This window comes from Apodemus sylvaticus, chromosome 21, assembly GCF_947179515.1.
Source record: "Apodemus sylvaticus chromosome 21, mApoSyl1.1, whole genome shotgun sequence".
Taxonomy (NCBI): domain Eukaryota; kingdom Metazoa; phylum Chordata; class Mammalia; order Rodentia; family Muridae; genus Apodemus; species Apodemus sylvaticus.
In genome coordinates this window covers 4,361,819-4,465,877 of record NC_067492.1, presented here as the reverse complement: position 1 = coordinate 4,465,877, position 104,059 = coordinate 4,361,819, and the positions used below count along the sequence as shown (strand labels likewise).

Here is a 104,059-nt window from a genome sequence, read left to right as displayed (position 1 = left end):
CTTTAAATCTCACACACTTCCATCATAACTATTTTGGATAAGGAACTCAACCTATATCTTTTTACTTTAATTACATTGCCTCAAACAAGTGCAAATTTGACAGAAGTGTGTAATAAATTATCTAGTTTACTTTGAACTTTATACCCAATGGTCTTATTAACAAATTGAACTAAACAGAGTGTGTGCAACAAAGAGATGCCCGCGTGATGTGCCATGAGTGTACCTGGAGGGAAGGGGAGTTACTGAGTGACCTGTGTCATAGGGTGGGGCTGGGTGATAGAGGAAGGGACTGTGGAAGTATCGAGAGACTTGTTTCAGATAGGTTCTTGGGATCACCAGAAAAAAAAGCCATAAATGCGTGGCCTCAACATAGCCTTTTATTTCTTGTGCTGTGAAAGCTGAAGTCCAGAATGAAGGCGCATTCACAGAAGGTTCAAACGATCACTGATCTCATTCTGAGGAGCTCCCCCTCATCAGTAAATGAATCTAGGGTGCAGTTCAGTCGTCAGGGACAGGCATTTGAGTCTAAGAACCAAGCAAAGTCACTGAAACACCCTCTGTGGTTGTCTCCAAATTCCCCAGGTCATGCATTCATCTATTCCCAGGGCCTAGGACAGCCACTGCACTAGGCCACAAATGACAGGTCCTCTGACATCTGCTGCTTTGGGAAGCTAGAGGAGGTTCCTGCATGTTGAAATAAGCAGTACCATTTAACACTGATCCTGGCTGTGTTCTGTGGTGGGCAGCTCACAGCTCTACCAGCTGCAGTCACCTACCATGTTAGCACGCCCATGCGGCCAACCTGAGCCAAGAGCTGTAACCAGTCAGGTGTTGGCCCTGAACTCACCAAGGAACTGAGAATGAATGAGCCTCGGATCCTCCTGCCTCTGCCTCAGTGCTGAGATGACAGACATGTACTATCATGCAGTGTTCATAGTGCTGATCAGGGCTTTGTGCATGCTAGGCAAGCACTGTACTAAGCTTCATCCCCCAGTCAAAAAAAAGTAATATTAAAAATGTATATAAATCTGGAGCTGGGAGCCGGGCAGTGGTGGCGCACGCCTGTAATCCCAGCACTCTGGGAGGCAGAGGCAGGCGGATTTCTGAGTTCAAGGCCAGCCTGGTCTACAGAGTGAGTTCCAGGACAGCCAGGGCTACACAGAGAAACCCTGTCTCGAAACAAAACAAAACAAAACAAAAATCCACCAAGGCGGCCTCTGGGGAAACTGCAGGAAAATGGTGAGTAAAGTTGAAGCCAGCCAGCACACCACATTCACTGCTCCTGTGGCCAGGCTGAGTAGGAGCCGACCATGGACATCTGACTCATGGTTCCTGCATCAGCACAGTGACTGCAGGGACCTGGATCCACCAGGCCATTTCTTCTGCCACAGTCAAGTATGCAGCTAGAGGACTGAAGGAGGAACTAAAAGGCCAGGAGAAGCGCTACCATTGGAGACATCTGCAGCTCACAGTAGGTGGGTTAACGTAAGTAACAGAAGTGGGACCATTGGACACAGCTCCACATACACATGAATTTATACATGTATTGCCATACGCAAGATAAACAAGGAAAGGTTTATATAACAAAAAAATCTATCCACGTGTACAACTTTTTCTCGAAATTTTCAAAAAAAATGTGTGTGTGTGTAATACCCAAGGCCAGAAGGTGGGGTCATTTGCTGAAGTTGGACTAATGATTTTAGGCACTGGGATCTGAATCCATCCTCAAGAGCAACAAGTGTTCTTTATCACCCAGCTACCTGTCCCTGGTATCCTTATCTTCCTCCTTTGTTCTGTTTTTGTTTTTGGTGACATCCTCTATGTAGTCCTAACTGTCCAGGAATTCATTATATAGACAAGGCTGGCCTCAAACTCACATCTGCCTGCCTCTTGCCTCCCAAGTGCTGGGGACTAAAGGGTGTACCAAGAGGCCTGGTTTTTTTTTTTTTTTTTTTTTTTTCAGACAGGGTCTCACTGGGTAACCAACCCTGGCTACCCAGAGATCCCCTTGCTTCTGCATCAATTCTGGAATTAGAAATGTGTGTCATCAGGCTGGAGAGATGGCTCAGCAGTTAAGAGCACTGACTGCTTTTCCAGAGGTCCTGAGTTCAAATCCCAGCAACCACATGGCTCACAATCATCTGTAATGAGATCGGTTGCCCTCTTCTGGTGTGTCTGAAGACAGCTACAGTGTAATTACATATAAATAAATCTTTAAAAAAAATGTGTCATCAGACCCAGCTGGAAATACTTTTTTAATATTAATATGATTATAAATATATAAAAAGCTCACATGGTTACCAGAAAATGAAAGTTATGGTTTATTAACTATGAAGTCTACCTCATCTAAGGAAAACCTCAGGAAAGTACAACTACAGAAAAGATGTTTTGAAATACTTGACTGACTGAATGAAGCAAGAAAGGAACTGTATGAATTCTGGGGGAGGGTGCACAGACAGCTTGCCAGGGTTGCCTGGCAGAGATTGCTGCTGCTTTCGCTTATACGCCTTTCCGAGCTCTGCAGTCCCTTCACAAAGGTCTCTTCCAGACAGTCTCCTCACATCTGCCCACAGAGCATGCCTCCCTTTCTTTTCATGCCCACATCTGCCAGCAGTTCTGTGAGAAATTGCCACACTTGAAAGTACACCGTGTGGGTGTTTCTGCCGTTCACAGCTGTTTTTGTTAACTTTGTCCTACTTTTAAACATCCAAAGACGGGCACCATGAAGCTCGGCACTGGTCCTTTAACTGCGCAGTGCCTTCCTTATCCACCCCCCACCCCCACCCCGCGTGAAGCTTGTCTCAGTGATCTGTAGGTAGCATAAAACTTGGCTTTTAAGATTTTCACTGTATATATCCGAAGTTTCCCACTCAAGGATCTCCTAAAAATCTTGCGTTTTTTCCTGTGGCCTAGATTGTTGCTCCAAGTACTTGCAAGGCCCTAGGTTTTATCCCCAGCACATTCAAAACTTCATTTCTTCATAATTCTGACACTATGCAAAATACTTAAAATCATCTTTTAGGTCTCAGTCTTCTCCACATAAATAAAAGAGAAGAGGAACATAAGAATAGTAAATAGAGGGCTGGAGAGATGGCTCAGCGATTGAGAGCACTGACTGCTCTTCCAGAGGTCTTGAGTTCAAACCCCAGCAACCACATGATGGCTCACAAACATATGTAATGAGATCTGATGCCCTCTTCTGGTGTACCTGAAGACAGCTATAGTGTACTTGAAAGAAAGAAAGAAAGAAAGAGAGAAAGAGAGAAAGAAAGAAAGAAAGAAAGAAAGAAAGAAAGAAAGAAAGAAAGGTAAATAGAGATAACTAGAGAAGCCACATGGTGAAACCAGGTGGTAGAGGCACCTGCTCTATAATCCCAGTGTTCAGGAGGCAGAGACAGCTGGATCTCTGAGTTTGAGGTCAGCCTGGTCTACAGAGCAAGTTCCAGGATAGTCAAGGCTACATAGAGGAGCCCTGTCTTGGGGAAAAAAAAAAAAAGCTAAAAGAGCAGAGTATGAGCCTTTAATTGGAGGCAGGTAGATCTTCAAGTTCAATGCGGCCCTGGTTTACATAGAGAATTCTAAGCCAGGATCACTAGAGTGAGACACACTCTCTTTGGTTTTTGTTTTTGCTTTTTTTGAGACAGGGTTTCTCTCTGTAGCCCTGGCTGTCCTGGAACTCACTCTAAACCAGACTGGTCTCGAACTCAGAAATCCATCGGCCTCTGCCTTCCAATTGCTGGGATTAAAGGCGTGCACCAGGCCTGGTGAGACCCTGCCTCAAAATAAATGATAAACATAAAATGTTATAACAGCAAAGTGCTATAAGGCTTTATCAGTTTAAAGGTTGTCTCTCACAGTACATCAGAGTGCAGCATACAGCAGTGCTCCCATCGTCTGCAGCAAGCCCCAGCTTCTGAGCCCTAGCTGTGATACCACGTGCAAGATCAACGTGCTGGGCATCTCGGTCATATCTTGAACAGCAACGACTTTGAGCCCTTAAGTAACAGGAGGCTCTCATCAGAGGCTGAATTCTATAACCGAAATTAACCCAATCTGTGATTCCTGGTCTGTGCAGTTTTAAAGCAAACAAAAGGTGATGTTGTCACAGCATGGCAGCATGCATGGAACGATCACTGCTGGGCAGTCCTTCAAGCTTTGGACTTTGGTTAGAGTCTGATGAAACATGGGAGTCAGAGGAGCTCTGACTGGATTTTAGGAGGACAAGTATCTGGCACCCAAGGGGGATCCAGTCAACTTCCTGCACAGATTTCCCAAACTGCATTCCCTCAGCTACACAGAGGAACACAGTAGCCCATTCTTAGCAGAATAAAGTTCTCTACTTCCATTTCCATAAAGATACAGCCGTTTATTATATGGAGAAACACATTAGCATTCTTACACTTCTATGCCATAAGAGTTTTCCACATAGCACGTTTCATATATTAAACTCCAAGTGGCAACAGATAATCATCACAACCACACAATTCTATGAAATTCAAGTTTCCAGTGATCTTAAGAGAAATTAGTTATCAGTTTGGCTGGGAAATCCAGTTATGGTCATATAGAAAATTGTAACTTAGCAAGGCATAGAGTGAGTGGAGCACAACTTTAATCCAGCACTCAGGTGGCAGAAGCAGAAGGTTCTCTGTGAGTTCAAGGCCAGCTTGGTCTTCATAGTGAGACCCTTTCATGTAAAACAACAAATTCTAACATGGAAAAAGTGAAAGTCTGTAATGGTGATCTCAGCGATCTTTCTACAAATGGAAAGCTGAAAAAGAAGACAGAGAAAAAACTGCTGGCCTGAATTGAGTTAATGAAGCTGAGGAGTCTGAACAACCCTGAATCACTGCAGAGGCCATTTAGGGTTTTACATCATTTTGTGGCTTACTACTACCTCTATTATTCAGACAAGAACCTTTAGAACCAGTGGACATAAAAACATGGCATCATGGACAAAACCCACAGCTACAAGCTAGTGAGGAAATGGGTCTCAGCAAACACATTCTAACAGAACATTCAGCAGAGCTCAGTTTAGAAATCATAGGGGCTCCCACCTACCCACCTTTCCCTTTACTGAACAACCTGAAATAAGTATTTCAATCTGGAATTCTCTTAAAAGATGTTTTTAAGGCAGGGTTTCTCTACAGAACCCTGGTTGTCCTGTGCTCTGATTAAAAGTGTGCACCAGCATGCCAGGCTCTTGTTTTTCCCTGTGCTAGAGGTGTATCCATCTCCACTCAGTTACTGAGTTACAAAAACCTATCGGCAGCAGGTGTAGCCCTGATACAAGTGGGTATGAGCAAAGTCAGGGGGATTTTTTCTCCAATGCAGCATAAATTGCATTGTGACACATACCTGTAATCCCAGCCCTTGGGAAGTGGAGTCAGGAGGATTAGAAATTCAAGGTCATCCTTGGCTACAAAGCCAGCTCAAAACCAGCCTGGGCTGAAACCTATGAAGAAAACAACCAAAAACAAATCTCTGGCTTTAAGGAGTGACATTGCATTTGTTAACTCCTAACCTACAGACACCATGAACTCTTAATTACTCAAATAGGGAGTTCTGCATTTGCCAGAAATCTTAGTGGCTCCAAACCTAGGCTGGTGAAGTGTCTGCAGGGACTGGAGTCACTCACCTGCCTACTGCTAGGATCCTTGGTGTGGTTTTTTCAGCAAGACCCACTTCCTGAATATGGCAAAACCGTTGCAGCAGCAAATCCATTCAGTTCTGCAATATGTTAAAAATTCAATGTAGTCCTTGTGATTCCCCAAAAAAGATGCATCTAATTAGCCATGGAACATGCTACCTTTCAGTGACTTTTGGGTGCCTGCAAAATTTTATGAAGGCTTCCACAGGCTACAAACACTGAAGGACCTGGGGCCCACTTATTCAAGTTTATCCCAAACCAATTTTCCCAACTCATTTCTTTTCAAGTTGATTTGTTTCAGGAGTACATGACATAGGTGCGTTACACAGCACTGAGCATTAGGAAGCCATTTTGCTGACTTGGAATGCTTCACAACATACTTAAACCCTGTGGACTTATACATTTTTCTAGGCAGAATAGAAGTGCAATGTGGATGTGCGACTGTGAGAAATGTTTCAAGTTAAAGAATAACCTGAAATGCTCTGGTGTAGCCATACACTCTAAAGAGTTAAAAAAAAGCATGGTATGTGCTCTAACAATCCAAGTATTGGGGGATGGGGGGTTGTGTTTCACGTTTAACACACGATTTTTCTTCTTTAGACTGTATTTTTAAGAGGGCCCTTTTATATGCTGTTTGTGTCTCTGAGGAATGTGCTGACATTGTGTAATGCAAGTACAAATAATGCATCTGTAGTACACGTACATGTACACACTGACAGACAGACACACACCCCCGAGCCTCAGACCACAGATGTGGTACTCTCGGGATTCACCCGCACAAGTCTAGACGCACTCCGAAGGTCCTGCAGTTGCTTGGCAGGCTTCCCCACACCTTCCTCAAACCTCCTCTCCACCACCGGGAGGACAGTTTCATAGAGAAAGGATGCGTTCTGCCTGATGAAAGCCTTCTTCTCTGGGTCCTGCTCGCACCGCAAGCTGTAGTCCACATGCTGCACAGCAACCAGTATGACTTCTACCAGGCTCTCCAGGAGCACCATGTGTAGCTCTGGGAAGTACAGTTTCAGTGCCTCCTCCAGGAAGCCCATGGTCTGCTTGGTGAAGGCTACCACTGTGTAGCTCAAGTTCACCCAGCAGTCATCTCCCGTGTACTGCTCAAAGTTACTGACCCCGCAACTTCTCATCTCCTCCTTGAGCTTGCCCAGGGCCTCAGGAGTCATCAGATTCATCCGACGCCACATCTCTTCCGAGTTTCGGTGCTTGGTGGCTTCAATGATGATCTCCTTGTAACTGTGCAAGGCCCCCTGGATGTCCTTCACCAGCAGGGCGTGGATGATGAAGGTGAGGTCCAGCCCGATCTCTCCCAGCTGCTGGCAGTGCTCCTTGGCTACCTTCACACACTCCGCGGCAGTGGACAGGCTCTCCTTGCTGTCAAAAACCTGCTTGCTGAAAGCATCCACGAACATGCCCATCGCCGACCTTGCCCAGACCACAAAGGCAGAGTAGCAGCCACTGTCCGTGCCTGCGAAGTCTGTCTCAAACTCCCTTGCAGTCTCTAGGAGGCTGGTAAAGAAGACGTGGCACAGTTTGTGAATGTAGAGCAGTGTGGCGCCCTCGATTCGGAGCTGGCGGATGGCAGTATGCACGGCTGCCGCCCTGTTCCTCAGAAACAGCTCGCAAGCCTTTGTGCACTGGCCCAGCCGGATCAGCTGAGACACGGCCCTTCGAGTAGCCTTCGGGCCACCTCTCAGAGAGCGATCAGGAGAGAGCTCAAACATAAGCACCTCGGTGAGCTGCCGCACTCGTTCATCCACTTTGGCCCTCAGCTCTTTCACAGGAGGTGGGCTGGGCTTATCTTCCAGGTAGTGATTTAATTTGTCCAGCAAGTCCACGGCGCCCTCAAAGTCCCTCTGTGCAATGCAAACATCCAGGTCTTCGGGCAACTCCTGGATCCACTCCATGGAAAGGTCCACCTTTTCCTCCTCTGCCTCGGGGGTAGCCAGTTCTTCCTCATCCTCATCCTCAAACGGGTTGCCGCCCTTGGAAGTGACCGGTGGAGGCGCGCGCGGGGCTGCCGCCTCCTCCTGCTCCCGCCTCCTCTTGTCACTCAGCGCCCTTTTGGTTTCCTCCAGTACTTCCAGCCACTCGCGTTTGATCTTGGCGTTTTCCGCCTGGAAGATTCGGCTCTCGGGGAACATGAGCAGCTTGAACATGTCTTTCATGGGTGGGTTGTCCTTGACGTTGACCACCGCCAGGCGGTCCAGCGGGTAGAGCGCGTTGTAGCGGTACATGCCTCGCCGCTGTGGCAGCCAAGTGGCCACCAGCAGACAGTCGTTCATGAGGAAGCCGTGCACGCGCTGCAGCTGGGCCATGTGGTCCGCGTCGTATTCCACCAGGTCCCCGTTGTACACCAGGTACTGACCTGGCGTCTCCAACAGGTCCCTGCAGCCCTCGACCTTTTCCAGAAGCGTGGTGAGCGTTCGCTGCTTGCCCTCCTCGCCCATCCCGGGACCCTCGCGAGGGCCGCCCGCCGGCCCGGGCAGGAAGCCCGCCTGGGCCGCCCCGCGCTCCCGCGGCCCCGCGCCCGTCGCGTCCTCACCGGCGGAGGCGCCCGCGGCGGCGGCCGGCAGCAGCGCCAGCGGGATGCTCTCCAGACTGCTCTTCTGCTCCGTCAGCAGGTGGCTCAGCTGGTACATTTCGCTCTCCAGATACGAGATCTCACGCGCCGTCTCGATGAACTGCCGGTAGTTCTGGTAGACGTTGCGCTTCAGGTTCTGCGCCGTCTCCTCCGCCAGCGCCTGCACCCGCTGCCGGTGCTCCTGCAGGTCGCGGTCGCCGTCCGACTGCTGCGACAGTTGCTTCACGTACAGCCGCGCCTCGAAGCCCCCCGATTCCAGCTGCCTCCGCAGGCGGCTCGCCCCGCTGTCCGACATGGCTGACACTCGCCCTGCTCCTGCGGCCCGCGGTGGCTGTCACTCGCCTTCTCCGGGGCCCCACCCGAGCCGGGTGGAGAAGGCGGCCGAGGAAGCGGGGCGGGAGCAACACCCAAACGCCTGCGCCGGGGTCGAGCGCTGCATTGCGCCTGTGCCAGAGTCGAGACGCTCACACTGCGCCTGCGCCCGGGGTGGAGCGCTGACGATGCGCCTGCGCGGAAACGGCAGCGTCTCAAGGCGCGTGCGCGGACGAGCCAGTACGGAAGTCAGAGGAGGGTCGGGCACGGACCAGACTTGACGTGAGGCGCTGGACCTCAGCGGCGATCAGGAGACACCAGCCTCCTAAAGCCGTCCCTAGCCCGAGCCCAGCGTTCCTAAGCCTGTGCCCGCGGGACAGCGCCGAGCCACCTACGGTTAGGCGTTCGAGGCGAGCCCGCGCGCCCTGACAGCGGGGCCGGGAGGTCTCGCGAGATCCGTGCACCGCACGAGCCGGACCGGCGTCTTGGGAGCGGCTGAGGTGGGAGTAGCGGGATGGACGAAGATCTGGTGGTCGCGCTGCGGCTGCAGGAGGAGTGGGACGTGCAGGTGGCGCGGCGCGCGGCGGCGCGGGAGCCCGTGTCGTTGGTGGACGCGTCCTGGGAGCTGGTGGACCCCACCCCGGACCTGCAGGCGCTCTTCCTACAGTTTAACGATCGCTTCTTCTGGGGTCAGCTGGAGGCGGTGGAGGTGAAGTGGAGTGTGCGCATGACACTGTGAGTGCGCCCACGAACGGCTCGGAACGTAGGGAAGGGCGAGGCCGCTGAGTTGTCGTTGGTGTCCCCGCCTCGCGGTGCAGGGAGAGGTCGCCGGGAGGGACACGTACCCCCACCTCCCAGTCCCCGGCCCAACGGCCCTCAGTGATGTACCTGCCGGATCCCGTTTCCTCCCACTGAGGTTGAGAAATCCTCTTGGAGATAGTAATCTGCCCTGCACATACACGGCCTCATAGCAGCCCGAGCGTACTTCTAACCTCACACCAGCTCTATGGCCCTTCTGGGAGAAGTGCCTGTGTGTGCCGGTGCGGAGGAGAGAGACTGGGTGAGGGTGAGCGAGTGTGAACTCTATGAAGCTGTCCTGGAGCTCAGAGATCCTCCTGCATCTGCCTCCCACGCGCTGGGGTTAAAGGCCGGTGCCACCATGCTGGGCTAGGATTTGTTTTTTGGTTGTGTCTCCTCCGTGTGTTTGGTGAACCTAATCCACTGTTGTGACTGTTTTCCAGGTGTGCTGGGATCTGCACCTATGAAGGGAGAGGGGGCATGTGCTCCATCCGGCTCAGCGAGCCCCTCTTAAAACTGAGACCGCGAAAGGACCTTGTAGAGGTATTCTTTGCTAAGCCTGGTTCTCAGCTCATTGATTTGCAGGATTTATTTTTTAGAGATGGGTTCTCGATAGTAGACCATACTGGTTTCAACCACAAGATCCTCTTGCCTCTGCCCGAGGGTTTACAGCTGTGCGCCGCCATTCCTGGCCAGGATATTTTGTTGATTTTTAAGAGACAGAGTCTCTGCCTGGCGGTGGGGCGGTGGTGGCGCACACCTTTAATCCCAGCACTCTGGGAGGCAGAGGCAGGCGGATTTCTGAGTTCAAGGCCAGCCTTGTCTACAGAGTGAGTTCCAGGACAGCCAGGGCTACACAGAGAAATCCTCTCTTGAAAAGCCAAGAGAGAAAGAGAGAGAGAGAGAGAGAGAGAGAGAGCGAGCCTGTCCCTTAGGTCAGCCTGGTTGCTATGCTGCTCTTGCTTCAGCTTCCCGGTGAGCTGGCATGTGTGTAAGCAGCTGTTTAGGGGGTGATGGTGAGAGGGAGGCAGAGCCCAATGTAGCCACGCTGATCTCAACCACCTGAGCCTCTGCCTCCACCTTGAGATCTGGAGTCACAGCCCAGTGGCCATTCGAACCCAGGCTGTCTGTCCTTTCCGTGTTGACATTTCCATGTTGGCATCTGGAGTCTGTGATGTAGAGTTTTGACTATCAGGATTTTAAAGTTTTTGGATTCGCCAACCTTTTGGGTTTGGGTTGGTAGTTAAGTTAAATTGGCCTTCTTGAGCAATGTTAATTAGGGGAGGAGGGTTGTTTACTGGGCTCAGCAGAATTTGGAAAATTATATGTGAAGGTTTGTACGTGGTTCTCAGAAGACTAAGACTGCAGGTTAAGAAAAAGAATTCATTTTATCTTCAGACATGCCCTAGAAAATTAATACACTGGTTTTCTGTTTCAGACTCTTTTGCATGAAATGATACACGCCTACTTATTTGTCACTAATAATGATAAAGACCGGGAAGGACACGGCCCAGAGTTCTGTAAACACATGCATCGAATCAACCAACTGACAGGAGCCAACATAACGGTACACTGGGCCACACAGGTTTGGGGAGCAGGCAAGATCAGGGTCTTGCTGTGTAAACCAATTTGGCCTCAAACTCACAATGTAACTCAGCATAAGTGGTGGGATTATGGGTATGTGCCTCCAAACCCAGTAGCCATTCATTCAGTAAAAGTGAACTAGGTAGGAACAGATTTTCAGCCTTGAACAAGAGCCCTCCCATCCAGGCTGTAGGGGTGGGGTGGGTAAGGAGCCAGCAGGCCTGTTGAGGCTTCCAGCAACTGCAGCTCAGCAGTTCGGGCATGTACTATACTTCTCTGGGCCTTCAGGAGTAGCTCTAACTTATCCTAAATTCTTCCACATCTGTGACAGTCCCTCATTGTCCAGATAGGGACAGTGTTGGAGGAGCTATCACAGGTAGGGCTGAGGTGTGCTGTTCCTACCCACACTAGGGGTCATGCGTGTATCTGAAACTGTCTGTTGCTATGCAGTGATGTAACAGCAGTGCCTGCTTTTTGAGATCTTGACTTGGAAGGATGCTCAATGTATTAGCACCCTGAGCACTAAATGTTGTTAGTTATGGGCATTTGCGAGCTTCCTTAGGAAGGATCTGGCTGTTGGTTCAGCCCTTTAGCAGTTTTTATCATTTCTAGGAACTTAAGGAAAGAAATATGTGTGCTTTCTAACATTTCCCTTTGTATTTTTATTTTCTGTGTGCATTGATGCTTTGCTTGCTGTGTGTCTGTGGGAGTTACAGACAGTCGTGAGCTGTATTGTGGGTGCTGGCAATTGAACCCAGGGGCCTCTGGAAGAGTAGCCAGAGCTCTTAACCGCTGAGCCGTCTCTCGAGCCCCGTGATCTCAGCTCCTTCCCCCTGCTGGCAGCCTAAGGTGCTGTGGGAACCAACCCTCTTCAAGTCTAGCTTCTACTGATGTCGTCATTCACTGTCTGCAACACTTACCTTCTTGGAGCTGTTTTCTGGCTGTGGATTTTTCCCCACCAAAATCTTTTGTTTTAGATGTTTCTATCTTTACACAGTAGGAAGTTTTAAATGATCTGATGGTTCCCATTATAGTGAACTTCTGAAAAGAAACTAAATATAGTAGCTATCACCAAATGGAACTTTTTAGAAATGTCTGAGAAATGGAATATCTCAAAATAAAAAGACTCCTTGGGTAAAATGTCTCGTTAGATTGTCTACCTTGTCTTGACTGCTGGCCACGCCCTCTGCCCAGGTCTACCACACTTTCCATGATGAGGTGGATGAGTACCGCCGTCACTGGTGGCGCTGCAATGGACCCTGCCAGCACAAACAGCCCTACTACGGCTATGTGAAGCGCGCCACCAACAGGGCCCCCTCTGCTCATGACTACTGGTGGGCCGATCACCAGAAAACGTGTGGAGGCACTTACATAAAAATCAAGGAGCCAGAGAACTATGCAAAGAAAGGCAGAGGAAAGACAAAAGCGGGCAAGCAGCCAGCCTCGGGAGCGGAGAATAAAGGTACCTTTCCATCACACCCAGGGGTGTGAGCATGGCCAGTGTGTTGACCATGTGGGAAGGTTAGTACAGGGGCCACTCCATGCAGGCCTTCTCAAGTGTAAGGAGCACATCATCCACAAAGTGATGCTGCCACGTGTGGTGTGCTCTGTGTGGACGGATGGACAGATGGACGGATGGACGGACGGGAAGGTGAAGATGTCTCTACTGGCAGTGTCTCAGGGAGTGTTGAAGGCAAATGGGTGTCCAGGAGATAACGGCACCAGGCAGGGAGTCCTCAGCACCCCAGGCCGCTAGGCAGGCCAGCAGGTGACCGCTGCTGAGATGGCTTGGGAGGATGGGGAAAGGAGAACGACCTTCATTTGTCCCGAGTCATCCTTAGGATCTGTTCCTTTTCCTCAGAAGCTCCCGTGGAGGCCCAGTTACTTAAGTTGATGCTTTCACTTACAAGGTTGTCAGTTTGGTAGGGCTGGCCTGGGGAGCCAAACCTTAGTTCCTAATGTGAAATGCAGAGAAGGCAGAGGGCTGGAGAACTGCTTGGTCTAGAAGGACTGAATCTGTAGGAAGCCGGGGGGACGAGGCAGAGGAGAGGAAGCAGTACCTTTCTGGGAACATTCCTTGCTTAGTTGGATTCTGTTATCTATGATTTCTTCCGTCCTTCCTGTTCTCTCAGTACAGGGCTTTGACTATTGAAGGTTGCCTTCTCTTGTCAATAGGTGACTACTGCACAGATCTCAGAACAGTCCTTCATTTTTGATAACCACCATTTTCTCAATGTTTGGGTGGCAATGTTGAGGAAATCTTGTCTGTCTCCTTTGCAGACAAGCTGTGCGGAGGGGAGGCCCAGCCGCTCATCCCATTCAGTGGAAAAGGGTATGTTCTCGGAGACACAAGCACTTGCCCTTCCGCTGGGAAGCTGAACACCTCACACGTGATTAATGAAGCCAAAGGTCTCTCAAGTCAAGACCATTCAGCGAGTGGCCTGAGGCTCAATTCCAACATTGAGGTGAAATCTGAACAGAATGATCTCCCAAAGAAACCTCATCTTGTCACCCCTCTTCCCACTGCTAGTCACCAAAGTGTCCTGAGCAGCTACTTTCCCAGAGTCTCTGTTGCCAACCAAAAGGCTTTCCGAAATGTAAATGGATCCCCGGTAAAGAGCGGGACCACTGGGGATGGCACCAAGCATTCTGCCTCAGCAGGCTCTCAGAGAAAGGTTCCACCTTCCAGGGCATCCCTGAGAAATGCCTCCAAAGTCACGGCACCAGCATCAGCAACCGTGACATCTGCAGCTGGAACATCTGCCACCATATCCCCAGAGGAGAATGGGTCTGAAGACCAATTCCTGAACAAGCGACCCAGGTTAGAGGACAGGACTGCTTCAGATAATATCAAGGAACACACACAGAGCAGTGGTGACCTTCAAAATCAAAATAGCTCACGGCCCACAGCCGCCAGCACTCCTCGGAGCACAGGCAGCTCGTGCCATCAGCGACGGCTGGTGAACTGTCCAGTGTGTCAGGGTGTGGTTTTGGAGTCGCAGATTAATGAGCACTTGGACCGCTGCCTGGAAGGCAACAAAACCAACCTGCGGCCTCGAAGAGTGTGAGATGGAGTGGGTCCCACACCACCTGTTTGGCTCGAGGTGGTGTCACCTGTCAGGTGAAGGACCTGTAGGTTACAGTCTGACTTACTGCACCAGCACGGTGTTGTATTATATACACTCAGTGAGCAACTGTAGTTTAAGTCTGTGTCTCTATCCAGGGGTATGCCTGTAATACCAGATGCTCAAGAAGATGAGTCTGGAGCATCACTCCAGCCTGTGACCCTGGGTAAGGTAGGGAGCCTCTGTCTCAGGAGCTTATCGTGTCAGTGTGCTGGGTTTACCCATTCCTTACCAGGACACGGGTTCCGTATGTTCTGTGTTCGTGTGTGGCTTTCTGTACTTTGGGGTTTTTTGGTTTGGTTTGGTTTGGTTTGTGCATGAAGGTTTTAGAGTACTTAATATTTTTATTTCTATATTCTCAAGATAGTATTATCAAAGACAGTCTTATGAGGAGTCCAGACAGCTGAATACTTCTAATGTTAAACCCCGTTCTCTAAGCTGATGTTAATCTTTCTGAGAGCTGATGCTTTGTTCAGATAGTATGAAATAGTAGTTGTCCTGAAAGTACTCAGTGTTCTTTCTTTTTAAATCCTTACAGCGGATAAGCTTTCTATATTTTAAAAGATTTTACTTTCTACATAAAGGTGGTAGCAAATTTTAAGAGTTCTATCTTCTTAGTAATTTATATTTTAAATATATGTATATTTATGTATATAATTTGTCCTACTTTTACTAAAAAGTGGCAGCAGATTTTAAAAAGACTTGTATATTTAAAAGAATTTTTCTAGCTCATGACAACTTACGTTTAAAATCCCAGTACTTGGGAGGCTGAGGCAGGGAGATGGCTTTGGGTTGGAAGCCAGCCTGGCCTTAAACGCCAGTGTGGGCTATGCTGAGACCAGGTCTCAAAAAAAGTTTTTTGTTTGTTTTCAAAAAGTTTTTTGTTTGGGCTTTTTTTTCTTTTTCTTTCTTTCTCAGTCCCATCTTTACTTACCAAGCAGTGGTTGCAGAATTGAGAGTAAGTGGGCACCGCATGTGCAGCACAGGTGTTCTGGAACGTTAAAGCGGTTTCTCGGTTCTGCAGGCTGGATTTGATGGGGACTGAAGTGAATGGTTTAAACTTGGTGCTAAAACGTAACTGATGGATCATCTCACAGGGCTGCCCGATTCCTTGGAGAGCAGAAAATGCCTGGGCAGCACTGTGAGTTCTACGTCAAAGTACGAGCGAAAGATGATCATCTAAGTGCTGGCAGGTAGAGGGACAGACACCAAGCTGTTTGTTTTGTCTAATGTCAATCCCTCCACCGTGCCGACTTTGCTATGGGGTGCACAAATCTTCTGAGTGTTGGGGTGAACCTGGTTTGTCTGGCGTTCCCCTGTATACCTTCCTCCATTACCTCCCCCAGGGCTCCTTGGGGAGTCCTGCTGTAATTGTCCCTTCACAGGCCCTACCTTTTCTGTCCCCAAAGGTCAGTTTGTTACCAGAGAGTGTGAAGGTAGTGTCTTTGTTACTGTGTAGGCATAGAATTTAAAGATAACTAAAAGTTTCCTTCCTCACCCCAGTATTACTGAAGGATTGGAAGTGTCCCACTGTAGGGCTGAGCAATGCTGACGACACCCACTCAGGAGTGAACTGTCACAGGTGTCTGTGACCAGCTGAGTCCTCTTCTCCCAGCAGTTTGCCACTGTTGGCCTCTCAGCATTCCTGACAGGATCTTTAGCCAGTAGGATTGGATAACAAGTTTTAATATTTATTAAAGTATGAAGTTAAATAGTATTTAATGTTTATAAGTAAATAGCTATTAAAGTTTTTTGTTTGGATATATGCCATATTTTCACCAATTTAACAGGTTATAGACAATTAAATATTTTTGTGCCAAACTACATAAGTTCTAGGGCTGTGAAGTAAATTAAGTGTTAGTTCCTGCCTTTCAGGAGCTACATCCTCAGTGAGAGAAACATGCAGTCTAATATCAGTGCCTTATGATGGTGCTGGGTCAGGGTTTCACTCTAGCACGGTTTTTTTAGTGAGTTGAGTTAGCTTGTTAAGGAAGGGGAAGGGCCTCAGGCAGGGCACAACCTGTGGAAACACAAGATGTTGAGCTGGATGGAATGTGAGATCTGGGGAGACTGCAGGAGGGAGGGAGGGAGAGTGTAGACAGACAGGCCTGGCCAGGCAAAGCGTGGGACTGCACCTGCAGTGGCTTCCAACCACCTGTGTATGCAGTGACGGAGAGGACAAACTGGGGGTGCACTCAGCACCACCAGCTTCTGAGTGGTGAGAAGGCTGGAGAGTGGGAAAGTAAGGAGCCCGTACTTGTTAGAGAAGATCTGCCCCTAAGAGTAGTTATCCTGTTTATCTGTCATTTTACCAGTGAAATGTGGGTTTTGTTTGAATTCTCCCTTTGGAAGCAATTTCTAACCTCACAGTGGAGCTCAAGTTGGTTCAGCTCCATACTTTAGGGCCACAGTTGTAGGTCCTGTTTCTATAGAATTTGTGCTTACATACCAGTTCTACGATGGTCAAAAGCAATGTGAGAAACCTTTGTTTGGCGTTGACCAGCTGAGCACACATCCTAACTGGGGTCTCTGAGGTAAATGGAAAAAACACTAAAGCCTCATTTCGTCTTGTTCCAAAGCTCTAAGATTGTATTTTTTCAAAGCTTTACAGATTTTAAAAATAAACAATGTTTTATGTAAAGTGGTTGATGTGTCTTTCTGGTTTGATTTTTGTGATGCTGAGGATGGGCCCTGGCACCTCATAAACTAAGCTTACAAATCTACATTTGTATGCCTACAGACTCGTGCAAACATAAGGTCAAGAACGTACCCCGGCTTTCAGGAGCAGCTTCAGCTCTGCCCCTGAACCACATCCCAGACCTCTAAGACTACAGGGCGGCTGCTTGGTAGCCATGGTGTTCTAGTAGAGCTGAGGGCCTTTCCTCCCCTTACCTTGATACAGAATATTACACCACACTTAGTTTGGCTCATAATCTCCATAGACTAAAGATGGTTGTGGTCAGGGAAGATAAGCAGGAAGCTGTCTACAAGTATATTCTCCTGTGTGGTGCACTCTACAGAGTAGACACCAGAGGCTCCCGATGTCATCTCAGACTCAAACCAGGATGTGGGGCACAGGAATCAGGTCACACTTAACATACTGTTTCTCAGTCCTCCAATAGCAACACCAACTTCTTGCCATAGACAATTGGCCAAGGGTGTTTAGGTGAAATTCTTTCCAAAGCTGCCTACTTAAACCCTTGGAATTTTAATTTCTTTTTTGTTTGTTTGTTTGTTTTTTCTCTGAGACAGGGTTTCTCTGTATAGCCCTGGCTATCCTTGAACTCCTCTATAGACCAGGCTGGCCTCAAACTCAGAAATCTGCCTGCGTCTGCCTCCCAAGTGCTGGGATTACAAGTGTGCACCACCACTGCCCGGCTGGCTGGAAACTTAGTTTCAACCCTTAATCTCTCCTGGTCCTACCCACCTTTCTCTCTTTCACACTTACTATGTGTATGTGTTTGCTCAGAGTCAGGTATCGCCTTGTTAAAGATCTAAGATAGGTTTCTGTCTGTGTACTGTATTTAAATAATTTGTGAACAGCTGGGTACAGTGATACAGATACTTATCCCAGTACAGAGGCAGATGGGTCTCTAAATTCCAGACCACCAAGAGTATAACCCCGTCTTAAAAACTCATTGTGTGCTTATATATATGTACAAGCATACAGCCAAGATCGTAATCCCAGCACTCAGTGAGGCGGGATTATACAGATTGGCCTCAGAGTGAGCACCTATCTCAAAAAAAAAACAAAAAACAAAAACCCCCGCAACCAGCTGGGCAGTGGTGGCACACACCTTTAATCCCAGCCCCAAGGCAGAGGCAGGTGGATTTCTGAGTTCAAGGCCAGCCTGTTCTACAGAGTGAGTTCCAGGACAGCCAGGGCTACACAAAGAAACCCTGTCTCAAAAAACAAAACAAAAAATCACAACCAACATCGCTTCCTTTATAAAATAACCTGGACACAGTGATTGTAGTTGTTAGCTAAGTGTTTCCATAGCTGCTCCATGGGACCAGAATTAGAAGGCAGAGGGTGCTTTCTCCACACACTGGAGAAGCTAACCATTCTATCAATACTGCTTGGATATAGCAACGTAAGCCTGGAACCCGGATGTGTTGTGTGCTCTGCTTGCTTTCTAACTCTTCTGGGCAAGTTAACCCTAAGGGCCACAGAATGAGGTAAGGGGGCTTTCTACCTCACTCTGTTTCCATCCTTCCTTGGGCATCTGCATCTGGTAGTCTTTTTTTTTTTTTTAAGCATGCTTAGCCAGAGGTCTCTCCTACCACATAGGTCCAGGTTCAGGGTCAGACTTGGTAGTAAGAGCCTCATCTATCATCTCAGCTGCCCGCGGTGCTTGGCTTTAACTTGAGATAACTCTTCAGTCTGTCCCCTGAAGGGAAGACTATTCCCACCTTCCTGCCTTTCTTGTTTGGTCATTGAGTTCTGAGATCGGGATCTGGCCATGCTAATCCAGCTGACTTGAACCCCCAACTTGGGCTTCAGCCCTCCTTGTAGCTGTACCTACAGGAGTATGCCACAGTGCAGGAGATGGATCTTTAAAGGGTTAAGTTTTACCCAAGAACATGCTTGTTTGACTGCATTTAGATTTTCTTATATTGTACAGTTTAGACCAAGTAGTCTCAAGTTTCCTTTTTTTGGAAAGGCTTGAGTTTCCTTGCCTTGCAAATGCAATGGGGACTTCTGGCTAATTGGTCTCCTCCAGCACTCACCTTCATAGGTGAAGTGACGTTCTTTCCCGAAAAAACACGTCACGGATGAAATTCATGTGTTGCTCTGTCCCCACAGTGCTAGGGGAAAGATGTGAAAAGAGCAGAGAATGCCCCAGGCGTGGGGTGTGATTTCACCAGGGCAGAGAAAAGCCAGACGCTAAGGCCAACTGAGATTATAGAGCCCGGGGATGAGAATATTCCAGAGTCTCCAACAGACTCTGCAGCATAAAAAACCAGGGCTAGGACTTCCCAAGAGTCACGCCAGAATGATACCTCAAAATCTAAAGCAATGTTTTCCAGTGTGGGTTCCTGTTTAGGGCTGAGTTGCCAACCTTGAGAGTATCTATTCCCCTTACAACGTGGGCACCAGGAGTGGTAAACTTGGAGTTGGGGAACAGGAAAACCAACACTGAACAGATGGCTCCAGGGAGCCAGGTGGGCAGAAAGGGCACCAGGCCAGGCGGCAGGCTCAGGTGTCTAGCCTCAGGACCCAGGAGGAAGTCAACAGAGGCTGAGCAGGACTGCTCTGAGGCCAGCCTGGGCAAAAGCAAAACTAAACTAACGGCTCAGAAGGTGACAGCCAAACTGAAGAGTGTTGATTCTGTTTTACCCCATTGCCACATTTAGACTTGTCCTCTGACCCACTCCACCTCATATTTAAGAACCATTTCCCAAATGCCCAAAGAAGACACAACACTCAACACCACTCTCAGATGGTGGTTTGGAGACAGGGTCTCACTAGCCTCACAGAAATCTTCCTGTCTCTGCCTCCACCTCCACCTCTCAAGCGATAGGACTAAAGGTGTGTGCACCACACCCACCACACTAGATGCTTAGAGCTATATTATAGGTCCTATTGCTCTGCCCAAAGATGACCACAAACCAAATGACACATTCAATAGCTATGGGGCTTCATGCAATGTGAAAGCTTACTGGGGAGGAGGAACCCCAGTGCTGAGAACGCAGGTGCAGCCACTGACCGCTGTGTCTCCGCACCTGGAGCGTCTATGGGGCGCTTGCTTTGTTAGTTACAGAAGGGAATTGCTGCAATGGTGTGGACTAGATCCAAGATGGACTGCAGTAAGTAACTGACCAATGGGCTCTCGGGGAAAGCCCATGGTAATGGGCCAGGAAACAGACGACAGCTGGAAGTGACAACAGTTACCATTTTTTCAAGAACATTTATACATCTTTTTAATTAGATTAGCTTTACAAGCAACGTGAGAGGCTTTCATAGGAAACACCACTTCCAAATGACCACACGAGTCTCTCTGCGAATCCTTAAGTGCCCTGCCTGTCGTGCAAAAAGGGCTGTTCCACACACAACTGGTTAGTGTGCTGAACAGAAACAGTGTCATAAGGCTTTCTCTCTCTTTAACCAGGATTAACACACACAGGCCACAAACGGTTCTAACTAGAGTCCTAACATGAAACTGAGTTTAAGTTTAAGTTTAAGGGGATGACTATTCTGATTTCTTATTTCGTTTTCACAGTGACCTCCAGGAAAGCACATACTTTCCAAAAGATATAATATTTAAATGTTGTCTTGCAAGCACACCCACCCGATCCCCCGCCACAGAACCTGGGACCTGGTACATCAGTAAAGGTCTGAGGTACAAAGGACTGCAGGGTCTCCAGAATTAAAAAGGCTGCTGCCCCAGTCAGTCAGATCTTCTGCCACCAATGCCAAACAGTTCTCCCAACTCGGAAATGCAGCGCTTCGGAGCCCGGTGGCCAGACCTCGAGCTGGCCAGTGGCGGAGGCACTTGCTGGAGAGGTGTGGTCAGCGGATACGGGTCAGAAGGGACTTCCTGCCGCGAGCCCCTCATGCAAGCACAGTGCTGAGTAAGCCCTCATTCACACTCAGATTTACTGGGTTGTTTTCATGTTTTACATGAACAATAGCAATCTCTTAATAAGAATTACTGAGCTTTCCATAGAAAAGGTTTCTAACTGGATACAAACTACACAGGTGCTAAGACTGGTGTGGAGGGAAATACACAGAAATAGTTCTGTATATACACATTTTGGCAAAGATCAAGGTCGGAGACAGAACACCTAAGGAGACAGGAGCTACACCCACAATCTGTGCAAACTCTGGCATTCTAAGGGGACTTCAGAGGTGACAGGAGCCTTGTGTAGTTGTCCCTCTGTCCTCTAGAAAGAGAAAATCCCATAAAATAAAGAGTGTGCTTTTACACACACCCCCCACCTTGATTTCTAAGCTAGCACTCGACTTTCATTACTGGATATGAAAATGGCTCAGGGCTGTCTCAGGAGCCAATGACGTCAACTGAGGCTACAACCACACACATCCACGTGCCTGGGCCACCAGGTGCCCTGCCACAAGAACATGGCCCTGACCTGGAAGGGTCTGGAAGCACAGACAAAAAAAAAAAAAAAAACCTAGGGAGAAGCCACAGGGAAACCTGCGGCAGTGGGACACGCTGTGGACAGGCTAGACCTGCCACAGGAGAAAGCCCTTTGTCTTGGGAACCCGAGCCGAGGAAGAGCTTGGGTTCATTTAGTGCCTGTCACTTAGCTTTAAAAAAATTAACTGAAGAGACAAACCCTTTTCCTGTGGCTTGTTTCCTCTCATAACTATGAGTCTGTTGAGTGCCAGTGGCAACCATCTACTGTTAGGTTGAAGAAGCACAAGAGCAGCGACCTTTGCAAGTTCGAATCACTGAGAGCCGGGCCAAGAGAAACCTCGTGCGCTTGAGCTGGGACACAGTGCCCTTCCGTTACTTCCAGGCAGAAGAAACGAATCATCATTCAACTGGCAACAATCATCGTAGGAGGCCTTTAGGGCAAAATTTAATAGCACGAAGAGATTTACAAAAATAGATTGATGTTATTTTGAGAATAATACTGTAAATTTTTTTTCTTAATTCAGTTGATAAATTGTACCTAATACAAAAATTCCCCGAATTCAAACTTGATATAAAAAAGAGATGAAATGAACTCAGTTAGGTGACAGGTCTGGCAAAATAGAAGACTGAAGAAAATCCTACAAAGGGCCCTTGTTTCGTGTCCAGATGGAAAAGCCACTCTCCTCCAACAGCGTGTCCTCTTCGGTCAGCAGCCAAGAGCAGTCACAGATCTGAAGCTGACCCCACAGTCCAGTCCCAGCAGATGGAGCCCTCTGTTGGATGACACCTGGTGACGTCGCCTGACGCCCAGCTGAAATACCAGGCAGGTTTCTCTGTTCATCCTGTCTACAAGTCCACAGAAGGCAACTGAGAGGCTGTAGGTAACGTGGGTACTGCCGGACCCAAGGCCCCGCTAGACATCTTTGCTGACCGAATTGGGCTTGAGTTCAACCCTCACACCTTTCTCACCTGCAAGAAAAAGAGGCATTCACTCATAAGCAATGGAATTTCCGAGACTGCACCCCACTCACGAAGCACCTGTGACTGTACCCCAGACACCAGAAACAATGCATCACTTCTCCAGTGTCCTATGTGTTCCATCCCACCAGCTGTGACAAACACACTGCTCTGCACAGATCTTAGATGGCAAGCAGAGCCATCTCACCAGAATCAGTACCATCTTTAAAGCTCTGAAACACCCCAGAAAGTGTACCAGCATCCCATTTTTTTACATTACTACAAAAGGCAAAGTTGAGTCCAGCTCCATGGAACTCGGTGAGTGGGTCTGTGACTAGCTGACAAGCTTCGGGCTCCAGGACACACAGGTGCATGAAGTCCATGGCCTACACACAAAGCTGGCACCTGGGAATCTGCACACCTGTCTGATGAGCTGGTTTGCCTCTTCTATACAGACTTTCCTTGTGGCCATGTATTCTTTTTTTTAAAGATTTCAAAATCTATGTCTGTGAGTACTTAATTTGCATATATGCCTGCATGACAGAAGAAGGTATCACATCCCATTATAGATAGCTGTAATCCACCATGTGGTTGCTGGGAATTGAACTCAGGACATCTGGAAGAGCAGCCAGTGCTCCTAACCACTGAGTCATCTCTCCAGCCCAAAGACTTATCTATTTATCTTATGTATATGAGTACACTGCAGCGGTCTTCAGACATCCCAGAAGAGAGCATCAGATCCCACTACAGATGGTTGTGTGCCACCATGTGGTTGCTGGGAATTGAACTCGGGACCTCTGGAAGAGCAGTCAGTGCTCTTAACCACTGAGCCATCTCTCCAGCCCGCCACACGTTCTTCAGAGTGAATGTTATGGAGGAAGGAATATTCACTTATCTGAAAGACAAGGGGAGGGAACCAGGGAACCTGAAGAGCACCACGGAGCTTCAGGCTCAGGGGGCCATCACAGAAAAACTCAGTCTGTGCTTGAGTTAACTAACCCATGCATGCATCAAACCTTCGCTAAGCTCTGGACAATTTCAGCAGATAAGAATGAAACTAATTAGAGAAATCCTGTTTAAACTAGGGACTTAAGGAATCTGGCAGAAACATTCCTGGACTGTGGCTTTCGGAAGACACCATCCCCAACTGTTCCGGCCACGCCCAGCTGTGTTTACCTGTTAGATATTTTACTTTAGCTCTTGCTCGCTCATCTGCATCAAAATACCAAACAGTTATTGCGTACCTAGAAGGAAATTTAAGACAGGATCAGAATGGTCCCTGTGAAGAAAGTGTTCTGACAACTTGTAACTGTGAAGCAGTCTAAGACTGATGTGTTAACCCGCAAGTGAGTCTGGTCCGTCCCGCAGATGAGCTACAGCATCCAAGGGAGGCTCAGAGCCTCTCTACGCACCCACCCAGCCTCCGTGGTCATAAGCCGTTAAAGGAAGGGCGAGTGCTCAGAAAGGAGGGACAGTGACTGGGCCAAAGAAACGTAGGCCAGTCGTCTAACATCTTTGACTCTGAGTCACTGAGGAAGAGTTAGGCAATACTCACAAACTTCTAGGATTCCTTCCCAAAAAGTCACTATGCTTTGATGCTGGGTTTGGCTGACCTTTTCCCAAAAGACCTCTTCTAACTGAACTACTTTATCCCACAAATAAATGTGGTGTGACAGGTCTGTTTAGAGCTAAAAGCAGGTGACTTCATGGCCCAACAGTAGTGTGTCTCACGGTGTCTGACTCCAGAGCTAATAGCATGAGGCAGCCAGCACTCGCTGTAAACAGTGGAGCACAGGGACACACACTGGTGTGTGTGAGCATATGCCTCAGGCCACTGGTCCCTCAGGAGAGCCATCGTTAGGTAAGTCTGCAAATCCAGGCCAAAGTTCATGGGAAAAGCAACAACCCGAACGACGACGACGGCTGTGCAATCACGTCACCTTGCTTGAAGGCTCAAACACGGGCAGAGCTCGCGGCAGGCACCACAGTGCACGCGCCCTAACACTAGCCAGTGGCTGACTAGCTCTGCTCAGGCTGCGCCCCTGTTCCCATCAAGGTCTCTTTCAGGGAACAGGGTTATACAGGTGGTTCTGAACAGCTCTTGCCTGGGTCCCAGGCTGTCAGTCAACTGCCAATCAGAAGTCTGATATCTGATCAGAGCCCGGAGTCCTCACGAGAAAACTGTTTCTGTCAGGAGCTGCATTCCTCACCCTCCAGACGTGACTGCCTCCCCTCTGCCTGGGCATACAGACCCACCTGGCCTCCGGCCTCTGTTCTCTGGCCCAGCAGCCCCTCTCCCGACTGCACCTCTGCCCTCACTGTGTGTGCCATGCCTGGTCCCCAGGTTTCCTGTCAGGGTACCTAGGACCTCAGGCTCTGGCAGGCAGCTGCTCCCACTGTGAATCAGTGATGGAAGCCACACGGGTTGGAAGCAGACTCCAGGGCCTCATCCGTGGCCACCAACCTTGGCCACTGTACCCTAACACTGGGGAGGCTCTATCTCGCCAGCTCCTGGCTGCTTTTAAGCCAGAGAAGAAAAGAAATCAGACTTTGCTGCCATTTTCCCTGATAGAAGCAGGCACATTCTCCGCAAGCGTGTGCTACAGACCTGGGCTTTTGGAGCCTTCTGAACCTTTCCATTAACTTACGCTACGTGGAAAAAAACCAACAACGAAACAACCACCACATTCATGTGAACGTGTATGGATTAACATATTCAGTTTAGAATCTAAACCTTGTAGTCCAATGAAAGAGACATGACGGGAACCAGAGAGGTTGCTTTTTGAGACAGGGCCCCATTACGCTGCTGTCGCCTGGCCTGGACTTTACTATGTAGCCCAGGCTGGCCCTGAGCTTGCAGCAGTCCTGGTGCTAGAGTAGCAGGCTTTACCACCCATGGTCACAGATGTGGAGGTGATTCGGGTTTGTCTTCCCATTTCCCAGGATGCACCACACATGGACACCACCCCATCTGTCAATTCCTTTTCTCCCCACTTCTGCTCTCGGAATTATTTTTGAAAAACTGCTCCTTTCCTTTACCAGTTTTCTAAGAGTGCTCTGGAAACACCCACAGAATCCTGGAGTAGGCAGTGTTAAGAGGTGCACCATGTTGGGGTGGGGGGTGGGAGCCGCAGAGTGGGGGAGGTCAGTCCTGTTCTTTCTACCTCAGGCGAAGGGCAGCTTATTGCAGACTGACATTCTCAGGCGTATGCACGAATTCTGATGGCCATTCAGATCAAGGAGACCATAACGCCGAGGGAGGGCCTGGACAGCTGGCAGCTGCTCCACAGAAACAAACTTCAGGGTCACCCTTCAGACTCGCCCTGCCCTGTCGCGCTGTCAACCAAGTACCCGTGAGCGGAGCACTACCTTGTGGCGTATGCTGGCTGTACTTCATGAGGGTTACGCCGGTCAGACCAGAAAAACAGCAGTCTATCAAATTTGGGTTCAATGTCAGCAAACTGGGCTTTGCCTTCTGGAAAAATTCGAAGAATCCCTCCACTTACCTGGGGAGAGAGCAGAGTATGTCAGTATGAGCCGCCGAGAATGGTACCAGGTTAAACTGGCTGTAGGCAGAGCTAAACGACTCAAAATGCTTAGCTGGGTTAGCTGTAAATTCAGTTATATTAACTAGCAAGGCGTGATGGTGAACTGAGTCTCCTCGTACAGGGTGGATGGATGCACAGGAAAATTCATTTTTGTTGTAAGGAATTTACTTGTCATAGACAAACGTACAAAATTTCCGACCCTATTTGCAAGGTTTGAAAACCAGTGAGTATTTCTAGTCGCCCTGAGGTGGCACGAAGCCACCTTTGCCGAGTGGCTTACCTTTTAATGTACCATCAGATAAATAAGCACGGTATTGTAACTTCCAACAGCTACTGAAGCAAGCAGGTGAGCCTATGCTGTTTATTTTTAATCTACATCTATGTACCCATGGAAGTCGGAGGGCAAATTTTGGAGTTGGTGAGTCCCGGGGATCGAACTTAGATCCTCAGGCTTGGTGGCAGTGACCCTAGCCTGCTGTCATCTCCCACCCTAACCCACTGTGTACCCAGCTATCCCCAGGCAGCCTGGGTCTAAATTCTAACTGTAGCTGCTAAGAGCTCAACTCGGTCCATACAACTCTTTTACCTCCATCGCAGCTCTCTTGAAGACTAGATACTCATCACAGACAGTACATGGAGTCTACTGAAAATCATGGGGACCCAAATGAGGAGTGGGGGGCATGCATATAGACCTGGCCCTGTGTTTCCAACTATGAGGAAAAACACTAGACTAAAATCACCAATCTGGAGATATTTAGTTACTTGACTTTTGAGACAAGGTCTCAAATAACCCAGGCTGTCCTTGGATCTCCCATGTAGCCAAGGATGACCGACCTTAACCTTTGACCCCCCTGAATGCTAAGGTCATAGGTGAAGCAAGCCCAACAAACTGCCGCTCCTGAGCAGGCAGACTCAAAACTGAAGGGCAGCTGAACGCCTTGCCCTGAGCCTGACCTAGAACTCAGAGTTAGACAGTGGACTACGGTCTCGTCCCCTCCCCTCATGACGTCAGCCAATGGGAATGCGGCTTGCTTCTTTGCTTTTGTATGCTACTGAATCCCACGACACCTTGCAAACATTTAGAGACCTGTCAGATTGGGATGACGAACGCATCATCCTCTTCTCCTCACCCTCCTGTTTTCTTGTTTTGTTTTGTTTCTTTCAAGACAGTATTTCTCTACGTAGCACTGGCTGTCCTGGAACTCACTTTGTAGACCAGGCTGGCCTCGAACTCATAAATCCACCTGCCTCTGCCTCCCAAGTGCTGGGATTACAGGCGTGTGCCACCACTGCCTGGCTCTCGCCCTATGGCTTAAGGAGAACTGGCTGGTTGACATTTATCTTGCCCTGGAAACCTTCCTTGAACTCCTGAATCTCCTGCCTCCCCCTCCCAGGTACAGGGATTCCTGGTGTGTTACACCAGGCCCACTTACACCACAGCACTACCCATAGGTGCATACTGCACAAGGCATGCCGCTGTGTGTTCACATTAGTGTTCATTTTCAAACACAGCATTATAGGTATCGTGTCACAAAAATCCACTGAGTGTCCAGACCACAGCGGACTTGAGAGAGAACTACAGAGATCCATAAGAAAAAAAAACAAAACTCACACACAGCTCGAAGAAAAGCCATCACTACTGAATTCAGTTGCATACCTTGGCGTCCCAGTCTTTATTTAGATAATATATACACGTCACGCATCTTCCATCTCCATTTGGGTTATCCACGTGACGGACATAGCCTGTTCCATTGCCTGGGTAACAAGCAACCATGGCCTGGAAGACAAGACAACGGTCCATGAGTGAACGCAGGGAACATAGCGTTCCAGTCAGAACTCTGGTTCGCATCCACGTGTGACGGCAGTACGGTCCCATCCTGTGGTAAGGAGAGACAAAACCATTCTATGCCATTCTGAGGAACCCCAGGTGTGGAGACCACGGCTCAGTGGCAGCTTTGCAGCAATGGAATGAGCCAACATGGAGGGTCGGGGGTACAAATGGTGGTGACCCTGAGTTGTCACGAGCCAGTGGCCCCTGCTTTGAATAACAGAAGTGTGTGTGTGTGTGTGTGGGGGGATGTTCTAGACTTAACTGTTCTGACAGTCGCACACTCTGGGAACTAAGAAGGCAGGCTTCTGGCCTGCTTGGCAGAGTTGTCTTCTGAGCTAGCCTTGGAACCAAAACCCGAGGAATGAACTAACCTGGTGCTCCCCCACTCTGAACGGCACTGGTTGAACTTAATGGATGACCAACTACAAATAGCCTCCCATGCCATGTCAATAAAGGAAAGAAACTCAGACTTGATGGAGAATCAGCCCTCTGGGAAAGGAAAACATGTTCTGCTCAGCTCAGCAAGGCTCGGCTCAGGAGACTAGTCAGCATGGTGGTACACCTAGAGGATAACGTCCACAGAGGCGCCCAGTACCCGCGTACTCTGGGTGCATGCGTGCGATCTGCTAACACTGGACAGAGATTCCACAGAAACCCTGCAGTGGGAAGGAAGACGGTGCTAGCAGGCCTCAGCTCATGCCACTCCTGTGCTCACGCGGAGGGATTGAGGGAAGCACCAGACAGACATCAAGTCCTCTACAGTGAGGCTTAGCTATGGGACATGTGATAGTTCCTTTCTCCTTGGTATCTGCATTCTTGTCAACCCTTCAAGGGGACAAATGTGCGACTTTAAAGTGTGACTTGGGTATCATTTTTTTTTTGACCAAAATTCATGCCATAGTCAGAAAAGAGGCAAGCAGCAATCCACCACATGAGAAGTGAGGACGTCCGCAGGAACGCAGCGAGCAGGTGTGTAAGCAGCGGTGCCTCTGGGAGGTGTGTCAGTCACTGCCTTCCCATTCGAGTGGCGGTGGCTCAGATCTGGACTGTGTGTGTGTGTGTGTGTGTGTGTGTGTGTGTGTGTGGTGGGAAGGCCTCTTATCCACCAGTAAGGGAGAGGGCATTGGGACGACTGCCCAGGAATGGTTACCTTGTGTTTTCAAAAGTCCTCTACTATGAGATTTAGGTATGTGACAAAGGCTAATTTTTAGAATTCAGTCACTGAGGGATGGCTCAGCAGTTAAGAGCACTGACTGTTCTTCCAGAGGTCCTGAGTTCAATTCCCAGCAACCATATGATAGCTCACAACTATTTGTAATGGAATCTGATGCTCTCTTCTGGTGTGTGTGTGAGGCCAGTTACAGTATACTCAAATACATAAAATAAATAAATCTTTAAAAAGAAAAAAGAATTCAGTCACTGGCCAATAGTTCATCTCTAAGAGATTTGGAGACATTTTTGAGCCTGAATCCTTTTTTTTTTTTTTTTTTTTTGGTATAGAATAGAGTTTATTCAGGGCAGAGGATGGGAGATAGAGGCAGAGAGAGAGAAAGAGAGAGAGAGAGAGAGAGAGAAGAAAAGAGAAGAGAAGAGAAGAGAAGAGAAGAGAAGAGAAGAGAAGAGAAGAGAAATGGAGGAGTGGATAAGTGGAGGCTGGCCATGACCACATGGAGAGAGGGGGAGGGGAAGAGAGCCCAAGAGGCAGAGAGGTGGGAGTGCGATGGAAGAGAGCAAAGAGAAGAGAGAGCGAGCCTGAATCCTTAACCGCCAATGGCAGCTCTCCAGATGCCTTGCCCCGTTCCCCATCACAGGCAGGACTGCCTGTGAACGTTCTTTCTTCATCTTTCCTGACCCAGGATGGACTTCAGAAACCTTTGCTTTACTGTTAGCGGTTCAAGATGACAAAGTGGCGTGGGGGATCGGTTCAGACTGCTCAGCAAAGGAGTCTGTCACCAGCTGCCAAAGACCACAGCACAGTACCCATGACAACTGTCACCAAAGGGCACCGACTCAATAGCAAGACCCTGCCACCTGTAGTTAACTGGGAGAGTGAATCAGGGAGTGGGATGAGCTATGACCTAAAGCCTGAACTGTCTCCTACTGTCATCGCACTTCAAAAGGTAAAGTGGGGCCGGGAAGGGGGCACACGCCTTTAATCCCAGCACTTGAGAGACAGGTGGATCTGAGTTCAAGGCTAGCATGGTTCAGTAGGTAAGACCACTTGCTGTGTGAGCCGGATGGCCGGAATTCAATCCCTGTCTGTCTGTCTGTCTGTCTGTCTGTAATTCCAGGATATGACATATCTGTGACTGGGATTAGGAAGCAAGGGGCTATCCGACAAAGCACAGCTGTGCCCGGGCATCGCACTGGAGGACAGCAGGCTGGGGCACCATGGCAGAACAAGAGGAGCCCAAAAAGCCAGGACGAAGATCAAGAAACACAGGACTGAGGATATTAATCTGAACGCCACGGAAAGTCAGGTGTGTGGTGCACATCTGTAATTCCAGCACTCAGGAGATGGAGGCAGGAGGATCAGATAATGATAGGCCAGCCTGGGTAGAGAGAGGCCCCAAACAAAACAGAAACAAGGGCCAGAGGTGACAGGAGCCGACAGCGAGCACACTTGTTAACGCCGTGAGATCTACCCATACGCGACAGTGCCGACTGCAGAGTGCACCGTAAGCAAGAGCAGCCAACATACCAGGTGCGGCCCTTCTAATCTCCCCCACCTTCATCCACCTGCCAAGGAAACCGAGGCCAGACAGGCTAGTGTCCTCAGAGACTCGGGCCGGGTGGACCCTGAGGCAAGGCTGGAGCACAGTACTGAAGGAGAGAGAGGAGAACAGAGTCCAGGCAGGGCTTCCTGGGTTGAGACCCAGCTCTGTCCTTCCAAGAAGCCAGCTAGGGGATGCAAAGAGGGAGCATGGATCTCACAGGGGGACAGAGTGTGGATGAGACAGCTTTAAAGAAAGTTTCAATTTAAATTCAATGAAGTAAGTCCATTTAAAAACGCTCATTAGCTTTCCAGCCCCTGAGATAATGGGACTGGAGGAATATAGCCACAGGCCCACAGACAGCCTGCCACCTCAAAGACAGCCACAGGCCCACGGACAGCCTGCCACCTCAGCCACCTTGCCTGTGCCAACTCTAGGACAGGCAGCAGGCCAGGGCCACGACTATGGAAAGCTACACTGAGTCCTAAACAAACCCGGCAAACAAAAAGCCGGAAGAGTAAACAATGTGAATCCCCTGTGATTCCATCAGCGCCCTGTCCCTGGCCTAACACTGCAGATGGCAACTCTGGATGTCTCCACTCCCCAGAGGAAAACCCCAGAGGAGGCAAGGACTGCAAGACCATGGTGAAGTGTGTGCAATTATTTAAAGCGTGTGTGCCTTCCAGGAAGGGAGTGTGAAAGGAAAGACAATTAGGAACAGAGGGTCTGCTGGAGTCTGCACCACTCCTCGACGGCTGGGTCATTTTGGGCCAATTACCTGTCCCCTCTTTACCTAACTGCCCCGCCTGTAAAGTGCAAACAGCAGCAGCACACTGCCTATCAAGCGGACAAACCAGCACGTGAGGCTTGCTAGTCACCGAGCCTGGTGCACAGACCCCCTAGCAGCTGCAGACCTCTGAGAAGTTGGTCTCCACCCTGGGCATGCGCTTTCTCCATCGACCTGCCTCGAGGGCAGTGGGCGCGGGAGCCAGGTCCGCATTCATCTTCACTATAACCTCTAAGAGGTCCTGCCACGGCCAGGGCCAGGCCCACCCAATTCTCAGTGACTGGTGAGCCTGTTCTGTGGAGGAGTAGCCAGAACAGCAAGCGGACGGAGGCCACACAGCTGAGACACCTGGCCAGAGGGTGGGCCAGCCGGGCCTGGCTCTGTGCGCGTCCATGTTCAGGCAACTCTGAGACTAAGCACATAGCTAGCATAAATAATATAAGCATTTCCCTCTCAAAGGAGAGGCGGAAGATGGCCACCTCCAGCTGGCTGCCGCTGCCACGCAGTAAGAGGAGGGCACTATGCCCAATGTCTGCTCTGTTTGCTCCCATGTGGGGGGGGGGGGCGCCTGGACCACCTCCCCCCCCCCAGCTTTGCAGTGCCCTCTGTAGCCCAGCCCAGCATAGCCTGGGGAGTTATCTCTTTCTTTTGAGATTACTTGATTCTAACAGGACGGCCCCAGAAAAGCTCGTCCTGATAAGAAAATGCCTGAAATAGAACTAAGCTTTTTTTTCCTTCAAAGATATTATGTAAACACTGGGTACTGTGTTTTGCAACTATTATCACAGAAGTCAAACAAAATCAGAGATGTTTCACAGTCCCCAGAGATAAACTAAAAAATGAAACAATCCAACTAGAATTCCACAGACCCAAAGATTGTCAGAAATAAAGACTTGCAAGGCCATTTATCAAGTTAAAGGCTGTTTATAGGGTTAAAACATAAGGCAGAAACTTTCAAAAAGCTGGGTCTGGTAGTTTATCATGCCTGTAAATATGGCACGCAGGAGGCCAAGACAAGCCTAGACGACAACAGTAAGTTCCAGGTCAGCCTGGGCTACAGTGTGAAAACTTGTCTCGGAAACCAGAAGGGGGATGGGCTGGAACAGTGGCTCCCAACCTTCCTAAAGCCAGCACCCTTTAACACAGCTCCTCATTTTCTGGGGATCCCCAACCATAAAAAATTTAATTAATTAATTAATTGCTATTTCATTAATTGTAATTCTTCTGCTGATATGAGTCATAATGTAATATCTGATATGCAGGATGCCTGAAAGGGGAACCACAGAGGCATCCCAACACAGGCTGAGAACCACTGGGCCAGGAAGATGGCTCAGTGTCAGTGGTTAAAAAGCACCGGCTGCTTTTCCAGAGAATTCAGGTTATATTCCCAGCACCCACATGGCTCATAACCATTTATAACCGCAGTCCTAGGGGATCTGATGCCCCTCTCCCGGCTTCCATGGGTACCAGTGCACGGACACACAAGCAGGCAAAACAGTCAGCCAGGCACGGCAGCACCCACCTTAAATCTCAGCATCTAAGGGGGCAGGGGCAGGCAGATCTCTGTGAGTTCAAGGCTGGTCTGGTCAACAAAGAGTTCCAGGACAGAAGGGTACACAGAGATCTTATCTCAATAAACAAACAAACAAACAAACAAAAACAAAAGCAAAACAATATTCATATACATAAAACAAACAAAAAAATTTAAAAAGGTAGAACACCGGCCTATCCTTATCTCCCATGCTGTCGCCCCTTAAGCTTCCTGTGCTGTGATAGACCAAGGCCACCCAAGGTCATGGTAGTAGAGAGGGCACAGCTGGAAGCTGGCCAAGCAGGGGCAAACGTCAGCCCCACCCTGCACTATGCTCGGAGCCAATAGCACACTTACAGGGCAGGTGCGCACACACAAATGAGACCCTCTCCCCGCCAGCATCTGCCTGGGACTCTTCTTCAGCGTGGGCCTCACTGCCACCACTTCTCAGTCCCCTCAGGGTCCTGGTCCTGCCACCTGTGGACAGCAGGTGCACTGGCCAGCACCTACCCACTGCCGTGAGCCTCAGAGACGGGGGAGTTCCTCACCCTAGTCCTCAGAGCTCCATTTGGGTAAAATTCTCTCCCTGTCTTCAGGACAGCACACAGACGCTCAAATTTGCTGGAGGCTAATCAAGTGGTCCTCCATCTGTGGGTCATGACCCTTTGGGGGGGTCAACTATTTGAAAGGGGTTCCCTAAGACCATCAGGAAACAGATATCTGCATTATGATTCATAACGGTAACAGAATTACAGAACCACTGAGCTAAGGGGAGCTCGTTGCTGAAGACTGTAAGAGCCTCAGGCACACCCTGAGATTTTAACTCCCACAACCTCAGTTCGCAGGGGCTGGAGACTCGGCTCAGCAGTTAAGAGCACTGGCTGTTCTTTCAGGTTCCCAGCACCTACGTGGCGGTTCACCGCCGACTGTAACCGTGGGACCCAGTGCCTTCTTCTGCTGTGCATACATGCAGGCAAAAGCCATACACACCCAAATAGATCTTTTAAAAGTTCGATTTGGGGGCTGGAGAGATGGTTCAGCAGTTAAGAACACTGACTGCTATTCCAGAGGTCCTGAGTTCAAATCCCAGCAATCACATTGTGACTCAAAACCATCTGTAATGCGATCTGATGCCCTCTTCTGGTGTGTCTGAAGACAGCTACAGTGTACTTAGATATAATAAATAAATAAATCTTTTAAAAATAAAGGTCAATTTGTTATTATATGTGTGTGGGGAGGGTGTAATCATGTATGCCACTGTGTGCCAGTACAGGTCAGGGGCAAGTCTGTGGAGTGTTTGGATTGCACACAGGTCACCAGGTTTACACAGTAAGCACTGTCACCTGCTGAGCCATCTTGCTGACCTCAGACTAAAGATTTCTACCAAGGTCATTGGAAGAGACATGCCTGCCTCTTCACCTAGCTCCCGGGTATCTCCTTAAGAACATTGAGGTGACCCTGATGTCACAGAACAGAACCAGAAAGGCCAAGTTCTTGGTTGCACAAAGCCCCCTGCCAGCCTCAGCCAGGTTATTGGCCAATTTCCTTCAGGATTGCAGTCAGTTTGAAAGCCTGAGCGCTGGGCTCCGGCCTCCTCCATTTCAGAGCCCCTCACACCCTGGTCTCAGTCAGCACCACAGAGCAGGTGACTCAACAGGGCGGCCCAGCTGAAAGGACCTGGCTCTCATCCCTAACCCTGGTTCTGCCAATTAGCAGCTACGTGACTGTGGGCATTCTCGAGGCATTTCCTCATCTGCAACCCGACTTGACATGGCCCCGGAGGCAGCCTGGAGGATGTGCCAATGTGCACCAGCTGCTCAGCCTCTGCCTGACCGCGACGCACGGAGGCGCGGCTGCCGTAGGGCTGAGCAGTCCTGGGGCTTGGTCTCCAAGGTGCCAAGTACTCACTTCCAGTGGTGTCACCGCCACAGCAACAGACTGTTTTCCAACTTCAAACCCAGCATCTCCCAATCTCTTCCCAGGCCTCCTTCTAGGGTGTCTCCCCCGAGAAATTACTGGCTATGGGGCCAGACCTCTGCCCTTGACCCTAGAAAACCTGACAATCCCAACAACATCCCGGAGAGTACTGCAGCCTCATAGGAAAGACTGCTCCTCCCCACGTGGATGGTAGGATGGATTGTATGTGCTTGGCCCGGAGAGTGGCACTATTTGGAGGTGTGGCCTTGTTGGAGTAGGTGTGTCACTATGGGTGTGGGCTTTAAGACTCTCATCCTAGCTGCCTGGAAACCAGTATTCTGCTAGCAGCCTTCAGATGAAGATGTCTCGGCTTTTTCCTGCACCATGCCTGCCTGCCCGGAGGCCACCATGTTCCCACATTGATGATAATGGACTGAACTTCTGAAGCTATAAGCCAGCCCCAATTAAATGTTGTCCTTTTAAGAGTTGCCTTGATCATGGTGTCATGTCATGTGAACATGTGATCATGTTCACAGAAGTAAAACTAAGACAGAAGTAAACCAGGAACCATCAGCTCCCACCCATAGGTGCAGCCTTTCCTTCCACTGGCTTGCAGGGAACCCCATCCTCACCCCTTGCTGTATCTCACCTCCTTGCGTCTGTCTCCCTTTCTCTCACACCTGTGACAGGTGAATGCTAGCTGGCCTTTCCTCGTCCTCACCCAGCGAGCACACTCTTTCAGAGGAGCCCTATCTTTGCAGCAACTGCCCCCCAGCTGCCTGGCAACAGCCAGGGCTATGACTGCATGCATGGACACAACTCAGTGTGCTTGACCCTGACCCTGATCCTGACCACCTTCTTGTCCACTCTTATCCTCTTGGTTCCTCAGAATGGGTCCTTCAAACCTCTTCTCACTCTCTCTCCTGCCACCACCTCAGGCCATGACAGAGCGGCACCTCGCATGAAGTTATTCTTTCCACAGAGGCCAGGCCTCCCCAGGGCTGCAGAGATTTTAGCTGCACGCACATCCCCCATACCCTTGTTTAACACGTGTGTTCCGAGTCAGGGTTGACAGTGGCCTGTGGGTTTGCATTTCCTCCAATAAAGCCCTGCAGCTAGCGTGCATGTGGCACTGAGAAGCAGGTCCTCATCCCGCCCCGTCTCTCCTCAGAGCCCTGCTACTCGAAGCCCAGGCCATGACCTCCTTCATGTGACCTTCAGGAACTGCCTCTCCATCAGTGACTTCCTGAGCATACAACAAACGTTATCTATTTTAAAATAAATCTTGTACTGTCCTTCCAGCTACACGCTTTGCAGCTCCGCAGGCAGGCTTCTGTGAAGGCCAGTCTGTCCTAGCGTCCCCAGACTTCCTTGGCTAAGACGTAGAACATCCAGGCCAAAATAAATAGCCAGCAGTGATCTTCCCCAGTAAGCGCCGAATGAGTCTTAAGCTTTAACAACGTATGCCTATTGGGTCTTCAAAGCTTGGCACCCAGCTGGACACTGGCACCCTGGCTTTCTGTCCCTTGTGGATTGTTGGGCCGTACTCGCTATGCATCTGCATAAGCTCTGAAAAGCCAGCTTCACAAAGACATGACATGACCCAGAGGTTCGTGGCCACCTGCCCAAAATAATGATGGTGTCTGCCTGGAATGCAAACATACCCACATATGCCTAGGAGTCCGCCAGAGCTCTGGGGTGTCTGGTGGTGCAGTGTTTGGGAAACAGTCAATTGAAGGAGTCCTGAGCCTGAGCATACGCATGCCCAGGAGGCTGCTGGAAGTGCAAACGTCCAAAGATGGCTGCAGGGGGCCCAGTGTAGCGGAGAACACAGAGAGGAAGCAGGGGCAGCGACAAGAGCCGCCCCCCCCTCCACGAGTCAGGACTGACAGCACAGAACACAACAGACAACAGGTTTTCCTATGATGGGAAGCCTAAGATGTCAGTAAGGCACTGACTATGTTCAGTGATAGCTTGGCTCTGTCTGGTGGAGCAAGAAGGAATCGACTAGATAAGTAGAATTCAAAAACCAACAGTGAGGGCTGGAGAGACGGCTCAGCAGGTAAGAGTACCGACTGCTCTTCCAAAGGTCCTGAGTTCAAATCCCAGCAACTACATGGTGGCTCACAACCATCTGTAACGACCGCCTTCTTCTGGGGTGTCTGGAGACAGCTACAGTGTACTTACATATAATAAATAAATCTTAAAAAACAAAAACAGTGAGCTGGGTGGAGGTGGAGCATGCTTTAATCCCAGCACTTCAAAGGCAGAGGCAGTTGGCTCTCTGAGTTCAAGGCCTGCCTCATCTACAGAATAAGTACCAGGACAGCCATGGGTACACAGAGAAGCCCTGTCTTGGAAACAAAATAACTAACAGTGGTCTGGGATGAGGCTCGGTGCTAGAGCGCCAGGCAAGTAATGGTAGGTCCTGGGTTCAACACCTGCCACTGCAAATGAGGAAAAGAAAGAAGAGGTCAGTGGACTCGAAGATGGGAAGAACAGACATCATGCACTGGTCCAAACCCTGCCTGCTGCTGCTGGCTTGCTGTGTGATGCTGTCCCTAGGGTCTCATTTGATTGGCAGATTCTTACTTTTCTTGTTGCTGTGACAAAGTGGCTGAGAACCTGAGAAAACCAACTTAAATAAGGAAAGGCTTATTCTAGCTTGCAGCCTGGATGTAGAGTGTGCCACAGAGGGAAGGCATGGTGGCAGGGCCCAGGCAGCTGGTGGCACTGTGTGCACAGTGAGAAGCAGAGGGAGGTGGCCACTGGGGCTCGGCTTGCCTTCTTTACATCTTCCGCCCAAGACCCCGCCCGCAGGACGGTGCCGTCCATGTTCAGGACTCATCGTCCTGCCTCAATGAACCCAAGCTAATAATCAATGTAAATGATCACCACTGGCTAGTGAGCTGCATCTGTGTCAGAACTACCCAGGAGCCACCAAGGGATGGCTTCTGTCATCTCTGATCACCTTCATAATCTTGCAATAAAAGAAGCCTCATGCCAGGCAGTGGTGGCGCACGCCTTTAGTCCCAGCACTTGGGAGGCAGATGCAGGTTGATTTCTGAGTTCGAGGCTAGCCTGGCCTACAAAGTGAGTTCCAGGACAGCTATATAAAAGAAACCCTGTCTCAAAATACCAAAAAAAGAAAAGAAAAGAAAAGAAAAGGAAAGGAAAGGAAAGGAAAGGAAAGGAAAGGAAAGGAAAGGAAAGGAAAGGAAAGGAAAGGAAAGGAAAGGAAAGGAAAGGAAAGGAAAGGAAAGGAAAGAAAAGGAGAGGGGGAGGAGAGGGGAGAAGGATGGGGAGGGGGGAGAGGGAGGACAGGGGAGAAGGAGGGGGAGGGAGAGAGGGACAGGAGGGGGAGGGAGAGGAAGAAGAGGGGGGAGGGGGAGAGGGAAAGGAAGAAGGGGGAGAGGGGAGAGGGAGAAGAGGGGAAGAGGGAGGAGGAGGAGAGGGAGAGGGAGGAGAGGGGGAGAGGGAGAGGGAGGAGAAAGAGAGGGAAGAGGGAGGAGAGGGGGAGAGGGAGAGGGAGGAGGAGAGAGGAGAGAGAGAGGGAGAGGGAGAGGGAGGAGGAAGAGAGGGAAGAGGGGGGGAGAGGGGGAGAGAGAGAAGGAAGAAGGGGGAGAGAGAGGGAGAGGGAGGAGGAGAGAGAGGGAGAGGGAGGGGGGAGGGGGGAGGGGAGAGGGAGGGGGGAAAGGAAGGAGAGGGAGAGGGAGGAGAGGGAGAGGGAGACGGAAGAGAGGGAGAGGGAAGAGTGGGAGAGGGAGGGGGAGGGGGAGAGCCAGCAAGCTTTCAGACTAGAAACTGGATCTGGAGCAAATTCCAGGTTAGAGAGCAAACAGGTGTTATCTAGAGCTCAGACGCAAGTCTTTTGCAAGGAATCCCAGGTCTTCTAGTTTGATAGTTCATTTATTTCTCTGACAAGACATTTGTTTATTTCATGTTTGGGTGTTTTGCCTGCATGCCTGTGCATCACATGTGTGCCTGGTACCCACAGACTCCAGGAGGACATCAGACCCCCTGGAACTAGAGTTAAGGGCTTGTGAGCCACCAAGTGGTTGCTGGAACTCTGGCCTGGGTCCTTTCAAAGAGCAGCCAGTGTTCTTGAGCACTGAGCCGTCTCTCCAGCCACCTGTCTTCTTGATACATCATGACATGATACGTAGACAGCGATGCTGCACCAGTTTGTCCTCCGAACTGTTGAGAAGAGAGGGGACAGAGAAAGAGCAATGGAGAGATTACATTTCTGTAATCCTGTGAACCAACAGGAGAGAAGGCAGAAGGGAGGGAAGGTGTCATCAAAGCATTAGTGAGAAACTGAGGCAGGAGACTCACTGGCATCGTACAATGAGTCAACAGCTGGGCAGCTTCTGAATCCTAGCTGCCTGGCATCAAATCCATAGTCAGCCTCCTGTACTCCTCAGTCAGACACCATGCAGACCAACCCTCCTCCAGGGCCAAGAGCAGCTGGGGCTGGGGCGGTGGAAGGGCTGGACAGAGGAAGGCAGACCTGTCTCCTAACAGCCCTTGAAGGCTCAGGAGGTTACGGAACAGAGTAAATAAAGGCAGACAGTGTTCATACTGCAGACACCCTGGGGAAAGCCCAAGTATTAAAGTGGGGTCAATGAGGTGAAGAATGAGGTTCTGGTGATTTGGGGGATTAAAAAGTTTCTTCTTTGCAAACTTACTGGTTAGGAGAGGTACTCAGAAGAGGTACTGAGCCTTCTGGGTGCCTGGGCAGAAACTGAACACGGCAGACTCCTTTCAGCTGAGTATGTGATAATCCCCAGGGATTTTAATTTATTGAGAGGCGGCAGGATGGGGCAGAGGGAAAGAGGGCTGGGGTAGAGTAGGGGGTGGCATGGAGGGAGGGAGACAGCAAGTGAGCGGGCAAGCAGCTGTGGGTATAAGTGGAAGAACAACTTTTAGGGGTTCTCCTTCTACCTTTCATGGATCCTGAAGATGAAACTCAGGCTGTCAGGCTTAAGTGACAAGCAGTTTTACTTGCTGAGTCACCCTGCCAGCCTCAGCCATCTCAGACCCAAGTGAAGCGTCAGGAGGCTGCCTGCCTCAACCCTGGACCCACTGGAGGGATCTCCACATTCACGGCCTCCATCACCACCCTGCCTGCGCGGCCCACACGACCTGACCTGACCTGACCTGACACAGCCCGTGGCCAAGGGGATCCCTTAAGACAACCACATCCACACACTAGGAACTCCCTCAGGGACATAGTGGATGTTCTTCCTAGAGAATGTGCCATCTCTGCTCAAATAACATTTCAATGGGGCCTTGCTAAAAATGATCTCAGTAAGGGGCTGGGGAGACAGCTCAGTTGGCAAAGTGCTCACTGCTCAAAGGTAAATGACAGATCTGATTTGGGGGTCCCCACCCCCCAGCACCCTGGCTGTCAGCCCAGCATCCCAGCACTAAAGAAGCAAAGACATGCGGAGCCCTGAAGTCTACTGAGTAGCTACTCCAGCAGAGTCAGTGCCCCAGGCCAACGAGACCCCATCTCGGAAAGTGATGGAGGGTGACCAAGACACGGGACGTTGAGCCCTGAGGTCCACAAGCATCCGAATGCAAACATGCACATGCGGAACTACCCTGCCAATGTGGTCTCTCTTAGCCTCTTGGAGAGTTTTTATCCACTGCTTTATCAAGGACAAGGCGTCCTTTTACTGAGATATCATCCCTTTGTCTCAGCTTATCTACTTGAAAATGGTAGACACTTGCCCTTCTATTTTAGGCAATGATGAGTGAAACACCCACAGCCGCGTGGGGGAGGATCAATACCCCCCCCCCCGCCTCCCTCAAGGGCTGGTTCTCACTTCCCTTTGTAGCCACCTGGCAATGGAATGCCCAGGTCACATTGTGGGTTTATATTTAACTCTCTGAGACGCAGCCAGCCTGTTTTTCTAAAGTGGTGGGGGCCATTTTGCATTCCTCTAAGCAACGAACTCGTGTGGCAGCCTACTATAGGGTCATTAGCTCCACATCCCTGAGATGCTGAGCCTTCATCCTGGTGCGTGGTGCCTGCGTGTTAGCCTCTCGCTGTGACTTCTGCTTCCCTAACAACTAGTCAGATGAGAGACAGGACTTTATGAAGCCAACTTGGCACCAAATTCCTGCACCCCCCCCCTCAGCCCCAACGTGTCAGAATTACAGGTGTGTATAATACACCATATTATAATCTCTCATAAAACACCATACCTGGTTTATGAGGTGCTGGGGATTGAACTCCCAGCTTTGTTCGTGCTAAGCAAGCTCTCGGCAGACCAGGCTGCACCCCTGCCCTCTGAGGATCTTTTAACACCCTCGGTCTTGGCTGTTCATCCCCTCTAGTGAAACAGCTTTTCAAATCTCTGTTGGATTGTTTCTCTGACATCTTTCGTTTGCTTGTTTTACTGTCTGTTTAACGTGTCTGTGTGGGTTTGTGCACTTGAGTGAAGCTGCCCACCCACAGAGGCCAGAAGAAGGCACTTGGGAGGCAGAGGCAGGCAGATTTCTGAATTCGAGGCCAGCCTGGTCTACAGAATGAGTTCCAGGACAGCCAGGGCTATTCAGAGAAACCCTGTCTCGAGAAAAAAAAAAAAAAAGATCCTTGGGCTGGGGAGATGGCTCAGCAGTTAAGAGTACTGACTGCTCTTCCAGAGGTCCTGAGTTCAAATCCCAGCAATCACATGGTGGCTCACAGCCATCTGTAATGGGATCTGATGCCCTCTTCTGGTATGTCTAAAGACAGTTACAGTGTACTCATAAATAAAATAAATGAATCTTTTTTTTTTAAAAAAAAAGAAGAATAGATCCTAAGAAAACCAAACTGAACCAAACTTGGATCCACAAGAAATGTCTTAAATCAAAAGTACGCAGGCGTCTCAAAAATGCAATGTTTTTTTACAAAGAGAGAGGACAATCAATTACTATGTGAATTCAACTTGACAACATCAAGTCAGTCTATAAGGTTGACAATAAATCAATGGCAGGTGTGACTAAGGCTAAAGAAGTCACATTGGGGGATGGGACACGGAAAAGGTACCCCAAAGTACCAGCCGTTATTTTATGATTTGGTTTCCAAAGCTTCCTCAGACTGGGTGTGATCTTGGGATTAATCCTCAGCAAAGAACAAAAACAAAGTTGGAGTCTACACAACTAAAAATAAATCTTAGGGGGGACTAGAGAGACAGCTCAGAGGTTAAGAGCACTGACTGCTCTTTTGAAGGTCCTGAGTTCAAATCCCAGCAACCACATGGCAGCTCACAACCATCCATAACGGGATCTGATGCCCCCTTCTGGTGTCTGAAGACAGCTACAGTGTACTCACATATGATAATAAATAAATCTTAAAAAAAAAATAAAATAAGTCTTAGGGGCTGAGATCCCTCAGTGGTTAAGAACACCTGCTGAACCTACTAGATTCAGGGTTCCACTCCCCAAACCTACATGGCATCTCACAACTATCTGTAACTCAAGCTCCCGGACTTCTGGACTTCAGGGGCACCAGGCATGTATGTACACAGTGCACAACATGCATTTAGGCAAACATTCATAACAAATAAATCTTCTTTAAAAATACTCCCATTGACAATTACAATCAAGCCTACCTATGATGTTTATCAAAGACCTGGGACACCCGGTCAGGATCTGACCCCCACCATAGCTTACCTGTACGACTGGTAAGGCTTTCAACACTCATGTCTATGATATCCAGACCTAATAAATTCATCATTACCAATAGAACAAGTATTGACGCCTGACTTCAAGCTGCGAAGGGGGAGAACCGGGGAGAGGATCCCAGATCCGGCGTTCTTTGCCTGGCACCCACAATGTAACAGGCTGTGTGAATGAGTACACAATGCCCTTAACCAGGGGTCAGCTTTCCTCTCACCAGGGCCAGGCCATGTGCCAACTGCCCAAGCAACAACAGATAGGCTTAGTTAAAAATAAACCTTTATGTTCTAGCGAAAGCCAATCAAGAATTCTGACTCCGGGGCTCGGGAAATAGCTCGGTTAGTATAGTGCCTGCTGCCATGAAGGTGTGAGTTCAATCCCCAACACCCACATAAAAAAGGGTGGGGGCTGAAAACAGGTAGATTCTTGGGCTCACTGCCCAGTCTTGCTAGCCTATCTGGCAAGTTCAGGTCCCAATGGGAGACAGTGTCTTTAGAACAGTGTGGTGAGATGAAGCTGCTTAAGGAACCACCAGGGCCTCTTGCCCCTTGCCGACTTCAGTCAGCAAACACCCTCCCTTTCCCAGGCAATAATAAGACGAAAATACATCTGCAGGACTGAAGGCTTTCCACCCTGTGCAACACTGAAACATGGTCCCTGGAAACCAGCCCAAAGAACAAAATGGTTCCTACACATTTTGAAGACCTTTTCCACCAAAACTTCCAAGGAATGCTTCAGAGCTAACAATCACAGGAACTGCCTTCAACATAAGCAGGACAAAGTGACATGAGGCCCGGTTTTGTTTTGTCAGTAAGGGCATCTTAGCTCAGGCACACTGTGAGAATTACTAAGGCTTTTTAATCTTTAAAAATTCAGACGAATTGTTCTGCAAAGTCCATCCCATGTAGGATCAAACCCAAAAGGAAAACATATTTGCATATGTGCCATAGGAGGAGAGAAGAAAAGAGGCAGAAAGGAAAAGGTTAAATTACCATCCAGTACATATATATTCCAAAACCCTGCGCAGACACCTCAAGTCACAGCTTCCGTACTGGCCTGCACAGATGGCTTTATTCCTGTGAGGAGACTGTATACAAAGCCAACAACTTGTGAAGCCTATATACACGCATATCTGGGTCTCTTAATTCACATGCCTGCCCTTGTGGAAGAACCAAAACATAAATTCTAAAGACACCAGCAAAAGTGACTTAGCAAGCATGGATGGGCGTATCTGTAATCCCAGGTGCTTGGGAGCCAAGACAAGAAGATTGCAAGTTCTAGGCCAGCCTAGGCAACTTAGGAACCCCCACCTCTTGACTTGGGTCTTTGAGTACACCCTTCTAACAGGAACTTAAAAATGTTTTATTATTATTATTTTTACACTTCTTTTGTGTCTCTGTGTGATGTTGACCCACACACCATGGCATGCACATGGAGGTCGGAAGACAACCTGTCCGTCACCAAGTATGTCCTGAAGATCAACCACAGGTCCTCAAGCTCGGTGGCAAGAGCCCTGACCCACTGAGCCATCTCTCCAGGGGCTAAAGCAAGGGCTTAACATGGGGTCAACACATGAGCTGCAAACTGTGGGAAGAAGCTGACAAGTCCCGTCAGACATCCACAGGCAGAGTCGGGAGCCGGGTGGAGAACTGCCTTGGGCTGACCTTCATACAGGCTTTGAGGACGGAATCCAGTCATCACCATGGTCTCTACATCTTTACCCAAGATGGTTTATGCCAGGTATGGCAGTAATGCCAGCACTCAAGAGACTAAGGCGTGAAGATGGATGTGAGTCCAAAGCTAGTCTAAGTCACACAGTGAGACACTGTCTGGATACCACTGCTGCTGCCACAGAAATGACTTGCTCTGCGGATACCTGCCTCACCAACTCAGTACAATATATAATATACATTATATAACATACATTATGTATAAATATATATTTATATAAAATATATGTATAAAAATCATACATATAAAATATATGTATAAAAATTATATATAAAAATATATGCTGGGCAGTGGTGGCGCATGCCTTTAATCCCAGCACTTTGGGAGGCAGAGGCAGGTGGATTTCTGAGTTCGAGGCCAGCCTGGTCTACAGGACAGCCAGGGCTACACAAAGAAATCCTGTCTTGGAAAACAAAACAAAACAAAACAAGTGTGTGTGTGTGTGTGTGTGTAGCTATTGTTTATTTAGTGACTGTGTGTGTTTTGCTGGCATAAATGTATGTACACCACGTGTTGCCTTGTCCCATAATGCCAGAAGAGCATGTCAGACCCTCTGAAACTGGAATAATAGGCTTGTGGGTGCTGGTATCTGAACCCAGGTCCTCTGCAAGAGGCAACAAACAGGGCCTTTCAACCACACAGAGGTGTAGAGGAATTTCCCTTAATTATCTGGTTGGCTAATAAAGATGACAAATAGCCAATCGCTGGGCAAAAATGAGGAGGCAGGTTTTCCAGGCAAGACAGGAAGAGAGGAGGAGGAGGAGTTGCAGGAGACTACAATCAGAGGACAGAGGAAGAGCTGTTGGAAGGAAGATGGAGCAGAAGAGCATGGCCTGGAGAAACTACAAGTAGCAGGGCTTTCACAGCTGGGGAAGAAAGTAGTGTAGAGGCTCATCTGCCCAATACAGGCGCGCAGTTTATAAATACGAAACCGAGTCGCGCTTTCCTTGAATGGCCTTATTGGGGATGGAGATTTGCAGCAACACGGAGGCATCTCCTCAGCCTTAATAGGTGAAATGTTTCAGGGGAAACTGTTTATCAAAGTGAAAATGAAGTAAATGCCCAGTTGGGTTCTTGCCACAAGCGCCTCCGACAGCTGCTTCTGAAGTCAAGTAAACAATGGAATCCAGAACGCCGGCTAGGAACCAGACTCCCGGGCCCTGACAGAGATGGTCATGCCTGGTAAGGCCGTGCCGCCTTTTGTTAAAACCTTTTAACAGAGTTGCCAGAGGTTGTCAGATCAGGAGCTAGAGTTGGATCGGTTGTGAGCTGCACAAGGCAAGTGCTGTGCTGAGAATCGATTGCAGGTCCTCGGAACGAGGTAAACCCTCCAGTCCTGGTAAATAAACTCTTCAGCTAGCCTTTACTGTGTTTGAGACTGGGTGCGACAGTTTTAAAAACATATCAACACCACAGAGTGATGCCATAGGTTGAAGTTAACTCTGACTATGTATGTTCTCTCCCTTGGGGGGTTCACCGTGTGACCTATGTCTGAGAGGTCACTTTAATATCATACCTTAAGGGCTTCGAGCTTTAGGGACATGAGCATGTCCTGCAGAGTCTCAGGCACTAAGGGGTGAGGGGGCTGAGGAGGCAGGTACACAGGCCACTCCTCTGCAGGGGGCAGGTCATCAGAACCCTGCTTGGCTCCTATCACAGGGACCGGCACAGAACTTCATTTCACCTTCAAAGCAGACCTTTCTCCCAGTACTTGGAGTTAAAAATAGTTTAAGACCAGGCTGGCCTGGGCTATTTTTATCTGGAAAATTAGGGGTCAAGAACAACATAGTACACAGAGAGGGGAGTTGACCACAGTAGGAAAGAACACCCACAGACTTGGAGGTAAAAAAGGCTTCTGGAGATTAAGAGTTTAGACAGGTGGTAAAGGAAGGTAGGTATAGGCCAGGCCAGAGGATAGTGAAGGTCAAGTCATTGAGTGCTAGCATGCACCTAACAGCAAGCAAAGGCTTGGGGAGCTCCACACAGTAATCACAGTTGTTTTGTGCTTATAGACTCTCTCTCTCATAGCCCAGGCTAGCCCTGATCTCCCTAAGCAGCTGAGGATGACCTTGAACTCCTGACCTTCCTGTCTCCACCTCCCAAGTGGTAGGAATATAGGTATGCACTACCACAGTACACTTGGAGTGTGTGTGTGTGTGTGTCCATGTGGAGTGTGCATATGACTGAATCTGCACATGCAAAGGCCAGACAGAAGAGGATGTGAGAGACCCTACTGCATCGCCCCCTATCTTACTGCCTTGAAATGGGGCCTCTCAGTGAACCAGGAGCTAGCCCAGCGGCTAGGTAGCCCAAGTCAGTCTTGTCTTAACATCAGAGTTATAAGTGTGTGGGGCCACAGTTCTGTAACATGCACGCTGGAGATTCGAACTCCTCACGTTGGTACTCTCACCCGCTGAGCCATTGCCCCAGCCCTGGATTAGAGGATGTTTTGGTTTGAGTTTTTTTCTGTTTGGCCCACGGTTATACCCGCCCCAGGACAGCTGTGAGTGTAGCCCAACATTAAATGATAAACTTACTTCTGACATGATGAGAGGCCATGACCCACACTGTGTAGTTCTCAGACGTGAATTCCACTGTTTCCCGAAAGCAAGATAGGACAAACCCACAATTGTGCCTAAGACTTTTAAGTAGTTTTATAAGTGTTGGCAATGACTTTCTATTTCATGGACTCATCTGTGGCAGAGTGCGTGTATGTATTCTGTGATCGCATATATGGACGCTCGCACGTGCGTGCGTGCGTGCGTGTGTGTGTGTGTGTGTGTGTGTCCCAGGTCTGAGGTGGATGTTAGGAATATTCCCCATCATCCTCCCACCTTGTGGCATCTCTCAGTCACACCCAGAGCTCACAAGAACTGCCAGTCTCTCTGGCCACCTTACTTTCTTGATCTGTCTGTGCCCCTGAGGCTGGACTCTCTGGCCAGCTACTGTGAGTGCCTCACAGCAGTTACACAGGTCCTGTAACTGGAGGCTGAGCAGTTCAGCCACTGTGCTGTCTCCCCAGTGCTCAGTAGGGTCAGCTTATGATAGGTTGTGCATAGCAAAGAAATCGTAAAACAAAACAAACCAAGAAAACAGTAACACAGATGTAGGAGGGGCTGCGTATAAAATGATTAAAATCTCAACCAGGGTGGTCGGAGGAATCTCAGGCCTAACACTCACCGAGGCTCTGACACAAGCAGCTGGGAACACTCATGGGATAGGACAAGGTGCTAGGACCACAAGGCTTCCCACTGTGAGGATTGTGTCACTGGGATAGGGGCTGTCAAGGTCACAGCAGGACACTGAACCACCTCCACCTGGGGGAGCAGAGGAGGCCACAGAGGGAAGGGACAAAGGAGGCCAAACAGAAAGTGTATGGCAGGAAGTAAAATGTTCTTTTCAAAAGGGACAGAAGGCTAGGAGAGCTGTAGGAGAAGGAGAGGTCTCTGAAATCCTCCAGGGTAGAGATGAAGCTGTGTTTGAACAGGAGTTTGAACTGGGAATGACGTAGCCCAGGCTAGCCCTGAACTCACTGCATGGCTGAGGACAGCCTTGAATTCCTGACCCTCCTGCCTCCTCCCACTAAGTGCAGGGGTTACCAACATGCTGCTACCTCAGTTTATGAGAGAATGGACCAGGAGTCTTTTCTCTCCAGAGAGTTGCAACTACCTCTAAGGCCCTATCTCTAAACAGAAAGAGACATCGAAGACAGGGATGACCTGCAGACCATGAATCACCATGAGCACACACTTAAGGGTAAGCTGTCATTAACTGATACAGAGTGAACCAATTAGAACATCAGCAGGATGCCTTCTACAGGCACAGCATACACCACGAAGACCCTGGCCCAGGACATCCCTCAGCTGTGTATAACCCCAAGAGAGGTCAAGTTTGAGCTTGGGAATGTGAAATGCCATCAACTGGCAGGAAGAGACTCTGGTGACGCATCTGTGAGGATTTTTAGAATGCAACAGGTCCCCAGACCTCCACAGGACTGCAGCCATGTTAGAGACTCGATTCTGACCTCAACACGCAGCACACAGGCTCCAACACCTGCCACACGTGGAACAAACGGACACTCTCTGAACATACTAACCTTACATTTTGGCTTCTGTAGTTCCACTTCTTGCTAACTGATGTGTGTCAACCAGGAAATGTTTTTTGTGTATTAAAGACAAAGAGCTGTAAGGCTCGGTGCTGTGTGACTGGGAAAATGCCTCGTGCCTCTGCTGGCTGGCAATAAAGACTTGCCTTTTGGCTTTAAGGTGTCCGTGTGGTGGTCTTTGGTAGGTTTACCTTACAACAAGATTTGGGTGGCTGGAACCCAAGGATACCAGAAAGCACAGGCTTCAAAAGGGTGCCACGCCTGCCAGAGGAAGGGCACCACAGAAGACACGTCCCACTGAGGAGCAAGAACGGGAGGCCCTGCTTCAGGCAGCACAGCTCCAACAGCAGCAGGACAGACACCATGGGAAAGAATGTCAAGCTAAAGTGTCAGACTGGCCGAAGCGTTTGCATAGAGAGTCACATACGATCAGTTCTTCCAGAAAGAGTGCACTGCAGACAGAGGACGGGCTGCCCCCACTTCTGCAGGCTGGTCACTAACAGCTCCAGAGCCCCTCCTTGGAAAAGTCACTTAGCCCTCTCTCTAGAACTTATTTTGAGAAGAAAAATTAAACGTGTGTGTGTGTGTGTGTGTGTGTGTGTGTGTACCTATGCATGCTCATGTACATGTTCATGTATGTGCATGTGGAAATGTATGCATGCTTTTGTGTGTGTGTGTGTGTGTGTAAGTGTGTAAGCGTGCGTGTGCACACACACATGCCCCAGGATAGTGGTGGTTGGATCAAAACCCACCTAAGCCTTTTTTTCTCCAGCTCACAAGAGGTGGACAGACAGGGAAAACAGTGATCTCTTACAGAAAGGATCGTGGCTAGATCTCTAAGTTTGAGCCTAGCCTGGTCTACAAGCAAGTTCCAAGCCAGCTGGGGCCCCACAGTGAGACTCTCTCTCAAACTTAAGAAGAGAATCATAAATTTTTTTTTAACATGGCAAGAGTAATAATTAGTAATAGTTTTAGCCTGTTGCTGTCTAGTCAAAGTACATTGATTGTGGTGCAGGCCACAGATTCCCCAAGGTAAGCACAAGGGACAGACAGACAGACTGAATAACAATGCGCAGCTCAAAGACACTGAGCCATGAGCCCCAAGGCACAGCCACAGTGGTGGGGTCCCAGCTTCCAACCCAGATCTAACAGGGATACAAACTCACTACCCTGTTTAGAATGCCCCCTTCCAGGGCTGCAGAGATGGCTCAGAGCACTGACTGCTCTTCCAGAGGTCCTGAGTTCAAATCCCAGCAATCACATGGCGGCTCACAATCATCTGTAATGGGATCCGATGCCCTCTTCCAGTGTGTCTAAAGACAGCTACAGTTTACTAACATAAAATAAACCCCCTTCCCTCCTCAGTCCCACTAAAGATGTTTCTATGGTCCTGGCAGGCCTGGAGCTCCCTACATAGACCACTCTGGGCTCAAATTCACATAGATCCACCTGCTGCTGCCTCCTGAGTGCTGGGTTTAAAGGTATGAACCATCATACCCGTCCCCATGGTAACCTCTCAACTTTTTTTTTAAATTTAATTTAATTTAATTTAATTTAATTTAATTTAATTTAATTTAATTTTTGGTTTTTCGAGACAAGGCTTCTCTGTATAGCCCTGGCTGTCCTGGAACTCACTCTATAGACCAGGCTGTCCTCGAACACAGAAATCCACCTGCCCCTGCCTCCCAAGTGCTGGGATTAAAGGCGTGCGCCACCACCGCACACGGCACCTCTCAACTTCTTTACAACCATCTTCTACTCAGCTGGCAGGGATCAGCTGGCCCCAAACTTTCCAGCCTTTCTGCACACAGGACAAATGACTTCACCCTTCCATCTGATGTCACACCAGCCAGCTGCTCTTATTCTACGGCCAAGGCGCTGGGACAGTGGTTCTCCATCTGTGGACTGTGACCTCTGTGATAGTCACATCATGACTCATCACAATAGCAAAATCAGTTACGGAATACTAATGATGTGAGTTGGGGATCACCACCATGTGAGGGACTGTATTAAAGGGGTTGCACACAGTGTTAAGAATTCCAGAAGGGCCGGGCGGTGGTGGTGCACGCCTTTAATCCCAGCACTTGGGAGGCAGAGGCAGAGGCAGGTAGATTTCCGAGTTTGAGGCCAGACTGGTCTACAGAGTGAGTTCCAGGACAGTCAGGGCTACACAGAGAAACCCTGTCTCGAAAAAAACAAAACAAAACAAAAGAATTTGAGGAGGAATAAGAGGGGGTCAGAGGTATGCAGGAAGGAAGCCCTGTCTGGTTCCGTTCTTTCCAGGCCAACAAATATTTAATTCTCTTTGGGGTCTGGAGGCTTTTCTCTGAGCACAGGGGCAGCACAGTCCAAGATGCATCTGCCTCTCCCATGGGGCTTTGTCACCTAAGAGGATTGCCACCTCTCTCTGTGGCAGCGGCAATAAAGCAGCAGGATTGTCCTCATCCTATTCTTTGCTCTAAAAGCCTCCCAGAGCTGACTAATTAACCACAGCACAGAAAACTGAGTGGTATAGGAGCTTGCTGTTCTCATCCTGTTACTCTCTCTCCCTCTCTCTCCTCCCCCTTCTCCTCCCTCCTCCTTCGAAGCAGGTGCTCCCAGGGAGGTGGCCTCAGAGATATTCTCCTGCCTCAGCCTCCTGTTTGTTTGTTTGTTTGTTTCTTTCTTTCTTTCTTTCCAGGGCCTTGAGCTCACAAAGATGTCTGTGCCTCTGGGTTAAAGACTGGCACACCACACACCTGGTGCTGCAGTAATCTCAATAAGACAAGCGCAGTGCTCCCCCAGGGTCCCATTCCTCTGCATGGCTTCACTCTACCCAACTACAGGGCCTGTGGCTTCTGATAGTGCTCAGACACTGCTTTGTGCAAGGGAAGACCGTGGCTCCCTGCAGCTGATGTCACCATGAGTCTATCCAATCGAAGGCTGTGAGAAAGGCTAAGAGGTCAAAGGGCAGCTCAGGGCAAGAAAAGGGTGAGGACCCCTGAGAGGGTGGAGAGTGGGGTAGGTTCCATTGGTCACAACAATCACGTTTCTGGTTTTCTCCCGGATTACTTCATCTTCCCTCGGGGGTTCCTCTTTTTAAGAGGGAGGGTAAGCAGTGGCCGGATGCTCGTGTCTGAGGCAGACACTGGGGAAGGGCCACCCGGGAAGTCTCACAACTTGATGACCATTGTCCTTGGGTATATGTAGAAGATGTGACAGAGAACCTGGAACTTGGCTGGAAGACCTGACTTAAATCCTCGTATCTGGGAGTTGAAGCAATGGCTCAGTGGTTAAGAGCACTCACTGGCTAATCTTCTAGAGGACCTGGGTTCAACTCCCAGCACTAACACCACAGCTAACGGCCATCTGTAATTCCATTCCCGATGCATCCACGCCCTCTTCTGGTCTACATTGGGTACTGTACATGTGTGGGGCACAGACAGACAGACATGCAGGCAAAACACTTGTGTACATCATTTTTAAAAAAATAAAATAAAATAAAAAGTACTCCTGGTATTTTACAGAACTTCCAGTGAGAGAAGCTTTTCCAACTCTGAGGCGGGGACCAGGCCCTGACAACCACTCTGTTTCACTAGCTGAAGTGAGCCGTGCACACTGGTAGGAAACAGCTCACAGGACAAAGATGAGAGAGGACGCTCCCAAAGGCAACCAAACAAAACAGCCTCATGAGGATAACCCCTTAGAGATAGACTTAAAAGAGTAGAGCTTAGTGACTAAACACACAGCTGCCTTTGAGTATATGAAGTAAACATTGTATAGTCAAAAAAGTTTACATAGCCAGACTCAGAGTGCCAATGACATACCTCCTCACCATTTACAGAAATGTCTATCAAAACTAGAGAGTGCCACACGCCTTTAATCCCAGCCCTTGGGAGGCAGAGGCAGGGCTATGAATTCAAGGCTAGCTTGGTGTACAAGGTAAGTTCCAGGACACCCAGCGCTACCTTGTGAGACCCCCGACTCAAAAAAACAAAACAAACAAACAAAAAACAAAACAACAACAACAACAACAACAAAACCCTAGAAAAGTAGGTAAACAGAGGCTTCAAATCTAGCTTGAATCTGACCTGGGTGCCTAAATGGTGGGCTCTGGCCTCCCATGTCCCGACTCTTACCCCCTAGTGTAAGTCAGGGAAGCCCATCCTCGTCCAACAGTGCGGATCACAATGACGCTGGCTGTGGGAAGCCTAGTTGGAAGCCTAATGTAGCCTGCTTGCACACTATTTGGAAGGAGTATGTGTCTTAGTGCCCAAAAGCAGTATTTTTTCTTCTTTTTAATAAGTAATTAAAAATTACATGTTCAAACATGATTACCTTTTTTTTTTGTCAAAAAGTTCAATGAGGGGCTGGTGTGGTGGTGACTCAGGTGGTAAAGGTATGTGTGCCAAGTCTGATGCCCCAGGACCCACTCGGTGGGAGAATCGATTCCGGAAAGCTGTCCTCTGACCTCTGCGCAGATGGACGCATATGCGTAATAAATGTAATTTTTAAGATGTGAGGGTCAGTGAGAGGAAGTCCTTAAGAATGCCCTCCACAGACTCTGAATGAATGAAAGTGTGAGCTCAACTTTGGAGCAGGAGCCATCCTCCCTGCTGGTCCCCCAGACCTCCCTCCAGGCCAGTGACTTAAATCAGGACTGTTCCTTCAGCTACCTCAACCTATGAGGAAAGACAGTGTCTATTTCCCAACAGTGTCCCCAGGAGAGCCACTGCCTTCAGAGCCAGGCTGTCAGTTGTCACTTCCCTAAGAACAGGAGGAAGGAGGGCAGAAGCCTGCCACCACCTCACCTAAGGGAAGCCAATCGATCACCGCGGTCCTGGCTCCACATCCCACACCAAGCTGTCCCCCTCCACCTCGGGGTGTCCAGATGTCAGTCAGGACAGCCTTTCTTTTTAAATATGATGAAAACCGCATAGAAAGCACAGACTGGGGTGCAATCAGACATCTATCCCCTTCCCAGCTTGGCTGAACTTTTGGAGACAGGATCTCAGGTAGACCAAGCGGCCCTTCAACTGGAGATGGAGCAGAATGTGACCTTAAACTCCTGATAGTTCTGCAGAGAAATGGGGTCACAGGAGTCCTGGCATGCTGCTGGGAACCAAACTCAGGTTTTTCTCCGTGTTAGGCAAGCCCACTATCACCTGTGCTACATCTCCACCACGAAGCTTAATTTTAACCAACTTTTTATTGAGGTCACTTGATATTAAGACAGATGCCCCCATCCAGTACCGAGTTTGCAGTAAATCAGGGTTCTCACTGCATTCGTTGTATTTTTCCCTCCCGAACATGCTCAGTCTGACAGTCCCATATGGCTGTCAACATAGTTCAAAACCCACACAACCAATAATTACTGGGAAGAGCTTGTGTGTACAAACTTGTGTGTCAGTGTTTTCTAAAACCTCCCAAAAGTCGGACAGCCGGTAGACGGAGGGTGGATCAGGGAGCCCTGGGAGGGCAAGAATACAAAGAAGAGATTCAGATCTGAGAAGGAAAGTGGAGAGCCACTCGCCCTCTGCCACGGGAGGGAGGGAGCAGCAGACTGGAAGGCACTGCCACAATAAGAGAAAGAAGAAGAAGAAGAAGAAAATCCCACCAAGCCTAAGGTTAAAAGGAGCCCTCAGACCTCCAATTCCGTGTCGGTTTTGTTTTATAAACAAACAAACAAGCAAGCAAACCAGGAAGCCAAAGAAGCAGCCCTTTTCAACAGAAGAATCTCATTAACAAAGCGAATAGAGGAAACCTGTGCTCTGAGTGTAACCTACCTACTATGAGCCCTGGGAACGGAAACACCTCTTTCCCGGTTTGGTAGTGGGTTTCAAAACAGTAGGGACAGCCAGCAAGATAAAGCTACAAGGGGGAGGGGAGCAGGCCGCCAAGCTTTTCCTGAATACAGGGAGTCTTCCGACCACAGGCTTTTTTAAATGGACCTTTCTGGGGGCATCTGACAGACTCCCAGCCAAACACAGTGTCTGGCTCTCAATCAGAGCCGAGTACGCGCTGAAAACCGCGGGGCTTTTAACTCGCTCAGGCATACAGGCAAGATGCATCACCCAGACCCGATTTAGCTGGTACCCCCAACGACCCCCACGAGTGACCAGGGCTCCGGCAGGCTCTGCACTGTGGCTGAGAGTACTACAGGGACAAAAGGAGCCAAGCTAAAATAGAGCGCCGGCCGTGGGTCTGGGAGGGGCGGGGGGTGGTCCTCACAGACCCTCCTTCGGGCGCGAGCCCCCAGCCACTTACTTTCGTTCGGCCGTTTATCCTGTAGTTGCCCAGCTTTCCGCTGCAGTGGCGGATCAGGTCGTCCATGCTGCTCATGAGCAGGCCGATGGTTTCACAGCCGGGCTCTTTGCCCTCGATCCAGGTGATCTGGTCCCCCCGGATGTCCTTGGAAGAGTCGCTCTTCTGGCTGACCAGCTGCCCGTCCGTGAACTTGCCGGTGTCGTGCAGGGCGCGCACCTCGTCGCCGATCTGCTGCCCGGTCTCCCTGCCCAGGAAGTCGTCCACCACGCAGATGCCGTGCTTGTTCATGCACGGCACGATGTACTCCAGAGCCAGCTTCAGCGCCGGCAGCGGCTTGGTCTGCCCGTTGGGCCGCAGTCCTCCGCCGGGACTCAGCGCCTCCCCGGGGCCGCCACCCGCTGGGCACGGGCTGGCGCGCTCAGGGCCCGGAGACCTGCTAGGTGGAGGATCCTCGGAGCCGGACTCTGTCTGGCCGGGGCCGCTCCGGGCCTGCGCCGCGTCCTCCGGGCCCGGTTCGCGTGAGGCCGCTGCGCTGTCCCCGCGCCGGGCCGCCCCGCCGGCGCGCGCGGCTCCGGGGGCCCCACCGGGCGGGGGCGCGACGCGGGGTTGCGCCGGCGCGGGCTGCGTGCGGGGGGCCTCGCCGCCCTGGCACACCAGCTTGTGCTTCTTCCAGTCCTGGCGCTGGTGTTCCTTGCAGCAGTAGAAGGAGCTGCGGCAGCGGCCGCAACGCAGCAGGTTCTCCATCTTCCCGCACAGCTCGCAGTACTGCCGGTCGCGCTCGCTGGCGCTCAGCACGCCGGGCCCGCCGCTGTCACTGGCCATGGCCGCGGCAGGGCGGGCCGCCGGCCGGGAGCGGGGCGGCGGCGGGGCCGTCGGGGCGCCCGCCCGGGGCCGCCGCCCGCTGCGGGAGGCCGCGCGCGCCCTGGCCTCGCCTGCTTTGCCCCGGGCCGCCTAGCGCCGCATCGCGCCGGAGAGAGCGCGGCCTGCGCGGCGCACGGCGCCCTGGGCGGGCGGGCCCAGCCGGCTGCGTCGGGGCGGGCGAGCAGGGCGCGGGCCTGCGGGCGCCACTCGCTCCGCGCGCGCTGCACGTACACCACGGCCCCGGCGACCCGGCGCGCGGGCGGAGAGGGCGGGGGCCGCGCGCACGCGGCGGGCCGGGCCTAGCGGGCGGGCGCGCCGCTTCCTCCGCCCTCCCCTCCGCCTCGCGGCTCCGCCCGAGGCGCGCGTCGCTAGCTTGCGCGCGCGCGGCTCCACCTGCCTGTGCGGGCCCGCGGGCAGCGCTCCGGGACTACCTCGGCCGGCCACTTGGGTCTCAGGGAGGAGGAAACGGAAGCTCAGACGGCCGCCGGGCCGCTCCAAGCTCCGGGACGGCCGCTGCGCGCTCCCGGCCTGCTGCTCCCCGGAGGCCGCGGAGGGCACAACAAAGGCCCCCCGGGCAGCCTGCTTGGGGACCGGCCCTTGCACTCGCTGGGCCTGGTTCTGGCTTTGCTTTGTTTGTTTTTGCTTTTCTGCGGTCCTTAAACTCTGAGATTTCTCCCGGTTCCGGTTCGAGACTCTGGGTTAAGTAAGGTAATCAGGGCTCGATTCCAGATCCGCATTCAGGCCTGAAACTCTGAAGAGCGTAGTCCGTGAACAACGCTGCACACGGAATTTCAGTCTCGCATTAGAATCTGCAGTAGTATCTGCAGAATTTCGAGGATTATTACGGGCTTTCTTTGTTGTCTTGAGACGCAGCCCGGTAGTCCTCGGATGTAGACTTTCCTATCTCTTCTGCTGCAATGGTAAGGTGATTAGCGTGAGCCCTCTTTACCAACTCAGTTATCTTCATCTTGCTTGTTTTCAGTGTTGTGAATTGAGACGAACACACTAGTTGGTGGGGTGTTTTGCTTTGTTTTTATGAAACCTTAAAACCTCACAGAGCCTGGCATGGTGACAAACGGCTTTAATGCTGGCACTCAGACAGAATTGGGACCAGCCTGGGCTACAAAGGGACTCAGGGCAGAGACCCTTTCTCAAACATCCATACACACACAGCTTGGAGAAACAAACCAGAGAAGGTCGGTTCTTCCTGTGATTTGTAGTAACGACTGAGGCTGGGGCAGGGAGAATGGCAGATATAATTGGAGCTGCTGCAGAGAGGGAAGCAAGAGTTGTACAAGTTCAGGGCCAACCTGCTCTAAGTGGTGGGTTCTGGGGCAGCCAGGGCTACAGAGTTGACTTGGTCACACTGCCTCCAAAACACAAATCAAAAGAGAAGGACCACCACCCCCAGGCGCAAACATAATGCACACAGGGGCATTCACTTGAGTGTAACCATTGGGACAAACAGCCCAGAGTTTAAAATGGCTGTTTGGATGCCAGGGGAACGCAGAAACAGGAATTGTTAGCTCTGCCATTTGAACGAAACTGCAAGCAAAACAACTCAGAGATTTAAGAGTGATTACATTTACAAACATAAACTTTAAAGAGTATTTTGAAGCTAGACATGGTGGCACGAATCTGTCATGCCAGCTCTTGGGAGATGGAGACAGTTATCCTTGCTTACACAGAAGCTACCCTGACTACCTGAGATCCGTCCCAATGCAAAAATAAGAAGCCATTTTGATCTGGGGGGGTGAGGTTCAGGGGTACAGTGCTTGCTTGCTGTATGTAAAGCCCTGGGTTGCTTTCCCAGGGCCAAGGAAAATATTTTCTGAAATGCATACATTAAATGAGGGGAGCCTCTGGGCACGTAGCTGTAAGCTCTTTGCTCAATGCCTAGGGTCCTAACCTTGATCCCTAAGAACTTCCCCCACCACCACCACCACAAGTAAATACAAGTAGAATCAAATAGTTCTTGGGCCTCTTGGTGCTAGAGTAGGTACACTTTTTTTTTAACTGTTCATAAGACTATGAACTGGTCTTAACTGACAACAACAACCAGGGTATTTGTTAAAATTCTTATACATTTACTTACTTGTAGGTATTAAAATTGCCCCTATAGTCCAAGAACTTTAATTTTTTAATTGCAGTTTATTAGTTTAGAGTGTATGTGTACATATGTGGGCATGCACAATCCGCAGTGCGTCTGGAGGTCAGAGGACAACTTTCTGGAGTGAGCTCTCTCCTTTCCTCTCTGCTTCGATCTAGGCTTAGGCTCAAGGTGCCAGTCACAGATGCAACTACCTTTCCTGCCAAGCCGCTAGTTCCAACAGTTTACCTCTGCATGTTTGTGTGTGTGTGTGTTTTAAATTTATTTGTATTGAATTCTACTTAAAGGTATCAGACTTGATTTTTTGTTTGTTTTTTGATTTTGGGTTTTTTTTTTTTAGGAGGGGGGGATTTGGTTTTTTCAAGACAGGGTTTCTCTGTGTAGCCCTGACTGTCCTGGAACTCTGTAGACCAGGCTGCCCTCGAACTCAGAAATCCGCGTGCCTCTGCCTCCCAGAGTTTTGGGATTACAGGCATGCACCACCACTGCCTGGCAGAATTGAGGTTTTAGTTAACAGAATCAGTCTTGGTTTACTCGTAGTCACACGCCACAAAGCTGGAACAGTTCCGAGTTTCAAGTTCTAGGCCAGCCTATCTTAAGAGACAAATAGTCCAGAAACTTGTTAACTTTTCTTGTTGGCAATTAAGCGTATAGAATCACAAACATACAGGTAATAGAAAGTCAAATAGAGGGGGCAGGAAAGATGGATCAGTGGTTAAGAGCACTGGTTGTTCTTCCAAAGGACCTGGGTTCAATTCCCAGCTCCCATGTGGCAGCTCACAACTGTAACTCCAGTTCCAGGGCATTAGAAAATTTCCTACCAACACACATAAAATAAAATAGATTTTTTTAAAGATTTATTTATTATATATTAGTACACTGTCACTGTCGCTGCCTTCAGACACACCAGAAAAGGGCATCAGATCTCAATACAGATGGTTGTGAGCCACCATGTGGTTGCTGGGATTTGAACTCAGGACCTTTGGAAGAACAGTCAGTGAGTGCTCTTAACTGCTGAGCCATCTCTCCAGCCTATAACATAATGTGTGTGTGTATGTATGTATGTATGTATACATATACACACAAATATAAAGTAAACCTTTCAAGTGTTTCCAAAAGCCCACAATTATGGACTTTGTGGTTATTGTAGGGTGATAACTTAGGCAGTAATTCTCATCTGGAGAGGTCTTGGTAAGCATGCCATTGGCTAAGTTGCTTGGCTAAGAATCTGGGCTACCATCACCATGGTAACTGTCAACATAAAACTCTTAATGGTCAATCCTGGGGCAGAAGGTTAGAGGTACTCCAAGGGAGTCCCTGCTTTTCAGGCAATGCCTGCCTCAGGCCAGTCAGGAGCAATGTGGTGGAAAGGGACAGAGAACTAAAGGAAGCGCCACTTTCTCAGCTCCTACCTCACAACCTGGACCACGGCTGACTGGCTACCTGAGTGGCCACCCTTTGTTTTCTGTGGGAGCTCCCCTGAGTTAGGAAGCGATGATCTCAGAAGTGTCAAAGGCAGACACACAAGGTGGAGAGTGAGTTCAAGGGGGCAGTGATGTGATGGCGGCATGTTCCTGTCATCTCAGCTAATGGAGGACTGAGGCAGGAGGATTGAAAGTTGAATTCTTGCTTACAGAGTGTGCCTGCGCTGCAGAGCAAGTTCAGGGTCAGCCTAGACAAGTTAGTGAGGCCCAAAGACTCAAAATAATAAAAAACATTTAGTGGTGCAGCTTGATGACAGAGAAGGCATGACATCATGTGCAAAATCTCTGTAGCCCAGGCTAGCCTCATTCAGGATCCTCTGCGCCACACTCTCAATTCCTCAGCTTCCCCCCTACACACACACACACACACATACACACACATACACACACATACACACGCGCGCGCACAGAAATGACTAGTCTCTTCAGGAAGCCCATGAAGAAAAAGAACTTGTTTTGTTTTAGGTTTTTTTGTTTTGTTTTATTTTGTTTTGTTTTATGAGACAGGGTTTCTCTGTGTACCCTTGGCTGTCCTAGAACTCACTCTAGACCAGGCTGCCCTTGAACTCACAAGACAGGCCTTCCAAGTGCAGGAATCAAGCGCCGCCACCACCTGACTGAGTTCAGTTTCTTTTTCTTTTCTTTTAAATTTATTTTATGTACATTAGTGATTTGACTACATGTATGTCTGTATCAGAGTGTCATATCCCCTGGATCAGTTGCAGTTTTGAACTGCCCCGTGGGTCCTAGAATTGAACCCAAGACCTCTGAGCCATCTCTCTAGCCCTGAGTTCAGTTTCTTAAGATATTAAATGTGTCCTAAATCCAGAAAATCACTAAACATTCTTAGATTAGTGTCTTTTCTACTCAAGGGACAGAATGCCTGATTGTGACTAAGGACCTCTGGCTTCTCCGTGTGACCATTTTGTTTGAATATGATGCAGGGCCGGTATAGCACAGGCATTTCACCAAGATAAACAGGAAGACAGTCTCTGAGTTCTGGGGAACTGGCTGGAAATCAGCCAGTTTCTAACTCTGGTTTGGGGACACACACATGGGTGGGGCTGGAGGCAGCACCTGCTGTCCATGAAAGGGGACCTGCCAGGCGCACGGTGAGCTTCCTTCCTGCAAGGCCGTCTCCAGTGAAGATAAATCGCTCAGTGAGACTCTATGTCCAAGAGCGTGTACCAGTAACCAAGCCTTAATAGTTTGGGGTTTTAAAGCTGCCAGGAAATAATAATAATAATAATAAAATTACACTGTTCATTAAAATTTTTCTTTAAGAAAACATTTATTTGCCGGGCAGTGGTGGCACACCCTTTAATCCCAGCACTTGAGAGGTAGAGGCAGGCAGATTTCTGAGTTTGAGGCCAGCCTAGTCTACAGAGTGAGTTCCAGGATAGCCAGGGCTACACAGAGAAACCCTGTCTCAAACAACAACAACAACAAAAAAGATAAAAAGAAAAAAAAGAAAACATTTATTCTGCCAGGCGTGATTGTGAATACCTTGGATCCCAACACTCAGGAGGCAGAAGGCAGGCCGATCACTGTGAGTTTGAGGCCAGCCTTATCTACATAGTGGCAGGTCACCCAGGGCTATGTAGAAAGACTAAAAAATAAAAAATAAATAAAAAATAAAGATTGTGTGCGTAAGTGTATGTGTGTGGTGTGTGTGTGTGTGTGTGTGTGTGTGTGTGTGTATGTGTCAAAAAAACATCTTGTGGAAGTAGTTTCTCTTGTTTCCTTTACATGAGTTCCAGGGATCCAACTGACATTTTCAGGTGTAGTGGCAAGTGTCTTTATCCACTGAGCCACTTTTGCTGGGCCTGATAAATATTTTTTTTCTTTTCTTTTTTTGAGATAATGTTGTGTAGCCCAGGTTGGCCTCAGACTTGCTATATACTCAAGAATAACCTTAAACTTCCTACCCTACTGCCTCTACCTCCTAGGTGGTAGATTATAAGTGTGGGACACCATGCCTGGGTTGCTCAGCACTGAGAAAAGAACTCAGCTTCAAGCACCCTAGCTGAGCACGACCCACTGAGGCCCGTCCCCAGCCTCACGATATTCTATGCCTGTTTTTGAGACCAGATCTCACCGGGCAGCCAAGGTTGCCATGAAGCTCCTTCCTTGACGTCCAGGGTTCTAGGATGACAGGGTGTGCCTCCACACCCAGAGGCATTGAGAGGTGGGACAGCAAGCATACTTCTCCTGATAACTGTGTACCTGCTGCTCGTGACTCCTCACAGGAAGAACCTCTGACTGACCTTCAGGTTTCCTCAAAATACTGGGGAGATGGTGGAGGCTGAAGCAGGTGCAGTGTGTCTTGAGGGCAGCCGCAGATTGCCTTGCCGGAGAGCTGCGGTTGAGTAAGATTTCCCTCCCAATTAATCACGGGCCTTCTATTAAGGCATCTGGGCATTCAGTTAAAAATGCTTTCGGGTGCTGCACTCTATAGCCCTGAGACATTTTGTCTCCACAGAGCGGTCTCAATTTGTGAGTCAGGATCCCTTTTCAGAGTCACTTACCAGATAGCTTGCATATCAGCTCTTGATTCATAACAGTAGCAAAATTACACTTACAAAGTAGCGAGGGAGAGGAAAGTAATTTTATGGTTTCAGGGTTACAGCCTTAGGAAGGTTGGCAACCACTGCCACAGAGTCTTACATATCACCGAATGCAGAAACATGTTCTACATAGTGATTATATATGATGTGCATTTTGAAGGCTGGTTTTGTTTTGGTTCTCTTTGAGACAGGGTCTCACTAAGTAGCTCTGGCTGTCCTGGAACTCACTATACAAAGCAGTCTGGTCCGGAACATGCAGACCTACATTTGCTTCTGCCCCCGAGGGCTGGGATTAAAGCTGTGGGTGACTACACCCAGCTTTTTCTGCTATCATTTTGGTTGTTTAGGGTGTGTGTGTTGAGAGAGAGAGACTTAGTGCTCATGTGCAGTGAGGAGCACACAGGCCACATGTTTGTGTAGCATCAGAGGACAGCTACCTGGTTTTCTCCTACCATCTGATTCCCTGGGATCAAATTCCAGTCATCAGCCTCGGCAGGGAGTGCTCTTACCTGCTGGGTCATCTACTGGTCTCCTTGTTTTGTTTCGTTACTTTTTTTTTTTTTTTTGAAACAGGGACTCATGTACGCTGACTGGAATGAACCTCACTACATAGCTGAAGGTAACCTTGCTCTTCCTTCCTTTACCTCCCAAGTACTGGGAGGTATATGACTTACATAGCTTAGTCTATATAATAACTTCCAGGCCAGCCAAGTCTATGTAGTGAGATTCTTTTCTCAAAATAATAAATAAATAAATAGCTGGGCAGTGGTGGTGCACACCTTTAATCCCAGCATTTGGGAGGCAGAGGCAGGTGGATTTCTGAGTTCGAGGCCAGCCTGGTCTACAGAGTAAGTTCCAGGACAGCCAGGGCTACACAGAAAAACCCTGTCTTGAAAAACTAAATAAATAAATAAATAAAATATTTTTAAATGTTTAAAGAGCTCCAAACTGTAAAATGTAGGTAAGGACAGAAAATGATGTCAGAATCTAGAAGGATAGTGCATGCTCATGATTCCAATGTGTGAGAAGTGGAGGCAGGAAGTTGAGTTCAATGTTGTCCTTTACTGCAGGCTAGCCAGGGCTACATGAAAGCCTGCCTCAAAAAAGCAGAGAAAATAAAAGCTGGGGAGCTGGCTTAGTGAGCAGACTGTGAACGCAAAGGTCTGAGTTCAGACCACACACCCATGTAAAAGTCAGTGCAATGGCACTGGCTTTAAAAGCTCAACTCTGGGACCTGTGTAGTCAAGGTGGACTCAGGGAGCAATGGCACTGACCTTAAAAGCTCAACTCTGGGACGTGTATAGCCAAGGTGGACCCCGAGAGCTTTCAAGCGAGCCACTCCAGCTAGAACAGTGAATACTTGGTCCCCCACAAAAAAAGGTAAAGGGGCTGGAGAGATGGCTCAGCAGTTAAGGGCACTGACTGCTCTTCCAGAGGTCCTGAGTTCAATTCCCGACTTCCCAAAGAACCCTTAAGTTTCCACTTCAGTAGAGACAGGAGAATTGGCCTCTGGGTTATTCTTGACTAACATAGTGAGTTCAAGGCCAATCTGGGATACTTGAGATCCTGGCCCAAAACAAAATATAAATGAGTTATGCTTTGGGACACACCGTTCCTTGTCTGCAGTATGGATACAATTGGAGGATCAACTTTACAGGCATGCCAGGTAGCACCTAACTGAGAGAAGAGGGTGTCGGCCAGTGGTAAGGATGGGGGTGCTTCATTGTCATGGCAAGGGCTGTGGGGTGACCTGCAAGGGCTGGTTGTTTCCTGGACACCACCCCAACAAGCATCCAGGGCCATCTTTAGAGAGATGGCAGATGGGAGCTTCCTGTCCATATTTCATCTACGGTCTGATGACGTTGGTGCCGGTTCCAGGTCCAGATGAAGAGTCCTTGCCACTGCTTGTGACACCCTCAAGGACCCAGCAGCTTGTCCCCTCACTGCCTTCCCAGCTCTCTACTCCTGACCCCACCCACCCCAGCCATCCTCACCTGCTGGTTTTCTCTACCCAATACCATACAACAACCCTACCTTACCTACCCTACCTGTCAACAGGGATGGTATTAAAGCCCTATGGCTCAGAGGTCACTTCCCATGGCTGGTGCGACACAGGCTGGAAACCATTAGCAGTCAGTTCTAGTTGACTCACAAGGAAGCATGAGTGTAGCTGATGTAAGAGTGGCAGCCATGGGCTGCTGACTAAAGCCCAGCCGGGCTCTGCATTGACGAGGACTCCAAAAGGCCTCACTTGATTGGAGAACCTTCTCATCTCTATCTTAAAAATTGTCAATTAGCTGGATGGTGGTGGCACACGCCTTTAACCCCAGCACTCAAATGCAGAGGCAGGTGGATATCTGCAAGTTCCAAGAGGCCAGCCTTGTTTACAGAGCGAGTTCCAGGACAGCCAGGGCTACACAGAGAAATCCTGTCTTGAAAAAAACCCAAATAAGCACTGAAGCAGCAGTTAAGATCACTGACTGTTCTTCCAGAGGACCTGAGTTCTATTCCCAGCAACCACATGGTGGCTCACGACCATCTGTAATGGGATCTGATGCCCTCTTCTGGTGTGTCTGAAGAGAGCAACAATGTATTATATATGAAAACTCAAACAGATCAGCAGATATCAAAATAATGAGTTTTGTTATGATGTTCTCCCACATGGGAATAATATATTTTTTTCACACCCCCTCCGCTCCCTGCTCTGCCCACCCTCGCTGGTTCCCTCTTTCTCCACGAAGAGTCCCCACCCAGCATGAGTGTCTGTTTATAATCTAGATCACACACATGAGAAAGCACACACTTATTTTCCCCACCTTTATTACCTTCTCCTCACCCCATCCTCTTTGGTTGCTTCTTTCTTTTCCCTTTCTGCGCATCTCACACACAAGGAATCTAGATCCTGTGTGAGAGGAGGAAAACTCCTCCTTTCCTGTGGTGAGCGCGACCTGTCTTAACCCAGAGATCTCCAGCTCTACCCAGCTCGAGGCAGAGGACATCATTTCATTCTTCCTATGGCCGAGTAAGATGTGCTTTGTTATCTCAGTTCTGTGGCGTGCACGCCATACACACACACACACACACACACACAGCCCATGTTGTCTTTCATGTGTGTGTTGATGGGCATCTAGGCTGCCTCTGTGCCTTGGCCAGTGGACAGTGCCTCAATAAGCAGGCTGCACGAGGGAGGCCTCCTTGACTTTCAGTGAGAATCCAGCTGTGGTAAAACTGAACCGCACAGCCCAGAACAGAGTTTAGAAGGACAGGATAAGGGCCTGGAGAGAGAGCAGGCAGATCACTGTGAGTTTGAAGCCAGCCTGATCTACATAGCAAATTCCAGGCTAGCCAGGGTCACACAGTGAGACATTGTCTAAAATAATCTAATGAATTAAAAGATAAACTGTTGGACTAGAGAGATGGCACAGTGGTTAAGAGCACTGACTGCTCTTCCAGAGGCCCTGAGTTCAAATCCCAACAACCACATGGTGGCTCACAACCATCTGTAATGAGATCAGATGCCCTCTTCTGGGGTGTGTGAAGACAGCAACAGTGTACTCACATAAAATAAATCTTTAAGGACAGGCTAGTCACACTCCCCAGAATTCAGTTTGCTCCCTCAGCTCTCCTGTCCCTGACCGCCCCTCTAGAGATGCTGCTGTGTAGGTGTCTGAGCTGCTGGGCTGGCAGCCTCCCTGCTCCCAGCCCATCTCCTGCTCCCAGCCCTCGTTCAGAATAAACCTTATCAGCTCAGATCAGAATAAACCTTATCAGTTTAGATCACATATTCCTCCCCTGCATAGTATCATGACAAACCTAGCAGTGGGCCCCGGCTGGCTGCACACAGGAGGAAGATGGAGCTTTTAGTGCCTGGCTGCCTCCTCCTCACCACTCTGGCTCTGGAATCCTCTCCCAGTCCTCCTCCACTCCCATCACACACACACACACACACACACACACACACACACACACACACACTGGAGCGCAAGCACACACGTACACTCACTGGGCTTTCCACACGTTTGTACAAAACTTTCTTTCATACCTGCTGGGGTTCCATTACATTCTTTGAATTCCTCTTTCTCACACTGAAGGAATGAGAGAGAGAGAGAGAGAGAGAGAGAGAGAGAGAGAGAGAGAGAGAGAGAAGCAAGAAAGAGACAGAGAAACAAACTCCATGATGGATAGAGAGGAAGAGAGAAGAAAACAGACCAGTCTCATAAGAATTTAAAAACTTTCATTGAAAACAATCCTTGCCTTGCCGAGGAGCCCAACACAGATCTCTAAGCCAGCCACAAGGAACCGAAAGGACTCCAGACAGAGACCAGCAAAAGCCACAGTACTTGTTAAGTTCAGTCTTACTCTTATTGCTTAAAGAATTTAAAAAAGATTTTTTTAAAAAAGGTTTTTGTTGTTTTTGTTGTTTAAGTCCAGTGAAGCCCTGATAATGGAGCTCTCTTGGTGATGAATGGGCCACAGGGCGGCACAAGTATGTGGGCCTCACATTCCTCAAGGTTAAAGTCCCACTGCTGTCAGAGTCAAAGGCAGATCTTGAGAACACAGCTAGTGCCTGCCCTGGGGGTGGGGCCCGGATGAGAATTCCATCCTCAAAGGCACACATCTTGGAAAGAGTAAGGGAAGTTTCACATTCCAGAATACTTGAATGTCAAAGTTTGGAAGCTTAGTTAGCATTCTAGAAAACAAATAAGCTGGGAAAGGGAAAATCGAGGGTTGAGGTACTGCTCTGTGGTGAGACTGCTGGCCTAGCATGGACCTGGTGCTCAACACTACAGAGGAAAATAACAAGGGGTGGTTTCAAAGCCAGCCTGACCCAGAATAACTCCCAGGGCTACCTAGAAAGACACTGTCTCAAAAAACAGACAGCAGGGCATGGTGGCCCATGCCAGTAATCTCAGGTCTTGAAATACTGAGTTATATGGTTATCTTAAGGTACCATATAGCCAGGCAGTGGTGACACACACCTTTAATCCTAGCACTTGGGAGGCAGAGGCAGGCGGATTCTGAGTTCGAGGCCAGCCTGGTCTATAGAGTGAGTTCCAGGACAGTCAGAGCTACACAGAGAAACCCTATCTCAAGGGGAAAAAAGGTACCATATAGCAAGACCTTGACTCAAAAATAATGGCCAAGTGTGGTGGCCCATGTCTTTAATCCTAGCACTTGGGAAGCAGAGGCAGGAGAATCTCTGAGTTCCAGGCCAATTCTATAAAGTTCCAGAACACCCTAGATTACACAGAGAAACCCTGTGATATATATATATGTGTGTGTATATATGTATGTATGTATATGTATATATGTATGATATATATCATGTAAATGTATATATGATACATATATGTATAAATGTATGTATGTGTATATATATATGCAAATGTATATTGTATATATTATATATAATGATGATGATAATGGTGGTAATAAATGAGTGAGACAGAAACCAGACTGGAGAGGAGCTTGGAGCTGGAAGTTTACAGAGACAACAAACCTCATTAACAAATCTTGCAAGAGCCCCCTTTCTATGAAGCAGGTGAGGCTGACCAACTTTCTGTTACTGCTTTTCTGTTTGCAGCCTCCCTCCCTGCCCGCAGAGGGTTCTCTGTGCAACCCAGGCTATTGTGGAACTCACACTAGACCAGGCTGCCTCAAACTCCGAGACCTACCTACCTGCTTCTGCTTCCTGAGTGCTGGGATCAGAAGCGGAGGCTGAGCACTGTCACCATTATGCTGGCTCCTGGAGCCATCTTCATCTTGAATCTGACAGCAAGTGATACAAAGGAGAAGAATGGGCTGGAGAGATGGCTCAGCAGTTAAGAGCACTGATTGCTCTTCTAGAGGTCCTGAGTTCAAATCCCAGCAACCATATGGTGGCTCACAACCACGTATAATTTTGATCTGATCCCCTCTTCTGGGATGTCTGAAGACAGCTACAGTGTACTTATATATAAAATAAATAGTCTGGAGGGAAAGATTCACAAGCCAGGCCTCCATCTTCTGCACTATTTTCAACATTTTCTTCCAAGCTCCTACAGAGCATTCCACAGAGCTCTTAACATCCGAATGGCTCTTCTAACTCGAAGTTCCAAAATCCTTCCACAGTCCTCCCCAAAACATGGTCAGGTTGTCACAGGAATACCCCACGATGCTGGTACCAATTTGTCTTAGTCAGGGTTTCTATTCCTGCACAAAACATGACCAAGAAGCAAGCTGGGGAGGAAAGGGTTTATTCAGCTTATACTTCCACACTGCTATTCATCACCAAAGGAGGTCTGGACTGGAACTCAAGTAGGTCAGGAGGCAGGAGCTGATGCAGAGGCCATGGAGGGATGCTTCTAAAAAACTGACCATGCCAGTGCCTGCCAGATTCGGACAGGTGTCTCACTCCTCCAGAATCACGCCCTTTCCCCAATCAGGGACAGTGTCTCTAGCTCCAAATGCCAAGATTCTTTGGACTTTTAAGTGGAGGGAGAGGAGGCATTGAAGTCCCTGCCAGCTTGCCTTTGTGGTTGGCTGTGAGCCTGAGTTTCAAGGCCCTTCCAAAACACCTGAAGTTCTAGGTTGGGGGTCCAAGTGACAGCAGTCTCTATAGCAGGTCTGAGGGGAGAGAGCTTCGTAAGTCTCGGGAGTTCATTCAAGACTCAGCCACAAGAAATGATGCCATTCCACGGTATTTAGATAATAGTGACGTGGCAAACACGACGCAGGACGGAGCTGCCGTGACACAGGACGGAGCTGCCATGGACTTGGGCGACTGCAGAGGCTGCTACTGTAACTGAACTGTACATAGGGTGGGGGAAATGAGCAGGGTTGTGATCCAAGGCAGTAGGGCTGTCAATTGAGTCTAAGGAACTGATGCTCTAACTAAGGAGATTTCCAGCTGTCCTACATGTTACCTAACCTCTCTTTCTTTTTAAAAAATATTTATTTATTTATGTATATAAGTACACTGTAGCTGTCTTCAGACACACCAGAAGAGGGCATCAGATCTCATTACAGATGGTTCTGAGCCACCATGTGGTTTCTTGGATTTGAACTCAGGACCTCTGGAAGAACAATCAGTGCTCTTAACCCCTGAGCCATATCTCCAGCCCACCTGATTTCTTTAAGCTTCGTATCATTGCTATGGACAAACATAAACAAAAGACTCTCCACACAGGAAGTGTTAGCAATGTTAAAAATAGAATCCTCCACTTCTGGATGTATATTCCCCAAAAAAGTGGAAAGCAGGGTTGAAAAGAAGGAGGAGGAGGAGGGGGGGGAGGAAGAAGGAGGAGGGAGGAGGAGGAGGAAGAAGGAGAAGGAAGAGGTGGAGGATGAGGAGGAAGAGGAAGAAGGAGGAGGAGGAAGAAGAGGAGGAGGAGAAGGAGAAGGAAAAGAAGAAGAAGAAAAAGAAAATCTGTGTGCCTGTGCTCACCACAGCCACAAGGTGGGTGTGGCTCAGTGCTCGCTGAAGACGGATGTTGAGTTCCAGCTTTTTGTGCTTTGCCTGAGAAAGATTCCGACGGGCTGGGCTCGTGAGCTGAACACTTGGCTGCTCTGGTGGTCCTTGGACCGTGAAGAAGTTCTAAGAGACTGTAACCTCTGGGACAGGACGGGACATGGAGTTCCGGCTGCAGAGGTAGGGAGGGCCACAGGGATCGATTTTGGCCGTTACAGGCTGGCTCCAGTTCTCACCCAAACTCTTTGTTTCTTTCTTGGTCTACCGGAGACTTGAGCAAGGAGCCTCACACACACTTCTGCTGCCTCTGAGCCCCACCTCATGCCTTCCTGGCTGTCGCAGACTGTGTCTTCTCAGCCGTGGGCCAAAATAAATCCTTCCCTTTCTTCTTTGTCAAGTATTTGGTCACAGCAGTGAAAAAAAAAAAAGAATGAATGCAAGAATATGTATGCACACAATGGAATATCGTTCAACCTTTGAGACAGGTGTGGTGGTCCACGCCTTTAATCAGAGGCAGGCAGACCTCTGAGTTCAAAAGCCAGGGCTGTTACACAGAGCAACCCTGTCTCCAAAAAACAAATACAAAAATCCAAACAAAACAAGTTTTATTCAACCTTTAAAAGGGAGAAAAGCCTGACATTACAGTGTAAACAAACCTTGTAAATATTACAAATTGAAATTCATGATTCCTACCTGCATAAAAATCAACAGTAATAAAAAAAAAAACCCAAAACATAGAAACCAAGAGGAGAATAAGATTGCTAGGCTCTGGGGCTGGTAGATAGCGATTGTTTGAAGGGTGTAGAATTTTGGTCCTACTGGTCAGGGATAAACTGGGGTCTGTTGTACCCCAAGATGCATTTAGGGAACAATGCTACACTTTGCAGCTTGGGAGACGGAGAACTTTATGCTCTGTGGAGTTTGTTACAATAAGCAAAAGACAGAGCATCCAGGCATCCAGAGTCTCCAAGAAGGAAAGAAATATTAAGAAATGAGGTAACTTGGGACTGGTGAGATGGCTCAGCAGTTAAGAGCACTGATTGCTCTTCCGAAAGTCCTGAGTTCAAATCCCAGCAACCACATGGTGACTCACGATCATCCTAATGAGATCTGATGTCCTCTTCTGTTGTGACTGAAGACAGCTACAGTGTACTTACATATAACAATAAATAAATCTTTGGGCCGGAGCTAGCGGGGCTTAGAGTGAGCTGAGGTCCTGAGTTCAATTCCCAGCAACCACATGATGGCTCACAACCATCCATACAGCTACAGTGTACTCATATACATAAAATAAGTATGTAAATAAATCTTTAAAAATAAATAAGTAAGTAAGTAAATCTTTAAAAAAAAAAAAAGAGAGAGAGCCTCGTCCTAGCTGCCTGGAAGCCAGTCTTCTCCTGTTTGTCTTCCAAACAAGATGTAGAACTCTCAGTTCCTCCAGCACCATGCCAACCTGCATGCTGCCATGTTCCCACCTTGATGACAATGGACTGAACCTCTGAACCTGTAAGCCAGCCCCAATTAAATGTTAACCTTTATAAGAGCTGCCTTGGTCGTGTCATCTGTTCACAACAGTAAAACCCCAACTCAGACATTATGTGTGTCTGCTGTGTGTGTTTTCTCAGCGCCAAAACATGCCTCCTTCCCTTTCATGGCTGATAGTTGGTGGTGCTTGAAATTCCTCTGAGGCTACTTTCAGCCTCAAAAGCTGTTCTTCAGCTTTTCCCTGCCATTTCTTTAACTTGTAGAGAAAACAAACTCATTTCAAGACTGCTAGACTCCATCAGTAGTCTTTAAAAAAAAATCAAAAAAAAAAAAAATCCCTTAGGCTGGAGAGATGGCTTATCGGTTAAGAACACTGACTGCTCTTCCAGAGGTCCTGAGTTCAAATCCCAGCAACCACATGGTGGCTCACAACCATCTGTAATGAGATCTGACTCCCTCTTCTGATGTCTAAAGTCAGCTACAGTGTACTCATATACATAAAATAAATAAATCTTTTTTAAAAAATCCCTTGAACACTCTGTACAGTCAGAGCAGACTTTGTGGTTCCTGGAAAGAAATTGTCCAGCGCGTACTTGTGTGTCCTGTCAGTCTGCGGAAGCAAAGCACTGTCTGTCGTCTCCGGGGCTCTGTAACCAGCATCGCCGCTCTTCCTGGCTGACTACTGTGGCTGCTGCTGCTGCTGCTGCTGCTGCTGCACTGGCCCACACTTGTCTGTGGTGATTCTTGTCTCACCTCTGCTCTGCTCACTTGTCTGTCTGTGATTCACCTGCTTGTTTTGCCTTGGTCTTTCTGACTGAGGGGGGAAAACAAAAAATCTCTGCTCACTGGGTTCTTCTACATTCTTTCTCTTTCTCTGGAACTTTGTTTATCTGCGCCAGAGACCATCCAACCCCAGAGACCATCCAATCCATTTGGAGTTATTCCATAGAGCTCAGATTTTTTTTTTTAATTTCTTCAGTCTGGGAACTATGCCCAGAAGTCAGAGGACAAGAGGCTGGAGTCTGTTTACTCCTACCCTGTCCCTCAGTGTGTACATCAAGCTCACCACTTGTGGGCTCAGCACCTGTCAGGCTTGTGGGGAGCATCTACCCCACTGGGCCCAAGGGCCCAAGTCACGGCTTCCTGTTCTGTTTCTATTAGCCTCCCCTTCCCCTGCCGCACTTTCTTTTTATTATTATTATTTATTTATTTATGGTTTTTTTTTTTTTTGGATTTGGTTTTTTTCAAGACAAGGTTTCTCTGTATAGCCCTGGCTGTCCTGGAGCTCACTCTGTAGACCAGGCTGGCCTTGAACTTAGAAATCTGCCTGCCTCTGCCTCCCAGAGTGCTGGGATTACAGGCATGCGCCACCACCACCCGGCTATTTTCTTTCTTTCTTTTTTTTTAAAGATATTTTATTTTATGTGAGTCCACTGTTGTTGTCTTTAGACACACCAGAAGAGGGCATCATATCACATTGCAGATGGTTGTGAGCCACCATGTGGTTGCTGGGAATTGAACTCAGGATCTTTGGAAGAGCAGTAAGTGCTCTTAACCACTGAGCCACCTCTCCAGCCCTATTTTCTTTTTTAAATATATATTTTTTATTGTTTGCCTGGATATATTTGCTTGAATGTGTCTCTATACCTGATGCCCACAGAAGCCAGAGATCCCCTGAGATTGGAGGGGAGCCTCCACATGGGTGCTAGGAGTTGAATCCTGGTCCTCTGGTCCTCTGGGAGAGCAATCAGTGCTCTTAACCACTGAGCCATCTCTCCAACTGCTCTTCCTATTTTCTTTTTTTTTTTTTTTTGTTTTTTTGTTTTGTTTTTGGTTTTTTTTTTTTGTTGTTGTTGTTTTTGTTTTTTTGTTTTTTTTTTTTTTTTTGAGACAGGGTTTCTCTGTGTAGCTCTGGCTGTCCTGGAACTCACTCTGTAGACCAGGCTGACCTTGAACTCAGAAATCCACCTGCCTCTGCCTCCCAAGTGCTGGGATTAAAGGCGCGCCACCACTGCCTGGCCCTATTTTCCTTATGACAGTTACCCTAGCCTTCTTTTCCTTTTGCTATCAATGCCTGGTTTGCAGTTTAGATTACCCAGCAGGGTCCTCTTTGTGACTGTTGCCACTGGTCTTTCTGTCTTGTTTCCTTTTTAAGGCAGAGTCTCCTAGTCTGGCCTAAAACTTGATTATGTAGCCACAAATGACCTTGAACTCCAGGTCCTTCTGGCTCCACCACTCAAAAGCTAGGATCATAGGCATGTACAACCAAATTCCAACTGTTCTTTCTTTAAAATGTCCCTGCCATGCTGGATGGTGGTGGCGCATGCCTGTAATCCCAGCACTTGGGAGGCAGAGGCAGGTGGATTTCTGAGTTTGAGGTCAGCCTGGTCTACAGAGTGAGTTCCAGGACAGCCAGGGCTACACAGAGAAACCCTGTCTCAAAAAACCAAAAAAAAAAAAAAAAAAAAAAAAAAAAAAACCTTAAAAAAAAAAAAAAAGTCCCCGCCAGCTATGGGGTCACACATCTGCCATCCCAGATCTGAAGAGGCTGAGACAGGAAAAAAAGTGAGTTTGAGGTTGTCACGGAAAACACAGGGAGAGCTTGTCTCAAAACAAAGCCCCAAACAAAACACATGAAACTGAAACTTTGTAGAGCAGCCCCTAAGAGCCACAAGGACGCCCAGTTCTCCTAGGTATACACACACTCCTATTTGTGGGACCAGAACACAAAAATCCAGATTTAGGTGTTGTCACACAGCCTAGATTTAGAATTATCTTGTTAATTAGTAAGTGCTTTTATTTACTTGTTTGTGCATGTGATGGAGGGCAGGTGTGTGTGTGTGTGTGTGTGTGTGTGTGTGTGAGAGAGAGTGAGAGAGAGAGAGAGAGAGAGAGACGATCAGAAGACACTTGTAAAAACTGGCTCTCCTAAGTGGGTCCTGGGGAATGGAACTGAGGTCCCTAGTACTTTATCTCCTCAGTCCTCCCGCTAATCCTCAGGATTCTTACATTACTTCACTCGAAGTGGAAGTCGACACCACCATTTACACAGCAAACTTCTGCATAGCCATCCACAGGGTTAGCGGTGAACAGCTGGAGCTGTTTTTCTCCCCCCTTGTCTGCCTCTGTGACCTCAGTCAGTTTCCAGATGGCAATCTGCAGAAGCTCAGGGAAAACAAAGGGTTAACGTTCAGCTTATGACTTTTGAGGTGAGGTTTCACACAGGCTATATCTTGAAATGCAGGCGTGGGCTGGACCAACGACTTTGTAGAAGGTTCCAGCTTCTGCCCACTCTGCATACCTGGATGTGCTTGGCATATCTAGATATGGAGATTTAGAGGTGGGGGGAGGGCGCCTTGGAGTCTAGTGCAGGGGGAAACGGGACTTGCAGAAAGCCTGCCTTTATGGCTTCAGAATTGAGGGGAATTGTTTTGATAATCCTTTCACCCAGCCTTATCAAGGTTTAAACAAGAGAGGTTCTACTGACCCGCTAGAAAGGAGCCCTTGCGGCTTTTTGTACCGGGTAACCTGGGTCTTGAATGGCTAGGGAACAGAAAAGGCTTGTGTCCCCTGAGTGTGCAGTGTGTGGTCCTGTGGGAACTGCTGGGCTTCACCGGGACCTGAGACAGGAATCACACTTCAGCACGCAAGGCTAGGATGCAGGGGAAGCAGAGAGAAGGCAGAGGGATCCTCACGCCTCTGAGGTCAGCTGCCTCTCAGAGACCAAAGGATGCCCAGCTACAGACAGCCTCTGCAGCGCCCCCCAGGGCAGTAAGGGAACCAGGTTCCATCAGGAGGGCCAGCAGAAGGAGGGCAATTGTGTTGTCCCAAGGAGGCCTTTCCTTGTGGCTGCACAGCCACAGCCAACCACACTTTCTCCTCTATGGCCTAGAAACAAGGGAAGGGTTAAAGATGAAATCTGGTTGGGTGGTGGCGGCGGCAGGCGGGGGCGGCGCACGCCTTTAATCTCGGCACTTGGGAGGCAGAGGCAGGCAGATTTCTAAATTCGAGGCCAGCCTGGTCTACAAAGTGAGTTCCAGGACAGTCAGGGCTACAAAGAGAAACCCTGTCTCGAAAACAAACAAACAAAAAAGCCCAAACAAACAAAAAAGAGATGAAATCTGGAGCCAGTTTTGTCCGTTCAGATAAAGGTTTGCAATGGTGACTCTTTAAGTAAACACACCACATGACTTACCTTGTAAGGCAGAGTTTATGTCATTGTAGTCAAACAAGAGGGTTCAGTGGCATCAATCGCAGAAAAAGTGAAGCGTTCCTTGTGAATTGCGGTGTCCGTGAAATGCAGACCTACTGTTCACTTGGGAGAGCACTTCTAAAGTCTCACTGTGTGAGGGCAGGTTTGGTGGCACACGCCTGTGATCCCAGCACTAGGGAGACTCCAGGCTGAAGGAGTCTTGTGAGTTTGAGGCCAGCCTGGGCTACCACTGTGAGTTCCAGGAAAGCCTGGGAGGGGGGGGACTGTGTTAGGAAACAAAACTTCAAAGGATATTTGTCTTCTAAACAATTCGGTAAATGTTGAAAACATGTGATTCACACTCATTTTTAATGTGACTCAGTATGCAGGGCACACACATGACACAAGGTGCTATGTCATGGTTATAATAGCAAGTCCCACCCTTTAAGGACCTTGAGTTGGCTCCCCACAAGACAGGCTTCATCCCTCAAACCCAGTTGTTCTTCAGAAAAGAGCATAGCCGGGCGGTGGTGGCACACGCCTGTAATCCCAGCACTTGGGAGGCAGAGGCAGGTGGATTTCTGAATTCGAGGCCAGCCTGGTCTACAGAGTGAGTTCCAGGACAGCCAGGGCTACACAGAGAAACCCTGTCTGGAAAAAAAACCAAAAACAAACAAACAAACAAACAAACAAAAAAGAGCAGACACCTGCTCTTTCCACAGATATTGCAAATGTTTCCCCCAGAGCTAACCTACTTGAAACATCCATTCATAATGCCTTCATGTCCTTGTCCATGCTCATTGGCTAGGACAGGACTAAACAGGACCAGCTTTTCTCTTTCACCTCCAGTTAAAACCATTTACAAATGTCCTGGGCTGGGATGTAGCTCAGTGGTAGAACACCTGATGCCCGTGTAACACCCTGGGATGGATCACTATCATCATAAAACAAAACAAATCAAAAATGTTTATTTTTGGACCCTGGGACAAAGGACTGAGGTACATATCTTACATGCCAAAGCCAACCTGGCTTCCAGGTTCTCCCAGCATCCCTCAGTCACTGCGGGGGCATACCTGGCCCCCAACCTTGAACTTTCCAGTCTAGGGGCTGCCGCCCTTCCCCCCCTCAGAGGCTTTTCCTTATATAATCCAGACATTTCCGTCTTTCCCTCTCTCTCCTCTCTGTGCCCTCACCCTTTCTCACTTTCTCCCCACAACTCCTCAATCCTTGGGGCCAGTGAGCTTGCTGAGATCAGCTTCCCAACAAACCTGCATTTAATATAATCTAGTCTGGTTTGAACTGGCTCATTTCACCAGCAGAGAAATAATTTACCAAAAAAACCTAGGAGAAGCCGGGCAGAGATGGCATACACCTTTAATCCCAGCACTTGGGAGGCAGAGGCAGGCAGATCTCTGAGTTCGAGGCCAGCCTGGTCTACAAAGTAAGTTCCAGGATAGCCAGGGCTACACAGAGAAACCCTGTCTCGAGAAAACAAAACAAAACAAAACAAAACAAAACAAAAACAAAGAAAAACCTAGGAGAGGTGGCTTAGTGGTTAAAAATGTCTCCTGCTCTTTCAGAGGGCAGAGTTTGGTTCTCAGCTCCTATGGCCAGCTGCTCTCAACTGTCTCAGACTCCAGCTCTAGGGGTTCGATTCCCCATTCTAGCTACAATGTGTCACACATACACACACACACACACACACACACACACACACACACACACGTGTACACACACACATTAAGTAAATTGTTACCACAGTCTGGGTTGGAGTGCGAGAAGGTGGGAGTACAGCCACCTCAGGGCCCTCGCTACAGATAGATCGTTCATTTCATTGACCTTAAAGGGTGGTCATTCCCGGCCCCCAACCTTGAACTTGAAGAGAGCCTGTCTCTGTCGTTCTAACTTTCCCCAGGTCTGGAAAGGCCCTAAACATAAGTCCCCTTGCTCTTCTTCACAGTTAGTGCTGTGGGCAGGAAAGGGTTTCAGCTGCTAATTCAACCAGCTACTTAGCAAACATCTCGTTAGTGTGAGCAGCTGTGCCCCTGACTTGTGGAAGACTTGCACACAAGGTTGGCAGATTCGGAACATCCAGTGAAGGGATTGTCACTTTGTCACTAAATACCTTTCCCAGCCACCTAATCCTTGGCTTCCTCAGGCACACATGACATAGGCTTGTGTCTCATCCGGGAGGTACACAGGACATGGATGAAAGTGTCATTACTAATGAGGAAGGTGCTTGCACTAGCTCTCATACCTGTCCACATCGCTGGATGGTAACCGTGCTAGCCAATGTCTTCTTGTCTGGATTAGTCTGAGACCTTGCAAACCCTGATGGTCCTTTTGAGTTTTCTTGGTGTTGACCTACAAATCCCAGTCTGTCCCAGTATCTTGAGCCACAGAGACTGACCTAACTCTGCCTATTCTTTGACCTTGAGAGGCCTCCGGCCTGATGGTTGAGAAGGCCCTGCTCTGGAATCTCCCTGTGGTTTCAGGGACTTTGTGGAAAGTTGAGGCTCACCTTGGTAATCCCTCGCTAATCCACCTGTGGCCCAGATATGGGTATGAAGGCCTCTTCCTGGGATGGCCCAGTAAGTAGGGTTTCCCTCTACCCGTGGCTTCTCCGTAGGACCCCGTGTTTTGTAGATTCAATTCTCCACACCTTGGAGGTAGAGTCTGGAGGGTGTGTCCCCCAGGTTGGCTTTGACTTTTATCTTATCATTCCTAGTCACAGATCAACAATCAAACCCAAAACCAAAGAAAGCAGCTCCCTGCTTTCCTACCCTCCGTTCTTCAGCCACTAACACAGATCATCACCCCTGTCACCATAAAATGTGTGGGGACACCCTGTTTCATCAGGTAGCCGAGCCAAGTCTGCACTGACTCTGTCAACCACACAGATACACCCCACCTCCCTCGTGGTGGTTTAAGTTTAAATTACTTAACAAGTGCTTAAAACAAAAAATGCCTGTAACCTCTGAGCCCCACTTGCCAAGGACAGTGGAACTTCCTGGAACGCTTGGGGTAGCGCGCGCTTCATGGAAGATAACAAGCCACGTGTTGTTGCTTCTGTAAACAAGCTTGCTTGCCTCAACTGCACAGACTGTGCTCTATCAACTTGTAGGTGGGAGGTATATAGCAGGAAGTGTGTCAGGCTTATGTGGTTTGCCTTTATAAATCTCTGACTAATGCCGGGCGGTGGTGGCGCACGCCTGTAATCCCAGCACTCTAGGAAGCAGAGGCAGGCGAATTTCTGAGTTCCAGGCCAGCCTGGTTTACAGAGTGAGTTCCAGGACAGCCAGGGCTACACAGAGAAACCCTGTCTCAAAAAAACTAAATCCAAAAAAAAAACAACCCCCCCCCAAAAAAACAACAACAACAACCAAAAAAATCCCCAAAAGACCCAAAAACCAAAAACCAAAAAACCAAAACAAAACAAAAAACAAAACCTCTGCTCAGACACCTGCTAGCCCCAAGTTCTCTTTGGTCTCTCTCTCTCTTTCTCTCTCTCTCTCTCTCTCTCTCTCTCTCTCTCTCTCTGTCTCTCTCTCTCTCTTTCTCTCTCTCTCTCTCTCTCTCTCTCTCTTGGTTTTTTGGATTTGGTTTTTTTGAGACAGGGTTTCTCTGTATACATATCATTCTCTGGGAATCTTGGGATGAACCATCCATGATCCTGGCTAGTATTTAATAAAGTTTGCTTCAATATTTGGCTCAAAAAATTGTGAGGGTGATCTTCTCACCCGGTCGGATTACACTTGCCCCAAGCTCCTGGTGGGTTTCCTTGCTTATGATACTTTGGATATAAACTGGGGTTTCACAAACTCCAATGTATTTCAGTTAGTTAGCTTGAGCCCAGGCCGGTAATTTCAGCACTCAGCTGGAGAGATCGAAACTGTCAAAACAAAAATAAAAAGAAGCAGAAAGAGATGCAAGATCAGATGATTTGTTTGTGTTTGCCCATCTATCCTGAAATAGACTCAAGGGGAGAGGCTAGAAGGGGATACCAGGCGCCTCCCTGTCCTCTCAGGGTATCACCCTCCAGGAACACATGACCAGCTGTGCTAGAGCTGTCCGAACCCTGACCTCTGAGGTTTCTGTGGAGACATCTGTACAGATGTCAAGAAGGTAGGTTGGGTGGGGAGTGGAGCATTCCTTCCTCCAGCTGTGGGCCCGGCTCTCCAGATGCCGATCTGATGACCTGTCATTGGAAAAGGGAGGCAAACAGAGGATTTGTTTGTGGCGAGTTCCCACAGGCAGGGACAGACTAAGGTTCACGGAATCCCTCTGGGAAAGAAAAATTCTAGTTTCTATGGTGTGCTATGGAGACACACAATGCTGTGTTGCTGAAGAATGGGATAAAATGCTATGCCACCTATAAACTGTGCTGTTTGGGTATTGCCAACTTGACACAAATTGGAGCCACCTGGGAAGAAGGACACTCAGGTGAAGAGTTAATTGCCTCCATCAGATTGGCCTGTAGGCCATTTTCTTTATTGCAGATTGATGGAGGAGGGCCTTGCCCACTGTGTATGGTGCCAGTCCTGGGCAGGTGGTTCTGGGCTCTATATGAAGGAAAGCTGAGAATGCCGAGGGAAGCAAGGCAGTGAGCAGCGCTCCTTTGTGGCCTCTGCCTCAGTCTCTGCTTCCAGTTTCCTGCCTTGGCTTCCCTCAGCGATATGCACTATGACCTGGAAGTATAAGCCAAATAAACCCTTTCCTCTGCACATTGGTTTTGGGAACGGTGTTTTATCACAGGAACAGAAACCAGAGTGGAACAGCCCTGATGGCAAAGGTTTTCATTTGTCACTGAGGCTACAAAACTCTGCTCCCTGACCCTGGTGACAGAAACCAACATCTGCTGTTCCAGCTGTTGTTTAACCACAGGCTCTCTGGGTAGAGGTGGGCAGTCCACCACAGTTTCTGATTTCATCTTTTTCCACTTTTCCTCCTCCTCCTCCTCCTCCTCCTCCTCCTCCTCCTCCTCCTCCTCCACACCTCTGCTTACACTAAGTAGAGAGTCTGGGGCTTGATGCCAAAGCCAGTTATCAAATGTGTGTAACTCATTGCTCGCTGATTCTCTGCAGAGATGAAGTGCGCTGATTTTTGCATTTCTTGTTCACTAGAGTACATTAAAAAGTAGATCCAAAGATGTGGCAAAGCCAGAGGTGCACAGCCTGCTTTAACTGACAAGACTCTGTCATTTTACAGATGCCGAGGTGCGGCCCGCCCAATCCTGCCCACAACTCCCAGGATCTGAGAGCAGCTGAGCATGTGCGCCCGGGCGTCTGGCTTCTGAATGGAAGGAGACATGGTGCAAGAGATCTTTTTTGATTTTTAAATTATGTTCTTCTGGCTAGCATGAGAGCTGTGGGTTTCATTACAGCACTCTCACACACGGGTCGTCCTTGGAGCTTCTCCTGACAGCGCTCTCTGCACTTGCCAGACTCTGACTGCTGCCCTACCCCAGTAGGGATGCTCTGTTCTGCCTTATCCCATGTATTCCATCACACACACACACACACACACACACACACACACACACACAGGGGCACACTCACACACACACACATATGCATACACAAACACAGGTACATTCATACACATACATACACAAACATACAAACATATACACATGCATACTTGGGCACACTCACACACTCACACACTCACACACACATGCACACACATGCACACTCATACACATATGCACACAGGCACATATACTCATACACATACACACACAGAAACACATGCACACACATACTTACAGACACACAAACATGCACACACAGGCACACACATACATACACAAACACACAGGCATATACATACAGACACACACACTCACATGCACATACACACACATAAACACAGGCACACTCACATAAACCCAAACACACATACACACCCAAACACACACACACACACACATACATACACACACACACACATACACACACACACATACACACCCAAACACACACACACACACATACATACACACACACACACACATACATACACACACATACACACACACACACACACACACACACACACACGCCACCCGTTCTAATCCTCTGGATCCCCTTTCTAGTTTTCATGCCCTCTCTGGGTATTCTGGGGTGACCTCTCTTGTAATGGGGTACTGACTTTTTATTTGGTAACTGGCAGTAACTCTGTCCTTATTAGCTGTTTGTTGTCTTGTAAATTGAGACACCAAGGTAATGGGGAATGGGTAATAGACCAGAAAAGCTATGAATACATAGAGTCAGTGCTATACACCTGCAGATTCAGCACACAGATGGAAAACAGCTGAGGGGAAAAATCAATACAATTAAATGACAAGAGTAAAAATGATAGTTTTTAGGGGGGTTGTTTTATTTTTTCTTTTTCTCCCCCCCCCCCCTTTTTCCAGACAGGATCTCACTGTGTGGCCCTGGATGGCCTGGAACTCACTGTTGGCCTCAAACTCACAGAGACAGGTTCATCTGCCTTCCTACTTCTGGAACTAAAGACATATGCCATCATGCCCAGCCAATTAAACACTACATATTTAAAAGATTTTTTTTTGCTGTTGCTTTTAATTACATGTGTGCTTTTATGTCTGTGTGGGTGTGTGCATGTTAGTACAAGGTTCCCTCAGAAGCCAGGAAAGGGTATCAGAACCCCTGGATCTGAAGTTACAGATGGTTATGAGCCACCAGGCGTGGGTGCTGGGAACCAAACTCTGGTCCTTTGCAAGAAAAGTAAATGTCCTTAATGATAAGCCATCTCTTCAGCCCCTAAAATGACACATTAAAAATATGCATTTCTTTTTATGTGTATGAGCATCTTACCTGAGTGTATCCTTGTGCCAGCAGAGATCAGAAGGGGATACTGGGATTCCCCAGAAATGCAGTTATCGGGGTGCTGGGAATAGAACCCTGGTCTTCTGCAAGGGAAGTATTCATGCAGCAGATGCCTTGTCCTAGGTATAATTAGTAGCTAGAGGTTCTTTACAGTCCACAGGACAAAGCTGGGTGATCCCAGGGCTCAGGAGGTTGAAGCAGGAATTGAAGATAAACCTCAGCTCTGAATGGAGTTCTGGGCCAGGCTTGTCTATGTGAGAGCCTGTCTCATCAATCAATCAATCAATCAATTAATTAATCAATCTAAGGCTTAGGGGACAACACACACAACTGATCCCTTTGTTTAGAATCAAGTTTCCCCAGATGTGGGTGACATCATGGATGACATCGCGGAACCTTCCGTCTTTTACCTATTGTGGGTAAGGCCTCGGCAAACACGGAGTGACATCTGTCTGAGACCCTTCCTCTAGCTTTCTTGGCACTCAGAAATTGGAATGATTGGATCTCCTTTTAATGTTTTTCGGGAATTCTGTGGTGTTCTCCATGGTGTTTGTACCATTTTACATTCCCACTAACATTATATCAGAGCTTAAATTTTCCCATTTCACACTGGTCTTTAAAACAGGGTCCTATGTGCTGGAGCAATGGCTCAGTGGTTAGAGCACTGGCTGCTCTTCCAGAGGTCCTGAGTTCAATTCCCAGCAACCACATGGTGGCTCACAACCATCTACAATGGGATCTGGCATGTCTGAAGACAGTTACAGTACACTCATATCCATAAAATAAATCTTAAACAAACAAACAAACAAAAAACCCAGGGTCTTACTAGGTAGCTCCGGCTGGCCTAGAGTTTACTATGTAGACCAGGCTGGCTTCAAACTCACAGATCCACTGCCTCTGTTCTGGACTTGACACCACTATTGCACATGAATTCACAACAGTTGAAGATACCTTCACAAGACCCGCACAAGACCAACTAGTTAAACGACCAGCATAGAGTTGGGAGAAAGTGGCTACTATGGTACTCCTGCTCCAGTGGATAACTGCATGGCCCTGAGACGGGGCAGAGCTAATGAGATCCAGCGAGTTAAGTTATAAAGGGTGTGAAAATGGAGGGGGGTGTGATTGGGGTTCCCAGGGGAGTCAGAGTGGGAAACGAGGAGGAAAAGAGAGAATTGAAATACAGTAGATTTTCCTTTAAAATATATGTATATGTATATGTATATATACTTTATTTTTATTTTGTGATCATTGGTGCTTTGCCTGCATGTCTTTGTGAGGGTGTCTGAAGCCCTGGAACTGGAGTTACATACAGTTGTGATGACTTACTTTGTGGTTGTAGGGAATCGAACCTGGGTCCTCTGGAAGAGCAGTTTGTGCTCTTAACCTCTGAGCCACCTCTCCAGCCCCATGAATAAAATTTTCAAAGAATGAATTTAAAAAAAAATTTTAAAAGAAAAATGTCTTTGTGAGGATGACTTACATCCTGCCACGTCTCTCTGAAACTGTGATCTGACTCTGCAGGTGGTTGATAAATGGCGGCGGTTAAATATTCATGTTGAACAATCAGATGAGATTGATTCAGTAACCGAGCTCTCTAAACAAAAGCAAGAAACGCAGAGGAGGTTTTTTTTTTTTAACTTTTTTTTATTTATTTAGATTTATTTATTATTATAAGCAAGTACACTGTCGCTGTCTTCAGACACACCAGAAGAGGGCGTCAGATCCCATTACAGATGGTTGTGAGCCACCATGTGGTTGCTGGGAGTTGAACTTGGGACCTCTGGAAGAGCAGTCAGTGCTCTTAATCACTGAGCTGTCTCTCCAGCCCAGCAGAGGAGGTTTTAAAGGTTGAGTCATGTTCCAAAATGAGTATCCAAGCTCTGTGGTAACAGTAAGATGACACCAAGCCTGCTCAAGAGAAAAGAGGCCACTGGACCTAGCTGCACGCTCTGAATTATATTTTTGCAGCAGTACAAAAAGAACTCGACATGTCTGTGTTAGTTTTCTGTCACAAAACACTTAAGACCACCATCTTTTTTGGGGGGGGAGGGGAGTTGGATTTGGTTTTTTTGAGACAGAGTTTCTCTGTGTAGCCCTGGCTGTCCTGGAACTCACTCTGTAGACCAGGCTGGCCTCGAACTCAGAAATCCGCCTGCCTCTGCCTCCCAAGTGCTGGGATTAAAGGCGTGCGCCACCACACCTGGTCTCATTAGACGGCTTTACTGTGAGACTTAGAGTGGTATCTTATCAGTTCAGGGCTCCTGGCTGCTCCTTCAGACGTGGGTTCCCAGCACCCACCTCCTGCAGCACCCACCTCCTGCAGCACCCACCTCCTGCAGCACCCACCTCCGGCAGCTCACACCTGCTTGTGATTGAAGCTCAGGAGATCCAGTGCCCTCTTATGGCCTCTGAGGATACCTGCACACACATTCTGTCTGTTTCTCTCAGTCTCAGTCTCTGTCTCTCTGTCTCTGTCAGTCTCTGTCTCTATAATCTTTATTCAAAATTAACAAGCAGTGCTGGTGATGTCCTTGACAGCAAAGGAAAACAATTTTTTTTTTTTTTGCTGGCTCCGGATCACAGCCTGTCTGTCAGAACTGCTTCAGGTGTGCAGGTGGGCAGGTGTGTCAGACCAGGCTGTTACCCCAGCATTCATGGGGAGGCATGAATGTAGAGTTCAGGATCACACTCAGCTGCACGATGAGGTAGGAGGCTAGCCTAGGCTACAAGAGAGACACTGTCTCAAAGAGCCAATAAGGGAAGGAAGGGCAGGAAGGAGGGAGGAAAAGACAGGAGAGCAGAAATCGGATCCACCATACTGTGTGAGTACACACCCTTGTACCTCTCTACCTGGAGCAACTCACACCTGTGTGGCCCCCTGTGTGGTCACATACCAGACTGACCGAGGACACGCAGGGACCATTCTGGGGCTGACAATGCAACTCAGTCCTCCTGTTTTACTTTCTAGGGGTTTTGATGCATCCGTGATGACAGTTCCCACTGTGACAGCCCAGAATGCTCTGTCCTCCTAAAAACCCCACTGCCCTATCACTCCCTCACACACAGCCGCAAGCTTTTTCAGACCAGAGAACCTTAGCAATCGGGAGGGAAATTCAGCCCTGTCTTCTCTGTGTGCTCAGAGCTTGCTTTTGGGTGCCATGTTTTTGTCTGTCTGGTTTTGTCTGCTTTAATCTAACCTGGTTTCTTTACCTTCCCGTCTTTCACTGGCAGATTTGGAACGTCTCTTTCATGTGACATCAGCTTCACTTTTTGTTCAAGGCAATGCCCTATGTTTATTAGAGAATTTGTGTCCAAGAAGTCAAGATGTCCTTGAATGATCCAGGGCTGAAGGGGTAAAGTGCTCCCTGGCTGGGAAAAGACCTGGGGTTCACTTCCAGCACAATGTAAAACCAGGACCGGTCGGTCGGTCATGCATGCCTGTAACTTGAGAGGTGGAGAACCAAGGCCAGCCTTATTGTCCATATGCACGCTACCTTGAAATGCCCTATAGTTAAGAAAGGCTTGGGCTTGGGACAGTACAGCCATGCTAACATATGACAAAACTGCAAAAGACCGTGAGGGTTTTTTTTACCCCCCTTTTGGCTTTTGAGACAAGGTTTCTCTGTGTAACAGCCCTGGCTATCCTGGAACTCTCTATAGACCAGGCTGGCTTCGAACTCTGAGAGATCTGTCCATCTCTTCCTTCTGAGTGCTGGAACTAAGAGCGTGCCCCATCATTCCAGCCACATCAGCCAGAATTCTTAGCACTGCACCACTTGTGAACCCTGTCTGACACATACGATTTGCTTGATGAATTTAGTACTGGGCGATGCAGGGTATTGATCACACTGTGAACCCCGAGATTGTGTTGTTTACTGGAAAACCCTGTTTTTAGTTATGGTGTGGCTTTGCCTTAGGGAAAGAGTACTGTCTGCTGTGAAGGAGCACACTGTCTGATGCAGAGCGCTGTCTGCTGTGGAGCACTGCTGCAGAGCGCTGCCTCCCGGATATGGTGTAGTCATTGCACTCATGCACCCAAGGCACAAGATCAATTCAACAGACTCAGCTGGCATTCCAGCAAGCAGCAAAAGTCCACTCAGAGGGATTGGGGTGGAAATGAGGCAGGGAGAGGGACTTCTGGGGGTGTTGGAGAGGATAGGAGGGTGCAGCTGGGATGGGTATATTCAATTAGATGCGTATGATATGCTCAAAGAATAAGTTAAAAAATAAGAAAAAAACCTTCAATAAATGAGGTTTTTTTTTTTAAATGTAATTTTAGGGGCTGGAGACACGGCTTAATAGTTGTTGTTCTTGTAGAGAACCCAGGTTCAATTTCCAGCACCCACACAGCAGCTCACAAACCGTCTGTAATTCTGGCTCCTTCTGGTCTCCTTGGGCAGCAGGCGTGCGTACTGCGTGCAGACACACACTCAGCATTGTATTTTGTAATTCTTGTTTATTTTCTTTCCCCTTTTGGAGTTGTCCTTATCGAGTCTCCGTGGGATGTGGCAATCCTATATTAACTGTATTGCAACGTGGAAAGAATTCTTTTATGTAAGCATTTTAAATGAGGCATGGAATTATTTTATCTTTAAAAATTAAAATGTTGAATAATAGCAATGAAATAATGTTTTGGGGGGATGTTACAGAATTTTTTTCCCCTTTTCTCAGAAAGTATCTCACTGCTTAGGTCTGGCTGTCCTGGAGCTTGCTGCCACACAGATCTTCCTGCCTGTCACCCCAGCCAGCACACCTGACTCTTATGGGATTATTTTATTTTATTTTTATGTATATGAGTACACTGTAGCTATCTCTAGACACCAGGAGAAGCCACTAGGTGTTGCTGGGAATTGAACTCAGAACGTTTGGAAGAGCACTTAGTGCTCTTAAGCCCTGAGCTATTTCTCCAGCCCTTTGTTTGACTTTTTTTACGTTTGTGTAAGCCGGGCAGTGGTGGTGCACACCTTTAATTCCCAGCACTTGGGAGGCAGAGGCAGGTGGGTTTCTGAGTTTGAGGCCAGCCTGGTCTACAGAGTGAGTTCTAGGTCAGCCAGGGCTACACAGAGAAACCCTGTCTTGGAAAAACCAAAAAAAAAAAAAAAAAAAAAAAAAAAGAAGTTTGTGTTTGCATGTATGTCCATGTGAGTCCAGGTATTGGACTGGAGAGATGGATCACCAATTAAGAGCACTGACTGCTCTTCCAGAGGATCTATGTTCAATTCCCAGCACCCACATGGCAGCTTACAACTGTCTGTAACTCCATGGATCCAGTACCCTCACACAGACAGATATGCAGACAAAACATAAGTGTACATAAAATTTAAACATTTTAAATAATAATTTAAAAGAACGAGGCCAGGGCAGTGGATCCCTGGAGTTTGACTTACAGATGGTCGTGAGCCTCCCAATATGAGTGCTTCAATTCAGGCCCGGCTGATCTGGAAGATCAGGGAGCTGCAGAGCCATCTGTCCAACTCTATTGAGGAATTCATGATGAATGAATGTGATCCTCAGGAATTTGTGGTTAGGATATCACATCGATGTATATAAAATTGCTAGTACCATCATTCTAGGAATCTGGGACGCCTTAAAGCCTCAGCAGAAAAGATGGAACACCCCAGCATTCACTCAACTCCTACCTTTCAGAGTTACATGGGCAGATGTAAAATGCTTGTGTCTACACCTTTATCCAGGGCATATATTTAACGTAAATCTTCCCTGCACAGACATGTCTATGTTGTGCATGTACTTATTGAAATAGCTGTGTCTTATCCTTTCCTGGAACTCTGCACAGAATACTAACTTTAGGACTTGGTGACTGAGTAGTTCTGCTTCAGTCGAGCTTCTAGCTGTGCGTGTCACTTTCCAACCATCTTCCCATTAATCATCACCATTATGTAAATGAGGGACAGAAAGCCCAGAGGGCTGAAGCACACGCCCCAAAGCGCGGAGGCTTTACTTCCTGGTAGACCCAGGGCTCCAAACTCGGCTATTTTCCTCCTACGCTGACTCGAGGCACTCCATAGCTTCCCTGGGAAAGTCAGCTCAGCGGCAACTTGGAGAAGATTTTGGTTTCGACCTCAGAGGTGCCATTAAAATGTGACATAGGGCCAGACAGTGGTGGCACATGCCTTTAATCCTAGCACTTGGGAGGCAGAGGCAGGCGGATTTCTGAGGCCAGCCTGGTCTACAGAAAGTGATGTAGCTGTGAATATCTGAGAACAGAACCCGAAGCTTGCACGTGACAGGCTCAAAGCCACGCCCTCTCTTGCCAGGTAGATCTTGTTGGTCTGAGAGGAGGTCACCATAGCCTTGAAGCCGGAGCACAAGCAGGGCGACACTGCTTGCTGCTCAGACTTCCACGGCGCATTTGGAGTTCAAGAATTCTGGTGAGAGTAAAGGAACGCATTTCATTCAGGGCTCACACGCCAGCTAAGGGAGGGGTTCTTTTCTCTCTCCAAGCTCTCCACAGTCTTGATGAACTCAGAGGCAGGCGGGAGATTAAGATCAGATCTTCTCAGGGAGCTTTAATCTGGCTACTGCTGGGTGCTGAGTCAAAGCCACAGTAGGACAGAGATTCCCAAGCCTGTGTCGCTGGGAACGTGCAGGAAGGCAGGTAGGCGGCCTCTGCTGGGTGGGAGCCGCTGGAGCCTTCGGCTGATAAACAAATCCAAATCCTATTCGTAAGGAAAGTTGCCGGGGTAGTTCGTGCTTGGCTCCTGTCATAACGCAGTCATTTCTTTTGCCCAAACAAGTTGCTTTATTTAGGTATGAATTGACTTAGCTTGGCCAAACATGCTGATCAAACCTGGTGTGAAGTCAGCAGAAGTAGACCGGGAATGGAGACAGAATATACGATGTGTCTGAAGTCAGGTAGCTTGATGAATGAGGTGAAGGCCGAGTCCTTTGCCTTCTCTCAGACTCTGGTCAATGCAAAATAGGAGAACCACGGCAGGTTCGATCAGTTACTCTGAGGCTAGCACACTGTGGTGCTGAATATAGATCCAGGTAAGATAGACTGTAGTTACTGTAACAGGCCCCAGACCTTAGCACAACCGACTCCATGATGGAAGTACCATTGGGGCTGTGGAACTGAGCACGTAGACAGCATAACCTGCCAACAGGAAAACAAAGACCTAATCCATCAAAGTCTGCAGTTCTGGGAAAGTCTCGAAGTGGACTGCCCTGCTCTTTGGCTTCTGTAGCTCTGCTTCTGGCTAACTGTTCTTGCTAACTGAGGTGCGTCAACCCAGGATGGGATTTTGTGCTTAAAAGCTCACCCTGAGAAAGGCTCAGAGCTGCGCTGGGATCCTGGACAGCCAGTGTAGCTGCCAAAAGACTAATAAAGGCTTTATTATCTTAAATCCATGTCCAAGGGGTCTTCTCTAGTGGATACCCCACAACAGTTGTCAATTTCTATTTTGTGAAAACAACAAACAAATAAAAAAAATAACAAAATAAAACAAAAAGCAAACCACCACCACCACCACCATCACCTCCGCCACCAAAAAAACCCTGTGCTTTGAAAACAGAAGGGGGCCAGGGCTATAAATCAGTGGTCAAGAGCTTGCCTAGAATGCCTAAGATTAAAGATGGTGGGGAAGGGAGAGACCAATATGGACTCCTGGCATCACCACCCCACATCAGGAGGAAGAATAGAGGAAGTCACTGAAGATCTATCAGGGAAGTGAAGAGGGACCCTGAAGAAGAGCCCCACCCACTACCTCACACTAGCGAGGCAGGCAGTCCAGGTGGGCTCCAGCCTGGGAAGAGAATCACTGGGCAGAAGGCAAGCAATACAGGAAAAGAACCGACCAGCCTCTTCTCCCTCCTGCTGAAGGGAGATCACAAGGCACAGCTAGGCTGTGGCTGCCCTTCCGGATAACACCCAGGGATCCCAGAGTCCTGCTGGCTGAACATAAGTACATATGCTCACTCTCCAGTGATTTCTTCCCACACAGCAGCCTCCTTCAAAGACATTCATAGGAAATCCCTGACTGAAGGAGTCTCCCACCCCAATGGCACAGGAAGCAGGGCTGGCGCCGCTTCCTTTAAAGTCCCTAGGGCTCTGCACTCAGAGTCATCAACTCTGTGATTTTTATGTCACCAAGAAAAAGACTACATAGGTTAGGGCTTTGCCCCTTCCACAGAACATGCATCGAGGCTAATCAGAAAAACAGGCTACTTTGCATATGCCTTGTGAATTCCAGAGCCAAGGTTGTTAGAGATATAGTTTACTCAGGTTGTAAGAGTAAATAACACATATATCACAGAGGATATTAGTAATGCAAGGCAGGCACAGGAGGCTAAAAAAGGATCTATAAGCTGGGCATGGTGGTGCACTCCCATGAGCCCAGTGCTCGAGAGACAGACATAGGAGGATCCCTGCAAATTGCCTTGTCTATATAGTAAGTGCCAGGCCAGCCAAGGTTAAATAGCAAAAACAAAAAACAAAAAACCCAAGTAGACCTACTGGGTGACATGTGTAATAGAGATCACAGTGGTGGTGACAGCTTGTCCTTGTCTAGGTATGTTCCAGGCTTGTCTGCCCTATGTATGTACACTTTCTTGAGTCTCACCATGCAGCGCGGGCTGGCCTAGAACTTGTGGCGATCATCCTTCATCCTGCCTCAGTCTTTTGAGCGGTGCATTGACAGGTGGGTGTACCCCCACCCCTGACTTCTGCATTTCCTATTTGAACACATTTTGTCCCACAGCACCCGTGAGGTATGGACTGTCCTTTCTGTTGTACAGAAAGGGAGGCACAGGAGAGTTTGGGTAAACTCTGAAGACAGAGGTAGAATTTAAAGGTGGGTCTTCTGTTCAGATTCAGTCAGATCTTTAACAAGATCACGTAGAGAGGAGGAAGAACAGAGGAGCCTAGGTATAGTGTGTGTGTGTGTGTGTGTGTGTGTGTGTGTGTTGGGATGGGAGAGTAAATAAAGGGAATGAAATGTTTCAAGCTAATGGTGCTAACAACCTGAAAAGTTAAGGTGAGAATTTCCAGAGTGACACGGCTCAGAGCAGCCTAAGGGAGCCGAACAAGGAGAAGCCCAAATCCAGACACATGCTATGAGGGTGACCACAGAGATCTAGAATACGCTGGATTCTCTGGAAGACCAGGAAGAAAGAGAAAAGGCTCAAAGAATACGTGTTAACAATGGTGACAAGCAGCCATAGTTACCGGCTGACAGACTAGAGGCAACGGGAGCCAGGAGACAATGGAGCGACTTCCTTTAGCCTAGACAGACGTGCCACTAGCACTTTGGAACAGTGCCTTTGCACGCAGTGGTCTATGACAGAGATGCTGGGTGCAGTCATGGGAAGGGAAGGCTGATGCTGAGAAGGGAGCAGCGCGGAAGTAAGACACTCACTTCCTGTCGATGGGCAGGCTGTGAGTTCCATCCTCAACACAGAGGAAGGAAATTCAAATCAGTCAAATCAAATCATAAGGGGGTTTCTTCTCCAAACAGAGGTTTTTTTTTGGGGGGGGGTTGCTGTTTTGTTTTTGTTTTTTAATTCTCATGCTGTTTCCTGTAGCAAGTGATGAGGGGATTTAAAAACATGTTTATTTAATGTGTGTGCATGCATGTGCAGGAGTATGTGTATGGAGGTCAGAGGACAACATGCAGGGGTTCCTTCTTCCACCGTCTGTGTCTTGAGGATCAAGCTCAGGTTGTCCTGTGTGGCAGCAGATCCTCATGTCTGCTGAGCCATCTCACCAACTCCCAATAAGGGCTTTTTATTCTACTTTCCATATATCTGAGTCCAGGTGACATTTGTGGTTCAGTTCTCTCCAAATCCCCTACAGTCATTCTCTTGGGGGCAGCTTCCTGCCAGCCCCATGCCCTTGCTGCCTATTGCCACAAAGCTATAGTGGAGCTGGTCTAACCCCAGCTGCATTTTCTTCAAGTGTTTCCCTCAGAGAGCTGGCGTGTTTTCAAGTACTCTTGGTTTCGTTCATTAGTGAGGTTTTTACTGCCGCAGGCTGATGGTACAGCCTGGTCTGGCCATCATTCTATGTTTTAAAATGTTAAGCCCATTCCCATTTCCTTGGGTTTTCCCCACAGCTTTTGCAGTCCCCGAGACACTGCCTATCCTCCAGTTTCGGAGCAAGAGTCATGATGGGCGTGGGCAGGCGTGGGCAGCAAGAAGAAAATGGTCTGGTGGGAAGCCAGCTGTGGCAAGATATTTTTAAAAATAGCTTAAGATAACTACCCTAGAGGTTCTACGCCCAGAGAAAATATCCTTGAACTAGACTGAAACCAAATGAACAAAACGTATCGCCTCTTTCCCAAACAAGACCCAAGAGAGGTGACATGAATAGACCTGCACAGAGGGAGAGAATCGGCAGTGTGCGTTGCTCAAGTGGAGAGAATGAAGTCTCAGGTGGAAGGCAGCAGCTGGGAGGAGAACTATGCCCGGAGAGCATTGAGCTAAGCGAAATAAGCCAGGCAACGAGACAAATGATGTGTGTTCTCACCTGCCCTGGGGACCAAAAACATTACACCCGAGGAGGGAGAACGGACTGGTGCTTGATACCAGGCACTGGATCTAGTTCTATGGTTCCAGTTAGATGATGAGAGGAAGGCTGAAACGATTTAGAGTAGGTGGTAACTGTGGCTGACAGCATCCTATACAGCCTAAGTATGTGTGGTCATGGACATGCCGAGTATTTTGCTTTTAACCTAAATGTAAAAGAAAAAAATGAAAGAACGGTGGTTTGAATAAGAATGGTTCCAGCCGGGCGGTGGTGGTGCACGCCTTTAATCCCAGCACTTGGGAGGCAGAGGCAGGGGGATTTCTGAGTTTGAGGCCAGCCTGGTTTACTGAGTGAGTTCTGGGACAGCCAGGGCTACACAGAGAAACCCTGTCTGGAAAAGAAATGGCCCCATAGGCTAGTACATTTGAATACTCGGCCATCTAGGAGTGGTGCTGTTTGAAAGGATTAGAAGGTGTGGTCTTGTTGTGGACTTTGAGGTTTTAAAAGCCCGTGCCGGGGATTGTAGGCATACATTTTTCTCAACCTATTTTAATAAGCGTGCAACCTCCCCTCTAGCCCACCACCCACCAGAGGTAATGGAAAAGAAAAGTTATCAGGACACAGGGGAAGTAGACCTGTTTAGAGATAGTTCTTTGGGGGGCGGGGGGATGAGTCCAACCTTTGTTAGCAGGATATCAGCAGTTCAGTTCACTAGCAAAGACCGAATATGAGTCAGAAGCTTCAGGCCAGTCCACTTAGCAGTCACCACACACGAGGTGTGTTCAAGGGCAGTTCAATCCAGAAAAAAACTGCTAGCCTCTACAACTGGCAGAGGAAGCACCAAGAAGCCACAGGAATCTCACGAGAAGCTCTTTGCTGAGTTTCTCTCTATGAAGTCACCACAAGCAGAGCTCAACAATGAACTGTAAGGCGAACCAATACATGTGTTCCTTCAGCAAAGACTAGCGAGGCGGAGCAAACCAGACCGTGCTCTAGCCCCCACTGTCTGTGGGGTTCTATTTATAGTCCTTTATCGTGAATCCTTTCATGTGCTTGCTACAGCAAAACATCCTTCCACCTGTGTGCCCCGTCAAAACATCTTTTGGCATAACTGACTTTCCAAAGACACTGCAAGTTTCCACTTCAGAGTCTCTTCCTTCTGTCTGCAGATCGAATGTAGAACTTTCAGCTATGTCTTCAGCATTGTGTCTGCCTGCATTCCACCATACTTTCTGCCATGAAGATAAATACACTAAATCTCTGAAACTCTAAATTAGCCATGAGCAAATGCTTTTTATTTTTCCATAAAAACTGCCATGGTCACCGCATCTCTTCAGACCAATAGAACGATGAACGAGACAAACGTTGGTAACAGGGAGTTGGGTATTGCTCTGCCAGGCCTGCCAGGCTGCTTATTGGTAAAATGTGTACTTTAGGACTTTGGATTAAGAAAGCAGCTAAAGGCTTTAAGCAGGGCACATGGGCCGTACTAGCAGGAGCACAGGAGACGGCGGTACTGAGAGCAAATGTGGATTGTGATGACCTGGCTCAAGAGGTTTCAGAAAGGAAGATTATTAGTAAGTGACATAGAGACTGGTCTTGTGATATTGCCAAAGAATGTGGTGTTTTCTGCCCTAAAAAATCTACTGGAGGCTAAATTGAAGAATTTTGGATTAATGGCACTAACAGAGGAGATTTCACGACAGCCAAATATTGAAATAGTGACTCTGTCATGTCATGGTCACTCTTTTGTTGTTTGTTGTTGACAGGGTTTCTCTGTATAGCCCTGGCTGTCCTGGAATTTACTATGTAGACCAGGTTGACCCCAAACTCACAGAAATCTGCCTGCCTCTGCCTCCCAAGCACTGAGATTAAAGGCGTGAGCCACCACTGCCCAGCTTCATGGTCACTCTTATGCAGAACCATAATCGAAAGGAACAAATTGAACAGGGAAAAAATAAAAAATGTACTGTTTGAGAAAAGGGACACCAGGAAATGTGATATGGGAGCCAAGTGCAGGGCTCAGGGAGGTTAAAGGGTTAAAGAAAAGTCTGATGCTAGATAGAATGGAGTAACTGGCGGCCTTAGGCAAGACCTTACCCAGCAATCCTGAAACTTGTGAACTTTAGGACTGAAATGAAACTAAAATTTAAGCGGCGAGGGAGACTATTGACGGCACAAAGAGGCACACGTGAAGTTAAATGAGGGCCGTGCTCCAGACCCAGCGAGCCGCAGACCTGGGCAGTGTCAGCCGCCGGTTCTGACTTTAGAGTCAAGGATGCCAAAAAGGGGCTTGTGGGAGCTCCTCTGCCACTAAGGTAAGCCACTAAGGGGTGTCGCTGCACGGAGGCCCAGAGAGGCCATAGTGAGAAGCCTGAAAGTGAAGCACGGGCTGCCCTGGAGACCTCGAGATGTGGGATCCCGCCGAAGAGATCTGAGGAGATCTCGCTCTGAGAGATCTGAGGAGATCTCGCTCTGAGAGATCTGAGGAGATCTCGCTCTGAGAGATCCGAGGAGCCGCTTGACATCACACATGAAGATGCAGAATTTGAAGTTTGCCCGGCTGGTTTTTGGTCTTGCTTTGGCCAGTATTTCCTCACGATGCCCCCTTTCCTCCCTTCTGGAGTGGTGATGTATATTCTATGCCATTCTATGTTGAAAATGTGTGATTTGGCTTTTTCGATTTTGGTTTTACAGGGAGTTATAGTGGAAAGACTGCCATGAGTCTCGGGAGAGACTTTAAACTTTAAACATTTGTTAAGACTGTAAGACTATGGGAGAACTTTTGAAGTTGGACCAAATGCATTTTTGCGTTTTGATACGGCCTGTGGTCCATGGACAGGGAGTGAAATATGGTGGTTTGAACAAGAACGGTCCTCATAGGCTCACAGATCTGAATGCTTAGTCATCAGGGACTGTATGAAAGGTCAGAAGGTGTGACCCTGTTGGGGGACTGGTGTCACTGGGGATGGGCCTTGAGGCTTCAAAACCCCAGGCCAGGCCCAGAGTCCCCCTCTTCCTTCTACCTATAGATTGGGATGTAGAACCCTCAGCTACTCCCAGAAACCTCAGCTACTCCCAGAACTGTCAGCTACTCTTCCAGAGCCATATCTGCCCACAGGATGCCATGTTCCCCACCATGATGATAATAGACTGATCCTCTGAAACTGTAAGTTAGCCATGACTAAATGTTTTCTTTTATAAGAGTTGCTACACCATGGTTTCTCTTTACAACACTAGAAGAGGGGCCATGACAGAGTAATGGAGGGGCATTTTTGTTTGTTTGTTTGTTTTGTTTTTTGAGACAGGGTTTCTCTGTGTAGCCCTGGCTGTCCTGGAACTCACTCTGGAGATCAGGCTGGCCTCGAACTCAGAAATCCACCTGCCTCTGCCTCTCAAGTGCTGGGATTAAAGTCGTGTGCCACCACCACCCAGCAAGAGGGGCATTTTATTAACACACAAGGCACCCTCTTGAACAGAGGGTTCAACCAGTAGGACCTCAAACTAACAGGAAGAAGGAAAAAGAACAACAGAAGCCCCATGTGTATGAGAAAACCCAATAAATGTTGGTCACCTACACTGATCATGAGAATAATAATGTTTATGGAATTTGAAGCACACAGAAGTACTACATTTATGAAGCAACACTGAAACAATGTAAATGTCTTGAAACAGTCCTCAGAGTCTGTCTTGACCACCAAGAGTGTAAATGCACCAAGTCCCACTGAGGTCTGAGGCCTCCAGGACTCCGGTTGCACTCATTAGCATAACTGCTGGTTAAGGGTTAAGACTGGTAAAGCTAGCCGGTTGGTGGTGGCACACGCCTTTAATCCCAGCACTTGGGAGGCAGAGGCAGGCGGATTTCTGAGTTTGAGGCCAGCCTGGTCTACAGAGTGAGTTTCAGGACAGCCAAGGCTACACAGAGAAACCCTGTCTCAAAAAAACCAATAATGATGATGAAAAAGAGATTGTTAAAGCTGATAATAGAATATGATGATAGAATAAGGGGGGATCCATGTTCCAACCACAGCAGGCAGCAGAACTCGGCAGCTTTGGCTGTGTGGCTCTGGCTTTAGAGTGAAGAATAGAAGGAACCACTGGGACAACTGATGCTGGTTAGCTGGAGCTAAGAAATTAGCAGTGATTAAGAAGAGTACAGCATCACTGAGACAAAAATCTTCTGGGAAGTGTTTTCTGAGAGCACAAAGAAGCTATGTTCCAGAGATAGCCAAGGTTGTTCCTCGTGCTGCAGCTGGACTTGGTAATGTGTAAGAGTCGCCCAGGTGGTACTGATTTTGAAGGCACGAAGGGGTCATGAAGAGCAGCTGAGGCGTGGCACTGTGAGAAGCCATGGAAGAGCATTGATGAAGGTGCAGCCTCAGTTGCAGTTGATGGCTCTGAAATGAAGCGGTCATGCAAAGGAGTTGAGGCTTGGCACCATGAAGACCGACTATGTGAGGCTATTGGTGAAGCCTAGTTGCAGCAGAAGACCCCAGTGTATTGGAGATGCCAGTACCATGGGATGACCACCAAGAACAGCAGTGGCAGTGGAGTGGATCAACCTGAGCTTGGAGTGCTACAGAGGCAGAGCTGGAGAAGTGACGCCAGCCCTTTGAAAGATCCCAGAAGATCGTGTGTGGATTCCAGACATTGGAACAAGAAGCTGTGAAGTTGAAGTTGATTTGGAGGCCCCAAGATGTTTGAGATGCTACAGCCATGGGCTATCTGTTAAGGAAGGCTGCTAACAGGGAGTGAACCAGCCCAGGAGAAAGAAGTCTGTTGCAGTCAACAAAGATGATAAAGGAGTTGGAGATCTGAAGACCACTTTGACATCAGACATGGAGATTCAAAGTGTGGAGTTTGCCCAGCTGATTTCCTGTCTTAGTTTGTTGATTACAGTTAAGTGATTAGATGAATCTCAGAAGAGACTTTGAACTTTGGACTTTTAAAATTGTTGAGACTGCTATCGGCTATGGGGACTTTTGAAATTGGACTAAATGTATTTTGCATTATGCTGTGACTAGGTTTGTCCCTCATAGACTCATATGTCTGAACAACCCTATGAGGGTCAGGGAGTGGAATGTGATGGTTTATATATGCTTGGTCTAGGGAGTGGCAATATTAGAAGGTGTGGCCTTGTTGGAGTAGGTGTGTCACTGTGAGTGTGGGTTATAAGACCCTCATCCTAGCTGCCTGGAAGCCAGTTTTCTGCTAGCAACCTTCAGATAAAGACATAGAACTCTCACCTCCTCCTGCACCATGCCTGCCTGGATGTGGTCATGTTCCCGCCTTGACGATAATGGTCTGAACCACTGAACCTGTAAGCCAGCCCCAATTAAATGTCGTCCTTATAAGAGTTGCCTTGGTCATGGTGTCTGTCCACAGCAATAAAACCCTAATTAAGGAAGAAGTGAAGACCTAAAAAATAAAAAAAGAGGGTAATCAAAGAACAGGGTGACAGACTGAAACCGGCTATGTCAGTGACTACATTAAATATAAATGGAATACCTTGTCTCGTTAAAATAGAAGACTATGTGGGCCAGCAAGATGGCTCATCAGACAAAGACGCTTGCTGCCACGACTGAGGAGCTCTGTAGCAGGTACACACACACACACACACACACACACACCACAAATAAAATAAAAGGGAAAAAAATTAAGTTCCCACCACCCATTTTTAGTTAGCTTTATTTCCTGCCAATTTCAATATAGTGGCTGAAGAAAATACGGAAGTTGTTTAAAACACTGCTAAAGCCTCAAACAAACAAAAAACCCAAACACTCCAGATAACCATCTCTCAAACAACAGCAACAAAAAAATAGATAGACATACATACAGAATAGAGGAAAGCCAGTGTCTTAGTTAGGGTTTACTGCTGTGAACAGACGCCATGACCAAGGCAAATCTTATAAGGACAACATTTAACTGGGGCTGGCTTACAGGTTCAGAGGTTCAGTCCATTATCATCAAGGTGGGGGGCATGGCAGTGTCCGGGCAGGCATGGTGTAGGAGGAGCTGAGAGTTTTACATCTTTATGATAGGTTACTAGGAGAAGACTGGCTTCCAGGCAGCTAAGATGAGGATCTTATAACCCACACCCACAGTGACACACCCACTCCAACAAGGCCACACCCACTCCAACAACGCCACACCCATCAATAGTGCCACTCCCTGGGCCAAACATGTACAAACTATAACACCCAGCTACATGCTCGTTGTCCTCCTGTCTTTCCTCCTTCCCTCTTCCCTTATTCTTTTTCTTTTACAATTTCATATATAAGTATTTGGATAATATTTCTCACACATCACCCTTGCTTATCCCTGTTCACCTCTTCTATTTCCCTCCCTGTTTTCCTTCCCTTCCTACTTTTGTGTCTTCTCATGGAGACCCACTGTGCTTTGGGTAGGAGTTATTTACTTGATCAGGACAATTTACCAGTGACAGTGTCATTGAGAAATAGGAATCTCCAGCCACACACAACCATTAACTTTCAATAACTCCTCAGGGCAGAGTGGGCCCTGCTACCCAAACTGGCCTTGAACTCCTGATTGGGAGTGATCCTCCTGTCTCAGGCTCCCCTCTAGCTAGCATGAGCCCCCCCCACACACACACACACATGTAGCCCAGACTGGTCTTGAGCTCATGGTGTAGTCAAGGATGATCTTGAAATTATGATCCTCTCGTCTCTACTTCCGGGCTAGGAACCACGATTTATGGCATAAAGTGTACAGTTTTAAATGGGTTTTATATGTAAAGTGTAAGAATACAGTTAAAAGACATTAAAAGATTTACTATGTAAATGTTACCCCCACAAGTGGTAGCTACTTCAATGTGTACAAAGTTGATTCAATTGATGTGGGGTGATTGGTTGGTAAACTGTTTTTCTTGCACACATGCGGATCTGAGTTCGATCCCCCAGAACCCATGTAAAAGAAGCCCGGTGTGGTGGCGTGTGCTTGCTAGTACAGTGCCGGGGAAGCAGCCAGGTGGATCCTTGGAGTTTGTTGGCTAGCCAGCTTTGCCCAGTTGTTGAGTTCCATCCAGGCCAGTGAGAAAAACCAGATGGATGGTGTCGAGGACCAGTATTTGAAAGCTCTTATTGGAAGAAAAGAAGGCTGTGGTTTTTAAAAATTACTTCTATGTGTGTCTAAGTTGTGAGCCACCATGTGATATGTGTATCACTGTGTATTGAGCCTGCAGAGGCCTGGAGAACGCATCAGATACCCTGCACTGGAGTCACAGGAGGTTGTGAGGTGCCACATGGTGCCGGAAACCCAACCTGGTCCTCTGGAAGAGCAGTATGCACTCTGATTCACTTGAGGCACACCCTGGCCAAGAAGACCTTGTCTTTAATAAAATAGTTTAAATGAACAGCAACACACACACACACACACACACACACACACTGAGTTGAATATACATGATTTATTTGCAACTCACCTGAATACATAGTTTCAGAGTTCTCTCTGTGGTCAGCAGATAAAATGTAACAGGACTTTGGCCAAGGTTAAAAGGCAGATAAGTGTCACCCAGAGAAGAGATCAGCACAGGACTTGAGGATGATAAAAACCGAATGTAAGACAAGAGAGGAGGAGAGCAGAAGAGAGGACACAGACTGATGCACAAGCCAACTTCTTGCAATGCAGATATTTTATTTGGCTTACCAGATGACTGTCTGCCCTAGTTTCACGCTGTAGTGATGGACCCCTAGTACTCCCCCATACAGCTGGCTGCAGTGCAGGAATCTGGAGAGTTGACTGGAGAGACTGTAGCTTCCTGAAACTTTCCCGGGCTCTGCCTGTCTTTGTGTCTTTAGTGCCTGGATCCTCAGCAGTCCTGCCTGTGATGGGCTGACCTTCTCCTGATAACATTGGCTCTTGCGTGTGGCCTACACTAGCATCTACAGCAAAGGGTCCCCATGGCTCTCCCATGTTGCAGCTGGCCCGGTATCTACCGTGAAATAGTGGAGGTCAGATTGTGGCTGCCCCCACCTGCCTGTTTGTTTAGTGTAGGCCTCCCAGTTTCTCACTGCAACACTGTTGATACTCTGGGGCCGGGGGTGGGGGATGAGTGTGGGACATTGTGACAGTCTGTCACCTGCGTTCTGAATGTTCAGCAGTAACCTTGACCTTTACACACTGAGTGCTGGCTGCAACCCTACCTCCCAATTAGAAAAGAACAATTTCCAGACGCTGGAGGTGGGAGTTTCCCACCTGGGTTAGCCTGGGTTGTTCTTTTGGTAGGACTGCGGGGAAGATGTATCAGTTTTCTGTTGCTGCTGCAACAATGGGTTACAGACTCATTGCTTAACTGAGCACAGTCTTTCTCAAGCAGTCCCTGAGGTTAGAAGTCTGAAAAGAACACTAAAAATGGAGGAACATGGGACAAGTTCCTTCTTGCTGTTCTAGAAGAGACTGGTCCCTACTTTTCCTCCTTCCAGAGGGTTCTGACATTCCTTGACCTGTGCCCCAACTCCAGTGGGATCATCACTTAGACGATTCTATCGTTGAATCTCTGGCTCCCTGACCCCTTCTCTCTTAGGAGGGCATTTTGTAATTGCATTGGGCCTGCCGGATGTTCCAGGATAATATGTCTCTGCCCCTCCATAGCCTTACTTGTATTTTCAGAGTTACTTCTGGCACTGAGGTAACATATCCACAAGTTTCTGGGGATCAGCATGCAGACATCTCTGGGTACCATTATTTAAACTGGAACGATGGGGCTCAGAGGAGAGAGACCCTGGTAAGAGAGCAGCTGGATGTGGTGTCTCACATCTTTACTCCCAGCGCTTGGGAGGCAGAGACAGGTGGGTCTTTGCCAGTTCAAAGCCAGCCTGGTATACATGGTGAGACTTCTGTCTTCAAGACAGAGAGAAAGATAAAAAGAGAGTGGGGAGTTGGGGAGGGGAGAGAGAGGAGAAGGAAGAAGAGGAAGAGAATGGGAGGAAGGAGAGGAGAAAGAGGAGGGAGGGAAGGGGGAAGGGAAGGGAGAGAGGAGGTAAGGGGAGGGGAAAGAAGGGAAGAGAGGGAAGAGGAAGGAGAAAGGGAGGGAGGGAGGATGAGAAGGAGGAGAGGATATCTGTAGGGAGAGCAGTCCTAGTTCAGGGAATGAGAGCTCAGGTCCAAACTTATGGATATGTCACCTCAGTGCCAAAAGTGACTCTGAAAATAGGAGTAAGGATATTGGGTGGATCATCCAGGGGGCAGGATCAGGCTTAGCCAACTTGAAAACAAAGTCCACATAGGACAGAACATCCACACTGTGGGGCCTTGTGACAATGTATGCCCTTGCCTTGAGGGGACTAAGGCCTTACAGAGTCTAAGTGATGGAGCCACATTATCTGGTGTGCTCTCATGGAGTTTGGATGGCCGTTGTGTGGAAAGACGGCTGCACATTGTGCAGAATGGTAAACAGGAGATATTCTAAAACAATGCTGTTTTTTTGTCTTACAGTAGGCTGGCTGGTGATGGCCAGGGCCATTGTGCTGTGGCATTCAGGGTTGAGTTCAGCTGGCTGGAATGTTGACTGATGGCTTTGGATTTACGCCTGTGTCTCAGGGTGGGGTGGCTGTAGGGCTAGTCGAGCCTTTCTGTCCAGTAAAGTAAGGACTCCATACATGGTGGCACAGGAGAAAAGTGCCTGGAGTTGGGCCAGCATCACATTCGTGGTGTTGTCGCTGCTCAGCAAAGTTGAAAGGCCAGTTCAGTTTTAGAAGAAAGGGAGCAGACTCGTTTTATAGAGGACATGTTAGGTTTAGTTAGAACTGACACATAGCAGTGAAAGCCGGTAGTACCTTGGGCTCAGTTGGTGGAGCCAGCTCTTTCCACATGACCTGTTTTTGGTGTTCTTGTATAACAATTTATCTTTTTTTTTTAAAAAAAAGATTTATTTGTTTATATAAGTACATTGTAGCTGCCTTCAGACATATCAGAAGAGAGCATCTGATCCCATTACAGATGGTTGTGAGCCACCATGTGGTTGCTGGGAATTGAACTCAGGACCTTTGGAAGAGCAGTCAGTGCTCTTAATCACTGAGCTGTCTCTCTAGCCCAACAATTTATCTCATAATTAATTAAAATATTTTTAGACAATGTCTTCCTGTGTGGCCCTGGGCTCAGTTGGTGGAGCCAGGGGGGCTGATGTGATCCTGAGTATTTTTGAAAGCAGAGCATATAATCTGAGTGGGTAGTCACAAAAAAGCAACCGACTAGCGGTTTTAACACAGGCTTATGGCCGGTGGTACACACCTTTAATGTTAGCACTTGGGAGGCAGAGGCAGGTGGATTTCTAAATTTTAGGACAGCCTGGTCTACCGAGTGAGTTGTAAGATAGCACTGGTAGACTCTCTCTGGCTTGACCACACTGACAACCCACAGATAACTTAAACTTTTTTTTTTTTGAAACAGGGTTTCTTGGAGTAGCCCTTGCTATCTTTGTTTTTCTATTCTCTCTCTCTCTCTCTCTCTCTCTCTCTCTCTCTCTCTCTCTGTGTGTGTGTGTGTGTATACACATGTATTTGTGGAGGTCAAAGGATAAGTTCTGGAGTCAGTTTTCTCTTTCCATCATGTGGGTCCTGGGAACTGAACTCAGATCATCACGCTTAAAGGTAAGCCTCTGAGTCATCTTTCTGACCCTTCCTCCGTTTCCATGAGGCGATCAATGGATCAATACAGGGTTCAGGCCCCATACTCATGACCAACTTAGTCTTCATTATCTCACAAGCATCCTTGATCCAAATATGTTCACTCTGCAGATTAGAGCTGCAGGCATAATTCTGTGGAACAGCAAAGGTATGTAAACTGAAAGTAAGAAAAGCCAAATATGATGGTGATATTCATGTGTCTCTGTGTGTGCATTTGTGCTCACAAATGAGATAGATAGATAAATAGATACACACACATACATAGATAGGTAGGTAAGTAGGTCGGGTGGTAGATGATAGCTATGTAGGTATGTAGGTAGACATCTAGATGATATGTAGGTATGTAGGTAGACATCTAGATGGACGGATGAGAGAGATAGAGAGATGGATGGATTGATAGATAGATATAGATGATAGATGATTACTAGGTAGGTAGATAGGATGGATAAGATGGATAGATGGTGGAGATAGAGAGATGGATGGATGCATTGATAGATCGGTAGGTAGATAGGTAGATTAGATAGATGATGGGAGGATAGATGATAGATATAGAGTTGATAGATAGGTAAATAAAGATACATGGACAGATGATAGGCATAGATGGATGATCACTAGATGGATGATAGATAGAGGTTGAGGAATAGACAGACAAATAGATATCAACTGTCAGAATAGGAACAAACTGAAATAGTGAACGTGGCTGAAGCGGTACATTGAGGGATTCTTGTATTTAATTTTAGACATGCTAGTTTTGAGAACTACACCAGACACTCAAGGAAAGATACTGACTAGGCAGTCTGACCTCCATGTCTTCTGGACTGAAGATGTAGCGTGGGCAATTGTTGCAGTGATCCTTCTGCCTCCAGCCTTCCAAGTGCTGGGATTCTGGGTGTGTGACACCAAGCCTGTCTCGATCTTTAATGAATAACACAATTGCCGAAACACAACTGACATACCAGACAATTCCCATAGTGACCAATTGGAGAACTGTTAGCATTTGTGTGACTACCACAGTCAACTTTAGAGCATTTTCACCACCGCAAAAGGAAGCCTGTGCCCTTTGGCTATCACTTCCATGTCTCCCAGTCCTGAGTGACCCCCACCATGTTTGCTTAATGAATTATGTGTGGTCCTTTTGGAGTGGCTTCTTCTAATTAGCTCATTTTCCTTCCTGTCACAGCATGAAGGACACTTCTTTTAGCTTTCAGACGATAGTCCATGACACTTGTGGTGGTCTGGATATTCTTGTTCCAGAATGGCACCATTAGGAAATATGGCCTTGTTGAAGTGGGTGTGGCCTTGTTGAAGTAGGTGTAGCCTTGTTGGAGGAAGTGTGTCACTGTGGAATGGCCTTGGGGACCCTCCTTCTAGCCATGTTGGGGACAGTCTTCCCCTGTCTGCCTTCAGATGATAATTCTCAGATCCTCCTGCACCATGCCTGTCTGGACGCTGCCAAGTTCCCTCCTTGATGATAATGGACTGACCCTCTGAACCTGTGAGCCAGCCCCAATAAATGTTGTCCTTTTAAGAGTTGCCTTGGTCATGGCGTCCCTTCACAGCAGTGGAATCCTCACTGAGACACTTTTCTGTCTCCTCACAGTCAGCTGTTTTCTGTATTCTTGAGTACAAGCATCCTAGCAAACAGGAAGTGATTATTCCCTTGCTGATTTCCCACCATGTGGCTTCCCTCTCTTGGGTGACAGGAAGGAAAACATCACTTTCACCTA

At 48.3% G+C, this 104,059-nt stretch overlaps 3 protein-coding genes and 2 long non-coding RNA genes across 7 annotated transcripts; 3 read left to right on the top strand and 2 right to left on the bottom strand.

The window, feature by feature from the left end:
• Positions 1–4,345: 4,345 nt before the first annotated feature.
• On the bottom strand, positions 4,346–8,659 carry Exoc8 (exocyst complex component 8). Its single transcript, XM_052166640.1, has one exon. The coding sequence runs from the start codon at positions 8,536–8,538 to the stop codon at positions 6,388–6,390; it is 2,151 nt and encodes a 716-aa protein (XP_052022600.1). The 5' UTR covers positions 8,539–8,659; the 3' UTR covers positions 4,346–6,387.
• A 136-nt stretch (positions 8,660–8,795) lies between these two features.
• Sprtn (SprT-like N-terminal domain) lies at positions 8,796–16,706 on the top strand. The gene is made up of 5 exons (XM_052166642.1): positions 8,796–9,290; positions 9,797–9,896; positions 10,792–10,920; positions 12,132–12,399; positions 13,218–16,706. The coding sequence occupies exons 1-5, from the start codon at positions 9,070–9,072 to the stop codon at positions 14,003–14,005; spliced, it is 1,506 nt and encodes a 501-aa protein (XP_052022602.1). The 5' UTR covers positions 8,796–9,069; the 3' UTR covers positions 14,006–16,706.
• A 4,881-nt stretch (positions 16,707–21,587) lies between these two features.
• Positions 21,588–55,343, bottom strand: Egln1 (egl-9 family hypoxia inducible factor 1). Of its 3 annotated transcripts, XM_052166311.1 has the most exons (5): positions 54,204–55,335; positions 27,328–27,447; positions 25,492–25,628; positions 23,299–23,366; positions 21,588–22,134 (listed from the first exon to the last, which is right to left on the bottom strand). In XM_052166311.1, exons 1-5 carry the CDS (start codon positions 55,023–55,025, stop codon positions 22,079–22,081), a joined length of 1,203 nt encoding a protein of 400 aa, XP_052022271.1. In that variant the 5' UTR covers positions 55,026–55,335; the 3' UTR covers positions 21,588–22,078. The 3 variants fall into 3 exon arrangements, with proteins under 3 accessions (XP_052022271.1, XP_052022273.1, XP_052022272.1); XM_052166313.1 differs by lacking the exon at positions 25,492–25,628 and having other exon boundaries at positions 54,204–55,343; XM_052166312.1 differs by lacking the exon at positions 23,299–23,366 and having other exon boundaries at positions 54,204–55,341.
• A 101-nt stretch (positions 55,344–55,444) lies between these two features.
• Positions 55,445–67,444, top strand: LOC127671517 (uncharacterized). Its single transcript, XR_007974768.1, has 3 exons — positions 55,445–55,772; positions 61,799–61,844; positions 66,810–67,444. It is a non-coding gene; the product is annotated as an uncharacterized LOC127671517 (long non-coding RNA).
• A 10,918-nt stretch (positions 67,445–78,362) lies between these two features.
• Positions 78,363–80,898, top strand: LOC127671940 (uncharacterized). The gene is made up of 3 exons (XR_007974806.1): positions 78,363–78,477; positions 79,561–79,663; positions 80,771–80,898. It is a non-coding gene; the product is annotated as an uncharacterized LOC127671940 (long non-coding RNA).
• Positions 80,899–104,059: the final 23,161 nt, after the last annotated feature.

What these genes read in the sequence shown, in the direction of transcription:
- Egln1 (XM_052166311.1), bottom strand. Translation starts at nt 55,025, where the DNA reads ATGGCCAGTGACAGCGGCGGGCCCGGCGTGCTGAGCGCCAGCGAGCGC. An exon ending in ATAAAGACTGGGACGCCAAG is followed by an intron (nt 25,629 to 27,327) that starts GTATGCAACTGA and finishes CTCTCTCCCCAG; the next exon opens with GTAAGTGGAGGGATTCTTCG. An exon ending in TAAAGTAAAATATCTAACAG is followed by an intron (nt 22,135 to 23,298) that starts GTAAACACAGCT and finishes TTTTTCTTGCAG; the next exon opens with GTGAGAAAGGTGTGAGGGTT.
- Sprtn (XM_052166642.1), top strand. Translation starts at nt 9,070, where the DNA reads ATGGACGAAGATCTGGTGGTCGCGCTGCGGCTGCAGGAGGAGTGGGAC. An exon ending in TGACAGGAGCCAACATAACG is followed by an intron (nt 10,921 to 12,131) that starts GTACACTGGGCC and finishes CCCTCTGCCCAG; the next exon opens with GTCTACCACACTTTCCATGA. An exon ending in CTCGGGAGCGGAGAATAAAG is followed by an intron (nt 12,400 to 13,217) that starts GTACCTTTCCAT and finishes TCTCCTTTGCAG; the next exon opens with ACAAGCTGTGCGGAGGGGAG.
- Exoc8 (XM_052166640.1), bottom strand. Translation starts at nt 8,538, where the DNA reads ATGTCGGACAGCGGGGCGAGCCGCCTGCGGAGGCAGCTGGAATCGGGG.